At 35.8% G+C, this 117,381-nt stretch overlaps 2 protein-coding genes across 7 annotated transcripts; one reads left to right on the forward strand and one right to left on the reverse strand.

Moving 5' to 3' along the window:
- Positions 1-3,871: 3,871 nt before the first annotated feature.
- Positions 3,872-94,082, reverse strand: LOC148675894 (cytoplasmic protein NCK2). 6 transcript variants are annotated; one of them, XM_088597467.1, is made up of 6 exons: positions 93,885-94,082; positions 27,626-27,736; positions 26,603-26,844; positions 9,433-10,154; positions 7,811-7,861; positions 3,872-5,209 (listed from the first exon to the last, which is right to left on the reverse strand). In XM_088597467.1, exons 3-6 carry the CDS (start codon positions 26,826-26,828, stop codon positions 5,015-5,017), a joined length of 1,194 nt encoding a protein of 397 aa, XP_088453593.1. In that variant the 5' UTR covers positions 26,829-26,844; positions 27,626-27,736; positions 93,885-94,082; the 3' UTR covers positions 3,872-5,014. The 6 variants fall into 6 exon arrangements, with proteins under 6 accessions (XP_088453593.1, XP_088453583.1, XP_088453602.1 ...); XM_088597457.1 differs by lacking the exon at positions 27,626-27,736; XM_088597476.1 differs by lacking the exons at positions 27,626-27,736; positions 93,885-94,082 and adding an exon at positions 61,761-61,928.
- Positions 94,083-100,167: 6,085 nt separating this feature from the next.
- Positions 100,168-102,512, forward strand: dph3 (diphthamide biosynthesis 3). Its single transcript, XM_088597502.1, has 3 exons — positions 100,168-100,371; positions 101,455-101,529; positions 102,163-102,512. Exons 1-3 carry the CDS (start codon positions 100,264-100,266, stop codon positions 102,229-102,231), a joined length of 252 nt encoding a protein of 83 aa, XP_088453628.1. The 5' UTR covers positions 100,168-100,263; the 3' UTR covers positions 102,232-102,512.
- The last annotated feature ends 14,869 nt before the right edge of the window (positions 102,513-117,381 follow it).

Here is a 117,381-nt window from a genome sequence, read left to right on the forward strand (position 1 = left end):
AGGTGAGAAAAAGCAAAACACTGGAAATTTAAAACAGATTTAGTGCAGATATATTGAATATACTGAAAAACGTTATTTTAAATGTTTCTAAATAGTTGGGAGTCACCTGGGTGACGTATTGAATACATAATTGCTAGGCATGTTTGTTGATACAGTACAGTACTGTATGTGTGTTCCAGAAGTGCCCGAGGTAGGGTTAGGGTTAGGGTTTTAGAAAGAACTAGACATTTTCTGATGCATTTGCTGTGCTTTAGGATGTTTTTGAAATGCAGGAAAACTGTTGTTTTGCTGTTTCCTCGAGAAAAAAATTTGGCCAGATTTTGGAGTTTTTGTTAAGCCGCGCGGCTGTCGCTCAAAAATGGTCAAAAAATGAAGTTTGGAAAAGTCATTCTGAATGTGAAAATCTCTTGTTTCTTGCATTTAATGCCAAATGCAATGATACTTTTAACCACAGTGTAGTGGTAATTGTAATGCTGTCCTGCAAACGGCACATGACATGCTCATTTTATACGCCAATTCAGGAGCAGGTGAGAAAAAGCAAAACACTGGAAATTTAAAACAGATTTAGTGCAGATATATTGAATAAAACAAGGAATGATGTTTTAAAAGATTCTGACTAGTTGGGAGTCAATTGGGTGATGTTTTGAATACATTATTGCTAGGTATTTTTGTTGATACAGTACAGTACTGTATTTGTGTTCCAGAAGAGCCCGAGGTAGGGTTAGGGTTAGGGTTTCAGAAAGAACTAGACATTTTCTGATGCATTTGCTGTGCTTTAGGATGCTTTTGAAATGCAGGAAAACTGTTGTTTTGCTGTTTCCTCGAGAAAAAAATTTGGCCAGATTTTGGAGTTTTTGTTAAGCCGCGCGGCTGTCGCTCAAAAATGGTCAAAAAATGAAAAGTTTGGAAAAGTCATTCTGAATGTGAAAATCTCTTGTTTCTTGCATTTAATGCCAAATGCAATGATACTTTTAACCACAGTGTAGTGGTAATTGTAATGCTGTACTGCAAACGGCACATGACATGCTCATTTTATACACCAATTCAGGAGCAGGTGTTTGGAGTTCCAAAACTCTGAAAACTCCATGCACCAGGCACTGATAATACAGTATTTACAATTGTTTTAGAACAATATTAAGTGATTAGAGCAAATCAGTATGGCAAAAAAGGGAAAACTGAAATGAAGAAATTAGTTGGAGGAAAACTGGAGGGCACAGCTGTTCCCCAGAATAAACGTTGAAAACCCACTGGTGACATATCCAGTACATGAACTTTGGAATTGCTGATGTAAAACAAGGGATTGTCCTCTTTTATTCCTGTTTTCTGTTAGAGGCTTAATACAAACCTTTAGCATCTATCATTACCTAGTAAAGGAACTTGCTGGTCCAGATGAAATGCACTCTTCTGTTGGGTCACCATGGAATGATCAACAACATTTTCTTCCCAGTGTATATATTTAAAACATTTCAAATTGACTTTTATTATACACCCCCCTGATTTGTTATCTTTTATACAGTATATGTACAATGTATCTACTCACACCATTGAACCCTGCAGCTGTACACGGGAGAGAACCAAGTCACTACCTATGCAGCCCTGTACTGGAGATTCAGCACCAATTGCTACAGATGTGCATCACTCACTTGCTGCCTGAGAGCTGAGAGAGCCTGGGCTAACTAATCCTGTCCTACACTTGATGGCACTCAGCTAATGAGGTGGCACTTCCTGAGGTATTCAAGTCATAGTCAGCTATTCTGACATGACACCGGCTGGAATCCATAATGCCCGGATTATAGAGCTCAATGACCAAGGGCCCTTGAGTCACCGAGGAGCTCCTTTCACACACTGTATTTGAGCTGCAATAAATGCCATCATTCTAGTCCCTTCTGTCCATTCTAAATGAGACCCTTTGGTCATCTTTTCACATATTTTTTGGGTGTTTAAGATGTTTAGATGTGTTTTAGTTTCAGAATCTGCATTCTGCTTGTCTACAATTCTAAACAAGGATATTTCGTGGTCTCACATACCATTTTGTAAGAAACTCCAATCTTGGCCTCACAGCAGCAGAAAACAGATCTCGTAGTCTGATCTCACCGCAGCTAAAAGCCCTGCATTGAGAGCCTTGACATTCCCTGGTCTCATTGGATCCTGTCCTGTATAAACATTCTTATGGAGCTCTTTGCTGCTGGGATCCATGGTGTTGGGGGATGAGACATTAGGAAGTAACATTACTAAAATGGTGAAAATGTTTAATCAGGACGTTTCTATCATAGTTGTCTAATTTTACCAACTTTTGTTGGAAATTTTCTGGAGGGAGGGTAAAATGATATACTTTTTAATTATTTTTATTTTCACAAAAAAGGGTTTTTGCTGAACAACTAAGCTCATACACAAGACAAAGTATTTCTCCTAGTATTACTCCTCCTCTAACAAAATGAGATCATGAGCATTATAAAGATGTATTACCAGCTGCATAAGTTAAATACACCAGACTAAAGTTTAACAAAGGTTTCAACATTTGTCATAATCTTTCCATTTTCTACAGAAAGTCTGCCACCTACTGATTAAAAACTGATATGCTTCAAACAGCAACAATAAATAGCTTTGGATGAAGCCTTCTTTGGGTGTGAAGAAAGAAGAAAACGTGGTGTTTTCTTTCTTCTCTTCTCAGCATGGATTAAACCTATTATTTGTTCCTTTACAATAGGAGGTGTCTTGTAGGGAACAAAAATGTTAGAAATAGTTTTGAGGTGAATAGGGGGCAGAAGAGTTGAATATTAGGGTGGTGAATTCCAGGGAAAGTCTGGCATCAATTTGGAAATGAATGGAGAAATTAGAGATTAGTTGGTCTATTAATGCTAGGGCATACAGTATTATGAGCCAATTTTGAACAAGACTTACTCATTTAATTTACTGTGAAGCTTGATCAATTATTTTTAATATATTTTCATATATCTAGAACTTTTATCTTCACATTTCATCATGCATCGTTTAGTTTAGCTGTTTTACCATGTGCATATCAATCTGCAGAATATGGTAACCTTGAATAGTGACAAAATGTTTGCTTAATATATTCCAGAGCTCTCATCTCAATTTGTGACTTTCTGCTAAGTGGGATCTCCAGCACCTCACCATCACATGAAGATTTTACCATGTATAACGAGTGAGGCTCTCCTTTGCCCCTCCAACCACACATAACTCCATTTCCAAGCGTATGACTCCACCACACCAGACAGGTCCTCTGCCGCGGCAGACATTTACACTCTCTAGATTTCAGGAGGGGGTGATGTCAATTCTGTAACTTATAATGTGACAGATCACAAGGATTTATTCTACATTCCAGTGTTGTGTGTTCAAACAGTCGACAACACATTTTCTTAGAAATGAGGAGAAAATGGTTTGAAAAGACAGTCCTAAATTAGGCCAAAAAAGGGCCCCGATCGCCTTACACACCTGCACATAGTTTTTTTAAAACAAAAGGTGGTTAAAATGCTTTTATGGAAATAAAGATAATTTTATCTTCAAAATAAAATATTTTGTCAACGGGTATATATATATAACAAGTAACTTTGCATTCTTCCTGCTCAAATCACACTTGATCGGGGCCAGTCTTCTATCACTGTATAATTCAACACTCTTTTTCAAGGATAATAGCACCTGATGTTACTATGCAAACTATGTTTCTTACGCTACCCAGTGTTTCCCAACAAATAAACACATGCATGCGTGTAAACACCTGTTATTCACCCATCTGGGGGGTTTAGGGTAACAAACACACATACCACTGAAGTATGTTTAATACCCAAGAGAATAAACACCGTGCACGTTACTTCTCAATGGGTGGCTAAGAATAGTGATAAAATATAACAAGTTATTTTGCAAAATTTTAATTGAACCAATGTATTTCAGTTGTCAACACACTGTCTTAAGTACAGTACATTGTTGCTGAATCTAAACAATTTATATATGCACCTTATTTTTAAATATACATACAGTGGAAATAAGAATTAAATAATTATGCTCGAGAACATTCAGACATATACTTTTTTTAAAACAGCTGAGAATTCTTAATATCAACGACGTTTTGTTGGTAAACATTTTCCAATGTAAATAATAAAAATGTTTTTTAATGATTCTTATTAGTGTCCACAGCTACAGGTACTTATTACTCTCAGAATTAAATACGTAATTATTTAATTGAAACAAGCAGTAGGGCAAAAGGGACACACGTTATGTGGGTGGCACATTTGGTTGTACAACAAACATTCAACTCTCAACTCACTTTTGAGTTTTTTTTCTAAGCAACTTTGAGACCTCTCTCTGGCAAAAATCATTTCCCCCTCTACGATTTAGGCAGATTCATTCTACAATCTTTAATCTATGTAAAATCAGTTGTATCATAACTTTGGACTGTTAATATGCATTTATTGCTCACTGGTATAAGAGAGCTTAGAGGTTCTTGTGACTACCAACCTGTGAAGCAAAAACTGCAGAATTCACAGCAACAACTGATTTACCTATAGGCTTTCCTTTACTTTAGCTTCAGTGCATTCAGTGCCATTTGACAGTCTCTAAAGGAAACCTGCTTGCGTGAGAGCAATTTGAAACGGATTAACACTGTCTTGTGATTGTGAAATTCTCCTCCCCAGTTTTTCAATACATCCTAAGCACAACATCTACAGAAGGAGCTCTCAGCCAAGGCATAAAGCGAGTGCTTAAAATGGTCACTTAGTGAAGACATTTTTTTTCAACCTTGGGAAAGGTTAAATAAGTTCAAAAGAACTGAAGGACAATTGGGCATAGAAACAATAAAAAAGGACAAACAGCCACTAACAGAGCTAAATCATTCATTACGAGCCCCAGATTATTTTCCTGTCTGCTTATTTGTTTAAATAATAGCAATAAAAAACAGAATTAAAGTGTATAGAAATGGCTCTGCTCTGTAAAAGTGAAAGTCCAGAACTAAGGCTTCTAGCTGTGACAGGCCTGATGTAGGCCCATTCCAGAGCCTGGGTCACTGCAGAGGTTTGATAAGGTATAACTTCTCTCCGTGTTCACTGGTGAAGATAGGAGCTTTTTTGTAGTGTTCCACCAGCTCATCCATGGTGCTAAAGCGCCGCTGGCCAATGCAGTACACGCCATCTACAAGCTGCACTTTGAAATGCTTATTCTTTCCTGATGCTTTGAGTGATACAGAGAAATCACTTGGCTGTGGAGAGAGAAAAAACAGATACAAAGACATGAAACATTTACTGTACTTTTCCAATTACAGATCAATTAGTTAAAGTATATGATGTACACACAGTCTTGGCCTTTAAAGATTATACATTAATTTGTTAAATAGCAAACCATTTATACTTCTCACTTATTACATTCATTCATCCATTTTTAATCACTAATAGGTCCAATATATGGCTGTGGTGAGCAAAAGCCCATCAGACCATAGATACAAGACAGGCGACAACCTGGACAGAATGCCAGTCTCACACAAGGCACAGGTACTAAAAGTGGTGATATTTAGAGATACCAGAGAACCTACACTGCATTTTTTGGACTAAAGGGAGGGAAAAGGTGCACCGGGAGAAAGTCCACATGGTCAAAGTGATGAGATACAAATTTCACAAAGAAGGCACCTTGGATCAGGACCAAGCCCAAAACCTTAATGACAGCAGGACTAACTGACACATTACCATGACGTTAACCTACTAAACCCCTAATTCAAAATTATTTGTCATTGTTTCCTTATACATATTTAATTATTGAATGTTAAACAATCAAAATGAACGAAAATCATAGCTACATTTATTCCAAATCTCACAAACAAAAACCCAACGGCAGTGTCAAATAAAGAGCAGTAATGTTACAGCATTTATTTTAAGATTGTTTTAAAAATTAGTTTACTTCAAAATGATGTGCATGTTTAATTCTGAGCCTTTAAAAATACTTTAAATCAATCCATAAGGTCAGTTATGAACCAGTCAAGTTGTACTTTCCAGTATCACAGCAGCGAGCAACAAAGCATTCTTAGTTTAGAATTCAATTCATTCATCTATTTCCTAATGGCTTCTTCCAATTCAGGGTTGCGGAGGAGCCTGAGCTTACACTGACAAGCAATGGACAAAAGGCAGAATACACCCTGGACAAATGCCAGTCCATCTCAGGGCAAATGCAGACAAAAACTCACACCAGTGCCTATTTTCCCAGAAGCCAGTTAACCTACCAGTCTTAACCTACAGTCTTTGGACTGTGAGAAGAAACTGAAGCACCTGGCGAAAACCCATGTGAACACAGGGAGAACATACATAGTTTAAAAGTCACACATTCTAACAACCACCTTAAGAATAACGTGAAGTCAGTGTTATGCCAGTTATACCAGTAGAGTAAAAGAACTGTCATTTGAAAAGAGTCATCAAGGAACATTCTAAACTTTCATTTCTATTTAAGAAAGATTAATATCACTGCCCAGTTAAAGAATGTGACTTCTTTCACAACTGCAGTCACATTTATTAATTTTGATGGTTTTTGTCAAATGAAAATAATGATTTTGGAGCATAATGTAAAATGCATCTATGCCATCTAGTGGCATCAAGAGAGAGTACACAACCTATAAGCCCTAAAGCTTTGAGACAATGTAATGGGTATTAATGCTCATAACAGAACATGGAACGTGAAACATGTAAACCGAAGTCACGGGGATTTCTCCTGTGGCAAGAAAAAAAAGTTATAAAATTATTTTTGTTATCAAAGAGCAGAGGAAGCAGAAATTACACTTGAACGTATTGTCTTGGGCAATTTGAAGACAACATTTTCTACACAAATTATTGAAAAATAAATCAGGGAGAAATGAAGATGAAGATGACATTTAGTTTTTCACTGATACAAAAAAATTCAAAAGCAGCAGATAAATTGTAAAGTGTCCTAATTCCTGTCATATATTTTCTCTGTGGTAAAGTATTTCCAAAGCAGACAGCTGGGTGCTCCTGCAATGCAAAGAATAAATGTTTTCTATTTCTCCACTGGCAATCTATTTTCACCATTTATAGTACTCAAGCCCCAGCCTCCCTGTTGGGAAGAACAGGCTGCTATCAAATTGTCATTCTGATGCAATACCTGAGAAAGAAGTACAACTTTCAGGCATGTTTTCAGGCAATGTAAAACACAAAAACAGCTTTTCACCTTGTGAAACCGAAGTGTAAAGACAGACCTTTAGTGCTAACAATGTGATACATAATTTTTGCTGATCATGATCTGTCCTGCTGGCAACAAGTTACAGAGATGTGCTGTTGGACTGTAACCAAAACATCCTGCTCTGAATCTGTCACTGATAGCATTCCACCAATCACACACAGCCATTCTGAGTCCCCACCCACACCTGGCAAATGGAATAACCCAAGTTGTTTAACAGTCTCCAGGTAGGTTTTATATGCTGCTATGACTGCAGTGTATTCACTGGGTGAGCCACTAAAGAGTTCATGATTTTCCATTAATAGATCTTTTATCTTCTAGAGTAGAAAATTTAAAAAGTTAATAAAAAGTAGAAGCCACAAATGCCATGCAGGAGCAAAACATTGGCACAGTGCTTAGTATTGCTGCCTCATAGTGTTGGGACAATGGATTCAATTCTGGACCTGAGGTGCGTTCTCTGTTGTTTTTATATTGTCCCTGTGTTTGCATGGGTTTCCTCCGGGTACTGCAGTTCCCGCTCATAGTCCAAACACATACTGGTAGGTTCTGAGAAGACTGGCCCTAGATGTGCGTGAGTGCGCGTGCTCTGTGATGGACTGGCGTCCTGCCGAGGGTGTATACCCACCTTGCACCTGTGGCTTGTTGAGAAAGGCTCCGGCTCTCCTGTGACCCTGTACTGGATGAAGTGGTTAGAAAAGGAATGGATGTACAGCATAATCCTGCTCAGAGACCAGTTATGAATTTTCATATCTTAAACCACAACCGTCTTCTCTCTTAAAATTTCACTCTAATGTATTTTCAGCATTCTTGTTTTTAGTTGTTTTGGAAGAAAGGTGTATAGAAATTGAGATTCTACACATTCCATTTCTTAATGTCATGTGCTGGAAATTGTTTACAGCACAGTTTTACTCTCCAGCATACTGAAGGCCTTATCAAAATTACAATCCATGTCCCTTGAGGAAATATGATATTATTTTACATTATTTGCTAAAAACACTGCTATGCTGGCTGAAGAGCAGTTGTCTGAATTGGTCATATCCAGGATGAGCTTATTTGAAATTTATGAAAAACATGACTATGGTTTGAGAAAAAATATGATACAGTGTATATAGATTTTGGATATTAAACATTTTTGGTATAACTGATTATTGATCATTCACAACTGACTGTGATGCACTCAAGAGGCTTTACTGCTATATAAGCACTAAATCCTGACTGCACAGGTGACTGACCTATGACTGAGACCAGGTGAAAATGAAAAACTTAGAGAGGACCATATACCCCACTTTTGAAAATAAGACTTTATGCCATTTGTATGTTCAACACCTCAAATGAATTCATCAGCAGTGGAGCCACGGTCTTCTTAGTGATAAATCAAGGTTATGTGTCAGTGACTATGACATAAATGTGCAGAATGATGAGCACATTGGTGTGTATAACAGACCAATTAATGGCAAGGTTTTAAAAGTGATAGTCTGGTCAGGGAAGTCTAAGCACTACAGAACTCCACTCGCACTGATAAATGGCAACCAGACTACATGGTGCTACATTGAAAAAAGCCCTGGGATCTCACTTGTTGCCCTTCCAATATGTTCATCCTGATGTGACACATTCCAGCACACCAACAGTAATACTCATGGTGCTCATGTAACAATGGCTTTCTTCAGAGATGGGAATGTGACCTTTATGTTGTGGATAACCCGCTTGTCAGACTTGAGCCCTACTGAAGATTTGTAAGATTTATGAGTGGAGCTGGAATGAAGTGTAGTGTCTAGGACTTAGAAACCAGGGAACTGGCACATACATGTCCAGGCTTTATGAGAAGAATTGGACAGAAATCTTTGGTACAAAGCATGTATCACAGATGGACAATTTCATTGCCTTCAGCAATGGCCACACACAGTATTTGCCTATAATCCTTCAAAAAGATTAACTATTGTTATTCAACATAATGAATGTATCGATAGGCATGTCTGTACAATAAAATATCAGTGTATGTTCTACAAAGAAAATATTACTTTTATTAACTGAATGCATTAAAAAGTAATTATATAGCATAGTCTATATGCCATTGTTGATATTTGGTGTATATGTCAGGAGAGCAAAAACATGTTATTCTATTTACTAATTACTATTCATTCTATTCATCTAATTACTGCTGTATGTAAACAGATTGACCTCACTAATGTAGCTGTGGTATGTCCCTGATTTGCATCAACTCCTTATTTTACCCAGCACACTACTTACCGAAGATTCGCTATCCCTGACAAGAAAATCCCCTTCCACCCCTCGTTCATTGAGGGCACACTCCGCCTGATGCCGGGTGATGTTTCCATAGTACCAATCCTTGCCAGCGAACTTGCCTGTAGGGGAGGGCCCGGTGTAGCTTATCTGAGGAGAGTGGGAGCTGCTGGAGGCAGAGCCATCGCTCAAGATGACCACATAGTTTTTGGGCACCAGGCCCACTTGTCCCCGGGAGTTTTTACATTTCCACCACTCGGGGTCATTCTCGGGTTTCTCCACCACCTCCATGGTCTCTCCCTTTTCAAAGTTCAGCTCCTCTTCAGTGACGGAGCTGAAGGGATACAGAGTCTGGACAAGGTGGAGGACTTTGGTGTTCTGGCCGTTGCTGACTGTGGCGCCCTGTCTCGAGGAAAGGAAGCTGGGGGAGTCAGCTGAGGCCTCATCCCCTTCCTCCACCACGTAGTTAGAGGGGAACCAGCCCACCTGGGTCCCATAGCTGCCCCTCCACCAACCATCGCTACATTTCTCCATCACCGTCACCCGGGTGCCCTTCACCAGCGTCAGCTCATCCTTGCGTTCAGCGACATAGGCAAACTTGACGTAGGCAGGGATGTTGAGGTCATAAATGCGGTCAGCACTGCTGCCGTTAGAAGGGTACTCAGCATCTGTGCTGGGAGTGGGTGAGGCATCTCGAGCACTTGTCTTCCTCTTGGTCTTGCCCAGGCCTGTCCAAAGACAAAAAGGAAAAACACTAGGCTCCGTCAGGTTATAGTCTATTAGCCCTTTGTTGCACTGTGTATAATGTAACATCTAAAAAAATAATAATTTTTTCCATCTTAACAAAAAAAAATAAAAATGCCTTTACATAGCAGTCTCCAATTATTGCAATTTTCTGTTTGCAATCAAGTATAATGACTATATAGAAATGAATTGGTAAAAAACAATTTAATGAGTACAGAAGATAAAATGACTGCAGAGCAAGGGGGGCCTGTGTTGCAGTCCTGGCTAAGGAAATATAATCGACTTCTTCGGGAACCGATGACTCAAAATAACAAAAGAAAAACATATGGCTCATTATTAAATAATGTAATCAGATAATGCAGCATGTTTATGAACAAAAGCATGTAGATTCAGAGAGTTCTACATTGATAATCATTTAAAAAAATAAATTTTAGTCTAATTTTTAGTTTTAAAGCTACTAGTTTAAAAGTTTTTTTGATTTCATAACTTTTATAGCAGTCATTATAAAAAAAATAACTTGTGCAAGAGTGAAAAAAAAACACATGCAACAATTACAGATCACAAATGATTTGTTTGTAGTAATTGCAGGAATATAATAAACAGGATTAGGACAAAACCACTGTTTCAGCATTAAAAATGTCTCATAAATTGATATTGATTCCTACTCAAATTATTGCCCAGTTTAAGAATGACTGAAGGCTATATCCAAAAAAAGATAAATGTTTAGAGTTGTATTTACAACCCACAGACAAGTCTTCCAAAAATGCTACATTCTTACTAAATCCTGTTGAATCTAATAGGAAACTGCAACAGAACCTCCTCATGGTGTGAAACATTAAAATCACCAAATCTGTCAAGAAGAACTAAGTGGTCTAGCAACACAGATTCAGTGTTTTCTGAAGAGGTAGTCTAAAACATGTCACTGCACCACTTATCTCTAAAATATTAAGGGAAATACATAGGTCAGGTTTGAATTTAGTGATCAGAAGAATTAGGGAAGTAAAATGATGCCTGAAGATTTGAAACATGAGAACCTAGTCTTGGTCAAGATTTTGTAGTACAATGTTACGTAGTAAGACAAAAGTAAACTACAAAGTTCTTCTTATATAGTTTCCTGTAGTTTAAAAGATGTATGTTTTGTAGGAAGTAGTTTGACCGTTTAAGGCGATTTAATTAAGGTTTACCCCACACACCCACACAAGTCCAAAGTAAAGATGTTAACAGGAAAGACAATTCACTGCCTATTGAGGACTCTTTGACAGAGCATTTATATGTTCATAATGAACATAATGAAGATAAATGTCTGTCATATTTATTCATAAGCTACAAGGCATAGTCTTGCAAGACCTTCAACATAATTATATCGGTGCATTCCCTGGGTACCCAAAAAACAATCTGGAAGACAACACCTTGAACAGTCTTCACAAATGACAGCTCATGCACATCTTTGGCACTTATCAGTAACAATGAGGTAGGAAGCTCAGACTGGTGACAAGAAACTTCACAGCCTTGACATCTCTGGAGCTGTGCATTTCCAGCATAGTTCAGAGGCAGTAACCTGCAACCTTTTTTGGAGCAAATAATAAGTAAAAAATGTCAGTACCACAAAAGGCTAATAAAGACAAGGCAAGAATCTGAGGAGTGGACATTTTTTTAAGCATTGTGAATTTCAAAGTAGTTAGGACATCATTCATATACAGTATTTAATATCTTCATATTAATATTCTATTGTTTATACAAAACTATGGATAACTAAAGCTCTTCACAATAACCACTCGGCCACAACAGTAAAAGAATGACCTCCCACTGAAGAAGCTTGCACGGTAAAAGCCCCAATGAAAAAAATGTAATCATCTGAGTCTTATATTACAAGAAAGTGACCGTCAAAAACCAATAGTTCTTTATTGATCTTTTTGATAAGCATTAGCATTTGATTAGCAAGAAAAATGTGGATTGATTACAGGGAATACCTTTTAATAGTCTTCTAAATCTGCTGGGTGTTATAGTCTATCTTGACAAGGCATCACCTATACACTTAAATTAAACCATCCACAGAACAAATGTGTCAATACTCTCTAAGGAAATATTTTGTCTTTCTTAAAAAAATGTTTGAAAAAAGGAAGGCAACATACCAAAACATAGTATGACTACCATTAAACTGTCATGTTAAGAAACATGCAATTTTCATGCTAAGGTCATTCAACACTGTCAGTATACAAGTCACAAGATAATTACACAAAGCATTACACACAGACTAAAGCATTATCATGTTTTAGGTTTCCTTTAGGTTTGCTGTTTGTGTTGCTTTATTTTTGTGCACATCATATCAAAAAACAATGTTACGTTTTTCCCATTTGTTTTGCATTATGAAGGATTTTTGAAAGTATTAGAAAGTAACTTGCCAAGTACAACTAAATACATTAGAAGGTGCTATGTTTAACCAACATCCTTTTAAACATTTAACATTTGCACAGTGGTTCTCAAACAAGAAAAGAATTAAGTACCCCAAGTACGGTATATAAACAATTTATCATCATTGTGCTTAGAATCTCATCAAGAAGTTCAATCTGCATTAAAACATTTATATATGTCTCATTATAATGCAAATTTTAAACAATTCATGGTTAATTTACTGTTTTGAGTTAAAAATAATGCTGAGTGAAAAAGTGAAATTGCAATTCTTGTGTCAAAGGCCATTTTCATACAAAATTGCAGTAATTCTAATACAATGGCCTTTCCTAAAGAGTGATGAGAATTTGCTCTCCAGAGTGTTAAGACAGGTAAACATAAAAGTATTGAAGGGACTTCGCTCAGACCCTGGCAAAGTCTTGATATTTTGTTGCTCTAATATTTTCTGTCTTGGCACTTTGAAATATTAACTAGTATATAATAATAATTGCTTACACTTATATAGTGCTTTTCTGGACACTCCACTCAAAGAGCTTTACAGGTAATGGGGACTCCCCTATACCACCACCAATGTGCAGCATCCACCTGGCAGCCATAGTGTGCCAGAACAATCACCACACACCAGCTATCAGTGGGGAGGAGAATGAAGCCAATTCATAGAGGGGGGTTATTAGGAGGCCATGGTAAGGGCCAATGGGAAATTTGGCCAAGACGCTGGGGTTACACCCCTACTCTTTTCGAGAAACACCATGAGATTTTTAATGACCACAGAGAGTCAGGACCTCGGTTTTACGTATCATCCGAAGGACGGCGCCTGTTTACAGTACACTGTCCCCGTCACTATACTGGGGCATTAGGACCCACATGGACCCCAGGGTGAGCGCCCCCTGCTGGCCCCACTAACACCTCTTCCAGCAGCAACCTTAGTTTTTTTTCCCAGGAGGTCTCCCATCCAGGTGCTGATCAGGCTCACACCTGCTTAGCTTCAGTGGGTTGCCAGTTGTGAGTTGCAGGGTGATATGGCTGCTGGCGTTATAAGTTATATATATAAGTTATGTAGTTATATATGTTATAATCTCTGCGCAATAAAATGGTTCACATGCTTTCAGAAGCATATTCTTAACTCTGTAAGGTTCCTCAGTCCGGTGGTGAATGTCAAGCAAATAATTAAGACTGAAGAGCTTTCAAAACAACTCCGGAATAAAGTTGTAGAAAGGCACAGACCCAGAAAAGGGTAAATAAAATAAACAGCCCAAATCGATCATTAAGAAGTCCAAGGTGCTCCCAACTAAGCTGACAAGCATAAAGGGATCTGGTTAAGGATGCCACTGTGAGCATAACACTGACTCTGAAAAAACTAGTGCTCAATGAGTGAGATATCCATGAGCCAATTCTAGCTTATGAACTGTGGGAAAAAGGAAGACATTACTGAAAAAAAAAACTTCTTAAATCCTGCATGAAATCTGAAACAAAGCATATAAGTGATAGAAGAAACAACTGGCAAAATTGAGCCGTGACTTGTCTGACCCTTACTAGTCTTCATTTTGAGCATTCAGGTTTCAAATAAAATACCAATTTAAAAAAATGTGTACGCAGCATTTTGTAATTTCACAAAATTCAACCACTTATAAAGGGTCTGAATACTTTTGCAAGGCCTCGAGTATCCCAGTTAATCATAGTGCATACTAGCATTTGTTTAATAAGCTGTTATCCAGGATAACAAGGGATGTGAGCTTAATGAACGTTAGCAGCACTTCCTCACATAATTCAACAAAAGAGGCAATTATCCTTTGACCTTGCCTAACTCAGACAGTCTTGCATAAAAATACAGTTTGCAAAAAGCTTTAAATACTGCAAGGAAATATTAGGAAGTGTTTAAAAAATAAGACCTTAACTAAAATATGTTTTACAGTTGCTCATGGCACTGTAATTTTGTAATTGACAAAAAATATTTTAAAAAGTAATTCTCCATAGTACTGAGACTTTCCAGGACAGTAATCACAATATTCAAGTGCATAGTTGTGTCAGACAGCTGAAGAAGGCTCCTCAGCCAAAACGCATGCTTTTCTTTTCCTTTCAGCATGGAATAATCCTTTAGCTGTTCCCTATCATACAAGATTGTCTCGAATTTGTCTTATTTCAGTAAAAATGAATGCACTGGTGCTTTTGTACATAGGATCTAATTTAGACACATTAAATAGTTTAGGCTACAACTATATTTTAATAGCTACATACCACTGCTGTCTGAATGAACATTTAATATCCTGTTATGGACTACACAACAAAAGAGGTCTTTTATTTCTCTTTCTCTATAAAACAGCCTAACAGTTTAATCTACAGTACATGATCCAGTATCCAACACTGTTGCACAATATGCAGGGCAAGGAACTGCAAACCTTGCTAAAAATCTCATACTTATTTGTGTCCGTTTTACTCAGTAACATGAAACTGAATCCAAACTGGATATTAATTCAGGCAAAAATCTTTGAAAACTAGATATTGGAAAATCTTGCCATATTTGCAGCATTTCTTTGGAAAAGAAAGAAAGCAGAATGAAAAATTGCCAATGAAAAGCAGAATAATTAAGTGCTTTCCATAACCTTTAGAATGCCATTTTTACCTAAAGTTCATTGATCCTTTATTTCTTATGAATAAATTGAACCACATTTTGAAAAAATCGAAATACCAATATTGATTTATCAAAATCTTTATTCATACAGTCTGTTGGCTCCTTAAAGCCTTGAAACATGAGCTAAATAATTCAGAAAGGACTTCAGTAATAAATTGATTTTACATTAACAGAACATGATGTAAATCAACGTGCGCAATTTGTGTGGTTGCCTTTTTTAAACAGTATTCTCAAATTTTATTAAGGGTGCATTTGAAGCAGACATTAATACTTTTTCCGCACAGAGACTTAGTTGCTTTTCTTCAACCAAATAACTGTAAAAGTATGTTTGTAAGGGAAAATATTACTTTATTAGCAAAATAATAGCTTAGTTATTATGTATTGTTTTGATTTCCAAACAATATTAACAATTGCAATTAATTATCTCTTTTAATAATAATCCAGGTGCTGAAACAAAAACAATAATATGTTTATATGCATATGTAATCATTTTATACAAGACCTATACTTTGCCTTCTTAGAGTAGTGATTAATTCACAAAGAGGTAGTCACAAAAACAGAGAAAGCTGAATGAAGACCATATGAGAACAGAATTATCTTTACAGTTACATAGACAATACTATTCAGAAGTGATCATCATTAAATTATCAGTATAAATAATTGAACAACATCCATTATAAAACGTGTTTGACAGAAAATGCTTCTTTTCACTCAAGATAACACAAATGAAAATGACTACATACAGGACCTACAAACGTTCCTAACAATTGTGTCGCCGTAAGAAATTACATGTATTCTCCAGGCTGCAAATTTAACTTGGAGATCCTGCCAATACTGTATTACAAAACTGTGTTCAGATAAAGAATACAGTATGTTTGCCATGCAGTCAGCTGAGGGCAGCATCTGCTTTGACAGAGACATTCCCACTAGCAGAAGTCTGCCACATCTCAAGCTTCAAGGTCTGAAAGGAGCTCTGGGTACTAACACAGAAGGACTTTTAAGTACTAGAAGTGTTCCTAAGCCAAATTAAACATGTCACTTGCTGTTTTTGAAAACTCTTCAGAAATCAGTATCTAAAAGGGTAACAGCATAACCCATTTTTTTGTTTTTCTTGATTTACAATTCAAGAACTGTCATTTGAAATAACTAAGTTGGCAAACGTACAGTCAACTACTCAGTGACTTCTGGCCTCACACAGGGAAGTTATTCACCATGACTCTCTGCCAAGTAAGATACCACCTGTGGTCTTTAACAGTCAGCCAATTCATGCATGAAGAAGGCAACTTATTTTTATCAAAGGACATGGTAACAAGAAAGAGAGTGGCTATTTGAAAATAAAGACCAATAAATGAAAACATTAGAGTTAGTATCAAACAAAAGATTGGGATACACTGAATAGAAATTTTAACAATGATTTGTTGATTTTAAAGTGCATCGTCAGGATCTGTGCTTGTTGCCTCTATAGTGCTTATGGTTGTGCTGTAACAGACATAGCTTTAAAATCGAAACCTCCTTCTTTGATTCAGTGAATTGTATCCAGTTTTCTTTTCAGGAAATGAAATTTGGAACAATGTTACACTCTTTAAACATGAGATAAACTGGACAAATCTGACTTCAGTCGTAGCTGGATTTAATTTATTAGAATGTTTCTGTTTTTTATCACTTGAAACAATTAACACAATGCTGACTGATGGGACAGACAAAATAACACCTACTGTATAACTTAATACTGTTTTTATGAGGACAATCTCTACAATTCGGTGATTTATACATTAGAAACATGCAGAGGTTAATTCCACTCTGAAAAGCAAAAAAAAACAATTCTGTATTAATCGTGACTTATTCCATCGCAGTCAGTATGCTGACACAGCTCTTTTGAAATATTGTGGCAAACTAACTAAACCACTTAGAAATAGTTCGTAAAGTAGACAACAGTGCAAGGGCTCTTATTCCAAAGTGTAGAGGGAAAGAGCAAAGTGAAACATAGTGTATTGTAAGAAACAAAGACAGGAATATATGTTTAGTTGCAAAAGCATAATTCACCTGTTAACTATAATTTGGTAACAATAATGAAGGTGCAAAATAACCCTTTACAATTACGACCCATAGGTTTACTTATTTTTGGAGTGTGAAAGATATATATTGCCTTTCATGACTGATTTCCCAACTAAGAAATACATTTTTTTATTTTGTTCACCTTTTTGATTTATGTTTTATCATATTAAGATATAGACATGCCTGCATACATTTTGCAATTTTTATCTTCCTTAATTACAGATAATATGTTAGACAAAAAAGACAGACCTTATATATAAAATAGTAAAAAGGTGCATTAGAGTTACTGAGGCTTAAAAATTGTATTACATTAACCTGAATGCCCCAGTAACTGTTCCCTTGACAACAAAAGACTGAACCTACAGAGCAAGAAACACAAAAGGAAATGAGAAATCTACCATAATATAAACTTCCTAAAAGCCGCAAAATTTGATTATTAAAATAATTTTAAAAAAGCTATTATAAACCTTACAAATTAAAACATTAAACCTTTTGAAAATAGATTTTAAAGAAAGAAATCAATGTGTATATACTATGCATCAAAATCTAAATATCTATTAGTAGGCCAGAGAAACTTTAAAATGTTTAGAACTGGGGGATAAAATGGAACATCCTAAATTAACAGATCTTAAAAGGATATGAATGCAATCAAGCAGTGAAGATGTACTCTGCAAGAAAACCTCTCTATATAAATCATTTATATTTATAGGATGACAGATAAGAAAACAATGTGAAACTTCCCAGAAAGCCATTTTATATTTAGGGTTGTGCAATAAATAATGCTGCCAAATTCCCTTAAATATTCTTTTTATGCAGTTATAAAGGCTGAATGTTTTAGTGTTAGGCTTTATGTCTTTAATTTCCATAAATAATGAAATCTGTAGTCCAGTTTCATTTATCATTAAGAGATTAACAATCCAAACACCCACCTGGTTATGGAGCTTTAGTCAGTACATACAGTACAGGTTCAAAGCTAAATACAACATTCACAGGAGGAACACAACTGACTTTGTCATTAGAGATCCCACGAAACATGTTTCACTCTAGGCTTAACCATCGGTTCTACCTGAGCTTCCCCCTTAAATAAACTGGTGAAGAGAGATCTCACTTCTCTATACGTGTGTTGTGTAGCTATGGTGCTTTGTGATACGTTGCAATGAAAAACGCTTTATAAATTCAAATAATAATGAATCATGATATGTTCGCCCTATGCTGTGCTCTTCAACCTCAGCTTTCTGACCTCAAGGACAAAAATCAGTGCCAAAATTATACAGATGCACCTAGAATAATTCCTAGGGAATTCCGATATTCAGTATGGATAAGGCAAAAATGTACCGTACATTCATGTTTTGTTGAGATTTTGGATAACTATTATAAGTTATTATACATGAACTATTATTATACATTAACTAGTCATTAATTAGCTATAATCAATGGTTCTCATTAGGCAGTTGCAGATTATATAATAACTTTGATTCCCCTATAATAATTACATAACTTTTTTATTGACTGTGGTTCTATTAATATGTCTTCAGTCTTTTAATATTTAAAAATCTTTTTTTTTAAATGTTCAGGACTGACTTTGAATATGTGAGGCAGAAACACTTTCTTTGAATCATGTCTTTTTTCCACTGATTTTGGTGTAGTCGTTTCACTTACAGTATGAACTAAACAATCAGGAGTATACTCCAGAACAAATAATACAACATGCAAGAAAAGAATACAAATCAACCAATGTTGTAACAACTGCTTATTTCAATGGGTACATATTTTTACCATGGTTGCTGTCATTTCAGCATTGCTCAAGTAACCCACTCCTATTTACATCAAACATGCTTCACTGGCCTTCAAACATCACAAATCCAGGTTAATGCAGACATAATAAGAAAGTTTAGAAACATCCAGAACGGGGTCTATGAATTGTTCATGGGATGATCTTGTTTTGATGCCTATTAGAGAAACTCTTTAATAAAGCATACAATTTCAGTAGCTGGGGTAAGGATATAAATGAATATGCAACGTGAAGGCAGTATTTGAGAGGTAGAGCTCACTGTTACACTTGACACAAAGGCAGTTTTTTTAAGTCAACTGGAAAACAAATGGGCTCCAGAAAATACTAACAGTGGATCTCAACCAATGAAATATGAAGGAATAGTGATGGGTGTTTAATAATTTCCAAAATACAAATGTGCCATATATCTCAACAAAGCATAACTGTTTGAACAACAGATCATCTACTTACCATTCTGCCTTAACTACCACTCTTTTTGGATTTTTTTTTAATCTAGGCAAAAAGAATTGATTATTACAGTACAATACTACTGTTTAGTGCTGGTAATGCAGAGCCAAGCTATCAATTTATCTCCACGTGACTATTTGGCTGCAATGTCTGGTTGAAATCAATTCTTATTTGAATGGGAATCAATGTAAAGCTCCTGTACAACGTTCTCAAAGCCAATTAAGATTAAGGGTCCTGCACAACAGCTATTTCATATCACTTACTAAATTTCCATACAATGAAAATGAGCAATGTTAGGCCTTGATAAAGACTTGTCCCAAGGGTAACAAATTATGGATGGAATAGTTAGACCATTCCTTACAGTAACAGTCACTGCAAAGACAAGAGTACAACAGAGTGTAACAGCAATGACCCAAAGAAATGTACATAGTGTCCAAAGATCCCAGCAAAACAAATCTTGCGAAGAAAGAGACTTTCATCATGTTAAAAAAAATCAACAAGAATTCATAGCATTCCACTCCTGAGAGTGTCTTTAGTGATAACAAGAGAAATCGACTGTCTTGAAGGTTACACATGTTCTTTAAAGTGTTTCAGAAGTCTTTTCAGCAGAGGTAATGTATTACATCTATCAGTCAACTCATATAGAATCTGAAAACTCCTTTCGAAAAGAACAAAGTGCATTTTTTAAAATGGCCGAGTCCAGGTATCATCTGACAACATTTCAACACCCAAACTGGATCAAATCAAAGGCTACAGAGCAGGCGTCACTGTCAGTGATCATGACCTCCCTGCTGCCACATCAACTTGACGTGTAAAGAGAAAACAAAACAACTAATAAAAGAAAACCTGAAGTGGAGTATCTAATTTCCTTAGTGAAATATACTTGGGAACAAGAAAAATGAAGAGCCAACCTTGAGTGCACAACTGTAGGACCCATCCATGCAGCCTCCCACCCTTCCATCCACTGTGTAACCATTTCATCCAATTCAGAGTCAGGGATCCAGAGCCTATCCTGGAGAACAATGGGCAGAAGGCAGGATTTACCCTGGACAGGATGCCAGTCCATCGCAGGGCACACAGAGACGCGTATCTCACACAGGGGAATTTTTCCCAGAAGTCATTTAACCGACTAGTTTGTCTCTGGACCATGGGAGGAAACTGGAGCACATGAGGGAAACCCACATAAACACGAGGAGAAGGAAAAAACTCCTAGAAAGCAACACTAACACTGGGCCTACGTGTCGTCTACATGCAAATAAATATTTTACGAAATAAAACACCTCATAGACTTTAGGTGTTTTTTTTAAGATTTAGCATCACCAAAACAATCAGCAGGACACACTTCCCTGTGATAGTTCTACAGAGTTCCTTTCTTATGAGATCATATTTTTTTCCCAATGACTTCCAGTTTTTGCTCAATGCGACATAGATGTAATTCAGCAAACATGAGAAGATTGTAACAGACTGAGACCATTTTACTAAACATGAAAAAGTAGGAAAAATCAACTGGAAAATCAAATTGACCATTAACTTTTGAACCAACACTCTCTGTTTTTCCAAAACACACTGCATGTCGCTCATGATAATATGTATAATCCATGACAATGTATTCTTCATAAAACCAGCTGCCTGTAGACCAAAAAGAAAACCATATAGCAGTCACTTAAGCTCATTTAAAGTTTCATTAATGCTAGATAATAAGTGCCTACAATGACAACACAAGAATATGATGTTACAAATTCAGGTAGACCATTCAGTCTACCTAGATTCTTTATAGCAGTCCATATAGTTAAAACATAGCAGTAAAGCAAAACAAAAGAAAGAAAAAAACAAGCTTGACTTGCTAATTGTGGCAGGTAAACCAGGGACGAAATAATTTGTCTACCACTGACCAGATGTGAGAAGAAGGAAGCAAGACTGCTTAAAGACATCAAAGACTGAATTTAATTTTATCTAATTTCTTTCAGACTGAAATTCCCTGAATGAATACATGGAATACAGGGCTTTTTGTTCCACTATGGTAAGTGTTTCAACACCTTTTGGACACTGTGGATAAGGTAAAGGTTGAATATCCGAAAATGTGAATGATATAACAAAAGAAAAAACAGTGATGAAGGTGTCCATTACAATGTCAGAAAACAATACCTAAACCTAAAATAAGAATAAGTAAGAGCTATATTGGACCGGTGACATTTTGGACAGAATAAAAAACACAGCTCTAGCCCTTTCTAGCTTTTTTTAACCTTACTGTTTGCATGTCAGTAAAACAAATGCGTACTGTAAAAGAGCATTTCGTACAATCTCATCTTAACAATGGGATGGCTTGCACAGCATAAAAGTCAAACTCATTTATTATGCTTCTCTAGATATAAACTGAAAATCTAGTAAATCAATATCTCTGGATTTACTCTAATCTCTGAAAGAAGTGGAACGAGTGAAGTGAAGGCTGTCAAATATAAAAATGACAGGTAAATTACTATAATAATAACATTCCTCAGAAACTAATTGCCTGCTTTCTAGATATGAGGTCAACATGTTATGCTGAAATCACAGCGTTAAATTCTTAAACTCTTTCAGGATTTACCAGGACTTCATCATGCAAGAACAGCTGCTACATTGACATCCAGCATCCTATTTGTATGGATGTCATATAAATAGACCTGTTGTACAGCATCACACATTTTAATTTTATACATCGAAAGACCAGATGATCTTCAGCCATTTAAAAACTACTAAGCTGAGCAAAAAGAGCTTGTGCAGATGGGATCAAGCCTTGACTAATCTTCATCTGAATGCAATCATTATAACTCTCTTGCTGTCATTAAGGAAAAACTAAACAATTAGCATACTTGCATACTCAGTTTAACCCAATTAAGTGCATTACACTTTACCATCCAAAAATAGTAAGTCTGGGCTAAATGGATTGTGTCTGGGGTTTTTCTACCGTCTTTCTGTATATTTTGAGTTTCTCTAATATTTACAGCCTTGTTAATTTAGTTTTGATGAGCATAACTTTTTCTGGGGTTGTGAACATACAAATGAAATAAAGAACTTTTTGTCAGAGTGGTAGAACTCTTTGTTTAATGAGAAAGTAGGTTTATAGAAATATCCATTCTAGGTGAAGCATTAATAAACACTGGAAATGGAATGGAAAAGACACTTTGCCTTCACTGTGGTGCACTTGTATGACACTTAATTTTTCCTCAATGTTATGACAACCTTACACTCACGGTAGGTGTGTATTATGCCTAAGACACTGAATAATTCAGCTTTCTGTGGAGTCCTTCCAAAGAATCTTTCTTGGTGAATGATTTTCTAAATATATTACACTACAGTGCATTCTAAATTTGAATCCCCAGGACCTTACAGTGTTCTTAAAAGTATGATATGACAAATTATTACAGAACGGTCTGAAGATTCCCATATCTGATTTACATGCACACAAGAGCCTAGCAATTCTACTTCTTGGTGAGGTAATGAAAGAAAGCATATCAGTTTTTTATAAATTTTGAATCCCAAAATGACATACTATACAGCTTACCATTTCATGTTAAATGTATTGACTCTTTTAGGACTATGTATGTCTAAAAATAGAACACTTGATATATTAGAATTTCTGTTGGGTAAGCTACTGCCATATTTTACTATTCAAAGTAACAGAATTACACCATCAATATCAGTATCACATAACATCAAAACAATCAACTGAGAAGTAATTTTAAAGGGGAATGCTTTTAAAATTTCACATCGTAACCTAGAGCAAGTTGCACACTCTTAAGATCACAAGGCGCAAATCAAAATCATTTGCACCAAGATGAGGGAAGTTCTGTGATGATAATACTTTCTAAATGGATTTTTCATTTAAAGATTTATCTTTGAGTGCTACCAAGTAGGCTGATTGTTATATTGAAATATACATTAAAAAAAAATATTGTCCAAAAATCTTGAATAGTATCTAATCCATTAGATTTCCTACTGCAGACTGTATTCTTGTTCTTTAATGTTTCCTAGCAGTAATTGTTACTCTTATGGAGCTGTGTTCTGGTGAAGTTATCCAAAAATATTTTTATTGCTGCGACCCTAATTGTTCTCTTGAGGTCAACACTGAGATTTAATTACAAGGTCAAACTGTCTTGCAGCAACACTAATTAATTCTCATGCCCTTTCCTTTGGTGAAAACTCAAGACTGCATCTCATTATTCTGATCCAAGAAATGGAAATTCTTTATCTCACAGTGCAATTGTTTCCGATCGATAGGAAGGCTGGAGCATACAGTTGATATGATAAATGGTCCAAGAAGATAATTACACATTAAGCTCAAGCAAAACTGCTTTTCAATAACTTTGCAGAGGCTTCAGGGTTTCACATTAATTGAAGTCAGGACTCTGACAAAATGCACTTAATATCAATTAAACACGATAGGATACACCCCCTACAAAAAAAGGAAACATTTACATTGTAGTTCAATGTAAATGTTAAGAGCTACTTGTCATAGATACCAATGTTGGTGACTTATAGAATGACTCGATTCTGAAGAACAACCCATCTTCCACTGGAGAAATATACAATGCCCTCCAAATAATTCATACCTCTGAAGAAAAAGGAACAACAAACATCATGCAAAAGAATTCTTTGCATACTAGATATTGTGCCTTTCTTAAACAGTTCTAATAATCATACACTGTAATCATAACAATAGTGGACAGGACAAAGTGATTTTTGGCATAAATGAATTCCAGAAAAAACAAGGTTTCTATTTATTCAATTTCCTTTAAATAAAAATCCTCAAAATCAAATCAATAATAACATTTTCAATTTTAAGTGTAATAGGAGCCTTCCAAAATATGCAAAGGTTTCCCGTCTCCCTGAAGTATAAAACAGGTAACACATGGGAGACATTCAACACTATCATGTTTAATAACCATGCACCATCATGATTACGGTGCGAAATCACTCTGAAGATTGCAGGCAAGCAGTCATCGACCTTCAATATGTTGGAGGACAGCTATAAAAGAATCCTTAAAATGCTGAATCTAAGACTTTTCACTATAGTGTCCGTTATGAAAAATGTAAGGCTACATGTGCATTGTGCCAACACAGGAGGAGAAACAAGTGACTTAGGATGTAACCTTACATCAAAACGCAACAGTTGGAAGATCTAGAACACAAATCCAGGAAATCTACTGATCAACATTGCTTTGCAATTTCTGTAATGTTACCAATGATTTCCTCTGAAATCCTCTTGAGCTGAAATTCTTACTACAAAACTACAGAAAAAAATGTTCTTTCATTCATTTCATTTCTTTCATTCTTCACATTCATTTGGTTTACTGCTTTTAAATATTATAACATGGTTTTTTGAAGAGCATCTCCATTCTTACAAAAACAATCATACAGTTATGTAACTACGGCCCAGAATCAACAGCGTCCTGATCTGCACAATACTTGGTTATTCAGAGGTGTACCTTTCCAAGTACCAACATCAAAAACCTATAAGTATTAAAAGCATATTAATTCAGATAGCAGATCTCAATGCAAGCCATGCAGACTTTGAAAACATTTTTAATAATTTTCCCATCATTCTTTCTATTTTCATAGATACATGTAGACAATATGTCCAAGTTCCTAATCTGAATTTTAATGTAGCCTAAATCAGTATCCCTAACAAAAATAACTCAGATATTTCATAAACGTATAAAAATAGGCCTATACACAAACTCTACTTAATGCCGATCAAACCCATACCCTCATAGAATTTTGAGATGGGTCAGGAATGCCAGGGATTGTTATGACAACGATCTGGGCCAGCACATATCCAAAACAATTCACGGAAAAACTGAAACACCAATTTGGTGCCATAATATAAAACAACAAGAAGTATTTATTTTGCAGTTACTTTTTCACAGTACCTCCCTCTTAGTTCAACTGATGAAGTAATTTCTTACTTCTCCACTTTGTCTCCTGTGTAGTGAAAAATGAAGCGTTTCTGTATTTTCTGAGAAAGAACACATTTTCAGAATTTAATCTTTGATGTAATTTTACTAACTTTAAGTTCTGACATAACAATCACAAGACACAGGCTAGAAATCTGTTAACCACTTTTCTTTGAAGGAGCTATTTTCCCACCACTATTATTTGTATTTTACTTTGACCTGACCAAATTTTAGCTAGGTTCACTTGAAGTTTTATCTGGGCTGGTCCAGTTTTTAAGAGGATAAGATCTGAATTTTCAGCCTCAACTTACATATATAATGCATATTTTAATTGATTACCTTGGTTCAAATAGCTTGTATCTTCAAACTACCTTTTTTTAGCTTTTTTTGTACAGCAGAAACTGAGTAGTGCTACTGAGTAGTAGCTGTAGTAGTAGTAGCTGGTGACAATCTGTTTACTAAAACGGACAAAACTGGGAGCCTGCAGCTGTGGTTTAGCACAAACTTTTGGAAGCAACTGTTTCAACCTCGACAGTGTAATGATGTGTGACTCAAAAAAGTGCATTGCTGTCATTGTGGCATTTGTCATATGAGCCATCTTTCAGACACTCCTTTTTCACTCGAATGACTAATTTTAACGCACTGCTATCAGTGTGATATCCTCGTCAGACTAGCCCCCGGGTCAGTCTCTCTCCTGCACGCTGCTTGGCAGGCGTAGCGGAAACAGAATGATCTTGGGGGCATGAGAAAAAAAGTCACAAGCAAAGACAAATATCAAAAGACTAGGCTATTTTTGCAGTTGAGAGCAGCATGCACTTATCAAGACTTCAACACTGGCCCCTTATTTGGCAACAGGCAACCTCCAGATAGGGTACAGTTATTCACTTCAGAATGCATGATGAGTTTTATAATTTAAGTATTTTTTAGTGCATGATAAAGGCCAAAGTACCGTAAACAAAAAGTTCTATTTACACATTTGATTTGATATGCCTACTTATTAACCATAGTAACTAATACAATGCTTTTGAGCCACAAAGCTCTTGGCTTGAAGTAGTTTGCTTCATAAATGACTTCTATATACTCTGAACATATGCAGGTTCTAAATATAACTATGTGCTGTACATAAAGTAACAATAAAAATAATATTATGGTCATTAAAAGGCTTACCTAATGTGTCCTTAAGGTTTTTTACAAGTGATCCTTTCTTCAGGCTGTTCTTGCGTTCCACGTAGTTGGACGGGACATAGCCCATCTTATTGGAAGCGTTTCTTACCCTCCACCATGTTTTGGAGTCATCAAGGAGCCAGAGACGCTCATTCTTCTTGATGTCAAGTTCTTGGTCCTGTTGCGCTGTGTAGTCCCACTTGGCTATAACAATTACCTCTTCTGTCATCTTTCATGGAGTCCTTCTGCAAAGACAAGAACACACCAAAAAGATCAGTATGGCTCACATAATCAAAAAGGAAACTATTTACTGACCCATGAGATTAACTGCAGGATATGGGGTTATGAAACAAACTTTGGCCATCATGCTTCAGTCACAAATGGCACAATGGTAAATACAATGTACAGTAGATTATTCTCAAGTATACTGCATCTCCTCTGAGCTACAATTCAAACAGGCTCAATAGCATCAACTAATCCTTAATTCGTATTAATTCACATAATTCCTGCTAATCTTATTATAGAAGTGGTTTTACAAGAAACTGTATTCATGGTGCTGTTACAGTGTTTGTACATGGTTCTTAGTCACACCCAGAATTTCATTACAACCATTTTCTAAAGTGTAAAATTCAAAATATTAGAGCTAAAAGATACAAGTACTATTAAAATGTTAAGTTCACATCCAAATTGTTAGAGTTTGTAATTTAAAAATGATCTGAACAAATCCAAGGCTAACTCAAACACTAGCATTTAAGCTGTATGACATTTCTTGGGTTTTGAAACAGCTCTGCATGTTTGCTTAATATATGAGAATTTTTACACAACCAATCTCTCCATTGTCTTCAAATTCCATCTCCGGCAAAGAGCGTTGACAGGAAAATTAAACTGGCAAAGAGAAATCTTATAGTCCTAATAATATGTCTAGCAAATTATGTTCAGCTGCTCTTCAACATGTATGTTAAGAAATATATTCCAGAGCTTGGCAAACAGGGAGAAAGAAAGACAATGCCCTTCAAAAGTGCTTACTGTAGTCTGCATCTGCTGCAAGAACCTGCGTCACCCACAAATACTGCTGTGACAGGACATTCTTGGTTCCAGGGCTAGTCAGCCCACTGCTTCCCAATCGTTCTGACACCACTCGAAACAGAGTGCAAAATAATATGCCAAAGGATACAAGGTACCATATGAAATTAGGAAGGAATGCCTTAATCATGTTACCACCAAGGTGTAGGTACCAGCTGAAATGAGCTGGCCATCTGTTTGGATAGCAGAACTTATGAAATAGAAAATGACATTTTTCCTCCCTTCTGGCCACTGACATTTGTGCAGATTTTCATGAACATTAAATAAAGTTCCTCATACCTCTTACAAAATGAACATTTTGGAAGCCTGAAAGAAGACTATGAATACCAATCTATATTGAACCTATTTAAAAAAAAACATGCAAATGCAATAAACTTTGATATGTTGTGAAGCGAGCCTTATGGCAGTATATTTTGCATGGGTATTTACACGATGCACGCATACCAATGCTTACACCTGGTACAGCCAGCTTCACACTTACGTCTTAAACATTGATTGTACAGCAGACAAGTGAAAGCAATGATTTTGTTTCCTGTGACATTTGTCAAATCTGATGGGAGTTTGTTCAATCATTCAGGGATAAACTAGTGCCTAATGTCTATTGTGTCTTCAAGGCTGGAGAAAAATTTATCCTAAACATCTAGCTTAAATAAATAGATATCTATTTTGTAAGTAATTTTTCTGCCATTTATTTTTCCTGACCATCAAGAAGTTAATCATGCTTTTGAATTACACTGAAAAAGATTTTTCCACAATAAATGTACTGTAGAATTGCATATCTTGATTTCCTAGTATTTCAATATTACATGTTGAAATTTATGCTGTTTTATAGAAAACCACATATAATAAAGAAAAAATGTCTTTATCTGGAACTGGAACTGCCAAAAATCTCAAAGCTTTGGAATTTAGCAAATGGAATCAATCAATTCCATCTCAATCCCACAATTCCACTTAACTCCATGTGTGCACAAACATACTGTATTACATCAAACTGCTTTAATAAATCTGAAGAATAGCATTCTTACAGTAGCCCTGGCTTTGTTGTAAAATACAAAGCCTGTATGTAAATCATGCAAAATCATCCCAACAACAGGTACCAACAGGACTCTTGAGACATTGCCTGTCATAATTGCAAGTGAGTCTATTAGTATGACAAAGGTGATGCAAATATTAACATGCGTTCTCAAAAGATAAATAAACAAATGGGTAAATTGCCATACAACCTTATTTAAAGAACTAGGGCAAACCTGAGCAGCACAATATCCAGAGATAAGCCACTGTATTTAAGACCCATATGTAAGTTTAATTCATAATAGAGAAAATTATAATATCCCCAGTCAATCAAACATTCTCACCACTCATGTATGGGTTTAGCTAATCAGACCTGTGGGCCGAATACATCACATCCTGATGAACATTTCAGAATACCATCAAAATGACAAAGAAACAAATATATGTTTTTGTATTAAGTTATACAGATCCTTTAACTGAACCTTGAGGAGGTGAAAATATTCTTTCATTAATGTCTCGTGGTCCTACATTTTTCATTTTTTGACAAAACCAAAACCAGGGAGAGAAGGCGGCATGTTTCTTCAAATGCTTCGTCTCCACCGGAACTCCAATTCACAGTTTTTGAATAGAGATTGTACTTCTCTTGCTCAGACGCAAAAACACAGCGATGGTTTTTTGGGATGCTGTGCAATGTTGGGAAGTGACTTTCATCACAGCTTCAGGGTTATTCGATGCATACAGATTTTTGGAAAGAGAAACAGGATAACAAAACTTTCAACTCTAAAAGCTTTTTGATTATACACACTGTGATTTAACAATGGTCTAATTAAGCTACTCTTTCTCTTTAAGTAGTAAAGTATATTCACTCTACAAGGGAATGCTATTTTAAAGCCCTCAATGGAGGCCCTGCTGAATATTTTAGCATTTTCCACTTGTATCCTAACCAATCCTGCCATACAAGATTACATATCATGAATATATTTCATCTTCAGTCTAGGGCTGATGATCGCAAGGTGGTATTAATTGGTAATGGTGGTCATTTTGCTAAATGTGTTGTTCAGTACATTCACACAATCTCCTTTTTAAAGAAAGCCCTTTGACACCCTTGGGTTGCTAGTCTGAAGGCCACAGATCCCTAAGATGGAGGTGAAGACCAAGATAAGACTGTTGATACTGAAGTAATGATTGTGAGGGAGAAATTTGATTTTTCACCTGAGCATAGCGCTGATTTTGGTCACACTAAATAGCAATATCATCTACAATGCCCTGGAACAAACTGATGATGGCAAAACTGTCAAGAGCAGTATCTGGATTTTTCACTGGAAAAGTCTGAGTGAAGTATGGTAAATTCTTCTTCAATGTCAATTTTGATATTCACGAAAAAAATCAACAGGAACAAATATTCATCAAACATGGAAATTGTGACTATGCTCTGCTGAAGCTCACACTATCCAAATTGGAAATCAATGGAAATATTGAAATACTGAATCCCTTTGAAGAGATCACCAAGAAGGTTCAATTAGTGCAGATAAGACTGCCAGCTGTATTATCACATGCCTGAGGTTTACTTCAAGTGATAGCAATTGATTATGGATTAGTTTAGCATGACACTCTTACCAGGTTGAGGTCCAGGTTGTATACAAAATCTACAATACTACCTATACTCTAAAATTCCTCTCCGAAGTTCAACCCAGCTAGCCTACAAACGTAAACAAATACAACATGTTTTTTCATGTCTTCAATTTGTACATACTGTACACAGCCTGTAATATAAATCATTATTTATGCTATGTTCAGTGGGAAAACAAATGAAATAAAAACTATATGGTGTGCATCTTTCAATACTTTATTCATGGACTAATGAATACATAGAGTACATGGGATGGTATTACAATTGATTATTTTAAGCTTAAAGAATTTGAGTCACAACTTAATATGCAACTACAATTCATGTGGAGAAGGAACTGAATTAGCAAAATTGACCCCAACTCCGACTTCAAGGACAGAATGCTGCAGAAGCTATAGTTAACACTTCTCTAGGATTTAAGACCACCCTCTAGGAAGCCAAACTACATACTGTTTCCCTGATTAATGTAATTGCATAAATGTGTCTGAGTTCAGTTTATAGCTGCTGATAAAGCTTAATCAGACAAAACATACCCAGCCACAAATCTTACTGAGTATTGTAATCCTATCTCGGGAGAAGCTCAGCTATTTGAAAAAAAAGTAAAATGTAGTCCTACCATTTGAAGACACTAGTTCTTCCACTCCCAAACCCAGAACCAATTGGATTGCAAATGGAATTCAAATCCCTGCTGTTGTAGAGGGACAGAGATCCAAAGGTTTCTGTGAGCTGGAATTTGTTGAAGACGAAGCAGCACAGAAATTACACTTAATATACTGCTTATGTCTCTGGGTATATGGGAAGAATGGAAAAACACTTTTTTTAAAATAATGCTCTAAAATCTAATATTCCTCTCTTTAAGAAATATTCATCTGGTGGAATAAACAATTTGATGCAATGTGCAATTATACCTGGAAACGTAGCCTTTTGGACCATACAATATAAAGAGCACAAAAAAATCGGCAGGGAATATACACAGATTACACATTCAGGATCTGTCTCTTAAAACAGTGTGACTCACCTTGCATAAAATACTGCATGTTAGATAAAGAAATAAAAAACCAAGACATTGGTTTATGTGTTAGTGAGTCACAATTACCCATCTTGTGCGTCATGCAATGTAATGTAAGATTACGGACAAGTTGACCACCTTCTGTTTTTAATTCAAATAAACAATAAAAACTTGAAAATATTCTAAATCCTAAAATACACACCAGTAAAGCTTCAAGACAATGAAGTCTTAACTAGTCTTATCTAGTAGTAGTGAAATTTACTTCATACTTCATAGTGAAGTACATAGACTAGTTATAGCTATAAGTACTAAGGACATACTGTATAGCTATAACAGGGAAAAAATGCATATGTAACAGTCACTCTTCATCTATATGTATAAATTAACTTATGCTGTGCCTAATGTAAACAGTTGGGACCAATGAATCAAAAACATTAAATGCAAATATTTTAAAAATAGAATTAAAATGGTATTTTTCCCAGTCCTTTAATATTCCACAAGTAACATTCTATGTCTCAATATTGTTTTGTGCAGTGCAATAATCATGTAAATGCTAGTCCAAGTGTTTTGTTTTTGGAAGCTTACCTACAGGATTTATAAGATGTCAACACCTCAAATCTATATTTTGTGGAATTTATTTTTGTTGTCTGCACCCCTGTCCGCATACTGTAAATAACATTTTAATAGAGGACCTGCATTAGCCAGTCTTTCCTCATAATAATGTATGCATCCTCAGTACTCGCACACATCAGAAACCAGAGATTAAGGCATGATGGAATTATTCAATTTATATACAAATATAATGTTATATATAAAATATAATAAATACCTACTATTTCCTTCTTTCTACAGTTGCTTAGCCTAAGTTTACCACCTTCCTAACAGCACTCTAAGTAAAAACCTCACCACATCATAGCACTTAGTTAATATGTTAAACTGCTCTCATAAAAAATGTGCAAAGCAATGTTTTGCTTTTAATTTCAGCCAACTTAATTGACTTCTGTAGATGAAATCTCAATCTTATTCATGGTCTTATGACAGTTTAAAGGGCTTTATACCTGACACCTTTATAAATGTCACAGACAATTAAACTGAATACTGCAGTGTAAGAATCTTTAGTGTTAGAAGAAAATAAACCTTGAAAGGTCATATTTTCAACTATGTGCTAAAAACAGACTTTCAAAGGGAAACCTCTTCCATAAAACATTCTAAGAAAGAATATGAGGCATGAAGACAGTATTGTCTCATTTTGTGACAGTCAATTCATATAAAAAACACCTTAAAATATCAAACAGAAGCAGGTAACGTTTCAAGTCAAATAACTATCTAATCACAAAATAACAAAAAATGTATTCAGTTCATATCAGTCTCATTTTCCTTTTTGGCTGACAACCAGTATTGGTTTTACCTACCTTGTGGACACTCTACATATAAATATACATGGCAAGTACATGGTATAAATTGTGGACACAACGTTTTTTTGACACCATATCGTTAGGAAAAACATCTTTATATTTTATCTGTTGCACAGACTTATTCCCTCATAACAAATAATGTAAATGGGGGTTAATGCGGACTGAGAAGAGGTAAATATTCCCCGGAGGAAATCAAGAGCAACATATTTCTCCACAAGAATCAATGCTTCAATAGCAGGGCATAATGACGTACTGAAGTCCACTTGTGTAAATTCACGTTTTCTGTGTGAAAATAGAAGTCACTTTTGCGTCTGTAAACAGAATGATTACTCTAATGACCCAATGAGTTGAGCAGTTAAATATAACTTAACCTTGTCTGAAGCGTTGCAGAAACACTTCCAATTTGAGAATTAACAATGAATGGGAGAGAGCATGTTTGTGTGAGTGTGTTTGCCATAGAGCAAGCTTGTATGTATGAATTCGGAGTAAAAGACCTTTAAACATTGCGCTCATTTAGACGAGCTAAAATGTTATAGTTGGAAAAATGATAATGCATACTGTATCACGTACAAACAGTATTTTAAAATACTTATTTTAAAATCAACTTATAAAGAGTATAACTACATAAAGTTAGAAAAGACGTAAAATTACATTAGCATGTCAACAGCTTAAAAATAATACAGTACTACATATCTAAAATTATTTGATATAATGCAAAGCTGTTTTGCTATAGGTTTACTAGAAACTTTCCATTTTGTGCGCTCTGGATTTCATTTAGGATGGAGATCCCCGTTATGCGCAGGGGCGTATTCATAACAATACGTTCACAAAAAGTCAATGCCATAAATGCGGAGAGACGTAACCTGGGGAAGACATTTAGCGTGTGACCTTCTACAGATTTAATGCCTAGGAAATACGAGTCAAAAGGTCACTGGAACTGAACAAGGACAAGACTTGCAACTATGCATAGAATTAAGCAAACTTACATATGCCCAATCAGTGAACAGCATATATGAATTCATGCATATTTATTATAATGCAGTACTCTGTACAAGGTCAGCATGTCACCTGTTAAACACCATTGTCTCTTTGCTGTGACTACCAAGCTTCGAAGCAGACTGCACAACCTTAACTGACTACCCCTCTTAACTTTCCAAAGTGTGCTGAAAGCTCGTTCTGTGTCCTATTTGCATGTTAAAAGACAAGTGTATGCACACATGGATGTATGTCCATGTAAATTTTACATAAATGTTCTTAGAAAAAGTCTCTGTGGAATCTGTCCTTTTTAAAATGAGCAACAGCAAATGTCTGCAATCTCTGAAGTGTATATCAGTAGGATTTCTTATGATTATTACATTAAGTGCATTTCAAAGGGGTTAATTTGCTATGCAAAGCAAATTCAATGATTCCATCACCCTATTGCTTTAAGGATGTTGCCACCATTTGCTCAAGTCCTTATCTGACATTTGATATAAAGGTGTAATTTACTCTTAGAAATTTCACCTTTTAATTTGGGGTTTGTGCAAAAAAGGGCTCAAATTGAGAACTATAAAATAACAAATAGGGAAAAAAAACAAGTCTATATTTTGTTGTCATCTGGTGAATTTACAAAACTATAAAAGATTTTAAAATTTATCTTGACAGCCATGGCAAACTACTAATTTTAGCTTCTTATTCAAGCATCTCACAACTCATTAGTGGCATGAATGGGTTGAACAGTTGTATTTGTGTATACATTTTGAAAAGACAAAAACATTTCTGCATCTGAAACAAACTGGATGATGCAAAACTATATCAGTACAATGTAACTGCAGTGAAACCTGGGACGCGGCTACATTTCTTGTAAAAACTTAACACTTCTGAAGTCACTGGCATTTATGTCTTAAGTCATTATGTGTCAACGAACATAAAACCTTTGTGCCAAACCAAAAATTATTCTTTTATTCGTGACCTATCCAGATTTACTGGGTGAAAAACAGAAAACCAAACTATTCAAAGAAAATGTTCACATACCTTAAAGGAAGCTGTTAAATATGACTGAAAACTTGAAAGAACATTAACTTTCCTTTTAACTATTTTTAATCTTTATTTTTTAACTCATTTCTTAGAATAGCTTAGCTGCTTGCAATCATCCACCTTAGAAAGCACATGTCTCTAACATGTCTAGATAAATCAAATTTACAGAAACAGTGACATTACGGAGAACTGAAAGCAGTAACTACGCTATCCTTGCACTATGCTTGTCTATCCAATACTGGTAATAGTATCGATCCAGTATTAACTTATTACTTAGATATGAATCATTTCCATTTACAGGGTAATATGAATGTAACAACTGTGAAGAAACATTCTGCACAAAAATACTACACATGACATATTCTATGCAAACTTGTATGTACAATTATATTTATCTAATGCTATCCTTTTACTCTCAGTGTAAAAAGGCCTGGCACCATTAAACATTCAACACCAAAGAGTACACATGCCTGGGGTAGAGAAAGCTAATCATAATAGGACAAACTATAAAAGTCATTCATCTTAGTATATCCTTAAAACTATACTAAAATGTGTGAAACGAGAACATCACTATTTAAGGGACGGGCCCATTACATGAAGAAAACAATACTATCTAGAATTTAGAGAAGACATGTTTTAATATGCTGCACTGTTCCAGGACTTTTGTCTCAGACTACTATTTGCCCATATAATAATATATGTGGAATAGAAAGAGGCTTACAAAATCACAAAAGATTTAGAATTTATTCAATAAGTAACCAGACTTTCCTGGAAACACAAAAGTCAATACATAATTTATCATAAACTGAACACACTGTGTAATCTTTGCAAGAGGATTTCTTGGAATATGAATTGCATTTAGCCGGCACTACAAAGATAAAAACTACTAAAAAAACAACAGCAACAAACTCTGATAATTCCACTCCTACTGCTCTCTGTAGAAATTACTCTAATTCTTTAAAACATGCCAGATGTTTGTGGGATAAAGCAGGAACAAATGAAAATTTGTAAATTACTCATCCCACATTTTTGCACTGACAAAACGCTTAGTATCCTGCAGCTTCACAAAACATCAAGCATTTTGGGCAGTATGCTATAATTTTCAAGGTTTTAGCATGCACCATGTGTTTTCAATGCACTCCACACCTGACTGAGCAAATTAATATTCTTACAATGCACACCCCTTCCACAGCATGCACCCATGTATAACATGTAAGCAAACATATTGAACCTGCTTTAATCAGCACTATTGTAAACAACACTCAAAGACACTGTACACCCAATTGCATGATGGCATCCTGGTTATAAAACTCTTGAAACTCTCTAAATTTTGTAAATCACAGGGTATATTTGTAACACTGCAACAATTAACTTTGATGACCCAAAGAGTTTTTAATCTGTGTTACTCTACCAAACCGATATAGGGAACTCTTATCCTTTTATGTTATTTTCAGAGATAGTGTTAAGGACAGTGGACAACAGGAAAGATGCCAAAACAGAGCAACTTGATTTAACTTGAGAATATTGAGAATACTGACCAATTCTGATTAAACAGTGTTGCCTTAGGAAAGAATATTTGTGCATGTATTTTAATGCTTCAAGTTGAAAGGTCTCAGTCTCTGATATTTTCAAAATTATGGGTGTAGAGCATACACTTGAAACCTAAATGAGTTTGTTTATTCCTCCCATTTCTAGTTTCAGAAACACAACTTTAATGCCAGTTATATAATTCTGATACTACTGTGAGTGGATTTTCATTTGGATTAGCATATGTGCAGAATCCTACTGCTGGGATTGTATTCAATAGATCCAAAAGAAAATAAATGAGGATTTTTTTTCATGACAGTTTGCCAAGAGGGAAGGAGCCCAGAAAACAGTCAGCACTATTACTGTTACTATATGAGAATCCACTCTATAAGTTTCAAATGATTTACACTTAATTGTTTTATTCAACAAAATGTCTGCAATATTTAAGACAATCACATTTATGGATTTAAATTGACAACATAAAAAGAGCAAGAAAAGTTTTAAATTCTAAACTACTGTATTTCACCATAAAATTGTATTAAAAAATAACAAAAAAAATTGCAAAACAAAAAACATTTTTAAACAACAAGTAACATGTTTGAATTTAATCAATCTACAGTACATGGCTAAATTAATATTTTAAAAGCCTGGGATAAGTTAAAGTCTCAGAATTAGTGTAATCCCTACTGGGCTAAACCACCTCTTGGCATCTGTTCTCCAAGTGCTATTTACATATACTACTCAGGTTCTATTTTTCTTCCACAGTCCTGTCAACTTCCTCTTGACCAATCGGAGAGAACAGACGCCCCACACAAAATGTGCCCCATTTTGGAACTGAAATCAGGATCCAAGAGCAGTAAGGGAGCAGAATGCTGCCCTTCCACTCAAATTACATCAGGCTTTTTTAAAGGATATTGTTTTTAAAAGGCAAGCCATGGTCCTGAAGATCCTTCATTCATCGTCTTTTACGGGTCACCCCTTAATAATAAATTGAAAACGTGTTTTGATCCTTTAATTGGTTTATGTCAGGTTTGAAGCTACAGGGTTTTAGGATTTTACTTCCAAATGATTTATAAATCATACAAATGAACAAATTACCTGCTTAAGTGGTCATGAATTTATCCCAGATGTTTAGAAGTTCAAGAGTTAATACAAAATGAAATATAAAATAGAGAGATATTGGCTCTCCAGCTCCTGGTGTGGCCTCCAGTGTCATAGTCAGTCATTGCATGTTCACAGCATGGATTAAAAAACAATAATGTAAAACATTTTGGATCATCACTTATTTCTAAAAGGTTTTTTAGTGTTAACATAAAAAAAACTGTCTGAGATGTTTTATGCACCCACAACAATTTTAAAAGGTTCTGAGTTTAAAAAAAAGGACCCGGCATTCAAATGTGTTTCCTAAAAACAGACAAACCACAAAAGAGTGGAAATGTTTAAAATGTCCTTTACATGCCAGTTTATTTTAAAAGAAAGCAAAATCAGCCAGCATTTAGGCAAAAACTAAAAGCAGCACCACACAAACATCTTCTGAATTAAAAATACAGTAGAATTGTATGCAATGCTTCAGGTTCTTCCCCCCAGCAGAACTTGTAAAACAGAAGACTAATAGTAACATATTTAGCTTCCAAGACTATTGGCTTGTTTTAACACAAAAAAACCTAAGTATTTTAATGTTTGGAGAACACACCTTTTCCACGAAAATGGAAAGAAAAAACTGTATAACAACAAATATAAAAGTATTGAACTCAAAGTAAAATCAAGAATAGAAAACAATCGAAATCATAAGGATGCATGGCCTATGCCCCCTTTAAATTACTTACATAAGATCTAAAAGGTTGCAAACATCACAGAAAAAAAGCAAAGAAACTTTTAATTAATGTGTATGTACAGAATACATCATAAACCTGTAATGTGAATTGCATAGCTGCTGGCTGTTAAAACAAATGTTGGGAAAGAAACAAAAATAATCACAGATTTACCTCTAAATCAATACTATATGTAGTTTGCTGAAAACTTGTGAAAACAAAATAGGAGGGAAAGTCCTCAAAGACTGAGGAGATCAAAGTGAGTTCCTAGAATTGCCCTGCAAAGGGAACATTACAACCAGTTGAGTTATTCAGGAGCACTCCAAAATCTTTTCATTTCATTGTCTACAACAAGACTCCTGATAAGAAATAAAAACGCTTTGTTAATGTGCTACCTTATGTTTCTCAGAGCAAACAACAAAGAGAAACTGACAGAGAGGAGCCAGTGATCAAAGAAAATTAAATTGCAACAATTCCACATAAAAGACATTACCAAACAAATTTGCCCCACTCCAGCACCACCTAGACTTAGAAGATCAAGGCAGCAGCCCACAACACAACACGTAACATCCTGTAGCTCAGACACCAATCTCAAAAACAAGACACCAAGAAAGCCAAAAGCAAAATGACGACTGTCAGAGATTCTATTATCTCAGTAAAACTGCAATTCAAAGGAACCCAAGTAAGAAAAAAATTAGGTATTTCCAAGTAGCACAGGCTAACATACTCCAAGGCCTATACAACATGATAGATAGCACAGGTGCAAACCCATTGCTGTTGTTCATGCTGGAAAAAATGACATTGGTCATAAAACCATAAGACATTCAAAGACAGTCAAACAAACTACATCGACTACATCAATAGTTTCCTGAGGAATGCTACCTGTACAATGCAAAGGCAAGCATGCAGAAATCTAGAAAACAAATGAATGGGAGCAAGAAATTAAATACTTAGATTTAAAGTCTTTATTACAAACAAAATGTAAGAAACCAATAGTACTGTATTGGCAGCTGACTGCAGTCCAATGTAATTTGAAGAAACACGGCCACCAAATTAAGAAATTATATTGCAGATTTATATAATGACAGCGGGACTGTACGTGTTAAATCTTGGGAGATTTTAATTTCCTTCACATGGACTGGAAAGTATTGTTTCCATTCCACTTGCTAACTTCGATGACAACAGACATGGTAACTATCTGTAGTTTGTCAGAATAGAATTAGAAAATAACACTTGCACAAAGGAAATGTGATTTACAACATACCGTATTATGATTACATTACCTAATTGTACAAGTACAGTCCAAAAAGTTTACATTTCAGCAATGTACTCACTATGACAGAATGGAAAAACGATTAACAGTAAAATCCTTCCATTTATATAGGGATTTTAATCCCAAAGACTCTCACAGCACATTATATATTGGAGAGTGCTTGTTTCTTCCAATATTAATATACAAATCACCTAAACAAGTGACTGTCATTATGTACCATTAACTCCACTACACATGGAACTTTAGGAAAACCAGAGTGTAATTTGTATACAGCTGTATACATTTGTATAAATACAGATTTTATGTATACAGCTTTTTGCCTATGGTATAAAACACATAATGTTTACAAAACAAGGCATCAGTGAAGCTCTCCTTAGGAAGAAAACATGTATTTATGAACAGAATTATAAGAGCATGCAAAAACTTGCTGCCAAGCCTTCTCTGTTAAAACCCATCTGAGTGACACTGAAAAGCATCCATTTGTGTCTTATGCCATGTACCAATTCTCACACTGCGCCCTAAACCCTTCTTCCAAGCCTGCACTTCTGTGATGTAGCTCAACTGTAGACCTCCAAGTGCGCGAGGATTATAAATGGGGGAATTGACACATCGTGTTCATTCAAGTTGAGCAAACTTGGCAATCTCACTGTTTATTCACTCATGTTCAAAGTAAAGTAAATAAGGTGAACTTGGCAATAGCTCAAAGCTTTGTAATATTAAATACATGTACTCTTAATTAACTACTATAAGTAAATGTAACTATTATCCGTGTAGAGAATACATTGCAGGTATTCATGAGTCGAAGTGGGGTGGCGAAATAAAAGCTTTATGTCAAAACTTCGTACCTAGAATACATACAGTATCACTCTAAAGTAGCCTAATGATTTTTTTACATAAAATATGACCAGTTTTAAAACTACATAATGTTAGATTTTACTAATGCTTGAATAATTTTTTCTTCTCTCCACTTTGATAGGCTAGATGATGAAACGTCCCCATTCTGCAAGGAATTCTGGGTGAGTTCCGTTCCGATGCGGACTTCAGAGAAGGGCGCATGGGGGTGCTCATGAGCACCCTTGTGAAACACAAATTTAGAAATGGGACACCCTGAACCCTTGCAGATTTGAGCGAGAATGCACATAAGAAGGGCCCAACTTCGCAAGTGTGGGTATTGATTCACGGCCTGTGAATTCAAGCTTTAACTTGATAAATTCACAAACAAGTTACCTGCAGTACATGCACTGCACTCCAATTTAAAAAAAAAACTATCTACATCTATTTACATTGTAAGATGGTTTTGGTTTAGTTTTCAGAAGTAACCACCAAGTATTATCTTCATCTATCAACTTATTTTTTTTAGTACAAAACATAGCAAACACCTCTCATCATTCTACCTCAAACAAGTTCACTCAGAAAGGAGTACTGAATATCTTTACAAGTCCATTTCCCAGTGCCATGCTTGGTTTCACCCTCACCACAGCTGTCATGTGTCAAGTTGTTTAATGAGTAAGCTTTCAGCTTTGGACAAACCAGTAACAACACAATCATATCCCCTTGCAAGTATAGGAGCAGAGAGGTTTATCATCATGCAAAGAGCATTAATACTGCTTAGTTCTTTCAAAAGAAGTAGTCAGACTATTATTCTCAAAAACTGAGAAATGAATGGCACAGTATTCTGGTCTATTAATTAAGATTTTCATCCCAGATAATGTGCTGTTAAACTGCTCCAAACAAACAAAGCTATTCATTATTCACCTCAAGAATTACGAGATGCATTTGAAAGTCTTGTTGCAATAGTTACAGTATATTTGTCAAAATATAATTTTAAGGAAACTATAAGTTGTCACCACACTCATACTCACAGGCATATTTTCTGCTGAGTTCTGTTGAGGTTTAAATTTCCCCTCCCCTTAGCTACTGTGCCCCCAAAATACTAAAAGTTTAAAACTCCCTTACACCCCAAGAAAACCTCTAATATATGTCAATTCTGAAACTGCACTACTCCAAAAATGTAATAAACTAGACATTTTTGGATAGCTTTAAAAATCAATAATTTTTTCAGAAAAAAGTAAAGAAATGATAACGTTTGGTAGAGTTTATGGAGAAACCTTGAAAATGTTAGTATTAGCCAGCAGCACTGAAAAGCCAACACAACCTACTGTAGGAGCTTCATCTGGTCTCTTAAATTTAACATCTCAAGTTCTGGCACAGAGAATTAGATGAAAAATTTTCAATAAGACCAAAACTATTTTTCACAGACCTTAATATTGCTTTGCTCATGTGCTTGTTTAATATGTGCATGCCAAAGGAGCACACATCTTCCTACATTTCCTTGAAAACCAATATTGGGTCAACAATTCAGATCATATTTACCGTATTTGAGCTTCTCACAACACTTACATAAATATTAGTGCTGATAAAAGTGTGGAAAACAAGAAAAGTATATTTTGCACTGTTTATATACTACCATGGGCATTTTAAAGATTTTTTACTTAAAGTTTTAAAATACAGGCCATCCTCCACCAAACCTCATAAAACAACACCTGCTCACAAATATTATATTAAATACCCAAAGCAGCTTTTGCGAACTTTTCCATTCATATTTATTTTCTATAAGCATCAAATACATTTTGTTTGAGGTTGTTCCTCAATGTGCATCCATGAATAGCAAACTTCTTTGACAAGAGCTATGCATTTGTGATTTATTTTTAATCCTAAGCAACCAGTATTAAAACCAACCAGTATGAATCAATTTAGTTGATTGTAAAATAGCACACATACCCACAGAGACTCTGGCCAACAAAGTTAAACAATGAAAGTCAAGTTGACTTATAAGCTGAAGAGTCTTGGAAAATATGACTAGTATATTGAAAAGAATGGACAAATTTAATTAAAGATCACAGTAAACTAAAACCCAACACAAATTATGTTTAATAAAACACTGCAGTGGTACACTAAAGTGTAAACCCAGAAGCACAAAACTTCAGTGTACTCCTATACTTATAAAATATACAGGCCCAAGGCAGACTGATCTATAAGGGAAATATGAATTACCAGGAAACAGTCATACTAAAGCAATGAACCATGACTTATGGGAGCATACATGTGCTATGAATGACATCAAAATCATACAATGCAATACACTTGAATGGATAAGTAAAAAAAATCCTAACAGATCTACTGTAAAACTCATCAGCAATTAAATGCTTAAAACTATACACCAAAAGGCTGGACACCCCCTATTTAATACATCAGACTAACTTAATCCCATTTAAATACTCACAAAATTAGACTGATCCCAAGGGAAGAACAAAGAGCTGAAGATTTAAGGCTTCAAAGCAGGAGGGCTGTTGAAAATGACTATAGAAACCAGAGGTATTATTATAGTAGCTGTCAGATTCCTAACAACATCCTTAATACTAGTTAAACACAGAAACTAGGCCGTGTTCCAACTTTACATCATATCTGCTTGAAAGTCTAACATCCCAGAGAGAGCTAAAACTGGAAATAATTGTAACTGCCAGTTTAGCAATGTAAGCATTTCAGACTTGCAACCCTTAGATTTGGTTTTGAAAAAAACCTATAAGCAGGCATTCTCACTGTTGCTGTAAAAACAGATTCAAAGAGCTTTTGTGTTTAGCATCAGACTGAAGACCAAGACATGAAAACCCATTTCCCCTGTCAAACTGCTGCCTTTTATTGCTTGCTTATTGTTAAACATTGATGAATTAAACATAGCAGCAAGAAATAGTCAATTCTTTGTTTAACCTTTTAGTACTTCCAGGTGTCACAGACCTCCAGGGGCAATTTTAACCTGGAATCATGTCCCCTTAAATATTTTGTAATACCTTTGTAAGTATAGACAGTAGAGGCCTGGTTCAGGGCTTATACTGGAACTAATCAAAACCTTTTTAAAATAAATGTTGTTTGAAGTACAGTATAATAAGAAATCTAAATAATAAACCAGAGATCTCCTTGCATCTTTCATTGTGCTACTGACGAACTCACGTAAAGAACACATTTATCACTTTTATACTACTTCAGAGAGGAGGAATTTTATACAGGGTGCTACTTTTGTCATTACCTTTGACAAGGATAGGAAAGGATAGGAGTAACAACAAAGAAAGTTAATAAAAATGTCTCATGTTTAATAAGTACAAAAGGGGGATGAACAAAAACTATTGAATACAGTTGGCTTTACTCAAAATGTGGTTATTGTGGTGTCTAAGCCACAAATACTATAGCAGAATTATGGTATGTAAAGAGTTACCAATAAGGTTTAAGTCATTTCCCTAGGGGTGTGGCGGGGAAATGTACTCTCATAGGTCTGGGGCTTGCGGAAACAGAACAAGGGATTTATTTTTTCCTTTGATGGGTAAGAGGCTGATCTTCACTGAAAGAGAAAATCCTTCAAATATCAAACCAATCACAAACTATATCACTGGTCTCATAAGTTAGTAAACATATTCAGGAAGCAGCAGGAATCTTACCCTTGTCTATCTGAAATGGACTCACTCTATTACTTTCTCTCATGCGTGGAATAAAAGCTAGTCACAGTCTACTTCTTATTGGGTTCTAGCTACCAAGGTACTTTTAGATTGAAGTTGACATTAAACTAGAGAGAGGTGGCCTTTTGACCCATCTAGTCTCTGGCTTTTGGTAGCTAATTCATACAGGGGTCTTGTGCAGATGTTCTTCAAAGAGGCGATGGTTTTGCTTTTGCCAACATGGATAAGCAGCTTATTCTAGACCTCAACAGCACTCGATGTAAAAACGCCCTCCTATTCTCAGTTTTAAATGCACTCGGATTGTGTCCTCGGATTCACGTTTCATTGCTATTCCTGAAGATGCCCGCTCTGTTGACTTCGTCAATGCATGAATGGTACACATGAATCAAATTCCTTCATAGTAGGTTTTAGACTAAACAGTTTAAAATACCATTGAACATAAGAACTGTTCAAACAAGAATAGGTCATTCTACACATCTAGCCCATTTAGTAGTTAGTAGTTCATTAATCTCTAGATGATATCCAAATATGCAGTAATGAAATAAGGATAACAACTTCAACAACATGGATGGGTAACTTGCTCTATAGATCCTAAGGGCCTCCTGCAGTTGGTTGGGAATGCACTTCCATGTAGTTTTCACTGGTGTTCTTCTGAGGTCCCTCTGAGGTTTCTTTGCTGTTCAAGACTAAAAGGGTTAATTTCTATCAGGCTGATAGAAGATGAATATGTCATCATCAAGCACCTTTCTTTTTCATACGTGTTTTCTCATTTTAGAGGTGAGGTTTATTTTTTTTTATGCTACCCACATTGTCACTCTGCAAGATGTTCACTTAGGTTAAACTGTATCTAAAACATTTTGAATTACAGAGGCTGTCAAAAGTATTCGCCCCCCTTGGACTCTGTCACACTGTGTTGTGTTAAAATGTGGAATCATATTTTAATTAGGATTTTTGGCCACTGATTGACACAAAACACTCTATAATGTCAAAGTAAAAACAAACTTCTACAGACCCTCTTAAATTAATTATAAATAGAAGTTAACTGATTGCATAAGTATTGATATTATGATTCCATATTGTAACACAACAACATGTGAAAAAATCCAATGGGGATGAATACTTTTGATAAGCACTGTACCTTCGCAGTTTTCTTATCCTTCTGTTTTGCTCAGAACCCTAACTTACCAAGCCAGGATTTTAGATCATTTATATAAGGGAAAAAAATAATGTCTAGCATTTTAGTTTCAAGTGCTGACATCCCCCATGTTTTTTTCCCCAAAGCATGTGAGTAAATCTAACATCTCCCACAACAAATACTTTTTGCTGTTGCTTCCACTACACATTCTCGTTTGTTGTATTTTCATGCCTCTCAGCATATTTTGCTGGTATTATGTGATGCCAAATTATACAGGGACAGAAGTTCTTTGAAAACTTAGCTGCCCATTTGCATATCACTGTTAAAGAAATAAAGTATAATTGTTTTGTTTGAAATTCTACTTGTCTTACAAAAAAAAAGCTCTGAACTAATAAACTGCCTGTAGAGTTTTCCTAATGATCTTTGCTGATATTTTTTCCTCTCTCTTCAGTCCTTTCCTCCCACAATCAAGTTGGATTCTGAACTTTCCGCTGTAGAAACCTTTTGGAAGGACCACAGGGATGTGGGGGTCTGGAAAAAGTTACCCAGCCAAGAAATGGCTGGAGGCGATCCTCTGATAAATTAGATAAGCCACTAGCCACCAAACAAGCAGGATGGGCAAGCGGCCTCCCTCTTGTGTTTCTGTATTACTCATCCGTGCTTCATAACACCCGAGTTTTGACTCAAGCTTTGTTTAGTTGCTCAACTTTTGTTGACTCCAGTAAAGCTACAGAAATTCAAGAAATGCATGTCAACATGAAACAAAAGCAAATTCACTTTTGCTCCAACATGAGATTGAGTCAAACCCCCACTAACGGAGAACAGCAGAGAAACATGAAGTAGAAGTTAACTTGGTACAACCGAATGAAGTGAAGCAGGATTCACTTCTTACAGGTTGAGTCATACCCCCTGTAGGTGTGCATGTAATGTTCAGAATCACCACAGACCTTCCTTCTTCCTCAGAGCCTCTGCACGAAACTGTTCTATTTTCAGACTAAAAGCTCTAACCACCCACAAAAGGACTATTAAAACAAATCCCAGGGTACTCTCTCTCTCTTTGGGAAAAAAAAGAGGCAAAGAAGCAATTCTGGATATATCAAGCATCTACTTTTAAGGGGAATAACTAAAATTAAGCCAAAAAGAAAGCTAAGAGCAGCTTTTAATTACTACTTGCTATTAATTGCTAGGTGTCAGGGATAGACCTGAGGGAATATCAACATCTACTATTGAACTAGATAGTTTTGCTCAGAGATTATTTGATTCTCTATGACCCACTAACCTAGATCTGACTGCATAGAAATTCTTTGAGTTAAACTGATGGCCAGAACTACACACCCCATGAGACGGTTCATAATTTGTTGACTGCAGATGGGTTAAATATCTTGGATTAAAAATACAAAGGCCAGAAACCCTGTGTGTTCAAACTCCAACAGTTCTTGACAAAATCTGCACCAAAACCTTTGAAGATTAAGTGCCAGAGGCAAAGAAAGAGAAAAGAAAGATGAAAGCCCCAACATACCTATAAAGGCAAAGAGATCAAGATCAATTGGTATTGTTAGTTATGCCTGAAACTTTCTTTCACAGGATGTTCTCTCCTATCCTGAAACCCAAAAGTTGCAGTCTTTGATCTAAAGTTACTCAGAAATGTCAAAGCCCTGCTACAAAGTACATACATTTTATTCAAATGCAGGAAGCAACAACATACAATTCTGCCAACGCTGTGATATGCTGTCCTACTCACTACTATTAAGCTGCTGAAATGAAATTTAAGTGAAAATGAGGTTTTGTATTTGAAAAAGAAAAAGCACTACCAGGCCTCAAGTTAGGAAGGCATTTATGTTTTTTTTTTCTTCATTTTTTAAAGTAAAATCAAATTTACTGACAAGTGCTTAATATATATGCCTGGACATTAAACTTAAATGCAAACTGTTTCTTTTAATAATAATAATAATAATAATAATAATAATAATAATAATAATAATAAAAAGTCCTTACACTTATATAGCGCTTTTCTGGACACTGCACTCAAAGCGCTTTACAGTAATGGGGACTCCCCTCCACCACTGTGCAGCCCCACCTGGATGATGTGACAGCAGCCATAGTGCACCAGTCTGTGATGAAGCCAGTTCATAGATGGGGATTATTTGGAGGCCATGATTGGTAAGGGCTATTGGGGAAATTTGGCCAGGACACCAGGGTAACACCCCAACTATTTTCAAGAAACGCCCTGGGATTTTTAATAACCACAGAGAGTCAGGACCTTAGCTTTCCCAGGAGGTCTGACCAGGCTCATACCCGTTTAGCTTCAGTGGGCTGCCAGTTCTGAGTTGCAGGGTAATATGACTGCTGTCTTTATTAATGATATATATATATATTTTTTTTTTTTTTAAGATGAGGCCGGAGCAAGTTAAAAGTTTATGCATATCTAACATCTGGTTGGCTAGTGCTTTTACCTTCAAAAAACACTAACAAATCCAAGTTGAAGTCAGGTCTAAACTTGGTTACCTAGTCATAAGTCACTGTTTTTCCTCACTAATAAATTGCAATTAGAATTAATAGATACATTATACACAAAGGAAGATTTAGTGTTTTGTGAAGCTTAGTCAACCTGCAACTACAGCAGAAGATGGAGCTCAGGACATGATGGGTTAATCTGGAGGTGTTTTGGCAGAAGTAAAACAAGTCGCTCACATTTATGCATAGCTGTATGCACAGCAAGGTTCTCACAGTCAACAAAATGTAATGTTCTATTAGTTCAGGCAGTCAAACATGTCATCTTTGTGAAAGCACAGTCACTTCATCCTGGCTTGTTTTTGCTCCTGTGTAATGAAATGGTAAGCTTGAAATGCTACTTTTCCGTACTGATGCAAGAGGACCCTCTTATGGAAATGTCCAGGCTCATCTGAGTGAACTGCCGATTTTCCACTACTGACTATTTTACAGTCTCAGTTTTTCTGGGGTTGCCTACAAGGCAGAAACGTTTGCATAGGTCAACATAAAATGCTGGTTTTCTTGTTTATCAACTCATCCTAGTTGCGAAGAAACCCAAATTTGCAGTTCTAGGGGTACTCAGGTAATTTCCAAACATTCTATAACATTAGATTGACATTGTACTGTAGTACTTTTATCAAACTGAACCTCACAAGAAGCACATTTCGACCTAAATTATATCCATGATTGAACACTTTGCAGAGTAAGATGAAACTATTATCTGAGGGCATTTTCAGTTGCATGTTTAAGTCTTTTCTGCTTGATACTTGCACATTTTTGCACAGTCGTGTCCTGTTCTGTTAACCTCTTCCGCTACTTAAACCTTCCAGCTCTCCAGAGGCCCTGTGTCCTTAAACATCTTGCATCATCTTGGAAAAGACAAAAAGTACAGGCCTGGTTGAGGGATTGGATTCAAAGTAACTACATTTCACCCACTGCTCTTTTTTTCTTTATTGCACTGTTTTCTGTGCAATAGTGGTGTAAGCCTCTTGACCAGGTAATAATTATTGGTCTCAGTCATTATTTTACATTTTTACTTATGTCAGCCTACACTGGCATAGTAATTTTTCTTCCATGCATTCTACGATCAGTAAAGTTAAGAAAGCCTGGAGGAAACCAAGTTAATACCCTTCACTACATGCATTATGTGTATGCTAAATGATAAGTATTTTCTACATTTTGGCAATTTTAAAAATGTAAAGTGCCGATTCAGATGCAGAATGAACACCATTCAGCAGCAGTGTCAGTGTACATGAAAAGAATGATTTACCCGCTTGTTTTAAGATATCCACTTCAGATCTGGTTATAGAACATTCATTGATAACATTAGCCCTGATCTGGATAGCTTTTAATTCTAAATTTACCAAAACAAAAAATATTGTTGGTGCTCCTGATAAAGACCTGAAAAGTACACTGGCAGGATTCAATACTAAATAACGAAATGTTTTCAATTTTTTAATTGCTCAATTTAACAAGGAGCTTTTTGATTGAATGTTTCATACTTGGATGCGCAATTCAGAGTGCTAAGTTGTGCCGTCATGTTTATAAGTCCTTATGTAAAACTCAATAATCTCAAAGCTTTAGTTACATTTTCTATGAAACATCCAATCAATCTCATTAATCACAGATGTTATAAACAAATAGGTATTCAGCAGTAAGTAAGGAGTAAATCAGCTACAGGCAGATCTGCTTCAATGATTCAGATCTGCAAACCTGCCTAGTTATACTCTAGGAGCATTTTTTTATTTCCAATTTTAAAAAAGGAAATAATGTCAACCTCAATTGTCCATTAAATTCTTTAACATCTATTCAGCACAAGCCTCATTTCTCAAGTCTGTAACACCTGCATGTTCTTCTGAGAGTATGGGCTAGGGTTTCAGCTCTTTCCATTTCCAGAATGTCTTCTCTACACTTTTCTGAGTCATTTCCACATTTGTTGTGTTCCTACTAAAAGCTCAGAACGTGACTGATAGAACTATTGGTGGAACCACAAGCAACTGCAGATGGCTATTGGGATCAGAAATCATTACTTTTTTCTTACAGTGCCACCTGACAGCAATTAAAGTCTCACTTGAGTTGTGCAAACTTCCTCAAAGCACATTTCTTCACTGCAGTTACTTACCTCACAAAAGCAAATGCACTAGTCAAACAGAAATAAAATTCTAAAACTGATCTGTAATCCCAATTTATCTCTAATTCACATTTCCCCTAAGAGTTGCTATATGCCACAAAAATGCAAATCAGGTTAAAGCCATAACTCCTGGAGTGAGATAACTCCTACAATATTTAACTAGATCCTAGCTAAACTGAGCTTTTTCTACTTGGTTTCACAATGTACTAACTTCATAGATGCCTCTGGGATATTAGAATCAATTCAATAAGTGTGACTTTTATGTTTTTCCCCTAAGTGTCTGTTGTGAACAGAATGTTTCCACAACAGAAAGGCATAGGATTTCTATTTCAAAGTGTAAAGAGGGAAAAAAAATATAACTACTCAGAGAAAAAATGTTTTGGAGAGAAAATTGACAGACATCTGCAGGATCACACTGTGAACCATTTACTCATGGTGCACAAAGGTGAGGCAGGATAACACATTCTGCCATTAGGCACGGTGATAGCAAGGCCCATCAAAGTCTTCAGTGCCTCTCCTTTCTTCAATGCTCCCTGTCATTCAATCTTGGACCCCTGCCAAACAAAGCTGTAAAACGACAAATTGTTCTGAATTCTGTAGGAGTCTTTTTTTCTTATTAATGTAAAATATTTTAATAACATAAAACAGAGCCGAGTTGAATTTAAACGCAGGCCTCCCATGGGATAGAAAAATCACTATACTCTCCTACCATTCTAAAGATGGAGCATACAGAAGGTAAAGCAAAGCATATTGATGGAAAGAAACATCTGCTCCCATATCATTGGCAAGTGGACAAGACACTAGACATGACACAACTGTCCTCACAAGTAACAAAGTGCAAGTTGAAACTATTTAACAATAAAATAACTGAATAAAAATAAATGGGCTCTAACATGTTTAACATTTGGTCCACAGACCAACACAACAAAATATGCAATATAAATTATTTTTCTGTAAACTGCATTTTTCTGCTGCATACAAATACCATAAATAAGCAGTGCTAGTATGAGGGAAAAAATATCAAATATTACTCCAGTATTCAGCTTTCTTTGGTAATTTGGGGTTTTGAAGCACTGATGAAAATTATTACATACACTTGCAAAGGAAATGTCTGTGGAAGTGCTCTTAAGCCCACACAGAGTGTACAAAACACTCACTTGTTTCACAATATAGTCTATATAAACAGCAGACTGGACATCAAACATTGAAACTCAGTCTGCAGAAACCTGTGTACACCACCCTAATGATGCTTGGTTTCTTTTTATCATTTCATCTACCACTGACTCCCTTTAGGTTTGTTCTATGGTACTATGCAGTACATAAATTATCACTTTCCCATGCTACAATTATAATTAAAAGGATGCAGACTCAGGCTAAAAGGACAGCTTTGTTCATATGGTTTATTAACCTTGCTGAAATACAAAGGAAAAAACACTTTTGAAGTTGCTTCTTCTTTTAAAAGGTAGAGCTGTTGGAATTCTGGATTTTTTAAAGAGTCTTTAAACAAAATCATATATAAAACAAAATCAGTCTTCAGGGGGAAATAAATCTAAACCTTTGGTGTCTGCCAAATACCATGAGGGTAATTATGATTTTGAAAACATAATTGAAATAAAAATAAAAAAATACCACATTTCCACTAATTAAGCCTCCAAGCCCTGCCAAAACTGCATACAACTTGCAGAGTTATAAAAGCCTTCCAGGATGACCCCATGAAAACTTTGTAGCTGTTTAGATACAATAAATGACAATACTTATTAATGTAACCATAGTAACACCCTTCTTCTCATAGGTGATTTTAAATCAAGTTTAGTTTCTTTTGATGATTTTCTAGTAAACTAAACAAATTTACAGGAGGAAAAAAAAAGACAATGGAAAGCCTGCTACTGTATATAAAGTTTGAATCTTTACTTTAAAGGCTTGTGGGAATATGGGACAAGCTGCCCACCCATGGTGTTGAAGCGATACCCTGGCTTCTTTCAAAAACTGGCCAAATGATATCCTTATATTATTTAGGTACTAACTACCATAAGAGCTAGATTATCCACATCCTCTTGTTGGGAACCTTGTTCTTAAATGAAGTTTGGCATAATTTATGTATGTTTTTTTTGGATTGGATCTCCTCTTTAAGCACTGTAAAATCCTCAACTTCAAACTCACTAATTTTATTGTCATTTCTTAGTGTTTTTTCTTAAATTAAAGATTTAGAATATACTAATTTGTCGTTTTATGTTACGTCCCAGTGTGTGTTTTGTGTGTGTTTTTTATGTCCACACTGCTGACCCTTGATTGTTCTCCCTTCCCCATTGGCCCACCATTACACCACACTTTCAGTATGACGTCATCATAAATTAGCTCTCAGCCAATCAGAACACATTTTATTCACTATACAACATGGAGGTTTTTAGCGAGGAGAGGCCTTTAGTTTGACTCCGGTCCCGTTTGGTTTTGGTTATCGCTTCGCTTCTGGTTATTGCTTCGGCTTCATTTGTTGGTTTGTTTTGCTTTGTGTGTGTGTATTTTCATATAGCTTCGGCTTTGTTGTTTTGTTGGTTTTTTGTTTGTTTCTTTGTACTTTCGTTTGTTTGTGTGTTCATCCTTGTTTTGCCATTACCTTGCCCCAGTGTTACATGTTCAACTTTTGTGTTCTTTTGTACCCTGCTCCTGTTGATTACTCTTGTTTTCCCTGATTTGTATTCTTGGTTCACTTGTGTTTTTGTGTGAACTTTTGTATATAAGGTTAGTTTAGGTTGTTGGGTACACTTTACACACTTAGTTGATTTTGTATTAGTACAGGTGAGTGCCATTTCTCTTGTATGGTTTTGGGTAGTCAGTGCAGGTTAGCTAGGGTGTTGAAGACGCCGAAGACCGTGTGTTTCGGGTTTTCTTTTGTAGTCAGATTAGCTTACCCTCACTGTCCTAGCCAGCTCCATTTTGTTTGTTATTTTCTTTCCTTTGGCACCACTCTAGTTCCTTACCCTTATCACGCTTCCTAGTCCCTCACCAAAACCCACCTGGTTCCAAAAGAATTATCCTAAATGTTACACCCCTTTACCCCTAGACACTTGGGGTCGTAACATTTTATCTTCACATTTCTATACTCATTTTTGTTTTCATTCTTCTACTTGCATTTTTATACACACTATTCAAGAGGTACAATTGGAAATTTCAGAATTTTTTTTTGGCAAACTCCAATATTTAAATCACAAAATCATGCTTTGCATGTCTGGGGCTGACAGGCATAACAGTTATTGTGCAGAAGCAGTTTATGGTACATGATGCACATCCATAAGATGTAAAACCAGCCATCCTGATGTTGTCAGGGTACTTCTGTAATTCTGTAATTACTTTGTTAGTACAAAAATACAATTTCTTTGGCAAAAAAATAGGAAAAGGTCAGTTATTCACTTGGTTAATCATTTCACCAAACAGATGATGACCTCCTGTGGTTTTAAAATCTGTGGCTGCAACATACAAGGTACAGTAAATGTCTGAGCAGTTTTTATGATGATGAAACCTGCAAAGTTTCAATTCTATCACAACTGTAGACTGGGGTAGATTGAAGTTGGAATCGTGGAAGAACTTTATAACTCGTTTTAGCAAGTTAATTGTACTGTCACCAGAATGGTATCTAACATGTATAGAATGACCTAGCCAAATGCCTTTTGAAAAAGAATAGTGAGCATTACACTAAGTCGGCTTTGCTAATAAGGTCTGAAGGAAGATTTATAAGAAAAAGATGGTAGATAGGCAGCCATTGCAGTTTAAGAGTCATATTTCACTGTATGTTAACTATATTGATACGAGAATGTTACCTGCTGAGTTTGGGGTTAATTGGGCAGATAGTACTTGTACAAGAGCATGTTTTGAGCAGTTGACTGCATCTGATGTCCAGTTGAGGGTGGGATGATTATCATTTTTTTAAGCCAGGTGTTAGTGTTAAAATATTGCTAATGGAAAAATATAATCAGGCAGCCTTATGCAGGACCTCTTTTTATAAAAATATATTCATCCTGCTGGTACTAGACTTTTATACCTGTAAGGTTTGGAGTTCACTGACCAAAAGGTTTTTGATCAGGAGGACAGGTTACATGATGCTACGAAGTATGATGCTTCGAAGTCTAATAATGTTCTCTAATCTCTAATGGCAAAGAGCTCCTGTTCAGTAAATAAATACAGAAATATCTGGTGTCCAAAGTTTTCTGGCCCCTTCAACACTTATCAAGCTATATCAGTGTGTCCCTTCAGTAAGGAAGGTCAGTCTCCAGAGCACAAATGTATTTGACTTCTGCTTAGCCAGTTGGAACTAGATAAGGCCACTTCTTGTCCTCTAGGCTCTTTAGCCGACTCCTGACTTCAATTACACCACCAACAAATTACTACAGTAGCCACTAACCACCTGTCACAATAAATAGGAAAGGCAATTTTTTCTTTAAATTAGCTGTTTATTCTTACAGTATTGCATTAACTCTGAACAATACAGCCTTATATTTCAGGGAGTAGTTTCCTAACTGATTTGACCTTCCTCAACAGGGGAGAGACAGTAGCAACATTGTAGTGCCCCACTCTGCCATTTCTAATGTGTGTGACTTCAAAACAGAAATTGGATGGATGAAAGAAAATGCATTTCCCCGGAAGAAGCAGCTTGAATTAATAAATCCTTTGGTGTGCGTCATGCCTTTTTATTTATTCCATCTTTTCCAATGTATTTGAGATGTACATTTCAGCCGTGATTACTAATCGAGTTACTCACATCCTTGCAATTATTTCATGGCACTCGATAAATAGCAGTTATTTTTGGTCCAAGATCATACAAACTTTACAGCATCCAAAAATAAATGTGATTATATGCATGTATCTTGTTAGTGAGTATTACTAATATACTAAAAAACGTACATTAAAACACCAAATCTGCAAAAATTGCTGGTCTCTAAAATGCATGGGGATTACATGCAAATACCATTTATAAACACACCAGGTGACGTTCTTTTTACCAGTGTGAAGCAGTAAAATAATAAATAATAATAAAAATAATTTTGGTTACTTTGGTTTAAAGATTCCTTTAATTTTAATGGCTAGATGTGGTAAATTACCCTCATTGATTATATTGTTCTGAATCTTATTTTAAGCATGCTGTAAAGCTTATACGTTGTTATTAAGGGGCTGTCATATATATTTTTTTAAAGTATTAGACATTTGAAGTAGTACTTTCCCAAATTTGAACCAATTCCATAACACACTTAAAAAAATATAATAATATATAAATATTTCTGAGTGTAGCTTTAAATGTTTTTAGCTGTTACAGTTTAAGTGCCTCTTCATGGTTGTACAGTATAAAAAGAATGCATTTTCAAAAATCATTTACAATTTACAATTAATGTACATGCAAAAAAGCAGAAATCTGCCCTTATGCTGTGGTATTCATACATTGCTCTTGTAGTAACCATTATTAATGGCATTAAGTGTAGCAGAAATCCTATGGTAATTTCAACAACAGGTAAAAGTATAAAAGGAATATTCAAGAATCCCTTGTGGAAAATTAACAAACCACTTTACCTGCTAAATATGATAAGAATGTTCCAAGATGTCCGGTGGAAACAAATACATATACCTGACGTAGATGAAGCGATACCTGAATAATCAGTGACTACACATATAACAAACATCGACAGCAGCTTGCTGTCTGGTCAGATAAAAAAACCTGGTCAGTATGAAGATGGGAGACCTCTGTGAAACCCAAGCTGCTGTAAGTGGTGTAAATGTACCTATCTATTGCCCTCTCCCCTCTGAAACAACTTTCAAACCAATGACCCAGCATGGTGACAGGAGCATAGTGCTGTAAGCAGTGCTAACATTTCAATGAGATGTTACACCAAGGTCCTGACTACTTAATTGTTAAAGATCCCACTGTTTGTAAGAGAAGGGGTGTTAACTGCTCTCGATTTGTGTCCTGGTTAAATTCTACTTTGTGCTTGCGCAATACAGTCTGCCCTAATTTCCAGGGAAGGACCAGCTTATTAACACAAAATATAGTATACAGTAGGGTTGTATTACAGGATGATCTAAAAACCTCATGAATGTTTCAATATAAATAGCACAACAGAACTTATACACCAGGTGGCACTTAGGATCAGTGTACCAGATGAAAATTTATAAAACAACTATAATATGCATTTTCTTGCATAAATAACACAGGAAAGGTTCATAAGGGTGTTAAATATTTTGAGTATGTTACCCATATTGTATAGAAAGCAAACGATAAGGGACATTCCAAGAACACACTTTCAGAAAATAAAAGAATCATACAGTATTCCAAAAGGTAAGCCAACATTTTGTATTTTCTATTTTGCATTTGACCTTTAAGAGAAAACAAAGGTCACAAATCATATATTTAGTACATATGATTTCCTACATGTTATACGGTAATCATGATCCTATCTACAGTACACTCTGTAAAGACTAATGCAAAATCCTGTGACCTTTAGGAAAGGTCAGATGTCACTTTCTACCAGAAAATAAGGCATCCAACAGTAAATATAAGCCTATCTGTTCTCATTAGTGAGTTCATCTAAATTTGCCCAGAATAGCAGGTCAAAGGTCTTGTATGGATACTAAATCAAGCAACCAATCAGCTTTATTCAGTTGTGAACTGTTCTGTGATCATCCACGAGCCTACATTATTCTAGTAAAGATGTACCTTGCAACAAAATATATTAAGCACACCAAAAATGTGATTATCCTGACAACAATGGAAAAATCTTGACAATGGAACCTGTTAAAAGTCTATTTATTTATTTTTTCAGAGAAGATGCTGTTTGAATGCTTTTGACAACTCCAACATGCCAATCAAATCATGCAACTAACTAGCCCTCCTTATCTTAAAAGGGAACTGCAACACTATTTTTATATTTCAGGGTTAGAAAGAATCAGCATTGATGAATGTGTTTCAAATGCACAGAGAAAGTAAAATGTACACAGAAATGTGTAAAACCTCCGATCACAAATTGGACGAGATTTCCAGGTATGCGCAGTGTCATATTCTGTGCTTCAGAACGAGGCAACAAGCCTTGCGGTAAGGTGAAGCGGTCTTATGAAATTGTAAACCAGGAGGCTTGTGAATACATCTCTTTTAATCCAATAGAAGCATTGCCATTTACTTTGAGATGGTTTTGCCGACAAATACAATTTACTTGTTAACTCTGCATGCTGATCACTTTGGAACATTTATGCGGTGAAATGACTGCTGCACAACCTGTACTTGTTCGCTCGCACATTGTATCACATTAGTCATCACAGTGACAAGTGAGCAGGAAGGGTCAGATCGTGGTGCGATTTGCACAAACTCTTGCTCTTGCCCATGGTCAGACCAGGGGTTTGTAACAAGATAGTGACTATGCAGTATTTCCACAAAGTTCAGATTTTGGAAAATTTTGCAATGCACTCAGCTAATTAATTTTGTTACCAAGATTTAACGTCCAGTCTGAGAAACCGGGACTGCACTTCCTCTTTAAGTGTAAATATCGAACATGAGTTAACATTGTGCACCACGTTTTAGATTCTTCACAAAATTTCTTGACAACACAAAGTTTCTTGAGCTCAATAAAATTAAATACCATTAAATACTGTGCTTTATCATGATTCATAACTTCCTTTGGGAGAAAGAGTCAAATAATACACTGCATCTTTGATGGTCTTTGTGATACAGATCCCCTTAATGATTTTGTCTAATATTTAATAATTTGCCTACATAGCTCATGGGCAATTTAAGTCCAGTCCAGCTGCAGCACTTCTAACACGATTTAACAAAAACATTCTGCATGCACCCATACAACATCAAATCTATACTATAAAAATACTTAATCTAACTGCCAACATTATCAGTAATAACTGCATAAACACTTCTCAAAATACTCAAAATTGGTACAATAGAGCAAACAAGTAAAAAAAAAGAATTAGAAACAAAAGGCACAAACTGAACTAGTTTTACTTTTGGTCTTACTACACATTAACATCTTTAATGAATAGATAGACCTTTAAGCAACATTTTAAAATGTCAGCACTCACAAAGTGACTCGTGAACTCTCAGTACCATATAAAGGAGTAGGAGAACCTTAAAAGTCCACTTCAAATGTCACAGAGAATCAAGACAATTTACAAAGGATGGGAGTTCTGTGCTGATGCTGAATACTTTTAATTAGCATACATGTCTGGACATACTGAGCTTGTTTAGCACCTTATGCGTGATCTCAGGGGGAGTCAATATATTTAGAACTTTTAGACAGGCAGGGTCTGGGGTTAACAACACTCCAGATGACTAGTCTTGTTGGTACTGCTGGCATAGGGATTACTTATCAGAGAGTGTCAACCCACATAAAAGCTCAAAGCAAGCGAGGAGTGAAAAAACAGAGGACAAAAGATAACTTATATTGAGGCCAATATGGCCACTAAAAGGGTGACCATCTCTTTATCAGACTGCCAATTTAATCCATGACACAATGGCCTAAACTTATTTCCAAAAAGGAAAAATCCCAAATCACTTTGCCAACTGAATCCTTTTGAAACCAAATAAAAATGGGTCTAGTCTCAGAACCTCAGGTCATTTTCTCAGGATTCTACCAATCCAAGACAAGACAAAACCCATCTTCTTTCCATTCCTCTTTTACACAACTATTTGAGCTTTCCCCTTAAGCTAATCAATCAATGAAGTCATCACTAGAGTTTCTGAGAAATGCAGTATACTGGGTTTGGCTCATTCCTCCAAAACATGCACAAAACTACAGGTTACTTCCTTTAAAAAGTCTCGTCTAGAATAGAAGCCTAATCAATGAATGAAGCCATTACCTCTACACAATTTTACATTGAATCCAGAAGAAAGTCATGTTTAAGACCATCAAAAGTTGTAATTAATTCCAGATGTAAACAAATATTAGGTTACCCAGAATTTTATCTGTATACAATTTGTATAAAACCCCCAATTTTATGGGTTCAAAGAGCTTTTTAGAAGCAAAATGAGATTGTAACTACACAGCCAATGCTCCCTTCAGAATCTGCTAGAAAAGTACTTGAAGATCCTGGCTAAACTTTAATTTAAGGCCAACAGAAGCAAAATCTAAGCCTGCAAGAATGAAACCATGTTCCAGGGACTAACTGATGATTTTAGTAACAAATGCACAAAGCAGAGAACCAAGCTCTGAGAAGTGGAATTGGTATAGCCTAAGACACAATAAGCGGGTCTCGTTTTAGCTAACACGTTAGTAAGACAGGCAGCATCAACAACAGTAAAAACAAGAGAAACACAAACCTATAAAAAACTTCGAAAAGTCTGATCTTCAGTCAAGTAAGGCCTGAAGCTAGATCATTCAGTACCATAGGTGAGTAGGAGAGTATTAAAGTTCACATGTAAATTCAAATAAACTAGTGTATCATCCAGAGCAAAGGAGTTCTATGCAAAGTTCTGGACAAACTGAAGCACAGTCAGTATCTTAGTAGATGCTCAAGCAAGGAAAACGTTACAGTAATCTAGTTTTGATTAAATAAAGAAATACGTCTGTATTTCAGCTTATGCAAAGCGAGGCCTTTAACTGAACAAACATGTAATGTTTGGGGGGAAAAAAAGAAAGATACATTTGCATTTTAAAAGAATTGCAAATTACAACACTAAAATAATTCACAGACACAACAGAAGCTTGAGAAACCTGCCTGGCCAGCTCTCTAATTTTGTCTAGTGGTTTAATACTTGAATATGTTTCACCAACTAGGTCATAAAAAAATACATACTCAATTCAAATATGTAAAATATACATTGTACAGTCAACACAATCATACACAGCTTTCAGGTATTCGTTAATGATCTACTGGACTTAACTATGGAAGTATAACTGATAAAGTGTAAAGATAAGATTTTTTTGCCAGTGAACTCTAATAACTTTTATTTAATACATGGAATAATCGCAGAAAAACTTACCGCAACTGACTACCATAAATGCTTCAGCACCATTAAATTTGAATATTTCACCCTACATAATAAGCCTATTGTAACAAAAAGTTTCTAGTTGACCTTAGCATTCTTCACCTAATAGCTCATTCTGTAACTGAAAATAATGAAACCTGTTTAGCTGCTTTGCAGTGTGTCTTTTATCTTCCTGTTCATGGGACAGTCACCATAACATTTCACTTCATTATTTTTTACCTTTTGGAATAGGTAACGCACCGGCCTTTTTGTTACTGTAAATCTCCAATGATGACTTTACTGCATCCAAATAAATACTGTATACCAACAAATCATTCAATCCTGGTCAGCCCTAAAAACAAAGAGTAGAACAACCCAAGCTTTGTGAATTTCAGCATGTACAAGCTTGAAATTTATTAATGGAAACTGGGATACAATCAGTTTAATCATAATGTGCTTTACAAAAATCTATACGAAAATATAAGATAGGGTGGTCATTGTCTTTGTCCCTGTATCAGATTTAGCTTACACTTCCCAAATCCAAAAGATCCTACCCCTTGCATCATACGCTACAGCAAGCCTGTCAAAAAGACAACTCTTAGAAGCCAACAGCGTTTTGATGTGTGCAACCTTTTCAATGCTGCCCCCTGAGAATTGCCCTTCCTCAGAGGAGGAATTAGCACATGGCCTGCTGTCAATAATAACTGTTCACCCGACCCGCGCAGTCTGTGCAGCTCAGGTGTCAAGTATGACCTCCCCAGCCCTTCTCTTAAGAGCACAGACTATAAATCAAAGCAAGCCAATACTGCAGTTGAGCCCCAAGGGAGATATTGCAATTACTCTGTTAAAAGTATAGCCCTTACTCTTCACACTTAATTGCTGTTACAAAGTACACCTCATGCAATGCTGAATTAAGACTGAATTCTGCCAAGTTAACACCCCATTTCGACCAATTGCTCTAACTTTGAGTTTGAAGTTCTTCACTTAGTATTTTCAGCACGAATACAAATACACTTTAACTATAGTTTTTCATTCGACTGAGCTATCTAAAGCAGATTTTAGTATGTTGACTGTGCAACTGCAAAAACGTAATATATTTCATCTGGAATAGAAGAATGTTTCGTTGCAAATTAATTCTTTGCAGTTTTAACTTATCAGGTTGGGTTGAACAGTAATTCACCATTAAGCATTTGCAGTCCCACATGCTCACATGCTTTATTACTTTCACTACACTGAGAAAATTCAGCAGACATTCTAGGAGTCCCAAAATTACTGGAACCAGGTATGGATATTCATCTGACACAAACAGAAAATTGCTTGGGAATACAGTTTTATAAATAGTGTAGTATGGTAGATCTGTCATGATCTATAGTACCCTCCTAAAGTATTTTGACAGCAAAGTTAGATTGGCTTTATAGTCATGCAAACTGTACAATATTTGTAATCATGGGATCACATGGAGATCTAGAATTGCTCAGTGTAAAATTTGCTTATTCTTAGTTGTATGTGCTTAAAAAATATATACTATTTCTTAATTTATGATAAATTACTTCTCACTCTGACATACTCATGTGTAGCAAGCAACAGACATTTTGTCAACAATCTATGCAGTGCGTATCCAGGGATGAACAGGGGTCCCTTGCACAGGATACTGCTCTCTTGCTTTCTCCTTAACCTACATTATTTTTGGTAAACGCGTTATCATGCTAATATATATATTATAAGAGCTGTATGAAATTGAAATCAAATCAATAAAACTCTAGAACGAAGTAGCTATTGTTTGGAAAACAATCTAATGCAACAAAATGATAAATCATAAGATTCAATAAATAAAAACCAAATTAAAAATCTACAAGCATCATAGTAGCAGTCAATTAACAATCATTTAAAATCTTACAGCTGTGCAGTGCAAATGCGACCATGTGCTCATAATTCATGCATTTTACACACTTTTCTGCACCCACCACTAAACAAGTCTTCCTTTCATCCCTTCACATGCTCCAGAAAACCGATAAACATTTATTGTTTTTTTTAGTACAACTATATAAACCATTTGATATGAATAATATGTTCAGCCCTGTGATTTCTAGTGACTATATGTATGCAGAAAAATCTGCAATGCACTGAACTCCCTAAACCTTTTCTGTAATCATCAGAGATTCTTTGTTGAACCCACCTTGACTTCTTTCCGGTTCTTGGAGTATTCAGACCTTTTTTCTTGTGCATACAAAATTCATACTCAATTTAAATGTGGAGATTGACTTGACCAGTTTAAGATTTTCCACGTTGATGGACTCCTTGATTGCATCGACCTTGTTTTCGGTCACCGTCACGCTTCACGTCCAATAATAATGGAAGCATTTTTTTTTCTCCACTAGCATAAAAAAATGTTTCTCTAAACTTTGGAATTCGTTCTGCCGCCATCATCATTAGTTACATAATCAGTAAGGATGAGTCAGCTAGTTCCAGGTGTGGCCATGTGTGCCTAGGATATAAAAACACCTCACCTTGCTTCAGATTATATTGTTTTGCGAGAATGCATCTGCACTTCCTTTCTTTTCCCCACACTTTAACCTTTCCATCACTTTGGTAAACATTTACCTTGGTCTACAGTAACTGCTCCAGAAAACCTTGTTCCAAAGCTCTCATTTTTGTTCCTCCAAGTCAAGTCTGAATTTAAAGATGGTTAGTGAAAAAGGCCAACACAACTATTTGAAACCTTGTTCCCCTGAAGAAGTTTTAAAAGTGTGAAGTCCTTTAAAAAAAATATGTATAAATGCCATGGAAATTAAGGATATGCTTCACTGACTTTAATTTTATTTGAGAACAGCAGTATAAGCAGGTATCATTCATTCAGCTATGTTCCACCCAGTCTTCTTTTAACTGGATCTGACAGAAGTGTATAAGATGAAACATAGAGTCTGAGTTGTTGAGCAAAGATGACTAGGAAACCTTGACTGCTCACACTCCGAGACTAAGTAGTCACACTTAATCACGAATGCCTGCATGATAAGTGCAGACATACACTGTGACTGGACACTGGCAGCTGAAGGTTACTCTTTGCCCCAGGAAGCAATGAACAGGCAGGTTTATAACAAGTTCTAAACCTCTGACCTCACAGTACTCTGTGTAGTTAAATCTGCACTGCAGAGATTCACTTTCAAAACGTATCACATTTCTAGGAAATGTCTTTATTTCAGTGGATACAGGATATTTTTAAACATGGACAATAACAATCTTCCAACCAACAAGAACTTAAATATAACTGATTGATTTTTCAGATTGCTTACTCAGGGAGATTTCAGCTGCAGCCACACATGGATTAAGCCAAGGTTTGTTTAGGTTTAAGTTGTCCAGGTCTTGAGAATCAAAAACTCTTTTTTTTTTTCTCTTAGCTGCCAGGATATTTCTTCGCATCACCAGAAGCACAGTACATTAACTGTCTGGGTTTCATGCAGACGTTATGCTGAACTTTTTACAGTAATAATAACAATAAAATAATACCTAAACAATTACAAAAGTGCCTAATGAATCACAGGCTCATTTGAGGACTCCACAGTGATGTTCTGTATCTCAACAATTGCTTAATATCGATTATAAATTTTGAGTTCCCTCCTCAAGCACTGTCCCAACAAAGTTATATATGATTAACAGTCAAGCAAATTGTATTTGTTGTTGCATAATAATTATACTTTAATACTGAATGAACCGAAAACAACAAATGCATTACAATTAGAAAACCACAATAAAACATAAATAATAACTCAAAATCAAAAAGATATTATATGTTATAAAATAATATTTAATAAAATCACAGTCAGCTCTGATACAACTGGATGCAAGTTGCTGCCGTTTGTGAACTCCGTTGTCTTCAAAATCACTTGACTCAGAATCAGTAACTCTGATTGATCACCTACAAAAGATTTCCCTCTGATGCTAAAACTAATTTTAACACATCTTCACAAGTAATTTTGCACTTACAATTAGCCATTGTTAAGCACACTGGCATACAAAGAACCACATCACGATCTCATTCAACTCATACCTGTCACTTAATTTACTGGGCCCCTTCCAATATTCAGCAGGCTAGGGAAAATATACATGTATATTATACAATATTATTTAGATTTAAACAATAGGATGAGATAACTCGTAATGCACAATGTGTTAACATAGGTAACAAACAATTTCATAATACTTTATTTCCTGACTAAACTACTGTACATGATTATATACATTTGGCTTGTCATTTTCTTTTTGAGTAGCAATTGTTATTTTCTTTTCCAAAGTTGAAAACCCAGTAACACGAATGCCATGGAAATCTATTTTGGGTATGCAAGGCAATTTGTGTAAATGTTTTTTTAAATATCGCTTATGCAATCTGTGAAACTGTATTAACTTCAGAGATCTGTTAGACTACTCTAACACAACTCAAGACCCAAAAGCCCCAGATAAAGTTAACTAAAACATTCTCATAGCTTTATGCATCAAGAATGAAATTATAACAGTAATAAAAATGAACAATTTACACAGCCTTTGCTATTGAAAAAAAGACAAAATAGGGTTGAATACTGAGGCAATTGCAATAAAATGTACTCAATATTCCAGCACTTCTGGAGTCAATGAATTATTCCCTTTGATGTTCACAAATGTGCTGATACACTGTCCAGTGTCATGACAGTTTTTGTAACACTGTCTTTGTAGCAATCACCAAGTGCTTTCTTCCCCTGATCAAATTTTGCTTCTAGCTATGCTGTCAACAATTCTGGTAATTAAAAGGGGTTTCTAGCATTGTGAGCCAGAAATTTATACATTAAGGGCAAGAACTCAAAATGATCATTTTGGAACAACATTAGCATACCATATGGTGATCCCAGGAAAGTTAATACCTAAAAGATGTACAGTAAAATACTACTTCTCCACATGTTATTCAAAATGTGAAAACTATTGTTACACAAGGACAAACAATACAGAGATATGCATAATGATAAGTAGGACATACAGTACACGTGCCAGAAGTCATGCATCATTCATTCTTCGTAATTTTTCAGTCCAACTCCAAACACAGGCAAACCTGCTGTTTGTCACTGCTGAAACGGCAAGAAACGGGTCATAGTCATAGTAAGTAAGAGTCCAAGATCTTCGATTAATTCCAGATTCTTTAGTCTGCAGGTTCCCAATTGTTGACCACCTATAACTAGTTCATTTTTCTAAGAGGTCTGTTTTTGCTGTGCCTTTAAAAGAAGCAGTTTTCTTTCAATATAAACATGTACAGTAGTTAGTTACTGTAATTACTGTTTGTTCTATGCACACTGTTTGATATGTTTCTTTTGTCATCATACAGTTTGTTTCCTCAACAAAGAAATATTCTTAAATATATCTACTTTCTTTAGTTAGAAGATGCTGAAATAAAACGTTTGCTACTGCCTTTAAGTTTATTTAGTTTTGTGCAAACACCACAGCTATACTAGCCTAAAGCAAGTCTGAATATTCTGGAAGGTACAATGTTAGCAGCTTTACTGGATACATTGCAATTTAATACGTTTAGAAAATCTTCTAGTTCTGTTCATTTTTTGTCTTATTCATTCCCCATTTTTTTTACTGCTGGTAATTATACTCTTATGGCAAGCCTGCCAATACATAAACAATCCTGGACAATATATGTTTCATATTGTACTATACAGAAATTCCAATTGAGCATGTAATAATTTTTGGCACAGGGCACTTAACCCTTAATACTATTGCATATATGCTTGATGTGATGTATTACCTTTAGATGCTGATAGACAATATTCTGTACAAAACTTCCTTTGGAATTCAGCACATTTGTGTGGTTAATTACATTTGATCACCAAAATTGAGAAATCTGATGGGAATTCATGAACAATTGTTTTAACAGGTACTTACTGTACATACTTTCCTGTCTCTAATTTCAATATTCCATTTTTGTGCCACCTCTAAAATTAAACTACACAGCACCAGTCCCATGCCATAGTGTGTAAAAGCAAAAATTTACCTCAGAAGAGAGCTTTGATGTCCTTATCACTTAAGGACATATGGAAATATTCTATACATCTTATTATATAACAAACTGTTGCAGTTCAAAATATCAACAACCCTTCAAAATGATATCCAAAAGTATTACAGTTCCAAATTGTACTACAACAGAACTGGAAAGATTATAGCTCTCTTCACTAAGAAGGTATTGGTATTATTTTAGGTCTACACAGTAAGCATGTATAGAAGCAATAACGGTCAACCCTCTGATTATTTAGAGACCAAAGGAACTAGGGGAGTTCAAGTTGTTGTCATTCCACCTGTGGCTGTCTAATTAAAATATTCATATCACGTTCCTGTGAACAGACAGGCACATTTGCAGTTCAAAATATCTTCATTTTATTACCCAAGTGTAACTTGACATTTTTTGATGTAACATTCTGTTACAAGGTGATGAATCTCCAGAGAAAATATGTCAGCACTACACTGCATGTTTAGTGGAGGCTGACTGGTGTGCAGTGAGGTCTAAACTAGCAGAAGAAAGCAAGTTCACCTTCAGGCTACAAGTGCCGTCACGACAACATGAGTAACATTACTCAAATGTCACTACTGCAGGATATTTCAGGCAGCAATGGGAATAAAAAAGGAAGTAAATGAAAATAATGTGTCACCTAATATGATTATTGCTTTGAGTAGTCATGTTGCCAGGACACAAAATACATGCACAGTGGTGAACTACAATATTAACCACAATTACAGCAAAGTTAGGTGACATTTTGAAACTATAAATGCTTCACATATTCATAAAAATCTATCACATAACCTCCGAAAGATCATTTTCAGGTTACTAATAATGTTTCAGATAAATATGCAAAGAGGATGTAAAACCTGCGTATTTAGATAACTATGCAAAGGGAATTATACCCTGACTAAAATGCCAAAGTCTTTGAAGAAAAAAAAAACCAACTACAATATGCAGCATCTGACTGAAAAAACAGTGCCATGTGAATCTAGGCTGCAAGAGAGGCAGGCAATAAGGGGGAGGAAGGGAAACTAGGAGCAATGTCAGCCAGATGAAAGAGCCTTTACATTAACTGTGTTTGACATATTGCACACTAGGAGAGCCTTTTAGTCTACCAGCACAGCCCCTCAGCAGTGGTTTAAATTCCTAGCCTGCAATGACATAGCAGGTGTCCATTAAAGGATATAAGTGCCATTCTCTCATACTAAAATATGGCAGGAAAATCATCATAAAGTAAAAAAAACAACAGATTAATGCATCTAAACCATTACTATGTTTTGATACTGAATATAACATAATGCTTGTTGAGGTGAGATGCCATTATATAGACAGAAAGCAATGATACTATCATATTTAAAGACAAACATTTTTCACTTTTTACAGACTGCTGCATGGTGTCTTTCCCAATGACTCCGGCACCTTTCTCGTTCTCAACATTTGAAAACATAATTCCACAATGTATCCAATTCAAGTGTAGTACCAAAATACAATCATGTTTTGAAAAAAGGAAGTCATTAACTCCATATAATTGCACTCCATATATAACAATCAAATCTCCTGGAGTGTTATATTTAATACACAATGTTGAAACAACTGCTTCTTAGGAAACTGTAATCAATCTGTATGACAGAAATTTCTTTTATTGCCTTTTGAGTCTGTAGCGTGCAGTAATTGTGTTCCACTTCATTTGCAAAAGTAGCTTGTTAATCCTGTTAGCATGCATTTCTTTATGAACCTTTATTCCATTTATGTGAAGAAATAAAAGTAATCAGGTGCTAGATGTCCTAATGCAGGCTACAGAGATTATACACCCTTACCTATAACAAACATGGAGAATTCACCTGCTCAGGTCTTAACTAAAACTAAAATACATGACCATATCTTTACTTAAAACTTTAGTTTCCCTCAGCAATTCCCTCTGAATTCCCTGAGCAGAAAATTCAAAATCCTGCTGCTCACCTTTAAAGGCTTGAACAGCTTGTCTCCTGACTACATCAGTAAACCATGTCCATCTATTCAGCTCTATACTGTTCTGGACTTGGAATCCTGCATGTCCATGTTTTCTCTTCTGTTGTTCCAAAATTAAACTGCTTAATTTGCAAACCCTTTATTGCTGTTTTTTTTCTGTGTGACAAGGTCAATCCTACCTCAGTTCATGACTTCATAATGACTTTCTTTGATCAAGGGTGAATGTCCTACTTTTTTATTACTTAAATACCTTGTCTAAATTGTCATCACTCAGAGGGAAAGACTTTAGAAACTATTGAAGATTTTTACAGGAGTGACATAATCTACACTCCTCTGTAAACTAGCAGCTTTTGGGGTTGTTGATGCTGGCGAGAAATGCCACATTCCTATCTTCTTATACATATACTACTGCACAAAAAAAAGCATTAATATAGGACATGTCAGATAAGACTCACCACAGGATTTTATATAGGTAAGAGAAAATAATTTTATAAATAAAAAAACAGATGAAGTAAACTGTTCCTTTAAGATGCATTAGAATCGCATGGTTGTAGAAAATCCTTTTTGACTGAACAAACGAATGTGTTGATTTATGGGACCCGGCTTTAATCCCAGGGCTACGAGTCCATTAAACTGTTGAGTTGCCCTTGTTCTCCCTCTGAACTGCATCAGAGAAGAAACTGTATTATAGAGAGCAAAAGAAGTAGAGTAAGTGCAACAGTAACTGCTATGAGAACACAAAAACAAGGCGGAGAACAATTAAATAAAAGAGAAAGGGGCCCAAAAACAACCAAATAAAACACAATGTAGCTGTCATTGAAAGACTGCTGTACAGAAAAGCAGTTAAAAAAGATTTTTACCACAAACAAGGTGCATCCCACTTAACCCTATGCCTTCTCTCCTTGTATGTTCTTGAATGGAAGACGCCAACACAGGATGACATCACAGCCTCCCACAACACACTTCCTCAGTTGGTTTGCATGGTTCTTCAAATACAAGATTTGCTCTGGAACATTCTACTCATTTTGTGATTTTTAACTGTGATCATCCTCATTATTTTATCACCTAAGCGTGTTGTATGTGCTAGAGATATTAGTAATCCCAAGAAAGCATGGAAAGTATTATGCCAGGCACAAAACTAGAAGCAATACAGAAAAAGATAAGCAATCAGAAGACATACATGAACTGTTTTAGCAGCTTCCACAGTAGTGGTTTTGCAAAAGGAAAAGATAAAGGAAGTTACAGAAATATGTGTTGGTGGAGTGAAGCTGCATCATTTAGCGCAGACAGGAGGTGCAATGGAAAAATTACACGTTGGACCAACAGCCAGACTGAACAAAGCATGTCTCGGAGGTTCCTCGTGATTCAGGGTAAAGTGCTCCCTTTGTCCGAACATCAGAAGAAGGCAGCAGAATCGTCTTCTGCTGGGACAAAGCAATAGGAATTCAAAGCAAGGCATAACTGGCTTACAATATTTGAATTTCAGGGCAAAACACAAGTGCAGTGAAGGGATGGAGGTAAAGTTGCTAAAATGTCACCACATCTGTCCTCCTCAAATTCTGTATTACATACAATATAAAAGTTACAAAACTGCAACCCGTGAGACTGGAACTGTGTATCCCACAGTTAAAACCTTGTGCAAGTTAGAACAGAACGGATTGTGGCACCAAGTTCATCACGTATGGTCTCCTTGCTCCCACGGAAAATGAAGTCATGTAAACAAAGCCATGAAAGATCTAAAGCTGAACTTTTAGTAATGGATGCTTTGGCTCCAAAGCCTATGGGAGATATTTTACAAGATTTAAAATAAGGACAATGGAAAGATGTTGCCCATGTGCCCAACATAATACAGTGCATCCAATAAAATTCAAGGTAAACGTATAGATATTTAATGAGAATTTTGATGAGACTGCCAACAGCATTCATTGTGCTATTATGGATTGCTTATGCATAGTGTATGCTATACAGATAATGAAAATGTGAACTATGGAAGTCACCATTCAGTTTATCAGTTATGACCTAATAAAAAACACCATCTGATAGCAAGCTGCCGGTTACATTTCTTCCACAGCACATGTGAAAATGCATGTGATCAGCTTACAGTTGACAGTGAATTTATTCTGCTGAAATTTTTTATAGTCACGTTTCTGTGTCAGCTAGTCTATGAGAAGCACTCCGTAATTTATTTGATTTTGTTGACATTGAATGGAGAGAGAGAGAGATTTTGTGTCATGTCAGCACTAGATGGCTATCTTTGTAACCCACATAAATTGCCTCTGAAAAAACAGCCATCACTTACTCCAATACACTTAAGAGTGTCTTAACCCATTTGATTACAGTATCACATCAGCTGATTAGGATAAATGTAAAATTATTATTTTTTTCCAATTTTGTGATGAACAAGAATAATGTAGTAATTAACTGCCTTTTGGGTTTTAGACTAGATTGCTATAAAAGCTATGGCCGGAGCAAATAGTGAAATTATAATTAGATCCTACTGAGTTCTATACAACTGACAAATGATTTCACTTCTATGCTGAAAATGTAGCGATGGAACTGAAACTCATTTGCCTCTTCCTCAGATCTAGAGGAAATTCAACTGTACTCAAACTTAAATTGATATTGATCAGCTGCTCCAGATTTTCTGCACAAGCTGGGATACCAGTAAAGTGTCAAGAAGACAGATGTCTATTTCAGAAATTTTGAAGAAATAACCTGAAAACATGGTCCAGGCCAAGATTATGGACATGTATTGTCAGTGTGCCAATATCCAATGCATTTCTGAAGAGGATATGTGCATTAATGAAAATGTCAAGATGTTGTCAAATGTAAGGAACAGATGCTATGTTGATTTGATCAAAAGAAAATTGCAACCTTCCACAAATGTTAATTTATCCTGCAAGGAATACACCACTCAGTACAACAAACTCAGGAGTTGCTGAAGGCTTCCAAAAACTGCATGAAATATCTTGTAAAAACAGGCAACTACCAGTGTTTACTATATATAAATCCATTTCAGCATTGCATTAATTGATGGTAGGCGATAGTGTCAGAAGAGGTGTTAGGAATGTTTGTAATCCTACCTATACTGCATGTTAAAAATATGATGTCAATGCCTTTACACAAGTTGGAACTCTTTGAAAAGTAACCGCCTCCCACCAACCCCTCCCACTGCTCAAAAACTCAATATGAAATCCCCCGCCCCCACTCTTCCCTCCAAACCCTCCATATCATTGACTTCTACTCCAACCAAATGGGTCATTTATATATATGCAGTTTAACCTAAGTAAATGATAAAGAGCCTAGACTAATGTGGATAACACAATAGTCAGGATATATAACAGAAGCTACTTTTTTCATTTCTAATATAAAAAGAGGTTATTTTCATTTGCTGAAGTGACAGGCAGCAATAAGCAGTACAAACCACTGCAGGCAGCTTCAGGAATATGAATCACACCTGGAGTGATTCAAGGTCTTTAACTGGAACTGCACTGTCAATTGTGGTTTATACCTTGCATACAGTATCTATAATTCATGTTGATTTCTATACTGCATTAAAAGAACCGATATTATTATTGTATCTACTTGAGAGGGAATTCATTTTACAGTTTTGTCCAGAACAGATAACTTCAAAGTGCCTTGAAATAGAAAATGGTATTATCTTACACTGAACAAGACAGAAAAATATTAACTAATTATGAGCAAGAATATATTCTAAAAGCATATAAATAAAAATTTTCAACTTCTAGAAGCTTGCCTAATCTTCAAAGTACTCTCCTGACAGAGACAGATGTGTACTCATAAGCATTGATGAGGAAAGTTACAATTGTGCCAGCAAGCATAACGCTACATTTCCCCCTGCTATGAAGTAAAAATAGAAGAGCAACATGCTTCTAAGGCAATGGGTATTTGGATAGCTATGCGTATGTTGTCACTGAACATGTTCATAGAGAAATGGTAAACAAAGACATGCTACTCTGAGAAAGAACAAGTCCTCTGTACATTGGCTGTCACCTTGTTACTTCACTGACGCATGATTCTTTTTTTTTGTTTGCTTTTTTCCCCAACAGATATTGTTCAGTAACGCAGATTAATTGTTTCCAATGTCATTCACACTCAGAAACCTAAGTATATTCTTATTTGGATAAATAAAATGCTCAGAATACAGAATTTGTAGCAACCTTACCATTATTTATTATTAAAAGTACATTTAGAAAGCCTGTTCTTCATCTGGGACTTCACTGACATAATTCCCAAATTCTTTGGATTTAAAACTAAGTATATCTTAAAGTGTAGAATAGGATATTATTGTCCCTCCTTATAACAGACAGAAATGTGCAGTGCAATTTCAGAATGACAGATACAGTAGCTGCTAGAATTACTAAATTCATGCAACTATCAGAGCATGAACAATTTCCTTATATACTTTAATATAGTTCTAAATTTTCCCTTTAATACAGTACATGCATCAACAGCATTTCCTTATTTCCTGAAATCTCACAGCATTAAAAAAGCAAAGGTTCACCATTTTTAATGATCTTATTAGATGTACATGGATGCAAATTCATTTATTTTAGAATCATACTTTGGTGCATTCCCACTGGATTGATTGCTTCAGGGTGTAACTTCCTATTTCAGGTTATGTATTAACTTTTTCTTTCTGACTTGATCAGAACACTTAATTATACTGGCATCTGGAATTTTTCAGGTGGGATGTGGCACTATTCTTCCACAAGAAAGTCAATCAACTTATCCCATAAATGCTTGATTTAAAATAGAAATTATAAGTGAGCAAGCCATGACATGTTCAACATCAGTGTCATGCTTGTCAAACCACTGGATAACCACACATGCTCTAAATAGTGATCAGCATTGACCTTGTATGTAAACAGAATAAGTGCACCCAAAGTGTACCAGAAAATCCACACCACTACATTACAGAACTGCTTCACCGTTCTTTTGGTTGACACCCCACACGCACTCATTTGCTTTCAGGGAATATAATAATGATTTATTCTACCGTACAATATTCCTCCGCTGCTCGGTAGTCCACGGCCTGTGCTTTTTGTACCACTGGACTCACAGTCACGCACTGCCTGGTGTGATGAGCAGTTGTTGCACTGCAACACGAGAGTTATCCTGCACTGTAGAGCTCTCAGCAGATCGCTTTTGATCAAACGGACGGCATGCGCCCCAAACTTAAATTTGCAGTCATTTAATCTGCTATTGCTTGCTTCTTTTGCCTCTGGAGTTTGCTCTTCCACCCACTGTTACCCCTTTGCTGCTTCTCTGGCATCACCTTAGAAACCATTGGTGATACATCAACATGTCTTCATCACTAAAGCTCCTGCCAAACATGCCCCAACAAACACCCCACTTACAAAGTCACCGAGGTCTCCTCTTAATAATTATAGGAAACAAGGCCTGCCCAGCATTTTTATACATGACCCTAAGAATGCGAGATGTAATTTTCTGAATTAATGCATGAGCCTCACTTGTCTGAATGCCCTTGCTTCCAAAAATACTTGGCATTTCCATTTTTTTGTCCACTACCTGTATGTGAGTCAGTTCCTGACTATTGATTAGATTTACACATTTAAAACAAGCACAAATATTAAATATTTAATGTGTTGGATGTAATAACTTGTTCATGCCCGGTCCCTTATTGATTGTTCCCATGTGTTTATGGCAAGGTAAGCAACAGCTGAAAATATTCCATTTTAGCACAATAGGCACACCAATTAACTACTGGAAACTCCATAAATCACTCTTTAGACACACTGCTTCATCGTATGTACAGGAAAGTTTTCCGAGAAGGACAAGCTTTTATTAGGCTGACAGCCAAATCAGTGGGTGAGGCAAGCACCACTTTAATACTCTGCAAAAGAGCATAAACCCACACTGCCCTAACACCCATCTTTAGTCACATTGTTCAGCTATTTCAGTGCATTCTTGATGTATGCCCTCAAAATGCAGTCTATTTTATAAACCGAGAGTAGAAACGGGGATAATCCTGCCAAGGTTGTGTGACAGTGGCTCAAAGTGATGTTACTTATCTTTTTTTATATACATTAAAAACATTTTAAAACCGAGGCTCACACTGTAGAGAATGGAAGTTTTAGATCTCTTGCAATTTCAGAGACAGCATCTTCTAAGCTTGCCATTAAAATTCTATAAATCACTAATAACCCAGTATCTTAGCATATACTGCCTGATAAACATTTTTTCTCTTCTGTTTGATCCTCAGAAGGGAACATAAAAATAAAACCCTCTCCATATTGTACAGCTCAACATATTTAATCTATTTTCATGTTAATCAAGCATCCTGAAAACATACTAAGTTCATACATATGTACAGTATTCTTGTGAAACAGGCTGTTGAAAATTAAGCAGGAAATGGGAGTCAATTATTTAGCTCTGTTTGTACACCACAGCTTCCAGCCTCAGATACAGCACAAAGCAGCTCTTCGATACAGTTTAAAACATTTTTAAGATCATGTTTCGGAAAAGCAGCCACTCTAGCCTTGAATTAAATACAAAATAGGAGGAAAAATACAACTAGATGTTTCAATACAAAATGACAATATCACATCAGCTAAAAAATATGAAACTCTTTTACACAACATACTTGATTTAATTTAAAAGAATTTGTAGGAGACTGGTATGGGCACATGGATCCAGCTCTACAGTAGGTGAAAATTAAAATAACGGTTGATTTAACAGAGATTGATATTTAATAACACAGCAAGCAGCGTGTGATGTGACAGCTGGTGTGAAAAATACTGCAGTAACGCAAGATGTTAATAAATGCATTGTGGTAAGTGACATTTGTTAGGGGTGCAGAAGGATTTCTTTTCTGAAACAGAGCAGCAAACAATGGAGACGGCGAGACAACGATTATCAACAAAGCCACTGGCTTTAGAGATATCCAGAATCTAATTCTGAAACCAAACAAATAATTCTTTGACCTTAAAGTCCTCTGCATGTTTGGGAAAGCTCCAGCAAATGCAGCTCTACTGAACAGTGCTTTTCTACACTTTGAGGTCCTAGTGTTTCATATCATCCATAAAAACATCACCATAGTGCCTGGCCCGTACACTTCAAAACAAAAAGGTCAAGTATTTTCACAAGATTTTGACTGTAGATAAATTCTGTTGACAAAAAAACACAGAATCTCATAAAACAATGATACAGTAAGAAACACAAATGATTAAAAATGTTTTTTTTCTCAACTATTTTTAGCTAAATAAAAATGTTGTTAGGATTCCTGTTCTGAACCTTACAATAGAAGATGAGAGCATATTGACAAAACAATACCTGCACAACAATTAAATCCTTCTGTTTTATGTGGAACTCCATAAAATTTATTAATACAGTAAACTGATTTTTGAAAAGTAATAAGAACATTGGCACAGTGTGTTAACACAACTACAGTTAAAAATCCCAGTACATCAATCAGTGCTAGAACTGCTGTATACCATTTCACAGATTGAAGATGTAAAATTTACTACATACTTTACAACATTTTAAACCATTAAGTGATTAAGCTATCTTAATTAGAGCCTTTGAATTCAGCCCTATGACATCTACAAAAAAACTGCCCACAAAACAAAACAAAACAAAAAGAGATTCAATAGTATGTGAATGGCTTAGTATTTTCAATCTAATTTTTACACAGTAAAACACAAGGGAATAAATAAAAAAACTCGAACACAGTTCTTTTAGTTTTATAAAGACAAACACATATTAGAGAAATCCAATAAAACTGCAAATTCCCAGAGGAATCAAAATGACACTGTCACTTAGGAACACAGTGCTGCAGTAATCGTTTAAGAATACAAAACAAGACATTTAGCCATCACTGCACAGTCCACAGTATCTATCCATACTCATGCATTGCAGCAAAGCTTTTAATGGCAGTTCTGAGCTTTCCAAACTCCAGTCATTAAATCCAGAAAACTGACTCTCTGGCAAACAAAATGGTGTCCTTTTATTAGACAAAATGCAAATGATATCACTTCTTCCACAGAGCAGGGTTATGAAAATACAAGCAGATGGAGTGAATGCAACCTGATGTGTTGCCTTATTCTACAAGTAGACCACAGTGAAAGGCATTAGTATTGGAACATTGAAGGGAAATTTGTCATTTTTGTCAAATTAAAAGATTAATAAAGGAAGAAGTACAGAATTTCAGTGTCTTTTGTGTCTGGGGTAATATTTTGCATACATGTTTATCCATGACAGAACAATATTGATGTATTCAAACCCCCCATTTTAGGCGAGTACTTGTATTAGGACAAACGGCTGGCAGCTCTTTCTAATTGTTTGGGTGTTCCACAATGCATTAACAGTGAAAACATGTAAACATACTGTATTGTCTTGGTTCCCACCTTTAGAGCATTTTTTGGGTCTGCGTTGAGAGTTAGAAGGCATAACCCAAGATGAAGAATAGAGAGTTGTTTATGATGGAAAAAGTAAGGGATTGTGAAGAGCAAAAAATGTAAATCAGAACCACTGCAGAGAGATTGGTCACTGCAAAAGTCAAGAGTATGAAATGTTCTGGAAAGGAAAAACAGAAACCAACTTGACCAAACAAGGCTTTAGCAGTCTTAGCACAGAAAACATTAAAGTTGTGAGAAATATTGGGACCCTGAGTCATTTAATATGTAAACATGATCCACGTATTTAAAAAAAAACTTTCAACAATACCAATTGAACCTAATCAAATTTCATTATCCATCGAAGATTTCTGAAGTTTTCATTTGAAAAGTTGTCAATTTTTGTATTAAAAAACAGCACATCGCACAAGTCGCTCTTACTCATAAACTACCGTGTCATTTAGCTCTAAATATACCGTACCTGTCTAGTACCAATAGTATGACTACATACCAAATCCCGCAGCCGCAGAGGAATCCTACTCCGTTGGACCCCTGAGCAAGGCCCTTAACCCCAGCTGATTCAGGGGCGCCGTATAAATGGCTGTGCTCTGACCCCAAGCTTCTCTCTCCCCGTCTGTGTGTCTGTGTCTCATAGAGAGCAAGGTGGGGTATGCAAAAAGACAAATTCCTAAATGCAAGAAGTTGTATATGACTAATAAACTGATCCAAGCTTAGTAACTATCATGAATCACAATGGTCACCTGACCTCCATATTCGTCTCACTAATCAAACTGCCTCTGTCTTGGGACTTGTTACACCAAAAGAACCAAAACTGCTTTATACTATACAAATCATGAACTACTTGGTGAAATGCAGTCTTATGGGAAAAAAATGTTCAAGTACAGTTTTGCTAATTAACTCCAAACTTGAGAAGTATCATTTTACTCATCATACAGTTACAATACGGTATAACGGGGCTCCTTCACAGTAGCTACATTACTGCCATTTTGTTCACAAAATTCAAATCCCTATGTCATGTGAAACACTTCATGAATGTACCTGAAACTTAGCAGGTTTCATCTGCTACACAGCAATATTGTACATATTGTACATTGTGAAACATGTTCATGAACTATTTGGTCAATGAACACCAAACTTGTTCATATTGTAGCTTCCCTTTAGTTTAACAGAAGTTCAAATTCAAAGAGTTTTATTGCCATGACTTACAGTGTTGCTAAAACAGTAACAAGTAGCAAAAACATTCACAAAAAACTTATTTGAGAGGGTCACTTTCTGTTCCAAAGTTCTGTGACAGGAGATCATACTTTATATTTTGGCTGCCAGGTTATTGCCAGATCTTACCCCTCCCCCAGTACAAATGGAAGCTGGTAGATGTGGGAATTCTGGGATGAGATTTGTTATTTTAAGGAAGAATGTTTGTCTAACCCTGGAGTTTCTTTGCAATGCAGCATAAAGTAAATTTGTGTTTGTGCTTCTCTCTGCTGGCAGTTTGAGCACAGCCTGTCCTCTCTGCATAGCAGTTTTTAATGGCCAGGTTGTGGTCACCAAGTCTGTAATTCGTCTGGTTCTGTTTCTCCTTGCTGTGTCTGACCCTGGACAGATATTTGGCCAGTGTATAGTGTCTTTTTAGGGTCCAGTAGCATTCCAGTTTGTGCTGTGTGTGTTTAAATAGTTGATGAAGTGTTATTTGGCTTGTGCTGTGATTTGGTTGACTTTGACTTGTTCCGTAACAACATTAACACAAATAAGTAGGACCTGACATACGGGCCTTCAAAATTGCTTGTACATTTCTGGATTCTCCCACAAATTGGTCTAGAAAGTATTACGTTTTCATTTTTTAAAAACATGCAGGAACCCTCACAGCAGACAATAAATTATACACTGTAAGTTAGTCCCCCTGAAGTTTCATAACACAGTAGATCAGTTTGCTAAATGCAACGTGACATTACAATCACAACTAATGTATAGGAACACAGTCACAACTGAGATCCAAAGCAATCTGTCACACACACACTGAGCAAAGACTGCAGACCCAAGCAACAGACAACTATTCTTACATACTTGGACAGATATACAATACTTAGGCAATAAGAAAAAAGCCTGCATTATGTTTATCTGGGTCCTCATCACACAATGGAAATTGAATATTTCGGATTTAATTAATCTTAATTTTGGCCCTTCAAAAATGTTGTAACCCTACGTTTGAATTTTTTTAGTACTGTATTGCACTCAAGTAATTAAGCAATTAAATGAATACATTTGATTTTTAGTGGATTCATGTTTCATAAAATCTGTTAAAAAGTAATAATCGGCTAGGATTCAAAGAAGATTAAGTCCCTTAACATTACTCAAGTATTGTCTTGGATTTCAATGTCTATGTTCTACATCTGACCAGAATTTCATAGTGGTGTTAAATCTGCCAGAATGTATCAGTTTGGTCTATCAAAGACCAAAACAGTACAGCAATGGTAAACTAAGAGACATTCTCTCTTGCCAAACCAGGTTACCAACTCACTGAAAAAGCAATAACATGTCAATAAGTATTGCAATAGCCATCTTTGGCAACTATAGGAAGGCAACAGGAGGAGCAGAGGAAGGACACTAAATACTGTCATAAATGCTCCAGTTTATACAATTTAGAGAAAACATGGCCCATCCAGGGAGCAATTCAAATCCCAGGAATCCTTCACTGAGTGGTCATCTCAACTCATGACTATCACACGACCCAATCTGGACGACACTATAAAAGATGGGAACATTCTAATATTGATTTAGACCAGGGCAGAAAGGGACCTGCAGACCTTCAGTGACTGTTTCCATAAAATTGAAAATACTGCTGAGCTATCTTTTGGAGGCGGGGAAAAAAAAAGTAGATAAGATTACCTGGGTGGGCAATCCCTCTGGCTGCCATTAGTCAAGTAAGTGAAGAACATTTCATATAGCTGGCTTGTTTATAATGTTAAAGAAAAACAATTCTTTAAACAACTTTATTTCACCTTAACCCAAGGGTATGACTAGTTTGATGATTTTCACATATAAAAAGTTTTGAAACAAGTTCTTCCCCTGCCGGCTTTTTCACAGATTTGAAGAAACTAGACTGTTACTGTTACAATTGTTAATCCAAGTCACTAAATCAGACACTTTTGCACTGTTTACAAAACAGTTATATTAGTGATAATTACTGTAGTATTGGTACCTTTTACTTATAAGGTGTTGGATAAAAGCTTTGAATATAGTCATCCTCAGAGTTGTGAATCCTACTTTTTAATTAAATCTTATTTTTACCCATTAAACAACACATCAAAATGTTATTGAATGAAAAATAAAGATTAACATTTGTAATTTCTTCCCATAATTTTGAAATTAAACGACATTTCCTTAACATCAGAGCATCTTATTGCTTATTGCAGGAACATTCAATGCAATTCTTGTTCAGAAGTTCCACTCAACAGCTTGTTCTTTTCCAGTGAAAACCAAAGTTCAGTTTTACCTGCAGTTATATGTTGTATCACATTCATTTGTCATTTGTTAAAAAACATTCTGGGGAAATATTCCTATATCCAATTTCAAAGTGTTAATATACATTGGACATAATAAAATAATAAGACACAACATCAAATTAGAAAACCTCAGTGGGACCACACTACAGTACCAGAGAGGGTTAATCTTAATTAAATCAGACGTTAGACACAATTCATAAGATTAAACTCACAAGTTCCCTCAGACACACAGTTTCTGTAAGGCAACAGAAGGGAAAGGAATACAAAGAAAATACACATAAAAATGTCTTATTCCCAATTTAAAACAGGGCTTTCAACATTATTTTGGGCACAAGCATGGCAGGTTCAGAGTCTGGACATGAAACTTTATGCATAAAATCATAAATGGTGGCTATCATTGGAAAAATACAACAAAATCAGGACAATCTACACTCCGGGCCCTACTGAGGGTTTGTTAAGTGACATAAAGCTGCTAAAATATTATCTTAACCCTTCCAAGAAAAGTCCTCAATAAGTTAAGTAAAACAAAGTAGACCAAAGTGGTCCACTTCATATATAATCATTCACGACCCATCCAGATTGTAACATCTGATTGCAACATTAATGGAACACTTCTTTTTCTCTTTTAATGCAACGTACAGGGACTGGTAGAATATAAAGATACTGCATTATCTTCTCCAACCTAAGAACATGAAGCCACTCATCCTAGTGTGGCCCGTTTTCAGAAAGTTTTCTTAATTTGCCCGCAAACATTTCAAACCCCATAAGAAAATCAACTGGCACCTCTCGACAGTTTTATGCTGGATGCATTATCTCACCAAGAGCCCAAGCTCTGGGCTGTTGCTTGAGAAGACTTTGTCAAGATGACCGAGAGGAAAAAAGAGTTCAGCTAATTACAGCAGTCAGATAATTACTTTTACACTTGGTGATCAATGATGTGAGTTAGCTGGCAGCTTGCAGGCCCTGAAGCTGCAGTGCACATTAGTAACATCTCATAGATAAATGCCACATTCATTAGAAATAGGGAACATTGGTACTCTTCACCTCAGTCAGGCTTGGATGTTATGGCAAATATTTTTTTACATAATGCATACAATCAACATCCCTTTCCTTCATCTGATATAAAGGGAGGCAAAGCTATTCTGTTCCTCTGAGTACACTCTCTCTCTGCGTTTAGGCTTTTTACTTCTGGAAGTTTAGGTAATCATCTCAATTTATTGAAGCATCTACTGACCCGAAGAAACAGGTTAAAACAAATTCTTATTATATACCTTGCTTTTTGATACTACAGGTCTCTGTAACAGGAAATGAGCCATATTTCTGTTAAACTCAGGAATCAAAGTTAAAGATTTTAGCTTCTCCTATACTCCTTGAGGAACTACATAAAAATTCCAGTTGATTTATATTTCAGTGGCCTTCTGTCACGTTTTATTTTGTGTTTGTTTTACTTAGAGATTCATATTATCAACAGATCATAGAAACTACACTGGTTTCTGCCTTATTTCCAGTGGTAAAGATGTAAGTAAAGACAACCTTTACTACACACACTGACTCACTATAATCTAGACAACAGGAAATATTTACCTGGAATTACCTTAGGAACCAAAACAATATTTAAAACATACTACAGTTAATTAAATTTTGCTTTAATTTGTGAAAAGCAAATTAGCTGCACTGCAACCGCATCTATTACAATAGTTCAGTGTCAGTAACAATAGATCATTTGCCATTTAAAACAATATCACAGAGCTTTATTAAACCAAATACAGTGAGGAAATGCATGCAATATAAATTGTAGATTCACATTTCTATGGGCAATCATGATGCTTCGATAATAGTCCCTTTATGTGTAACCCAACAGAGTGCAAGGAAAGAAGAGGAATCAGAGAGTACTGAAGCTTGTACATTTGTACAGATACAATCTAAGTGCTTGTTACCACAGGGTGTTATGGAAAATTTTAAAACCGATCTTATAAGGAGCTATACAGGACAGAATGGTACAGTGCAACTGATAAATGTGACTTCTGGACATATATAAACATCTATATATAAAACATATATAAACGTCTTCTCCGAGCAATAAATATTTTATGAATTTAAGGTACACATTTACCTTACTTAACCAGAAATATATCTTACAGAGGGCAGCCTGGTAAGTTTAAAAATGTTGTCTCCTTATTTTTTTAACTGTAATTTTAAAACATTTTTAAAATACTATAATGTGTTATCAGTGTAGCAGATTAAAATAATTTCTAGCTCACACTGTCTTTTTTTTCCTGTAAGAATACGTCCACTTAAACATTACGAAGTCCTACATCTACTTTTAGTTTTAGTCAAACATGAACTAGAGCTTTAAGAAAATAAACTGCTTTTATAGCAATATTCATATTGCATAGATCGAAGCTGTAACAGAAGTCAAAGTCCTGTCTTCTTCACCAAACAACCTTTCCATCTTACGGTAAATTAATTGTGACTTCAGGAAGATCAAGATTTATATTATACTCATGTATGCTAAGGAATCACAGTGAGTTCCAAAGCTGTAACTACAAGAATCCTCAGGTCCAGACTGGGGATTCTTCAATGCAGACTGTATCCATGTTATCCAGTGTCTGCACAGGTTTTTAACCACGTTGCTCCAGTTTCCACGCACTTTGCAAAAAGCATGCTAGTAAGGTTATTGATTTAGAAACTGTTCATGTGTGTGTTCTCTCTCTCTTCCAGGCTGTAGTCAAATCTCAAGCTCTAGCGTTCCAGGACAGGCCCCAAGTTGTCACAACTCTTACCAAGAAAAAGTGGGTCTCTCATAATGGTTAAATAGATACATCAGGTTATATACATTGTAGACTGACAATTTTTAACACTACCAGAAGTTCATATTTCTGGAAATGTTTTCAGCAAGATTATCAGGAACTGTTTATAAAAGAAATTGATAAAAATTGACAACACTCGTATATTTTTGGAATAAAGAGATAATAAAGGGAAATAGGTTTAACAAATTTCCATGTGAGGGAATTTGTAATCGCTCTGTATTTATAGATGTAGAAGCACAACAGAGCCAGGGAAAGCAAAAATGTCCACAGTGCAGTCTTCTAAGTTGTAGCATACTTCGGTTCTCTTCACTGTGAAAGAAAAACAAAATGCTAACTTTTGCCCATTTTAAAATGGAACAGATCGTATAAAAATAGGTTGAAAATGAAATTAAGCCTACTGTAAACAACACAGAGAAGGTTTAACTTAATAACCAGAGAAGACAGGGAAGAAACTATTTTCCAATGAATCAGAAAACACTTGACAGTGTAAGAGGCAGTGGCAGTTCCATCACAGGGGGAGATAAAAAATAAGCGTGCTCAGTGCCAAAGATGGCCTGTTTAGATTAAATGATGTGAAATAGAAAGACCATTGTATTTAATAATGAGCTTTGGTTATTCATCTTAAAGTGATGACAGCTACATAAAGTTCTGTTCATTTATGCTATGTAGTCATTCTTCCATAAATTACTACAATTAATCAACAAACAACATACGCTGGATTCTCAGTTGCAGAAAACATGTTGAAAATTCAAATGTTAACCAATTAGGATTCCACAGATGACAGCTTAGGTTGTTAAAGAGAATATCATGTTCATACAGTACAACTCCCTTATGTGCTGGAGATTCAACCCAGGCACTATTTTCTCTTCAATTACTAGTCAGGTCATGAGATCAAGTCCTCCTCTCGAAGCAAATTAGAACGAGTACAAAACATGATAAAGCAGATAGTACAAGCTTACTGGTTCAGTAAAAACTTAACAGTGCAAAAAGGAAAAAAAATAATTGCTTTATCAACCTGTAAAATTGACTCAGGCATCTAAAGCTGTACAGTCTTTGCTTCATCATGATGCATGGAAACATATATTGTTTCATGCATCCACACCAGGATCCCCAGGTATTTCACCACAGAAACTCAGCCGAGCCATTGATTTCACTGGTTTAGAATCCCGCAGCTGCTATTGCACCAGGATGGCTCACAATAATAATAATAATAATAATAATGTTTCTTTATTAGCCCTATACAATTTCTTGCATTAGGAATTCGTCATTTCGCATACCCCAGCTTGCTCTCCATGAGACACAGACACACAGACAGGGAGAGAAGCTTGGGGTCAGAGCGCAGGGTCAGCCATTGTACAGCACCCCTGGAACAGTTCAGGTTAAGGGCCTCGCTCAGGGGCCCAACAGAGTAGGATTCCTCTGCCGGCCGCGGGATTTGAACCGGCAACCTTCCAGTCACAGGCGCAGATCCTTAGCCACAGAGCCACCACTCCGCCCTACACAACAGCCTGACCACTGGCATAGACTGAAAGGGGGAAGGTGGCAGGTAACAGACTATAACACTAATGAGTTTACTGTCAGTATGTTCGCAGCCCACACACATGGGAACAAAGATGAAAACGCCAAACAGATCCCACAGAGTATCTAAGAAAAAACAATTGCTCATTAAGAAGCAGCACGCATCTACACAACAGCAAATTCAACAAGTTTCTATTCATACCATATCAAATAATCCTTTCCCCCCCTCAAAGATTCAGAGCTTTGATCAGTTAAAATCCATATGTGGTACATAATGTAGTACTGCTTCAAATGGAAGATGATTTAAAAGTCATATTGTAACATTTATTTCACCTTGGCATATTGCACAGTACCTGGAAAAAGACATAAACCGAAAATCTTCCATCTGTTTTTTGTTTTCACATTTATATTCTGAGTGGTTTGACAGGCTATGGCAATTAAGCTTGATCTCCAAACTGCAATACTCAGTTTCATTTGGTACTTCATGCATTCTTGTTTGCCGAGGCCTAGGTAAAATAAATTAAAATGCATCTGAAATATTTCTTATTAGCACTATATCACAGCTTTTTAGGTCTGTTCATCAAACACAAAAATTACAGTGAAGCCAAAATGTCTGAAAAATGGCAAAAAGACAACAAAATTCAAAATGTTTTGTTACGCTTCCTTTGTAGAAACTCAATACAACAAAATGTATTCACAGTAAAGAACAGATCTATTCCATTACATGATGTAAGCCTATGGAAACAATCCATCCATCCATTTTCTGACCGCTTTATCCAATACAGGATTGCGTGGGAGCTGGAATTAAGCACAGTAAAAGCAGCAAATGGAACTAAAAAAGGGGATAGTCACTGATACCACAACACAAAAAAACAGGATAACATTTGATCTCTTCTGCCATGGTATTCACTGTGTGTTTGGGAAAAAAAGAGGTTGGAGGTTCAGAGTAGATGCTAAAAAGAAGGTGGGAAGAAAACGCAAATACAGTAAAGTACTACAGTATGTGCAGTACACTGCTCCTCACATAGTGATAGCATGTTCTCAAAAAGTGTCTGCATGCGATGACTGAAATGTGTACTGAAAAGAACAACAGAGTTAGTAAACCTGTCTCAACAAACGACTGCACAGAGAACTGAAGATATCTACAGTAATTTCTAATTACAGCAGCACATGAAAGTATCCATTCTTCAAAATTTGGAGCTTTGGATGAAGGCAACAATATAATTGACAGTACGCAGCTGTTTTTGTGATCTTGATAAGAGAGGAACTAAAATCATTGGGTATAGAGCTACAAATGCTTTATGGAAGGAAAACATGAAGAATTGTTTCAGAGACTCTGGGAGACCATCAGAAATCTTGGTTTGTCTTGGAATCATCTTTCTGCAGTGATGACAGATGTCAATATGGCTGGGAACAAGACTCTGCTGATCGGTTGGTTGCATAAAGCTGGTTCATGCAATGCTGAAAGGCCAATGAAGTTGGATAACATTAACCACTAGTGTGCACTGTGCCGCCAAGCTCTAAATTTGGAAAATGCCATGAAAGTCACGCATGTAAATGAGTAAATGTATTTGGAGAACATGGGCTAATCACAAACATTTCAAACCTTTATGAAGAAAATTGATTCAGAACATGAGAAATGTGCTTTAACACAGAAAGCCAAATATGATCAAATGTTTTTTCGCCTCTGTGAGATAAAAACAGAATTAAAATGTCCCTGTACCATCAGATCAGGCATTGTTGTGAGATCTTGCAATCCTCAAACAGTTAACAAGCCACTTGAACAGCTTCAGTTAGAAGTTGCAAGGTAAAAAAGGCTTTTCTTTTTCTAAAACTTAAAAAGCCTTATAGGCAAAACTGAAACTATTCCAACAAGATGTTGCCTTCTTTTATAAACTGAATTCGGATGAGAAAATCAGTGTTACATTTCCCTTGTGACTGGTAAAATTACTCGAGTTGTTGACTGAGAATTTCGAGCCAGGTTTTCCAACTTCATGTCACATGTCAGTGAAAACCTTCTGTTTAAAACCCTCTTCTTTGCCAACATACATAATGTAGCTCTTCTCAGATGGAAATGCAGAAGAATTCACAACTAAAAAACACCTTTCATGAGAAAAATTAGATGGGTTTAACTCCCTGTTTCCAAATGAAGACCTCCAAAACCTGCAAAAATATATCGGGCAAACATGCATAGTTTTCAGCAGGACATACTGTACATCTATGACAAACTTTCTTGGTCATGAAACTCAATTCAACAGACTGCTTGCAGAGAAACAAGCTCAGACATCTCCCTTACTTGAGAAGTGTAAAATAAAAACACAGTTAAATGACTTTTATTAAATGTTTAACACTTTTTGAACTGGCGGTTATGTACATAAAAAATCTGAATGGAACAGAAAATTCAGGGATGATAAAAATGTATCCTGCTTTAAAACCGCACATAAAAATGTTCACTCTCTTCAGCCCACGTAAGGCTGCTTTTGTCTGTGTGGCTCAGATATGCAAAAAGGTTAGGCGCCCTTGGTTTAAAAGAAAACAATTTACCTAGAATTATTTTTAAGTCAAGATTTGACTTCATAATCTTCAGCTACTATAACTAAAATGGCTCCGTTACGGAGTTAGAGTGTACACTTCTGTGATGTGTGCACAGCCTTGCCCAGAGCAAACAATTTCCCTACACACGCCTCCCACTGTCAGTTTTATTGGAACCCTGAGCTACTGTTTATTTCTTAGTTCTCATTAAACTCTATATAAACATTTGAGGCACTTACTTACAAGCACTCAACCTTGTGTTTAAATGTTCTGCGACTGTACACACCTTACGGGTGAAAACATCGCACAGCAGCTGCTCCCTATCTAAAATACAAACCTCTGTATTTATGATTAAGTTTTGTTCTCTACAGATGAAATGCCCAGAAGTGAACATCTACAAAGTCTACAAGTCTATTAAGGTCTGCAAAATGAGCAGTACAGTAGCAGCAAGATGGCACGAAATACCTACAGACATTCGTAACAGTGAGTTGGAGACACTGCCATACTGGCAAGCAGCCTAATAAAAGGATATTCACAACACATACTGTATACAGTGGTAATACTCCTACCAACTTGAGCCTTTCCAGAAAACCTAAAACAATGAATCCTATTTAAAAAACATACCAAGAATTTGTCTTTCATAGAACCACAACTCGATCTTTACCAAGACCATTTTGGTTTTTAGATATGCATCTACTGTTAGAAATAAAATAAAGCTAATGACTACTTCTACATTATTATAACTGATTGAAAAAGCATGCAGCCATTACTGTGCCATGCTGCCTAAAGACAGCACTGTATTATAATTTAAGAGCAGTTCAGTTCAATATTTCTTAGTCTTTTAAAGTTCAAACCATTATATCCAGTGGATATAGCCATTTATCCTGGCTGAATCTTCCTTACTTTGAGATGTTCCAGAATTTGGTTTTGGTTTTAATTCATAACTACATTATAATCAGAAATGAAAACAGAGAGTGATTTTACTGAAGTTTGTAAAATGACAGCTGGAAATATTTTATATCATGCATTAACACAAAAACAAGATTATAACCATCTACAGCCATTCTTCTTTATTAAGAATTTCAAACATCTACATTCTGTTGCACGCTACACCACGTGAATAAAAAGCATTTTTCATGATATATTAATAGTATACAAAGCTAGAAGCTTTCCCAAACTTATGTTTGACTTGGTTCCCCCCCACCAAAAAAAATGAAGTACGTGGATATAAAATGTAAACTAGAAGGACTCCTACATTTTTAAAACTAAAAATTGGTTTGGTAGAGGGAAGGGTTTGATTTATAATGCAGTTTTTTATAGCAGTACCACTGTTGAAGGGCTTGACCTGCTGATGTGCAATAAAAAAAATCCTAATTACATTGTTCATTAACAGGAAGTTCACGCTATAGGTTTCCATAATTTCCATTATCATTGCATTACTTAAAGGGAAAGAAACATCAACAACAGAAATCATAGAGAGTCATTAACAGATGAGAAATGGTGATAATCCTTAAATTACCTCAAATGAGGCTCATTTATTTCCGCTAACCACATTTATATTTTAATGATTTAAAGAGAAATTGCCACACTATAATAAAGAATGCTTTATAATTTAGCAGAATTTAAATTTAAGTCACACAGTTTATAAGTATAAAAATACAACATGTGAGATACTCATCAAAAACACAACATATTAAGCATGCAAAGAAAAAAAGATGGAACACATTCTCCTAGAAATCTGACAAAGTAATATAATCTGGATTGCACTTCGAGTAATACATCCAAATCCCATCTTGAACTTGAGAATAAAAAAAGCACTAAAGAAAGTGGGATAGAAAAATTACAGTTAATGAGTTAGTTAAGCAATAAAGATATTGAACATTTCTGGAAGAAGTACAGTAGATATAATTAATCAAAGGAATTTATTAAAGGAAAAGAATACTAAAAATATAATGGAGGTAAAATACTGCAGCCCTGGGAACATCATTAAGTATGCATTTGGTTTTCTTACAACCATCACCCTTTAATTCTGTAACAATCACACTTTGCTGTGTACTATTTGGAAACATACCATCATATTTGGTTTGATACAGGCAGCTCATAGAACAATAACATTTTCCTGTACACCGAGTGCAAAAACGAGATAGGCCAGATTCCACAGAGTCACAAGAATAATCAAAAACTGATCAGAAATAAAATTCCTGTCCAAGGCACTAGGGTGTAACTGCGATCCTAGTTCTTTTCAGACCAATGACACTAAAGCATAAAGGATCTAGAACAATAGTGTTCACTACAATGTAGTAAAAAAGTAATTTGCTTATGTTTGATCCAGAACAGAAAGCAAAACCCTTATGTGCATAGTTTTAAATTCTTTTTCACACAGACTTCTAGTCCTTATCAGTCACCTGGGTCCATGTCACTTTAATTATTGCTGAGCAGCACTGACCAATGAATTACAAGGTTGATGCAGAAAAATAATTTTAACAATAAAAGCATCCATTTCACCACCTGTAGACAAATCAGCAGCTAACGCAAACTTTACTACAGTTGTTTTCCACCAAGAAGCTTTTAGGGGCAGAAAGATCTGTTGGTGGTCCTGAATGTTTTGACACATTATAATTGCTTGGTATTGCGACAATCAAAGCAAATTTACACATTATTTACTGTAGTGCGTAGCTGCAATTAAAGAAATCCTTTTCAGCAGGGTCACCCATTACAGAAGAAACTGTAAGGTAATTCAGTCATTCACTAAAACATCCAGCAATCTGTTACGCACTTAATGAAAGGCACACGCAGAAAGAAAACTTAACTTAAATGTTTAAGAAATCGATCCTTTATTTCTGTCATTTTCCCCAAACACAATTGTTATTAAAGCAAATCACGAACCCAACACAATTCTATACAGAACAACAAAATGAAAGAGAAAAGGAAGGAGGAACGAGGTGCAGTCCTAAAGGGATGAAGGAGGTTGTCAAAGTAAGACAGAAAGGGCTGTCATGCTAGATAAAATCTAGCTGTAGATCCACATAAGGTGCACCTCATCATCCGTATTTCTAGACGCTACACAGCGACTCCAATAACAATGAACAAAAGAATGCAGAGAAATCTACTTCCCACTTAATAGAATGAAGCCCCTTGTCTGCAAAATAAAGACTGCACAAGTGAAATTTTCAACACTATTCCGGGGAGAGTGATGTCAGCCTAACAGCACAGTGTAAACAAAATCTACACTGTATATATAGATCTACAAGTTCCTCATCATGAGATACAGTGCTTGTATTCAAATATAGCGACATTCTTTTGAATTTGAATTTTTAGGAGTGTACAGAGTTTGGAATCAACAGTTAAACGTGAGTCGTTTTTTTAAAAAAAGGCCCAAAAGCACACAAAAAAAAGATACATTCTGACAGTTAGCAACTCAAAGCTTCAGGGATATTGAAGCTCATTTTAAATGTATCAGGTTGATGCTCATCTCTAGCAACACTGTACATCAGGAAAAAAAAAAGAGAACCAGATACCCATAGAAGCACAACAAAGACAGATGAAATAAAATAAAAACTGGGCTGGGGTGTATTAAGCATGTAGTACAACTGTGACTTTTATGGACTGTAACACTTCTTGATACCCTGTGTAATCTCTTATTCTGCTTCTCATACTTATGAGATGATTTGATTTGGCTGACAATGCTTTGAATTCCCCAAGTAGAGGCAAAAGTCCTGAGGTCTGTAAGCCTACTGACACTATACGATGCCAGCTGTAGAGTACAATATCAGTTTATGGTCAATACGCTAGGTCTCATTGCTGTATTGCTAGCTCGCCCATTATTCCTGAGAAATAAAGCAATCACAGCATGATACATTTTCATTTTTCCTGACAGGACATTTTACAAAAAAAAGCACTGCTGGGCACTGTAATTCCCAGCAGAGATCACATGGGAAGAATCTTTCCAAACATGGCTCAATTGGTTCAGCAAATGAAAAAGCACATACAGCAAAAGCAAAAGTCCAGAAAATGCTTGACAGCCTTCAGTTTCTTCATTCCAAAAAAGTTACAACCTTAAGTTTTTTTCATAAAAAGTAAAGACACTGACAATGTATTGATTTTGTTTATGAACAAAATAAAACATTTCATAATCCCTTAAGAGAAACGCTGAAATAATGAATATACTATACAGCAGTAACCAATTAACTGCTGAAAAACAAAAAAAAAACACAACAAAATGATCTATGAATCTTTTGTAAAGACAAGGTAAGAACTCTCTGAGATGTTATATCAAAGTTAAATGCTAACTTTCTACAGCACAAATAAACCTGAATCACAAATTGCATTCCAATGTATTTTTAAGCATGAGGTCACATCAAATAGGCAACATGCACTTTTTAGAGGTAAATATTTATTTTGTTACCTTTTTAATACTTTATTTACCCTCTTTTTTTACAGCTGTTGTGATTTAATGAGTCTTATGCATAGGGCAAAAAGAGCAGAATATTCAGATCATTCCTGTTAGACACTTCTTGCACTTACTGCAGGTAGGATAAATTTGAAAATGTATGAAAGAGCTGAAACTCATTCCATAACAGAAACTCACAAATAACAGACTTTGACAAGTATATTCAGATTCATACTGAAAAGAACTGTCATCTCCTCATTATCTTTGCTTAAAGATAAGATTCTTGAAGTCGCTGTTCAATTCTTTTGCATCTAAAAGGGAAGGTTAAGGTGGCAGATACACTTAAGTTATCACATTCAGAACATAAGTTGCTCAAGGAATGTGGAGTCTAGAAATCTCTGAAACACAGAATACATAACTAATAATTCTGCCAGTTTGCAACTAAAGATTTATACATTCATTCCCAAGTGGAATACAGGGTGCACAGCAAAGATATTAGGAATGTTTACAGTCATCGACTGGTTAAAGCACAAGCATACTGCTAAACTCTGAAAACACTAGTTCATTGCATAGCCCTCTACACTGTACTAGAACCAGACTCAAGTACTTTAACAGCACTCTGTGGCTATTTCCAGTCATAAAAAATCAAATAAAGCTGATCACTGCAGTATGAAATCACCATGGCTTACAGTTTAAGAGATGTTTGTCCAAAGCTATTGTTTTATTTATTTTCAAAAATAAAGTAAATGAATTAAAAAACAGACCTTTATAAATTACACAGGGTGGAGTGGGATGCACAAGACGTGGCATGCTCTGAAGGGAAAAGGCATCAAAAGACAGCAGTGTCCAATTATGCACTGGTAACAAAGCAACATTGAAAGGCCATTCAAATGTTAGTCACAACCAAAACATACAAGAATGTAAAGCTGTGTGGATCACTCCTAAGAAGGGGTCAAACACTACTCTTCCTAACCTGTTTGCTGTAAATATACTGAAGGCCAAAGTCTTGAGTCGAAAGAATCCACTACTCTTCAGGACAGAAAACAACTGAGGGAATAATTATGAGGAAAGGCGGCCTATTCACAAAGAAGATAGGGGGGGAAAAACAAAGACCTTCATCTACTGCAGAAAGAAGAACTGTCAAGACTATTGTACCCATTGTCCATGTGCCTACAATTCCAAGCCCAAGCACTGACAATGGCACTTGACTATGTCAGCACGTATAAGGAATCACAGAGGTTGCTGCTATCCTGTGTGCATTCTGTAAGCCCATTTATTGTTACACTTAAAGAATTGCCTACCATCACCATGTATGACAGCTTTATGAATGAAAAACGAGACATGACAACATGAAATGTACCTTATGACTTCTTCATGCTATACCGAGCACATCTTGAGAGATCTTACCTGTTCCACTTACTTGGTCCTTGTGTCTGATATCACACTTAAGTTTGGCTTTACTAGCATAGCTGTTTTTGTCATTGAATTTTTTTGTTGATAGAAACCGATCATCATGGAAGAGAGTATAACAGAATTGTAATAGTTTCCCTGCATGTCTGCAAATGTCTAACGAGGCAAAACAAATGTTGAAATGGGCAAAGAAAAGTTTGTAGGTGATACCAATTAATCAAGATGTGCCTGAACAGGCTAAAGAATACAAAAGCAAATTAGTTCAGAAAGTCTGGTATCTATTATTACAAAACTAAAAGAGATAAGCGAGTGCTTTCATTTCTGACACTATTAATACATCAATGTCAGCATTTCATATTTTCCCAAATGACTTACTTGAATGTTGAAAAGAAAGCCCTACTATTTTTACCTATAGTGGTTTATCAAGTTTCATTCTACAGTATGTGCCTATGAAGACTCATCCAAGTAATGTTATGAGCAGAGAATACAAGGGGACTTCATTTCTATGGGGCTGTTTCCTTAAAGAACCTAAAGAGCAATTTTCCATCTACATGTAAAACTGAAGATGAGAATTAGACATAGCACCTCAGTTTTTGAGAAGAGCCTACAATTTTAATTTTAATGCTCAAAAAAGAAAAAGCCATTATTATTCAGCCTTTCTCTGACAGAATACCATATCAATTTAAACTAAAACAGCAATAAACAGCAATAAGATTAAAATTAGTAGATCATATAGATATTGGTGTGACATACAATACTTTAGGCTATATAAGAGTGTTGTTAGTATTATAAATATGGAATAGAATGTCATACCTGTACTTACATCAGGGTGTGTTTTAATATTTATCTAATTCAGCAAGGATAGGGCTGATTTCAACAACAAAAAAAACACTAAAGTTTTTTTCTCTTCCAAAATGTACCCATACCAATATTTTTATTAAAAATTTCTGGCAGAGCTATGCTTTGACAATAAATTCATCACTATTAACCGTTTTCGATTCTACATTAATGACTATGCACACCCCATTACCATTACTGTGGATAACGTGTGGTTGTTGTGTCTGTCAGCAGTCACTGAGCAAAAAAAATGATATCGATAAAAAATTGCGATTTGGGCATGATGCTTATTATGGGACAAAGAACTTAATGTCGTTTCTATTTTTCCTGTGGAAGTTGGAAGACTATACAGCAAACAGCAACGTCAATGCACACTGAAGCGATACCGTGAAGACAATGGACACATGCAAGATATCTAAACCACTACAAGACGCAATAACACATTTAAAGTTACAGCCCCCTTATCGTCAAACCGGCAGCTATCTGCCATGAATTATTCGTGCGTTTTTCCACAGAGAGAACGCTGGCAGGCAATAGCCCCTCGAAGGCGGAATCTTTACAAGCGGCTCCGAAACGCCATCATCACCATCCTATTGAACCCCGTCTATTGTACTGCTGTAGAGTCTCAGCCACAAATAACAAAGCCACTGAGCTTAACGCGGAGCTCAACACTAAAACCATCTAAAAGCACAAGCACCTAATGATGGGAATTTTACTTCAGAGGTCTTCCAGACCCCTTTGCCCTGGGAATGTATTTGCTTTTATTAAAACACGGCTTGATATCCATCTGCTCAGGACGATTTGTGAATGAACCGAAAACACACCAACGCCAATTACAGTACCCCCCCACCACCACCACCTCCAGAAGCTGCCACACCAACTTTATACTCAGTTCCTTAATTTTCTTTCCTTCTTACCTTGGTGTAGCTCCGGTCGGATCGGGCAGGGAGGCAGGTATGCAAATAACCCCTGTGCAGTTCAGAACGTTTATATAAAATACTTGACAGAGGGGAAGAAAAATCCAGTTTTATTCCAGGTCCTTTCTTTACAGGCCCTGCAACTCCACTCTCGTTCTCTCTCTCTCCCCCTACCTTTAGCTCAGCCCACTGTCTTGCTCAATGACGTCAGCCCTGCCATAGGACTGAGAAAGCTGGAGCACCGAAGCAACTGCGCTGGGGAGCCGCTCTGGACAGAGACGGGCTGTCTCTCTTACATCGCCAGTGCTCGCTGCTGCCAATTGCTGTGTTAACTATATGTCCGGACGAGTACGCAGACTTTAGTGTCAGCTTAGCTAGCACTTCTTAAGAATAGATGGGCACACGGCAGGAACGATCATATTAATTAAATGAAAAACTAAAAAGAGGACACCAACTGAGACATACAATTCGTTGAGTAAACTAGCTGGCTTTATGCTGAAACTGAAATGCTCTTTTAAGGTTTAGATATAGTGCCTTAAAATAAGCTGGAGACGAAACACTGAAAATAATGATACAGCAAATATTGCGCATTCAAATACCGTCACTCACGGTATTTACTATACGTTATGTATTTTTTTAAGAGAAAGTGTTTTTAAATGTTTGAAATACAGTGATGAAAATTGTCAAGCGGAAATAAAACCTCGGATACCTCTTATGCATAGATCAAATGGCTATAGTTGTTCCCCGTTTCCTTACAGGAACAAGACATTTCCTGATTATTAACTTGATTGCCTTTATTTTTAAAGGGTATGGAGGGCAGAAGCAGCGAGGCGCATACATGCTAATATAAAGTAATTTCCTACTAGACCCCTGGAAGTATGCAAAAATGTATATTAAATAATACTATATTGCAATTATATTAAATAATGTATATTTTAAGCAGAATTTGCATATATAATATTTTAAATTATCTATTTGAAAATTATATAATAGAATAAAATACCTCTTTTCTAGATCCTGTTCTCTTTTAATCATTGTATAAAGTGCTTTCTGCACATTTTTCTAATTTGAATATCCCTTTCAGACTACAGCTTTCCTTTCTTGCTTTTGACTTTCTTTTGGGATGAATCTCCTCCGTATTTGTAACTTTGTGTTGCCATCCACTCTACTGATTCTATGTCATTTGTATCTACAGCAAAAACATTTCTTTAAATTTCAGGTTGACTCTTTCCTTTATGTTCAGTTTTTCCAAAATTGCCAATCTTTCTTTTGGGCTTAGCATAATGTCTAAATATACTTCAAATCGTGCATATTATGATCACATTTCTGTGATGGTTTTCCTCACTCTGTTTCGATTGTTTGAAAACACTAGATCAATACAGGCATCACCTTGGTCTTCTGATAATCTGAGTATGGAATCATTCATTACCCATTTCTACCATTGCAGTTTCAGCTACTGACCTACCTGGTGGTTTGTCCAAATCTACATGGGGAAAGTTAATATCTCCCACAATAACAACTTCTTTTAAACACATTTTCCTGAATTAACTGCAAAAGACTGAATTATAGTTGTACATTCATATAAATTGTATATGAATTTGGCAGTCAGGTGCACGTTCCTACCCACTCATGTTATATTCTTCATTACCACTCAGTCCGCTGTGCTGATTTTGAGCATCTTGAATACTTGTAGAAGTTCCCTCATATTCTTCTCTGTTTAAAATTAAAAATGTATTTCAATCTGTCAGTGTAGGATATTGCTTATTCCTTTATGTCCTGGAATGCATCTCTATTGCTCTTCTCTTGAATGATTCCAGATTGTGACCACAATTGTACATAACATGCTAAAAAAGACCACAGTAGTGCATTGTACAATTTTAATGTGACTTGACTTGAATTCTGTACTTTTGACTATACAATCTAAAGTTTTGTTTGCCTTTTTATTATTTACCAGCACTTTCTGGAAGATGTAAACAATGTGTTGACAAAAACACCAAAGTCCTCTTCATAAGTAGCTTCTTGCAGCTCATTGGTTCCTATTGTTTTTACGTTTATACTAACTGCATGCAAAACCCTGTACTTCTCTACAGTAGATTAAATGTAATCTGCCAAGTGTTTGCCCAGTTTTGAATTAAAGCAAATTCTTTGGGAATTCCATTTGCTGATTCTACAATGTTAGCTAATCATTCTAATCTGGTATTATCTGAAAGATAGTTTACGAATTATACCATAATCATTAATATAAATTAAGAATAGCTGTGATCCTGGTAAATACCCCTGTGGTACTCCACTAATTACATCGCCCCAATTTAATCATTTAGTTTTAATCATGTTTATTTGGTAATTATTAATCAGTTCTCAATCCAGTTGCATACATTTCCTTGCAGGATTTCAGCCTGTAATTTCAAATTTAATCTGTGATAAGTAACTTTATAGACAGCTTTCTGAAAATGTAAATACACCATATCTTATGCCCTGTGTCTGTCAAAATTTCACTTAAAGGTCAATTGGTCAGTCAGAGATAAACATAGAGATATATAGGGAACATGTGCGTTCCTCTTAATTATAATGGATCACTCTCTATGTCAGGCTGACAAAAAACAGGATTGCAGTTACAGCCACCCAGCCACTATAGGCTGCTGGGCAGCCTCTAATCTTTGTAAATAGCTACACAGTGGGTGTTAATTAGGTAATTGATTAGATTTGTGTTAAAGATATTATGGCAAAGGTATTATAAAGGTAAATGTTATTATTTTAGTGGTAAAATAATACAAGAACATTTGTTTATGGTATGTTTGTACTGTATATGAGTTTTATTAACCCTTTATTATATTGGATATTGCACTTCCCTGGAATGATTTAGCAGCAGTACTGTATATTTCTGTGACATTGTGACCACAATTGTATATAATATTCTAAATTAGGCCATAGTAATGTATTGTACAATTTTAACATCATCATCCCTTGATGTATAATATACACTGATTACACATTGTATTTTTCACACCCTTTGTGGTTCTTTATTAAGTATGAAACTTATGGTCAGCTGAGCTGCTATGTCTTAATGTCACGACTTTACACAATTGAGGATACTCATTTGTATACAAAAAAATTAGGTTATTAATAATTATGTTTTCTATATGCTGAACTGCATTAACAATATTCGGGGTTTCACTGATCTTAAGATGAAAATGTTTTTTTTCTATTCAAATTGATATTTTTCATTTTGTGTGCTTTTTAGTTTGAAACCATATTATATTGTATACAAATAAGGTTTCTCTGTAACTTGCTAATAAAAACATTCATGGTCAAATAAAAAAGCTCAAAAGCAATTGTGGAAGATAGCAAGCTAATAACCAACACTACTACCAGGTCAGCCATTGCAAAAGTTCCATCACTCACTGCAAGTGAAAATCATAAACTATAAAATCAGAAGGTAATTGTCTTTAGTATCCTTAAAAATGTTTGGTTAGTTATGTAATGAATATATGAAATTGCCCCAGTAACAACAGATAGAGACCATTAAAATTGTCTTATTTCAAAACCTTAATTAATTGGTTCTCATTAAAATCAGTGAGCTCCCTCATATACTGCAGATTTAAGTAGAGTTGCAGTAGCATAGTGGAGCAGTGGTTAGCATTAATAATAATAATAATTTCTTACACTTATATAGCGCTTTTCTGGACACTAATGGGGATTCCCCTCCACCACCACCAGTGTGCAGCCCCACCTGGATGATGCGACGGCAGCCATAGTGCGCCAGAACGCTCACCACACATCAGCTATCAGTGGGGAGGAGAGCAGAGTAATGAAGCCAATTCATAGATGGGGATTATTAGGAGGCCATGATTGGTAAGGGCCAATGGGAAATTTGGCCAGGACGCCGGGGTTACACCCCTACTCTTTTCGAGAAACGCCCTGGGATTTTTAATGACCACAGAGAGTCAGGACCTCGTCTCATCCGAAGGACAGTGCCTGTTTACAGTACAGTGTCCCCATCACTATACTGGGGCATTAGGGCCCACATGGACCGCAGGGTGAGCACCCCCCCTGCTGGCCCCACTAACACCTCTTCCAGCAGCAACCTTAGTTTGCTGCAACCATTGCTGCCTCACATTGCTGGAGCCCTGGATTCAATTCCAGACCTGGTGTGCAGAGTTTGCATGTTCTCCCCATGTTTGCATGGGTTTCCTCTGGATCTCCAGTTTCCTTCAACAGTCCAAAAACATACCAGTAGGTTAATTGACTTCTCTGAATATGAAACATGGTGTGAGTGTGTATGTGTGTCCGTGTTTGTGTTTGTGTCTCATTCTGTCCATGGTACACCCCGCCTTGCACAGTTGGTTGTCAGGACAGGTTTCTGCTCCCCTGTGACCCTGAATGGGATTAAGTCATTAGAAAATGGATGGATTGTAGAATCCTGCAGTGTTAGCAGGATTGTCTATGCTAACACTGGGAGCACAGTAAAACTACAAACCCTGCAAAGAAATACTTGAAGAGCCTGCTGCAAACTGTATGCACGCATTACCTTTATAAACAAAGTTTGCATTCTCATTGCTGAAGAATAGGACCTGAATTGTATGATTCACTTGACAGATTGTTAAAAAAAACTCAAGGTCAAAATACTGTACCTGAATCATCATTCTTTATTATTCTAACAACCGAAGCTTCTTCCTCATCTTTACCTACAGTTAGACATTTAGACATGACAGAGATGCAAGTATTGACTACTTAGTATAGATTCGCATAATCCAGAATTGCATGGACTGTAATCATTGTTTATCAGCCTCATTAAATAAATAAGATTTTATTTTTCAAATTATTACACTTTGCAGGTACGGGATACAGTTATAGGATGCTTACAAGTTTTATATTATGAACAGAACGCTCAAGTAGAAGTACTTTGTGTCTCATCAGACCACTTGCTCCATTAAAAGCTGTCAGATTCAGTGTTATTTGCCACTGTTACTGTCACGGTTTTCTCATTTTAAACAAAACGTTCCTTCCCAAACAAATAACATGAAGGTTTTTTCTTCTTCAGGCTCCCCCTGCTGTTCATACTTACAAGAACGTATTACTGAGAAGCAAAACACACTTTATCCAGTACAGGGAGCCTGTCAGAACATATCCAGGTAAGCAACAGGTACACGGCGGGAATCTGTGGCCTGAATCTCAATCACTTTCCTTTATTTTTCTTTTATACATTCTTTTAAAAAAATATTCTTGTCTGAAATGTCTTTGACAGGTGCTGAATTAAAATTTCAGTTTGAAAGGTTCTGTCCCTAATCTGGACAAGGCACAAGAAGCTGTTGCTTTTGTATCAACCATTATCCTATGGCATACATATGTCAGCGGCCAGCCAAATTATCTAGATTTCTTTGTTCCATATGCATGCTTTGACTTAAGCATGAACCATGATGTGTACGCTTTAAAACCAAAAAAACATTGTGTTTCTATTATATTTGTAATGTTAGAGAGTAGTAAACTAACAAAATTTATAAGTGGATGCATCAAGTGTTTTTAAAGGGTCCAAACACTACAAAACATAAAGCCTAAGTAAAAATAAAACATTATGGAATGTTGTGATTTGGTGAATTTAATGTGAAACAGTGTAGCTTGTGGTTTCTGGTTTATAATTCAATATTAGACAGTAAACTTATTTCTTTTTAGAAACAAGTTAAGGTTTATTCCATGCTGAAAAGAGAAGAAAGGAACTCCGAAACGTTGTTTTCTTTCTTCTCTTTTTAGCATGGAATAAATCTATGACTTGTTCCTTTGCAGCTTACGCATGCTGATGCAGCTCCCCACCTGAAGAGTGAACATATGAACATATGAACATATGAACAGTGTTTCTCAAAATGCAAAACAACTCTACACCACAATCACCAGCCCTGCACTCCACTAAGGATGTGTAAGCTTGAAATCTTATTTTATGATTTAAACGAAATGTCAGCAGTAATCTTATTAAAATGGGGGTGCTGCTACTTTCTTTAGTACAGCCATAAAAAAACCAATTCTATTCGCAAAGGACGTTTTTTTTTTAACACAGAGTAGAAGAAAACAATAAAAGGGCAAAACAAATAAACTTCGAGCTGTAAAATTATTTTACAATAATCCATACTCAAGTAAATTGGAAACTGTTAATCCCATAGCCAAAACACGCTACTGTGATAGTTATTAGAGATTTATTTTAACATAGTTTTATATAAACTATACCGGTAAAAGGGGATGAAGGGATAAGAAATACCAGTTCCAAAATGCAACGCGCACATGACGTCAGACAAACGCGCCGGTAGTGTGAGAAAACACGAGATCAAGGCAACAGCGGCAGCGTGTGGAATGTCACTTTCTTGAATATGTGTTGCTATTAAACGTTAAAATGTCTGTTTTTCACGACGAAGTAGAGATAGAAGATTTTGAATATGACGAGGAAACGGAGACATACTATTTTCCCTGTCCATGTGGGGACCGTTTCGCTATAACTAAAGTAAGTAATATGTATATAGTACAGTACATGGCCTTATTCAAGAATAGTCCTACACGTTTCTGTAGGTCTCAATTTACTTCAGAATTAATGTACTTAATTAATTATGCAGCATGTAATTGTCTTCCATACAGTTAATGGATTTTTAAAGAAACTACGTATTTTCTCTTTTTAAATAAGATTTTGTATCAAGTGGTTTAACACGCTTTTCTGTTGAAATAGTTTTCGAAACTCATGAACGTCGGATCTAAATTAATAGTAATTGATTGTATTGCTAGTTTGAAATACAGGAAATGTCGCGAAGGACTGTGAACAATAACACTGTTGAGGGAAAGTTAAGTTCTTTAATTTAGGTAAAATTTGGGATATCCTGCGTTACCTCTGTGGAGCTTCCCTGGGAGAGTCATTGATTTTGAATTAAATGCGATTTTTTTACAATTGCAATTCCTCTTCATAGTCTGCGTTCACTAGGCGTGAATTAAAAGTTTATTCAGGTAGTGTTAACTGATTGTAGTTCAAATGTTTATAAGTCACGAAACAACTGATTAGTGTTTGTATTTTTATACTTTGGTGCAAAGAACCGTTTCCTGGTCTGTTTTTTTTTTGGTACCCAACACTTGTCTGCATAAAATAAAATGTGTCGTGTCAGGTCTTTGCTCATTCGTGAATTTTATCTAAATCAATTTGAAATGTATTTGCTGCTTCTACAATGCTTGCTCATCATCCATATTTGGCATAATCTTCATATTTGACTAATGCACCAAATCTAATACAATCTGCAGCATTGACATAAATTAGGAAGAGTATGCTCCTTGTCCTATTCCCTGTTGTACTTCACCAATTAAATTACCCCAAACTAAAGCATTCACCCTTTACCTGTACTCTATTAACCAATTGTCAATTATATAACTTTTCCCTAAATGCATTTCTTCCTGTAATGTTAGAATTAGTTTTATGAACACCCTTCTGAGAAGTTAAATACACCACATCAAAATATTTGTCTATCCATTACCGTTGTTCCTTTCTATTAAAAATTGAGAGTTTATTCTGGTTTGTATGTGATCTAACTGATCTTTAACCTTCCAGGAAGACCTAGAAAATGGCGAGGAAGTAGCTACCTGTCCCAGCTGTTCACTAATAGTCAGAGTAATCTATGACAAGGTATGTTGAATCTTGTGCTAATATGTAAAACACTATTTTTAACCATAAAGTCATTTTCAAGTCTTGCTAAATGCTTCTCATTTAGCAGTGGATTCTGTTCAAGCACCACTGAAGTGGAGCTCCCACAGAAGTGATGACAGCCCCACTACACAACATATGAGATGAAGAAGTGAGAAATTAGGGAGGCCAGATTGCGCAAGCCCACCAAGGGTTAACACCCCTTCTCACACCAATAGTATAATTTGATCTTTATTGACCAAATATTCAGCACCTTGATTTAACAACTCATCAAAGGTACCTACTATAGCTTATTCTTAATTAGGAAATTTTGTCTCAAGGTAAGGGTGCCACCTATCAGTTTGCCAACACTACTTCTATCAACAGTCTGTTAGTCCTGAGAGGTCTTCCATCTGTGTAATGAATCAGTCCTGCTTTGCTTATTTTCTGACATGTAATGGTATCTGACAAAAAGATAGTAGTAAAACTGCAAAACTGTTTACTACATTCATGGAAAAGTACAGTTTTTTTACAGTTGTGAGGCATGTAAAGTAATTTATCTGCAATAGAAAACTTTCTCTCTTGTGCATCATGAGTTAAAATATTTATTGCATTTTATGTATTTCCTGTCTACAGGAAGAGTTTATGTCTGGGGAAATTGTGGAAGCACCTGGAGCAAGAACAGTTGAACTTTTGAAGAGCTGATGGCTGATGTTCAACCTATAGCTTTTGAACTTCTAGGGTGCACTAAGACTGTCACACAGGGGTGTTTTTGATCCCCTGGAGACAGAAGTGGCATCTCTAAACAAATTAACATGCAGACCGTACGGGAGCTATTGACGCAAAAGAGAACAGTAACTAAATGTGCTGTCCTGGACACTTAAGGAAAGTGATGGATATCCAACAGAACTATCACTGCTGCGTTTTTAGATGTATTTTATGTAATTATTTATTTGGTAAATAAACACCACATCCTGTAGTTACTACATTATGCTAGATTGATTTATTTCATTTATTACTTTATGTAAAATCCATTTGAAATAAGACCTAACTTTTAACTTCAGAAACAGGAAACATGTTTATTTTAAGAATAAGTGGTTTGTAATATAATGTTGCTACATTGATTGCAAAGTGGAAGTGCATTAAAGAACTGTCTTATGTTCCAAATATAAGCATTGATATTAGAGAGAACGCTAAGATAATACAGGACATTTTTTAAATTCTGTATTCCACTGTTCAATGTTCAAATCAATGGATTACTGTTCTAAAAAAAATCTGAAAAGATAAAGAAAGTGAGAGCCAGCTTTTGAGTTGTCCAAGCTGTAAAAGTGCTTGGACAATTCAGGTTAAGCTCTCAAGCCCAGATGACACAAATTTACACAAGGGTCATGTCAGCCAGGAATGGGGACTCCCCAGGCAGAGTATCATTAGGATTGTGTTGGGATTCGTTAGCCAGAATCATGTCAGCTGTCAGTGTGACTCCTGCAACTTGCTCGATACCTGCAGGCTTGCAGCCACATCAGTGAAAGACGCCAGTCTTCCCCTTGGAACTAACTGTCCTGTCTAGCATTGTGGAGCTTGAGCATGTCAAATAATTAATGCTTTACTATACCCTGCCAGTTCCAAGTAAGATTTGTTATAACTACATTAAGTCTAGAATAATCAATTTCACTTCACACTCTCGTATTAAGCAGTTCTTTATAGTAATTTTTGAACTAGCAAATCTAATGCAATTTTATTTGTCATAGCATTCAATTACATTATCATAAAATCGATCAGCAGCAGTGCACTTGTGTGAAGGATTCAAGTGAGTATAAAATGTATTGTTATAAGATACATATTTTCAATAAAACATAACACAGGTGGAAAATTGTGTTAGAAAGATGTCTTTACACATGGTGTTTTAGGAGTATGAAATGACTGAGGTCCTTGAAACAATTAGATTCTAAAAAGCAAAACAAGCTAAATAGGATGAAAGATATCCTCTCATTTTTAGTCATTGTTGTGTTCTTTTTATTTTGAAGATACAGTATACTGAGTTTATTAAGGTGCAAATCTTATCCTTTTCATACGTTTTATTTTGGGAGCAATATAGGCACTTCGTTTTCACATTTTATTTCTTAGCACTGGAGTTTGGGGGGAAAAAGACCATTTGTCTTCCAAGCCTGGTGTTATCATACAATGTAAGCTAAAATTAAAATGTGAAGGATGCTTTTATGAGTAATTTGTGGCAACACATGGTTATCCTGCCAGTATGTGAGAACACTCGTGTCCTCAGAGCTTGCGCCAATCAACTGGCGGGTGTATTCACAGACATTTTCAACATGTCTCTGGCCCAAGCCATAGTCCCCACCTGCTTCAAGACAACCACCATCATCCCAATACTGAAGAAAACCACAGTGACATGCCTTAATGACTACCGACCGGTGGCAACTAACACCTGTCATGAAGTGCTTTAAGAGGCTGGTCATGAAGCACATTAAGGACACCATTGCAAAACCACTGGACCTGTACCAATTTGCCTACCAGCCCAACAGATCCACAGATGACACAATCTCCATTGCCATACACGCTGCCCTATCTCCTCTGGATAAAAAGAACACATACGCAAGACTACTATTCATCGACTTCACCTCAGCTTTTAACACTATCATTCCAAACTAGTCAAGAAACTCAGTGCACTGGGTCTCAACACCACCCTCTGCAACTGGATTTGGGACTTTCTGATAGGCAGACCTGGTAGGCTTGGAAACCACACCTGGGTGGTCCCCCAGGGGTGTGTGCTTAGTCCATTACTCTCCTCCCTCTACACCCACGACTGTAAGGCCAAACACAACACCAACCCCATCATCAAGTTTGCCAATGACACCACAGTTGTAGGTCTGATCACAGACAGTGATGAGAGGGCCTACAGGGAGGTCAATCTCCTTACAACATGGTGTGAAGACGACAACCTCACCCTCAATGTCCGCAAAACCAAGGAGCTGATCGTTGATTTCGGGAAACTGCAAAACAGACATGCCCCTATCCACATCAACGGGACTGAAGTGGAAAGGGTCAGTAACTTCAAATTCCTTGGCGTCCATATCACCGAGGCCCTAACGTGGTCTCTCAACGCCATCTGTCTGATCAAGAAAGCGCAACAGTGCCTGTACTTCCTAAGACGGTTGAAGAAGGCTAAGATATGTCCCCAGATCCTAACTAACTTTTACAGATGCACTACAGAAAGCATCACAGTGTGGTATGGCAACTGCAGTATTGCTGACCGCAAAGCCCTACAGCGGGTGGTGAAAACTGCCCAGTCCATCACTGGGATTGCCCTCCCATCTATACAGGACATTTATGACAGACGGTGCTTGAGGAAAACTCTAAGTATCATCCAAGACCCCACACACCCCAGCTACAGACTGTATGACCCTCTACCATTTGGAAAACTGTGCCGGAGCATTCGGACTACCAGACATGGAGACTTTTTTTACCCCCGCACAATCAAACTATTAAACTCCCAGCCTCTCTCACCTCACCTCTCACCTATGATCTGAACCTCACAGTGCCTTCTTTCTTATCAAAAATTCAAACACACATTAAAATCTACCTCTACCTTATTATCAAAAAGATCACTCCCCATAATTTTCTATCCTTTTATTTCATCCTGCTGATGCATGTTTTTGTACATCTGATGTCGTTTTGCACATTACCTGTTACCTTTTGTTGTTTTGCACACTGCCTGTTGTTGTTTTTGCACACTGCCTGTTGTCTCTGTCTTTCTTTTATTATACAATTGCATTGTTGTTTTTTTTGTTCTACTTATCGTCTGAGAGCTAGCTAAATAGCATTTTGTTATACCATATATCTGTATATGAGTATAATGATGATAAACTTGAACTTGAACTTTAAATTAAATACATTAAATACTTGTGTTTATATTGTAAGGCAAAAAATGTAAGTGTAAAACAAGGGTCCACTCCGAACTGTATGATACACAGCTGAAAAAGAGATTAGGAGAAATATATCAATGTCTTTTACCGATTTGTGTCAAACATGGCACACACAGAGATGCTGAACAGGTGCAATTATTCATTTTTGGAGAGTGGCCTGTCAATCAAAGAAGTAAGCCCAGGGGGCAAGACTTCAAGTTAATTTAAAGACAAACAAAATAAATGGATTGCATATTTGTGTTTCCATCAGTATTGCTAAATTTTAGTTTGCACAGGAAACATCTAAATCATAACAAATGCCGAAGTCTTTTGTAAGGGAAAATTGATCATTGAATTATATTTTTCTATTTTCATGTTTTCATTTTCAAGGGAAGCTTCTTTCTATTGTAATACCCTTATTTCCACAAGGTGGCACTGTAGTCCAAATTTAAATTAAACTTGCTCCTAAATCAAAAAGATAGTGAGAACTAGCATGTTATCTTTCATGATTTTGTACATTATAGCTTTGAAAACATTGAATATTTATTGATAGTATTATTGGAATATAAAAATATTTTCAAGCTGCACAGTTACAAGGATTGAAGGCTACAAATCATGTAGTGGGGGACTGTGGATGAGGATTATTATTCATTCTTGACTCTTATTTTGATTATTGATTATTTTTGATTCTTATATTGTCATTTCTCAATATACAACTTTATTCACATCTTATTGTTATAGGAAATCTTGACATTTGTATTTCTCTGAAAGCAGTCTGTTCTTTCAAATTTATACAAAGCTGTCTCCACCTGTACAGTTTTCCTAGAAAAAGGTCATGCACACAAGTAAAGGAAGGTTATCAGTTATCTCCGTTTGTTGTATTAATAATTAAATTATCCTTATCTCTAATTACGATCTCAAGTGATTTCGTATTATAACAATATCAGAACATTAGCATTATGAAATAATCTGAACTACTACTGTATTCAAATATCCTCATATTTGAAGGTTATTTGACAGGTGCACCATGAAAGTTTCTGCCTTGTTCACAATTTCTCAAAAGAAAAGGAAATAATTTCAAGAAAATACCACTGTTTGACTGGTGTAGTATCCATCATCAGAAACTGTTGGAAACGTTCTGCCCAGAAAATCAGAAATTAGTCTTGAAAAACTCCTGAAAAGCAGGTTTGATGAGTTACTTTAATACCACTTTAAAGTAACAAATGACAGGAGACCCATAAAATATTATAATGCTAGAAAGGAGCCTCAACTCCACTCCTCACATGCAGCAGTGTCTTCTTGATTTCATTCTGAGTTCTTAATTATATAATTGAATTATTTACTTACCCTTATTGCCAGGACTGAAGTACTTAATGTACTATGAGACCTAAGAATCCCATGTGGTTCCTACAGTAGTTTTTTTCCCCATGTTACCCAAAGGTCAGCAACTTTTATCAAATTTGTCATGAGAGTAGAGTGGTGTTAGCAAAATGAGGACTTACTGTAAGTTAGTGTTCACTGAAAGACCACATAACAGCAACTGTAGTTAACTGGCTGAGCTTCACTGAAGCATTTTATTTCTGAAATGATGGCTGGTATAGGATGGCTCTCATTCAAGTTCTCTTCAAGCGAAGGTGGCAGGCCTGCTATCTTGTTAAAATGTACCGTACTTTCCCATGACTTCTTTTGTGCATCAGAATGTTATACAGTATATGCTGTTGAAGGAAAAAAACACACCTCCCACTTGCCAGCTTTTCTGTTGCAATTGACTGCACAGCTAGTCCAAAATGAGATAATAGCATATTACTGATACTGATATTATTCATGTTGTTCTTAGTTCTCATAGGTTTTAGTGTCATTCTAATTTATTGCTTAATCAATTCACAACATTGCGGTGTTCAGTTTTATTTCTGTCCCAGAATCTTCCTGCAAATTACTATGTAATCAGTGTACTCCTTATTTGTGATAGGACACAATACTCTGACATAATGATAAGAATAATATAAACACATGTGCATCCCGACTTGCACCCATTGTTTGCCTGGACAGCGTCCTCCAATGACTGTGCTGGTAATGAGGTTAGAAAGTGGATGACTGGAATGAATCATACTGAATGGAGTTAATAATGATGAAAAAATTAAAGGTATTTAAAAAGTTCATTTCTGATTTTTGTTTAAATCTTATAAATGGAGAAGAGCAACCAAAGCAGCTGACCCCAGGACAGTCTGGGACTAAGGCTGTGAAAAAGAAGAAGAAGAAGAAGAAGAAGAAGAAGTTTAAATCTTATAAGAATATTACTGTTGTCTAAAGTGCTGTGCATTGCTGTTGGTAGTTCAGGAATGCAACAGCGGAAGGGATTGAAACTGAGATGAGATTCCAAGGGATGTTTTTCAGTCTAATCAAGCCAACAAAATAATGCAAGTAACAAAGTTTCTGGAAATGTTTTCTATAAAATTAAAATTTGTTTACAGATGTAGCTGACTTTAAAGACACAACATGGCATGTCTGAGATATTTGTCTAGAGCCATAGTGACCCAGTTGAAATGGCAAGAGTGCTTGTGTTTTCAGATTTAACTAGCACAAGCGTACATAGTAAAGGGTTGGGGTGGTTGAGCGTTTTAATCTGTGGTCATCAGATCTTAACCACTTGGAATTTCGCTCCTGACATTTCCAGACCATGGTATCTTAGTATCTCTTCCCAGCTTTTACAGAAGAAGTCATTTTTATTGGAGACTTAAAATTCCCCCATACAGACAGGGAAATCAGCACTAGGAACTGAAATGGTAGATTTGGCTAATAACTGCTTTCTGACCCAGTTTATCTGAGCACCTAGACAGAGTAAGGTAATCAAAAGTGAGAGAACCATTGGGAAACTGATTATTTATGGAATGATTTTAAGTGTGTTTTGAAACTGTGCAGACTTAGTCCAAATCAAAAGTGTACAATTTCAGGAAAGCCGACTTCAAAGGAAAGTGATGGGTCTTAAGAGATCTGGCAAGGGAAAGGATAGGTCTGGGATGAGTCGAATGGATGACAACAGTTTAAAAAGATTCTCTTAGATGTTTTCTCCCAAGACTCAGTTAATCAAAAGCCAAAACAATAACCCAAATGGATCAGGTATAAGGGATAAGAAAACACTTCATAAAATGATTAAAAAGCAATAGTACCCAGTTCTAGAAAAGGATAACAATGAATTACATGCAAACAAATAAAAGGTGATATTAGAAAGGGCAAGAGAGAGATGGAAAAGAATATTGCAAAGGAGGCTAAAATTAATAACAAAAAGTATAACAGCATAAAAAACTGTAAAGGACTAAGTCAAATGTATCTGAGACAATAACAGGCAGCAGAGCAGAGTAACAAAGTTCTTTATTAAATACGATAATTAAATATGATTCTCACAGAAGTGGCAGAACTGTTTTGGACACTAGAAGCACTCAAGGTCATTGAATCCTCAGGGCCTAAGACATCTTGCCAATTGTAATCAAGAAAACAAGAAATGTAATTCAGAAACCATTGAGACAACCCTACCAACAGTCACTCAAAATACAGTAGATCTGGATCCCACAAACTGGAAAATTGCCGATGTGTTCCCATCTACAAGAAGAGAGGCAGAACTGACTCAAGTAATTACAGATCAATAAATCTGACTATCACATGCAGGGTTATGAGAACAATTATTAGAACTGAAATTGAGGATCACCAATACAAAAGTAATTTAGAAAAGACAGATCTCGCCTAACTTAGAGTTCTTTTAACAAGCAACAACACCAATGGATACACTCACGTGATATGGTGTATCTAGATTTTCAGCAAGTTTTTCATAAAGGTTCCATGGAAGATTAATTCTCCAATTACATGTGTTTGGGATGAGCAATGGTTAATAAATAGAAAATCAATAAAAGTACAGATACCAGGGTCACCACTATCAGGAGAATGATCTTAAGTCTTGTTAGTTAGTAAACTAGTCTTACTAGTTTTGATCTATACTGCACTTACACTGGAACTGCGGAAAACTGTGTAGTCACAAATACAATGTCTCATTTGGCCATGTAGCCTTCCAAGTAATTGCCTGCTTATGTAGTAGCTTCTATCTCATGCATTTTATTTCTTAAAGTCCTTAAATACCTGATCCTTTGATGTTTATTTTTTTCCCTTGGGTTCTCTGTGTATCTTTATTGTAGATTTTCTATGGTTTTGTCCTCTAGCACGTTAACTTACTAACTTCTTTAAAGCAAGAATGTAGACAATAACAGAGAAGCATTTGAAAGAAACAGCTGAGTTTAAAAAGAACATTCATTCTAATTAGATTCATCATAACAAGATGAGTAAAAAAAGCTATCACTCAATTCTATGTGATATTGTCAAACAATTGTAAATAGGTATTTTAACTAGATTACACAGTCCACTGCAATTGAAAGAAATTCTTAAATATTTAAAAGCCCCTTGGTGCCTAATGAAATGGACAAAGTATTATCAATGTGTTAGAAAACAGTGAGCAAAAAAGTCCAGTAAAAGTACACTAAAATTAAACAAATTGTAATTTCTGTTACAACAGGAATGAGTTTCTCATGGCTTGAAATGTAAAGGAATATGTTATCTCTGCCAGGGTGAAAAGCCATGGACATAGAGGGAAATCCTACCCACGTTTCTTACTTAATGGTAACAGAGTTGATATTGTTACCAAAGATGTGGGCAAGGGTGGTGCTGTTGTAGTGTGGGAAAAGGACCTGTACATTGCTGAAGTCTCAACAACTAACACAACTGAATACTCTTCAGCTTTACAGAATCCAACAACTGGCTAAAAAGGAGGTTGTATCCACATCCTCATTTGCCACAAAGAAGTGAGATCAATAAGCAATTACTGTTACTTCTAAGGCTTATTATCTCATTGTTGAAAACCACATATACAGTATCTCAGTTCTGTTTCCTTCCCAAGATTCACAAATCTGACTACCCAGGATGCCCAGTTTTGCCAGCCTATACTGACAGTCTTACTTCATATAGTAAGGATACTATCAAATCTCGATAGCTCTTGACAGCTTTCAGTTTTATGGTCCAGAATGTTTTATGTTGACTACAGTCATCAAATACTAACATATGTACTTAACCTTTCTATTTCCAGATTCTTTAGACAAAGCCTCTCTATTTTACATCATGACCCTACAGTTGAAAATTAGCTACACAGCCTTCTTTCCTGCTTTTACCTTAACCTTCCATTGGACAATGGACAATTGTTGCAAGAAAAGCCATTGTATCACCTGAAAATACATATCCAGGAAGAACATAAACACAGTACACGGGTTATTTCAAGAACACTCAGTGGGCCAGCAAACTCAATTATTGCAAAAATAAAAGGTGATATTAGAAAGGGCAAGAGAGAGATGGAAAAGAATATTGCAATGGAGGCTAAAATTAATAACAAAAAGTATAACAGCATAAAAACTGTAAAGGACTAAGTCAAATGTATCTGAGACAATAACAGGCAGCAGAGCAGAGTAACAAAGTTCTTTAATTAATATGATAATTAAATATGATTCTCACAGAAGTGGCAAAACTGTTTTGGACACTAGAAGCACTCAAGGTCATTGAATCCTCAGGGCCTAAGATATCTTACCAATTGTAATCAAGAAAACAATAAATGTAATTCAGAAACCATTGAGACAACCCTACCAACAGGTATATATGTGATTTATATTGTAAATATATTTTATATTGTATATTGTTTATATTTATACTGTTTATATTGTAAAACAGAAAGATGTGTGGCTGACCATATTAAGGATATTATAACTGTGGGGATCAAACATTTTTAAGAAGCTGATAGTTCAGTTCACAAAGCTATTTTGCCTCTCTTGCTAATGACCACACTGACCTTCCTTTCTACATAATTTCACAGGGATTCAGAAACTCCTAAATCATTTATCAGAAGCCAAAGTATCCATAAACTAGGTTCACACCTTCCTTTAACTTTCAAAGATCAGCTAATTTCATTCTAGATCTCCAATATTCATCAACAGATTTCTGCTCTCCGTTGTCTCCCATACTCACATCTGTTTAGCTCTTTTTTCTCACCATCCCCTACCCATCCTCACATTGTCTATCTTTTCATCTCCTTGCTTTTATATTTCTGAACTCTCATTTTCAACCACACACCCACATTCTAAGAAGACTCCAAGAGCCGAAATGTCTTTTTTATTTGTTTTTGTTTGTTTTTAGTTTTCAGAAACTGGGCATGAGGTATTTGTTGTTTTTATCACATTACATTTCCATGAAAATTAGTTCACGGAACCTCTCATGTTGTCTCATGATGTCTCATGAAGCAGAATTTCATTAGTATTACTTAAAACATTGCTAAATCACATTCATTACATTACCTAAAATGAATTCTAGTAATTCAGTTAAAAGCATATTAAATTAATGTTTTGCAAATATATTTAGATAATTCATTTTGGGAACATCACAGGGTTCATGCTGAAAGTTACATAATGATTTAATTTAACTGACGTTTTGTACAATATTGAGCAAAGTGAAATTAGCTTTTTAACAGTAAGTAAATATTAAATTTCAAGTGTATAAATATCAAGAATATCTTCTGATGGAGTATTTGAAGTATAAAGAGGACATAAGCAGTGGATATGTGGTTCCCAACATGTTTTAGTTCGTATATTAGAAAATGTATTTGTAAGTGGAGGACTGGTTTAAGTCCAAAGATGCATAAGGTAAAATGAAGTGTAAATGTAACTGAATTTAGCCAGGAATGTGAGTTTGAAAAGAAAAGTGAAGAATCTGGTTTTATGTCACATCTAAGCAGGTATATATTTTGCGTGAGTGATATCAGTAAGTTCATCAGAATGCATTGTTGATAAGGTGTGATGAAGACACGAAGACTGTCTTCAACTTACAATATACTATTAGGCAACAAAACCCTGGAGTGTATTCTATATTTTATATCTATATTTATATCTATATCTATATTTACATCTATATTTATATTCATACTGTATGTGTGATACGATTTTTCTGTGTACTGTTCTGTTCTAGTTTGTTCTTTGTGTGTCCGGACTGTGAGTAACTCTTTTAGTGCACCCCTCACTGTATTGATTGTATTGTACGTATTGTACTATTATTATTATATCATTCGTTACACTGTGGCTGTGTTGTTTGTGTTAAGCTGCTGTTGCACTGCAATTTCCTTCACGGGATCAATAAAATATCTATCTATTCTTCATTTACTGATTGGAGGTAAAGTACTGGAGAGGTACTTTAACTGATTGTGTAGTACTGTATGTGTAGTTAAGCTCTAAATGTTTTTAATCCTAGCATGTGTTTCAGATATTAAATACTCTACATACAGTCTAAATTCCTCAAGATCATGTCCATGTAAAAGAGTGAAAAAAATAATATCCTGTTTAAAAAGTAAGTTGTAAATATATAAGTAATTTTTTTTTCAGGTTAAAGTAAAAGGTCATGTTACCAGATCAATGACTAGAGCAAAACAATCAACTAAAGCACCTGCACTTTTTTAAAAGATATATCATTTTAGAATGAGCCAACACACACAAGAGATCCCCACCAACTGTCTCTACCAGAAATGCAGTCTATGAGTAGAGTAAGAAAGCTCGGTCTTTTATTGGGAAAAAAATATTTTTCAGGAAGCATAGAAACTAAGATTATAGGTAATATGGGTAAACAGTTTTATCTTAATTTTTGGAAATACCATACATTTAATTATTATTCAGCACTATGGCCCTTGCTCTTTAATATACATACATTCTAAGGACATTGATATTTTTAAAAGTGATGAATTGGTAAATATTTTCTAAAGGGTTTACAAAAGTCTATGTACTAAAATGGCATTGCACACCTGTCAAAATCAGCACATCAATAAGCCCTGTACGCCTGGGGACATATGAGAAGTATTAAATTGCTTCTGGGAGTCAGATCGGGGATAAGGGCTCACAGTCTCACAATATCCACAGTCAGAGCAAGAAACTAGAGAGCCAAGTGAATTTTCCAAGAGAGCTGACTTTTTCCAACAGTCGTAGTCACAGATGAGACATGAGTAATGAAAGTAGAAGAGAAATTCATGGTGCTGAATAAGGCATTGACCATTTTGGATCTTTTTGTTTAGGAAAACAGCAAAAACTGACTTTCCAAATGTAAAGAAAGGATTCATTGAGGAGTGAGGTTTCTTTGGAAAGGACCAGTTTGATCATCACAAATTAGCAGGTAAAGCTGATTTTAATTGTCAGACTATATGATCAGATCCTCAATAATAAAATAATCAAACAAATGTGATCGAATACTCAAATTAAAGGTCAACCCGGTTTGTTTGTTTTTTGCTTTCACATGATTTCTTGATTGTTTCTTTTCTGTACTTGAAATTGAATTTAATATAATAGGATATTCAATAGTAAATAGTGGTGTGGGAAACTTGCAGAGATAATAAAAGCTCCTATTTTAACTGAAGAGCAGTAAAGAATTGGGCGTTCCTTTAATTACTGTATTAACATGCTGTAAATGTTATATATACAGTGTTTTAAAATGTGTTTAGTTAGATAATTTTGATTATTTTCAAGTAAAGTGCCCTGGAAGAAGAAAAAGACCACTTGTGGCATAATACATATAACATATATAAGATATATAAGTTAATATAATAGCACAGGACAGCTGTTTGGCCTGTTGGTGTAAGTGAGGTATGGGCTGGTCATTAAATATCTTAAATGACTGTGAAAGAGGCTATTCAAGATATACTTTATCCAATACAGAGAGCTGAAGCCAATCCTGGCAAGCCATGGGCACAAGGCAGGATCCATTCTGGCCAAGACACCAGTCCATCACAAGTCACACACAGACACAAACACACACACGCACACCAGGGCCAGTTTTCCCAGAAGTCAAGTATCCTTCTAGTATGTCTTTGGACTTTAGGAGGAAACTGGAGTGCCTGGAGGAAACCCTTGCGAATATAGGAAGAACCTACAAACTTCATGCAGAGAGCATCCCAGGAATTGAACTCAGGGTCCCTGGTCAGCACTGTTTCACTGTGTTGTCCCATTCCTCTCTTTGTTAATCATAATATCAAACAAGGTAAGGAACGGATAAGAAATTGAATTCCCAAAATTAATTTGGAAACCATATCAGATCATATGTGCTTTTAATATATCCTCAAATCCTCTTTCTTGAGTAGGTTTACCTTATTTTTACCTTTCTAAACATGTCATAGAGACTGTCTTGATTTACACATTTTCCATCGTAGCATTTTTCAGAGATTTCTATCCCAGACTTCCATTAACTATTTGGACAAAATCTGCAGTTCAGGTGATGAGGCTGGATGTTGATTGACTAAGCAGAAGTCGTGACCATTATTGTTTTGTTTATTACTCAATGTATATACATTTATATAAATATAATTGAAACAACAAAGAGATGTAACAAGTTTATTGTTTTAAACTAGGGAATTATGTTTTTAAATAGTGGTAAATCATTTTCATGAACAGTATGTAGTAATGTATAAACAACAGCACTGCCTCTCAAAAATGAGATAATTTATTAGATCATTTTACAATTTTATGGTAAATTATCTAAGGTTCTAATCTAAATCTAATTACCTTTCATTGAAGAGACTATAATAAAATAAAAGTCAATAATGCATATTAAACTAACAAAAAAGATTGTCCTCTTATGAAACACTTCTTATTTTGGAAATCTTTGTTGTACAAAAATTGGCATGTCACTTTTAAAGAGTCTTTGTATTCCTTTGCGTTATCTAAATGAAAATCCTATGGTAAGAGAGGCCTATTAACAATTGTTCACTCATATTATCATAAAAATATATGTCATGTCAATTATCTAGTGGTCTATTGTCAGTATATCATAGAATTATAAAACTACATAATTACAAAGTTATATAATTGTATGTGTTCCTTAAAAGACTTCCATTACCACATTATAAATACTGTATATTGATTTAGGATTCTTACATTACTGCTGCAGTATGGAAAAACTCGAAATAGTTGTGTAGTTGTAACAACAGTGGCCCTCAATGAATAAGAACATAAGAAAGTTCAAAGAATAGTCCATTGAGACCATCTGGCCATTTTGATAGTTATTTGATCCAAGGATCTTATCCAGTTGTTTCTTGAAAAACAGTTCAGTATATCTGCATCAACAACTTATCTAGGTGGCTCCTTCCAGAATCCTGCAATCTTCCGGGTAAAGGAGTGTCTCATGTTTCCAGATTTACAGTAAATGCACTTTCTGTATGTTTGTATTCCGTTCTTCATTCATTCAGTTGACTTTGATGATGCCCTTGACGATTATGAATACTTATAGACTTTTTGTTCAAGACTGAAAAGGGTCAGTTCCTTCAGTCTGTCAGTGTAGGGCATTCCCTTAAAATCTGAAATGTATCTGGTTGCTCTTCTCTAGATTTCAGTGTAGCAATATCTTTCTATACAAATGTAATTACAATTGTACACGTTAAGCTAAATGGTGCTTTACTAGTACTTTATACAATTTCAATACACCATCTCAATACACCATCTACCTCTACCATACATGTCAAAAGCTCACTCCCCATAATTTCTATCCCTTTATTTTATTCTGTTGATGCATATTTTTGCACATAACCTATTACCTTTTTGTTGTTTTGCACATTGCCTGTTGTTGTTTTTTTGCACATTGCCTTGATTTAAATGATATAGTATGCTTTTTACTATAAATCTCAGCATTTTGTTTGCCTTTTTATTTGCTTCCCTAATTTGTCTAGAAGGTGTGAATGGTGGATCAACATATACACCTCGGCTAAGGGTTAGTGTTAAAAAGTGCCTTCTCAGTATTTCCCATGTTGTATTCATAGTTTGTTTTGACTACCTGCATGCAAAACCCTGCACTTGTCTAAATTAAACGCCACCAGCCTGGTTATTGTCCAGCCTTGAATTTTATCTCAATCTTATTGGATTTCATTTGCTAGTATTATATTGCTTTTGAATCCTCCTAACATGTTCTAATCTACCAAAATTGACTAACTAATTATACCAGAATCTAGATCATTGATAAAAATGAGGAAAACTGGCGGACCTTCTACTGTATGTACGGAGTCATCTGGTACTTCACTAATCCGGACATCACCCCCACTTGAGCATTCACTTCTCTTCCCCTGTTTTTCAAAAACCAAGTCACCCTCCAAACACTTGTGGTTTTCTAAATGCCTGATGCTTGCAATTTGAGAATTAATCATTTCAGTGGAACTTTATCAAAACCCTTATGAAAATCTAAATGCAGCATTTCATATTCCCTGTGTGCATCCATTAGTGTTGTTGTTTGTTCAAAGCACTCTAACCTAAGTTTTTTAGGCTATTTTTAGGTTATTCTTTAATCCATGTTAACTATTTTAGGATATTACTTCCATATAGTTTAGTTTGAATAATTGTCTCCATAACCTTAGATGTGGGACACGTTATAATGTAATATAATGGAAAAATTTCAATTTATTGCATTTTTTATTACATGTGGGAACAGGAAGTGGTAAGCTAAAGTCTGTAGTATCAGGAAGTCACTAAACAGAAACAGAAAAATGTATTGACAAAACAATCAAGACAAAATGACAATTAACTGCACATAAAACATCTCAACAAAATAAACAATAATAGTCACTCACAGTCTAGCCCAGCATCTTCTAATCAACGTGAAATTTAATATAATTAAGATAACCTGGTTTAAGCCCTGTTCTCTGAATTTTTATTGAATTTCAATCATATTTGTCATTGAAATTCCTAAATGAAGAGCAGATCATGGCGTAATAACAAATATCTTCTGTTTTTCAGTTATTGTACTGTAACTGAGATTGCTTTCAAATGAATCCCTAAAGAATTTTCACTTGTATATCTTCATGATTATCATAAAATATGATATTATACATATCTGTCACAAA

This window comes from Lepisosteus platostomus, chromosome 2, assembly GCF_059453375.1.
Source record: "Lepisosteus platostomus isolate fLepPlt1 chromosome 2, fLepPlt1.hap1, whole genome shotgun sequence".
NCBI classification, from domain to species: domain Eukaryota; kingdom Metazoa; phylum Chordata; class Actinopteri; order Semionotiformes; family Lepisosteidae; genus Lepisosteus; species Lepisosteus platostomus.

Coding starts and splice junctions, on each gene's coding strand:
- LOC148675894 (XM_088597449.1), bottom strand. CDS start 20,651: ATGGTCCAGAGACAAACTAGTCGGTTAAATGACTTCTGGGAAAAATTC. Junction 10,155..20,413: donor CCTACAGTTGTGCACTCAAG/GTTGGCTCTTCA, acceptor GTCTTTGGACAG/GCCTGGGCAAGACCAAGAGG. Junction 5,210..7,810: donor CAACAAGCCACAGGTGCAAG/GTGGGTATACAC, acceptor CTCTCTCCACAG/CCAAGTGATTTCTCTGTATC.
- dph3 (XM_088597502.1), top strand. CDS start 100,264: ATGTCTGTTTTTCACGACGAAGTAGAGATAGAAGATTTTGAATATGAC. Junction 100,372..101,454: donor ACCGTTTCGCTATAACTAAA/GTAAGTAATATG, acceptor TTAACCTTCCAG/GAAGACCTAGAAAATGGCGA. Junction 101,530..102,162: donor TCAGAGTAATCTATGACAAG/GTATGTTGAATC, acceptor TCCTGTCTACAG/GAAGAGTTTATGTCTGGGGA.